The 107,444-nt window shown below is 38.3% G+C and overlaps 2 protein-coding genes across 3 annotated transcripts in view; one reads left to right on the forward strand and one right to left on the reverse strand.

Annotated features, from left to right (window-relative positions):
* Positions 1–1,341, forward strand: part of GORASP2 (golgi reassembly stacking protein 2) — a 15,486-nt gene extending 14,145 nt beyond the window's left edge. Inside the window, exon 10 of the mRNA XM_063162113.1 lies at positions 306–1,341. Coding sequence (XP_063018183.1) covers positions 306–625 — 320 coding nt within the window. The 3' untranslated portion in view covers positions 626–1,341. The remainder of the gene's footprint in view (positions 1–305) is intronic.
* Positions 1,342–16,324: 14,983 nt separating this feature from the next.
* On the reverse strand, positions 16,325–84,731 carry TLK1 (tousled like kinase 1). Of its 2 annotated transcripts, none has more exons than XM_063162115.1 (21): positions 84,632–84,731; positions 58,677–58,795; positions 55,167–55,238; positions 50,594–50,669; positions 48,036–48,082; positions 47,565–47,651; positions 46,357–46,446; positions 45,426–45,518; positions 44,092–44,202; positions 42,278–42,414; positions 40,788–40,976; positions 33,468–33,534; positions 29,798–29,895; positions 26,584–26,665; positions 26,234–26,325; positions 26,058–26,147; positions 25,271–25,440; positions 23,853–23,988; positions 21,355–21,466; positions 20,974–21,081; positions 16,325–18,075 (listed from the first exon to the last, which is right to left on the reverse strand). In XM_063162115.1, the coding sequence occupies exons 2-21, from the start codon at positions 58,788–58,790 to the stop codon at positions 17,899–17,901; spliced, it is 2,148 nt and encodes a 715-aa protein (XP_063018185.1). In that variant the 5' UTR covers positions 58,791–58,795; positions 84,632–84,731; the 3' UTR covers positions 16,325–17,898. The 2 variants fall into 2 exon arrangements, with proteins under 2 accessions (XP_063018185.1, XP_063018184.1); XM_063162114.1 differs by lacking the exon at positions 84,632–84,731 and adding an exon at positions 83,895–84,094.
* Between the last annotated feature and the right edge of the window lie 22,713 nt (positions 84,732–107,444).

The raw sequence follows: 107,444 nt of genomic DNA on the forward strand, positions 1-107,444 counted from the left end.
AGGTGCTCATGGAGCAAGGAAAAAGATATTGGAAGCTTGTGTGTAATATGGTTTTTGTTAACTTCTTGTTTCTGACAGTTTCAGTGAAGGCCAGACAATCACAGTCACAGTGTTAATGCATTAAATGCCTAGTCTTCTGGGGAGGTACAAGAAATCTTGAATTTACTCTGATTCTTCAATTCTGAAATGTGAAAAGTGTCAGGCTTGAAATGAGCCTGCTGAGTCAGTGCTGCACAAACACCATTTGAGCTGTCTGTGCTGTGCAGCAGCTCACTGTGGATTTTTCCCCCTTTTTTTGTCTTCAGGTTTGCAACCCCTTCCCCCCCTGCCACCTCTGCATCTGATGGGAATAACGCCTCTGTCAATGCCACCCAAGTGTGTTCCTGTGCTTCCTTTGGTCACAGAGGCATCCACTGTGCCTACAGATTTGCTTCCCTCTATTCCTCAAGCTGGAAGCTTCTCCGTCAACCCTGGCACTCCTGAAAATGTGGAGGAGACCTCTGCCCTCACCTTGGATAGTGCTACTCCAACTTCCAGGGCAACTATTGTTGACAGATCAAATGAATCCTCTACAGCTAATGAAAAAACAGCTGGAATCACAGATACACAAGCTTCTGAATCATAACTCCAGATCACTCTATTGGATTGGCTTGGTATTTATTTAGCCATGGGATACATATTTGAAAAGCAAGCTATCATTAATTTCATACTAGTTTGTACTTAATCTTTAGAAGTCCTGTAAATAATATGGAGGTGTAATAAAAATAAAAGGGGATTTATAAAGTGGGGGGGGGAGGAAGAACTTGTATGTTACCAAAAATTCAAGGTGGTAAGTAGAGTTCCACTGCCAAACTCTGAGGTATATGTTTTTAATATAGGCTGACAGCCTTACCCTGCTAGGCTTGTCCTTGCTTATAATTAGCAATTTTTGCTTCTGACAGAAATGAAGCGGGTCCTGCGTGTGACATTTACGTACCATAGTTCTTGTTCTTTGCAAGTATCTTGTTTCTACAGTGGGGAAGAGAATGTTTAGTCTGAGTTGTGAATTTTAATGCTGCAAAACTTCCACCTGAAGATATTTCTGTTAAAATTGCTGAGTGGCCTGTTAACTGACATGTTGTTATTCAGCTTGTACACAAACCTTTGTCTTTAAGCTCTTGAGAGATGCTCCAGCCCTGTTTCGTGACCACTGCTGCGTTGTTCCATACGCCCACTGTAAAATGGCATCTGGAAGGGAATACATGGAATGTTAAATGTAGCACACAATTTGGCACTTCATGACTACTGTAAGGTGAATTAATGGATTAAGCATACATATAGCAATAAATTCCTGGAATTTTATTCTTTGTGTGACAAAATAGCTTTTTTTTTAAATTCTTTAAATCTCATTTTTCTTAGCTTAGCTCTCTTGAGCACAGGTCTGTGAAAAGGCTCCCTTTCCAGAGGAATGGATCCAAGAGGGAATGCCAGACATCTTAATGGCAGGCAGGATCAGCACTTGTGTTAAATCCATTGCAGCAATGAGTCATTAAATCTGCCTCCATATGATTCATACTTGGCTTTTTAAATTCATATTTAGGACAAAAATTGCAGATTAGCTGTAGATTATACACTTGTAGAAACTGTTACATGCACTGTATTCCAGGTGATAGCATTTGCCTTTGTTATTGGGTACAGTTGATGAGGAAAACTCTTGTGTACCACTCCAGTCCTTCTGTATTCCTGGGATTTCATTTATATGTGGTTGCTACAAGCATATGCAAACTTACCCATATCATCAGCAGGCTTGAGCTGAAGTCTGTCTCAACAGCTGTGTAATTAATTTTGGCAATGTAACTTGCCTGAGCAGTGTTTGGAACAGTAGTTGCATCTGCCTTCTGATCGTAATGATGTCTCAAATAATTTGTTCAAGTGGAAGCCTTATCTAATACCTGTTGTCCTGTCTTATCTTTACCACCTAAGTATTTGTCTTTCCACTGCCCCACTGCTGCACATTTCTCATCATCTATTATGGCAAAAGCCCATGTCAGACAGACCCCAGATACTTTTTCATACTGTAAGCAGTTTCTTTTCTCAGCTGCTTGGAGTGTGAAATCCCTCTGCCTTGCTAAGTAGGGCACTTGCTGTTTCTCAGAATGTATTTTTATTTACCTTTGTAAATCCAGTGTCATATACCTCAGAATTAAACCTTGACATGAGAAGAAGGATGTTCCTCTTTTCTTTCCTCTGACAGAGAAAGTATGTTGGTATCAAGCTTCATTGAGCCTCACAGGTCTGACAGCCTTTCCTGCAACTTTGTTCCAACACACTTCCAACGCAAGAAGAGTAAAAATATGTTTATCACAAACCAAATTTAGAGCAGTTGCTGATTGTAATCAGATGCTTTTAACTAGAGTCCTTGGGTAGATGTTTTTTTCTTGCAGTATGGCACAGTGTTCTCTGGCATGATTCTATGCTTTGCAACAGCAAGCTGCAAACTTTCATAGGTCTTGTGCACTTGTCTCTAGCAGACAAAAGAAGATGCTTAGTCTGAAGTTTAACATTTCTGTTAGCTATTTTAAGTCCCTTGTTGCTGACTATATATCCAGTCTTTTGACAGCTACAAGACCAGTGGAATTAAGGCAGTGTTACCATCAGCAATTCTGCTGAAGAAAATGTGACTTCAGATTTGGAGATGATTCAGTGGTGCAGATTTGAGCTGTAATCTCTTAGCTAAAAAGTCATGAACATTGGGAAGTTGAATATTTACTACTTAAAATGAAAACACAGGCCTTGAAGTCATACTGCTCTACTCTGTCCCTCTTTAATTCCAACTTGATGTGATGAAATTGTACCTTAATCACTTCTGTCTCTTAATTACTTGATTTTCCCACTAAAAAGAGAGAGTATGGAGGAATAGGAACTTAAGATACACCAAAGGCCTGACAGCTGATGTAACCTTATTTTCATGAGTTCATATATTCAGCTGTTAATGAACAGTTAGGAACAGGCACATTAGCTTTATTTAAAGCACTGACACATGGAGTTCTTTAACAAGTCCTGACAGCAGATGAAAATAGATGTACCATGAACATCCCCAGCCTTGCATGTAATTAAAAATTATTTACATGTGTAAATGAATACTCTAAAATTAATACAGTGATATCCTGCTCCACCAAAAGCTGAGCTGGGGGCTGTGTTCTCTGGCACCCTGGATTTGTTGTGAGGACAGGTTTGCCTCAACAGCCATGTGAGCCTGTGCTGAGGAAGTGCCTTTTGCAGTTTGATGCTCTGCTGCTGCTCCAGGAAACAGCTGCTCAGGCTGCAAGGTCAAGGCAGGAGTGTGGACAAAGCACTAATGGTGAACGTTTCTTATCTGGGTGGGGGGGTCAGAAGGTGGGGCTGTGTCTGAGCCTCTGAAAGCCACCTTTTAAATCCTATCCACATCCAACCTCGTCGCAATGGGAGCTCCCTCCCTTCGTTGTCGGGAAATAGCTGTGCCGGGCCACGAGATGGCGTGCACTCGTTTCTTTCGGCTGAATTTACAGGATAAGACTCAGCAACGAGGGTGGTTGGTTCCCGCCCCCCCAGCAGCAGCAACTGTAGTCAAATGGATGCCAGCTGGATGCAGAATGATGGTGCTTGGGAACTGTAAAACCAACTGATCTGAAGGCAGAAATGGGCTGAGCTTAAGCTATTTCTAAATTTCAGAGTTTTGTTGGCAGTTTGCTGATTTAAGTTAACCATGGGACTGGGTGAAAGTTTTGAAGAAAGCAAATCCTTACAGGCAGAGACTTGTTTGAGATACTGTAATGCTGAAGGAGAGGCCTGGATAATAGTTCCAGCCTCTCTGTGATCTAAGTGCTGATTATGGAATTAAGTTGAAGGGGCAAGATAAGGATCAGGGAAGTTTGATTGTGGCACTGTGTCTTCCCTGATTGTACACAGGCTTTTTCTGTACCAGTCAAACAAGTGTTCATAATCACTCTGGAGCACAGGGGTCTAGCTGGCACCAAGCTCAGATTTTTTGGTTCTTCACTTGGACTTAGACACCTAGAATCTCTTTTATTTTAGATTTGAATCCTGTAATGTTAGACAAGAATTAGACTGCAGAAGTGTTTCTTCAAGTGTCTGTGATTCGTAACTAATTCTTGTAATCCTACTCTGTACATTCTTATTGTACCAAGGCTTAATATATATTTGTGTAGTCCAGCACAGTGTCTTGCACTGTGCTGCACCTCCTAGTAAAAACCTGTGTAGGTCAGAAAATTAAAATCTTCAAACTGATTTCCCTGTAATATCTGTGGAGAAACTGGATGTTTTTAGCTGCAGTCAGAGCCAGCACCTGCCACAGCACAGTTTTAAAGTTAAACACCTAAAGTGCAAGAACTAATCTTAAAATAAACCACAACCAAATTCACAGCCTCAATCAAACAGAAAACTTCATTTAGCTCATATGAATCTCCAGCACTTCTGCCCTGAAGCCCTGGTGAAAGAGTTAAAGGATAGTAATGTGCCATTTTATGGAATATCTAAGAGATTTGCAGATGGTGGCTAGAAGCTACTGAGCTGAGCCAGAGGCAGACACCTCCTTTCCCTGAAACCTCAATTCATGCTTATCCTTAGGCCAGCATGTAGGTAGCAATTCAGAATTTTACTTGGGTACATGACTGGTATTTCTTAGGAACATCCTGTGCACATTATTTCAGTTTAGTAACAAAATTCTGGGTTTGTGCATGTGAAACTGCATCAAGACTAATGAGTTCAAAGTCTAGAATATGGCATGTGGGGACCTGCCCTGGGTGGAAGGGGTGAGGTGGTGTAGGTGATTTTGTTACTTTACTCACAGCAGGAGAGTGCAGTCTCTGTCCTCTGGCCACATGCCTGCCTCTCTGCTGCCCTTCTTGCACCTGGAAAGGAAGAATTCTCTCCTAGAAGGAGGCTGCAAACATTACTCTGCACTGACAAGATGACTGTGACCCTATCAAATAATTATTCTCAGCCTTGGAACTTTTGTCCTACAGGATCAAAAGTTATGTTTCATCCTTAGTAGTGCAATGTAAAGGTTTTGCTCTCTCTGAACTGTTTCCTTTGTAAGGTTCACAGTTAATCCATCTTAAAAACTGCACTCCAGCATTGCTCAGCTTGCCCACAAGAGAACTTCAACAACCGTAGAGGTCAGGCTCACCTTGGGCAACCAGGAAAGCCTATTCTGCCAACAAAACAACATTTCAATAACAATCCTCTTGTCTGAGAGCTGTTTGCTCTGCCAGCAAGTGGTTGCATATTCCCATACTTTGTTCATGGCCCTTGCAGCTTAGGTGAGCTATGAAACCCCAACAGAAGCTGCAAACAGAGGAAACATGAGTGAACTCAAGCTGCTAAACCCATAGTCAACATAGGCTTGCTAGTTATGTAAGAAAAGCCTGCAGTGGATGATTATAGCATTAGCAAAAGCAACACAGAGCTATGAGCTTTGTGTTTGATGAGGGCACTGGAGGTAATGGGACTCACTGTGGGTGACTCATCTGGAGCTTCTGATGTGCAGAAAGGCCATTATAGCACTGCCCAGGTCCTGCTTCCTGAACACATCTTCTCCCACCGCTCCAGAGTTCGTCTGCAGACATCCTCTGCTGGCAGCTTGCAAGAACAAACAGCTCATTTCAGTGATCTTGCTCCTAAATGAATGATGGAGACAATTAGCCAACCTTCAGGAAAGCCCACTACGTTCTCAGTTGTCATAATAGAAATAGCTTCCAGTTCTTGTACACAGAGAGCAGACAGACACTTCAATAGCTAACACTTCTCAGTGCCCATTTTGCTGCCATCTCACTCTTATCTTTCAAGCTGATTTCCCCTGAAATTCTGTTTAGTGAGATTTCAAAATGGTCTTTAAAATCAAACTGCAGATTTTAAACCTCCCATCCAGGCATTTCAAAGTACCTATCCACTGCATGGGCTTGGAGCTGTGCACATACCATAAGCAGTGCTTACACACATGAAAGAAAGAATCAGGGAACTGAAGTGCAACTTCTTTAAGAAACATCAGAACTTGTAAACAAAAGTTGCATTTTTTTGCAAACAGCAGCTCAGTATTAACTGTCATCAGTCAGTTATTATTAACTATGACACTAAAAGCTAGAACTGTAAGAAAATCTATGAATAACTATTTCACAATACTGTTTATGCCCTCAGGTAAATAAATATGTGTTCACATGAATCAGGGAACAGAAAAAGTGTGGTCTCAGGCAGTGACACAGTTTTACTGAGGCTCAGAAGTCTGACAATAGGAGATGTGTTTGTAAATATAAACAGTACTTGGGTAAATCCTTTAAGAGAGCAACTACAACTTCTAAAAAAAAGAAAGCAACTGGAAGCATTTGTATTGCCAAATAACATGCCATGTACTAGAAATTACTGAATTTGTGAATCAGTTACCTTTGTTTCAAAGCTGCGTTTTTATTTGAAACAGGTTTCTTACCTGTCTTACTAGTAATACCTCTTCAGAGAGAAGACAAAAAAGCTACACAACCCAAAATCACATTTGTCTGGGCACTAACTGTTTAATAATAAAAAGGAATTTACTGTTCCTAACCCAGTTCCTGACTGTTTTCATTCCTGACTACTAAGAGTAAGAAAAATAATGTACTTATGGATTGCATTGTGTTTCAGAATATTTTTAGCCTAAAAGTATGCATCAAAAAGGAATAGAAAGACTTGGAGGAATTCAGGGTAAAATATTGAGGACTGTGGGGAACTGAATCAAATATTTTTCAAACACTCCTTGGAAGCTGCCATATGTCACTCACATGTAAGTGTGCTCATGCATCCTTTCCTGCAGACATGCACTGCTGGAGATCAGTATAGGCTGCTCCCCAGGGCCTCACCAATTTGCAGAAGGACTTGTGGCAGCCTTTACTCCTGTCTTGGCAATGCCTGCTTGTCAGTCTATAAACTTCTGCCTCTGACAGCTCACCACCCTCCCTCAGTAAGCACATTGCTAGCTCCTGCTCTGAAGACTTGCTGTCTTGGTTGTTGCTGCCAAACCTGCACTACTGAGGTAATACTTCAAGATAAGGCCTGAAGGCCTCTCAGATTCTTGTCCACTTTATCATCTTCCCCCCCGTTTTCTTTCTTCACCTTACTCTACCTGTCATTTGTAGATTGGACCTTGTAATATGATTCTGACAGGCTACAATGGGTTGCCAAAAACACAGAGAAATTTCTTGTGGTGTACAGGAAGAGATGGTGAAAGAGAGCTGTTAAAGGACAGAAGCCAGATGGCTGTCTTCTCACTAAAGTGCATTTGGCACTCTGCTTGGCTACTCCACGGAGCAGAGGGGTCCTGCTGTCACCTCTTGCAGGGGATTCCTCATTTTACCATCCTTGTACGAGGAGTGCCTATGCATTTCAACTGCTTCTCCTTGGAACTCCCAAGAGAGAAGTTGCCACCCACACCCAGTGCCTGTCCTGCCCTGCACACTCCAGTCACCCACCACCCATCCAGCCCTAGCCTGTGCTCACCTCAGAGCCCTGCAGCTTCTGTGGAAGATGGGGCTGGCCTGCGAGAGGATCCGAAGTCAGTGGGTGGGAGAAAGGCACTGCCCACGCCTGCCACCTGAGACACCACACGGTGTCACTGTGATGGCTCAGCAGCACTTTCCAGAGGCAAGTCAGCCTCTGGAAGCAGCAGCAGCTTGCTCCGCCCACACCGTTGTGCGTGCTGGAGGAGAGGCACCACACTCCCTTCAAGGAGAGCTCTTCAAAAGTATGAAGTGAAAATTGTTGTTATTGGGATTGAACTTCAACAACCTTTACAACTGATTGTGATGAGCAAAGCTCATGAGCACAGTGCAGCTCCAAGGGCAAGGTCTTTGCTTCTAGACCCACATGCTGTGCAAGCAGAATATTGGCTGTTTAAACAGAAGATGCACTTCAATAGGGAAGGCTGCTTGATGAGTCCTGTACATATCTCCTTATAAAGACTAGAAATGTGCTTTCTGAAAGAAATACAGTATTTAAATTGATTGGGCAAATAATAAATAATGCCCCCAAGCCTCTTGTCTGCAGCAGTCTGAGAGCTGGGCATACGGCGCCTTTCCAGACCACATGGTGGCCAATGAAGCAGAGCTGGTGATTATTATTTCACCCACCTTTAGCAGGAAACACCTGTTTAATCCTGACAGTGGGACTCCCCAGCAGTTAGGCTAAGATGGTTCAGAAGGAATATAATTGTTAAGGCAGCAGAAAGCAGTGATATGACATCAATTTTTTTAAGTCTCCAGTCTCTGACACTTTGAGAGTCATGGGATTTTTCATGGCTGTAGACAGTCAGGACCTCTGTTTCACAGCTCAGTGAGAAAGAAAAAGGGCATCTTTTCAGCAGGAGCCAGTGGGCAAGTGGCTGTGGACTGCTCACAAGTGGAGCAGCTGTACTTGCTGCTGCTCTCAGCTCTGGTGTTTTCTCAATGCTGTTCAACCACAAGGCAGCATGAAGAGCTTGAACACTTGGACTGTCACTGTGAAAAAACAGCAAGAGCAGACATGCCATTCTGTGCAATATATAAGCAGATGAAGGTATTTTTGGGGTGCAGAACAACTTCTAAAATGATGTGTTCCCCTGGAAAATTAAACCCAGTATTACTGACTACCAGTAAGTAGCCAGAGGGCTGACTGAATAGCCTGGCTAGGCAATGATGAACAGGAAGTACAGCTGCAAATCTCACCTTATGGAACAGCAAACAGGGCACTAAGTAGTCAAAAAAGACAGTCTCCAAAAGAGAGAGGGGTATTTAAGAGGATGACATAGTCAGAGTGGTCTAGAGAAACTGAGCAAAGGGAAATTGAGACCAAATGTTCGTAACAATTCCTATGTCTTAGATTAATTTGCATAGCAGTCTTAGCAGGGAAGTGTTCAAATCCCCTTCCAGAAAAGGACAAAACAAAGTCTTGGGTTCAGCAACCCAAAGGATAAGTCTGTGCTGAATTACTGGACTATGATGAAAAACATTTGTTGTTTTTGTGGGATTCTTCTCACTCTATCCTCTTCCTATCCAGCAGAGCTTACTCACAGACACTGTAGTGCTCCTCTTTGAACTCGTTTGGCTCAGTGGGGGGACAGGCATTTGGTTAGTGGTGGCCACTTTGGAGGGAGGAGGGTTTGAAGAATCTGAGAACAGATTCCAGCTGGCTGCAAGCACTCCCACTAGGATGTGATGCACAGCAAAGTCTCATGCTCCTGAGCACCCCTGTCAGCCAGTAAACACAAGCACCCTGGCATGCATGGCAGCACTGAAATGTACAGGCATAGTCATTGTTGTGCAGCCCCTCAGGAAACAGCTGATTTTGCTGCAGTTTGAAAAAACAGATGTGGCTTAAACCCTCAAAAAAATTGGTATCCATTTGAGGCATAATTAAAAGGAGCTTGAATGTAACCAAAGACAAAACTGAAAAGCAAAAATGGAACTTTAGTAACCTGACTTTGCCTATTGCACACTTCTTTACTGGCTTTGACTAGCTAAAAAAAAATTAAAAGTCGAGCTCCTGCAGCTGCAGGTAGCTGTTGTCCTTTGCTCAGAAATATAATCAGCTATTGGCACAGAGCTGAAACAGAAGCTGCTGTTCTGGTTATGGGATCAGAGCTACTTAAGTTGGGCAAGACCATTACCATTTTCCACCCAGACCTGCTGCAGTGTGCCTACCACAAATTGTCACCAAAAGTTCCTATGCAAGCTTCACATTCCTGCATGAGTTGGAGCATATTATTGAGAAGGAATTCAAACTTCAGTTAATACAGGTGCATTATATACCTACAACTATTAAAACTCTTACTGTATTTTGTTTCCCTCACTGGAAAGGGTGAACTTTTCCTCCCCATTATGGTCCTTGTAAAATGTGTGCATTTTTTTCAAGGGTACACTGCACAAAGCTTGCCTTGCTTGACTGTTGGCTGCATGTTCACAGGTGTCTTTGCTGTCAGTTATTGATGCTATCAAGAAAGCAGCATCTTTTCAAAGGCTTCCAACTGAATTTTAGCTCCAGGCCACACACTTTCTCCCTGCAGGGTAGCTTTTACCATCTAATCTCACTGGAACAAGAAGGCTTTAAAACTAGGAAAAAATGAATGAGGAAATCAGTGATACCAATTATACACCAAATGAAGATAAGTCCCTCTGTCTCATTAGCACTGTTTAATTATGCTTGGATTTAAATTCTAAATATAGTTCATACAAATTCACAAGGGCAAGTGTTTGCTTCCCCTGTTGTAATCCTCTTCACATCTAATACTCCTCTCTCCTATGAGATCAACAGTTTTAAGGACCTGTCCGCTTGAGTCATAAATAGAAAAGATGCTGACACTTCATCCCTTACAAGTGAGAAATGTTGGTTAAGCAATGGCTTTATGTTTTATATTTGCAGAGCTGTGAGAGCCCAGAGGTCTCAAGTGACTTCTCAGCTTCCTGTGCTGGGTCTGTGTGTACAAGTGGAGAGAGTGCCTGCTATGGGTTTCTATACTCCTAACAAAGCAGAGGCTGCATATTTTCTATATGCTTCTTGTTGTGACCTATCATGATTTCATTATAAACTCTCATCAGGCTGAACAAAGGCACCAGACCAGGTGTCAGGAACATTTATGCTTTTATTGTACAGTTGCCATAACTGGAGCAACCAGATCACTGTTCAGACTGAAAAGGTGTTGGCTAACAAACCCTTAAATTCTTGCAATAGGCTTCCACAAATGTGTTGGCTACACAAGCCCTTCATTTTGTACAGTTCAGTAAGTTCTCTACTCCCACAGCAAACTCATCAAAGGTGCTGTCACACAAGCCACAACACAGCTCCAGAAGCTTCCCACTCCCACAATAAACTACAGTAATCTGTGACTTCTACCCAGGGGTTCAGCTGAGAAAGAGAGGAGACACACTACCCCCCTCCCTGAAGAAAATGCCCCCAGAGATAAATCTCTGCTCACTGAGAAGAAGCCTTTTCTTAGTCCATGTGCAGAGTAACTGTCCAAAATGCCAATGAGGATGTCCTCTGTTTGAGAAAGGTGGGGTTTAAACAAGCCCTTCTGCACCAGCTATTCTGAAAGGAAGGAATGGGGCAGGGAGGAAAGATGCAAACATCTGTTTTCCTTCTAGGTCTGGTTAAAAATTCAGTTAAGAATCTGAATCTAAAAAGACAAGGATTTGAAAACATCATCAGCATTTCTAAAAGTGCAGAGTGCAAACATGCTCTCTACCATGACCTTAGTATTTGCTAATCCTTTATCAGTGGTTTTGTTTGACTCAGAAATACTATTAATTAATCAATCCACATATGAAAACTATTGAGTGAGAATTTTACTGCCCTCAAAACTAAAGTTTATTGCACTTCTGAAAGCATTTTACACTTGCATCCTCGATTGGTATGTATCTGCCAAGAAGAGATGCCATCGCTCAGTCAGAGAGTGCAAAGGCATTTGATGCTCAGTGTCACCTCAGATTTGTATGTCCAAAGGATAATGAACATAGGTGCAGTATTAGATTAGAGCTTCAGATGCTTGAATTCGTGCAGCATGTAGAGGAACTACACTTTAGTAACCCTGGGATATGGAATAATTAGAACAACAGGTTCTTCTTGCATTAGTTTAGTCAAGGAATGAGTAAAAATGATGGTGGGTTTTCATAACTCCTACCCCCTGGAGACAATCAGGCAGAAATGGCACTGAGGGTTTATATGCTGGTAAGCACCTAAATCTCTGTGGTAGCTGCTGTGATTGTTGTTGTTTCTTGGAAATTTTGGTTGGACTCTCATGCCTGGAGAAGAAAATCATCTGTGCATCTCCGGCAAGATGTCCACACACTGAAAATTTGACACTACTGGTAGGACAGCCAGCCAAGCATCCCCGTAGGAGAGGTGCTGCTCATGGGGGAGAGGCAGCAAGCAGAGCCCAGCTGGGGGGCAGGCCTGCCTCTGGGGAAGCCCTTCCTCCTGCAGGGCCTGGGGAGCACGGCCTGGCGTGACAGGGAAGGGCTGTCCTGCAGCAAGCTGAGATGCTGTCATTGCTCCCCATGGCCCCAGCACTCACTCCCACTTCCCAGTGCCTGCACTGTGGGCTGCCTGCAGCCTGGGCTGGCTCTGGGCCTGGGTGAGGGGTAACCCAGTCAAAAGAGAGAGCTGCCTTGCCCCTGAGATAAGGAGAAAAACCATCAGTCTTTACAGTTTTCACCATTAGAACCACATCTTGTTGAATGTACTACCTACATATTATGGTTTTCATTCTACTGATATATGAAAGTATTAATTTAAGTGGAAAAGGATGAGGGTCATTAAAAACACAGGAATCCTGACAGATGATAAAGGATGACACAGGAGTTATTCTTCTAATTTTATGTGTAAAGGTTTTGTCAATTGGGTGATGGGACAGTAACCTTTAGGACATGGTAATTTTTTAGATTAGAATTAGTTTGGGCTCAGTAATGAAACTAACCTGACAGGTCTAAGACAATTTAAGAGCTCAGCTCAGCTCCTGATACATTCTTATGTAACCCTAGAAGCAGCATGAGGATTTTGTGGTATCATATAAATGTATATGAATTAACATTTAACCAATGGAACAGATGCTCCAAATCCACTATGGGCAAGTGCAGTTTGCCAGCCAATGGGTTACTCACTTGTCTTTGCAATAGAAGGGCATGCAGGGAAGGTACTGCAGTGCTCAAATCAGCGAGGAGAGCTCAGCCAGCGGCCAATGAGCCACAGCTGCAAGCCTGAAACAAACAATTTGTGTGGTAGTTAGGGTGAAGGAAGTTGTACATTATGCAAATATACAAAGCTGTGCAACAGCTCTTCATGTGGCTTTTTATAGGGACAAATCTAGGGGAATGAAAGAAGCTGCACCATCTCCTAGGTCAGCCCCTTATGTGTGACTGTTTGGCAAATCCTGCTCCTGTGCTGTGCTCAGCCCAAGGGCAAAGGAGGTAGATGGCAGAATTCTGGGAACAGGGGGCATGTTCTGCTTCTCTGAGTCCTTTAAATCTTTGCTACTTCTCTCAGTTTTAGTGGAAATTGCTGTTCTACTATTGAAAGCAAGTGAAGATCTACTGATCTGCTCACAAATACACAGAGCAAAAGCAGATCTTGATGCTCTTTCCCTCCAAGATTTTGACAAAGCTAACAGACAATCAGCTCCCTTTTTCAGCTTTCATTCCAGGCCTGCTAAACCCATGAATGTCCCAACAAGTTTAGACACAAAACACAAGCAACCCTCTCTCCTGTTTTTGTCTTGCATTTTAACAACTCTTGGACCTCTCAACATCAATTACAAACTATCATAGTTCTCTATTACTGAACAACATTTAGAAGAAGCTGGTTTGAACATGTCTTCTGTCCTGAACTAAAAATATTTCAGTATTCCAACATCAAAAATATTCTATTGATTCAGTAAGGTGCTGTCAGGCCCTTCTAGGCACTGAAACGCTGGAGAGTGCTTATGCCTCTTTGAGCTATGGCTGCTCCCAGACCTTACTGAAGACAATAACTCTGCTAAGGATTGTCCTTCTGGTTTTGGAGAAGGGAGGAATTGCACAACTCCCCTGGACAGCAATACTACAAATAACAGGAAGCCACAACCCCAGGCCACCTGCAAAATGATTCAAACTTTGCATATGAGCAAACAGGTTTCCCAAGAGTAACAGCAGACACAAAGGTGATGTCCAGGGACTGCTTGGTTTTTACACTGTAAGTACAACTGCAAAACGACAGAAACAGGAGCATGGGGCTGAAGCCATGGCATTCTCTTCCCAGAAAACTCTTGTTCCATTGGTCTGCAGAGCTGTGCTCTGCTCAATACCATAGCATAGCTTTCATTCAAGAGCAAGTAAACATTTTCTAAGGACACGGCAAATGTGGCTTTGATCTCCTCCACTCTTTAGAGAGGAGCTCCCTGGGTGTGTTTGAATGGTGCAGAGAAAAAGATGCCCATAGATTTGTAGAAGGGGATTCTGAAATTTAAACATCCTGTAATTTCTTAATGATACCCAATTAGCTCTCAAGACACTAGATACAAAATGAGATTTCTAGGGAAAGCATTTTTCCTTGATTTACACACAGAATTTTACCGGCTTGGGAAACGTAGCACAGTGAAAAGATTGCAAGGTGACTTGATTTCTTCCAGCAAAAAAGAAAAATCAAATTTCTCCAACAGCAAGTTTACTCAAACATTCTGTTAGGAGCTGAATATCTGAAATTATTCTGCAAGAACCTCACTTATTCAGAGGACAATAATCTTAATTTCAAAAATACACATGAAGTTCAAAATTAAATATATGGTGACTGTATAGAAAACAAAGCTCATATACTATACATGGCAGGAAACTGGTTTTTGTGCCAGGACTGGAAATATTAGGCTTAAAGAGCAGTAAAAAAGACAGGATGCTAGGAAAAACTAGAATAGATTACTTAGATAAGTAATGCAGCCATCACTGAGAGGCATCTTTAAGAATAAGGTGGACAAATTTGTCAATATGAGTAAAACTTGAGCCGAACTCAGGGATCCTTACCTAGGAAGCTTTAAGCACTGAGTAAAACCTGCTTTGTTTGTGGAAGGGGTGCTTAGAAACACACTGGCATGTATGTAATGCCAGACAGACCCCCAGGATGGTGACTTGGGAGCTCTGTGTATCTCACTGGACTCCTTTCACCAATCTGTGATCACAAAGATGTGAGATTTCTGGATCATTCATTATTTCTCTGAAAAATATGCAGTCTTACCTTTCCTACAAAGGCAACACAGTCCTCAGCTCTACAGTCCATGGCTGCCATGGCTGCCTGGAGGAATGGTCCCGGCCTCAGGAAGGGTATTTACCCCCTGGAGCCCCGGCAGTGCCCTGGTGCCTGTGCTGCGGCGGCAGATGGACACGCTGGGCTGGCTGGCTCATGGGTGTGCGGCTGGGCAGGCCCTGCTGCCGGCACCCCTCAGCTACCAAACCAGAGCCCTCACTCTGGCTCTAGCTGATACAGAGAAAAGAGGTTTTAAAAATGCAATAGCAATTGTGAGACTCAAGTATTTTAGACATGGATATTAGGATACTCTCTAACCACACTGGCTGCAAATTTTGAGGCTCCCCTGTCCTGATACACTGCCCAGGTCCCTACCCCGCCAGGCCAAGGCTCTCCAGTCTCCCTTCCCAATGCAATATCCCACTTCTGGAGAAGAGCACCAAGTTCTCAGCGCTCTTTGAAGAATAATAGAAGACCAAAAAACACTTCTCACCTTGCTGGCAACTCCACTCCGTTGCCGAACCGCTCCTCCCACACAACGGCTGCGGGGGCGGTGCTGCACCCGCCCGGCCCAGGCCCCGCGGGCCGCAGCTCCTCTGCCCCACAGCAGCAGCTCCAGCCCCTCTGCCCCAGAGCAGCAGTTCCTCCCCCAGCTCCAGCCCGGCCGGAATTCAGGGCACGGCTGAAGCAGAAACGCTGCTGGGGACCTGCATTCCCTCCCCAGGCTGGACGTGCCCTGTCCTGGTGTCCTGCCTGGCCGGGCTGGATGTGCCGTGTTCTGCCTGGCCAGGCTGATGGCCCCGCCTCAGACCTGTGGTTTTCCTACAATCCGGAGGACATCAAAGCTGGAGCACGAACACGTAGGATGCTTTAAATACCAAAACGTGCTTTCCTTTTCGGGGTTGCTGATGGTAAAACACGCAGTCACCTGCTCAGGCTGCCACTCGGGTGGCAGCGGCGCGGAGCTCCCCGGGCCGCGCTGTTCCGGTGCCCGCACTGCCACCGTGCATTTCCCGACTTCCAGCGAGCCTCAAAAGCACTTCTCAGAAAGTCAAAATATTGACCAGCCTTCACAAAATAAAAACACAGCTTCTACTATCCAACGTATTTTCAGGTGGTAAAACCATCAATTCTATTTCAGTTACCAACATGCAGAATAAGAAGGAATGAAATTTAACATGAACTTACAGCTATAGCACATTTTTCTTGAACTCTGCACTCAGCCTTGTGCTGTAGAGAGTGGAAAGGATGGAGTCGCAGTATTCTGTTTGAGTCTAATTTTCTAATAACTCTATGAGCTAATGTTATCCCTCAGCTCAATATTTCAAAAAGAACCACTGAAATACTTACAAGTTGTAACTGTGCAGTCCATTCAATCAAATGAAATTTTGGTTACCTCATCATGACAGATGTTTTAAGTTTCATGAATCTTCCCCTTTCACCTCCAATATTACTTAAATTAATTATTATATTATTGGCCTTTTGTTGGTAATTAAGAAGAGTTTAAGTATTTTTGTGTTGCTCGCTGATATGGTTATGTGATTTGCCCTATGCTGAAAGGTAAAAGCACACAATGAAAACCTTGAAATTTCAACTGCCTGTTGTTTATTACTGTTTTGGCTACATTCTCTACAATTCAGCAGCATTTTAAAGAGACAGTTAACATTTCTTTATATACAATGAAAACAAAATGGCTTGCAACATCAGAAACAAGAGCAACAGTTTAACTGTACAATACTAAATGAAAACCTGTGGTAATACAGCCTCCTCTTTCTGCAACATGGACAAAATTACATATAGGTATTTCAGCATCAAGAATGGGATAGTAAAAAGAATAGTGAACAGGAGAGAGATACACTGTTCTGAAAAATAAGTTTCTACCATACAAGGCAGTTAGAAAATGTTTCACATTTTAAAATATCTGTACAAGCCACAAGAAACATTTCCTTGTTGATAGGAACTTCCAGAAATAGAGAATAACCATGAGCAACTTCTACACCTATTATTGATGCGCTCTGCAGGAGGAGAACGCAGCGAACGGACTGAAGGAACTGTACTGTAAATTGCCAACACAGATCGCTGTACATGCCTTGATTGATAACGATTGCCTCTGCTCCATCTCTCGTACAGTTGACTCGCACCTGAAGGAGGTCATTTGACTCTTGTAAAAGTAAAAGCAACGTCATTTAGCAGCAATTAAAAGCGCCTTGAGGGAGACTTAAAAAAAATACAATATCCAATTAGAAAAAGCCATACTTTAAACATTTGTACAGGAATAAGTTGCTGAAATTTAACTGAAAATGTGACATCTGTACAACAATTTACAGTAGAGCTAGAAGGGAATTTATCATTATTCCTGCATAGAACATTATACATGACCTGTTTGCATTTGGTTTCATACTGTTGCTTGCTTTTATTAGAAGCCTGGAAGGTTTCTCAAGTTTCAATACCACAGCAAGTATAGTATTTAAAAAAAACTGAATGGATTTCAAAATTAGCAATCTATTTGAGAACTAAGTACCAGGAATTCCATATCACCCTTCCAATCTAAATTCAGTGGAACACCACAACATTTTTGGAGGTACAAGCCTGAGTAGCCAAACAAAATACTCTAATTTTATTTGAAAAATCTGATGTTGAACATTATCTTTCACCATCTCACATTCCTTACTTTGGTTTTGAAAGATCAATGTCGTGGAAAGATGGCAGTTCATTTACTTCATAACCAGGCACAAAATTTTTCCTGTGTTTTCAAATTTACTCACTACCCTTTTTTATTTAAATAATGAAAAACTACCCTTCATGTTAGAACTTTCCAGTATCCACCAAATGCACTTTAAAGTATTAAAAAGATTATTTACAATGTTCCCCAGAAAAAAACTAAAAACCTTTTCTTCAGTCTTAAACACAGTATACCTGTTAGTTTGTAACAGGAAGTGTCATCCTTCGATGTTTAACGGTGTTTCTCAGAAGGGCACATTTATTCACAGTCCATGATCCACTCCAATCATACAAATGACACTATGTAGGAGGACTTCAGTCTGAAAACACAGTTATCAAACTTGTCCTGTGTAAAAACACTCAAATGCTTTCAAGCTCAAGTCTGCATCTGAAAACTAAACAAAGGTATCATCCCATTCCTCAGCTGGAGAAATTTCAGTACGAAATAATGCTTGAAGTAGGTGGTGTAGGGGATGCTGCTAGGCCAGTCATATGCAAGTTTCCTGAAGAATTTGATCTCCTCATATGAGGGAGAAGATAAGGATCATTAGCCAGCTGGTGGACATCAAATCTGTCCTCTTTTCGGTATGCTAAACAGCGTCTGATAAAGGCCTAGAAAAGAAATGTAGAAAGTTACAGTAACATTCCAAATACTTCTATTTGCTTTCAGGCAAATAGGCAAGTCCTCCTGGATAAACAAGCTTCTAAACACATTATTTTTCTTAAATCATTCAATTCAAGTGACAATGTAACATTTTGCTGCTGAGCCCACTGAAGAAATATAACATCATGGCTGAAAGAAAAAATCAGCAAATTAATTGGCCTCAAATAATCACACTTCAAATATTTATTTCCATGTTTAGGAACTATATTTACAAGTAAAACATTAGCACCTCACCCAATTAAATTTTTGCATGTTTTATGCCTGAACAGATGAATAAAACCCAAGTGCCAGAGGACTGAAAAAGGAGACCTTTCTACTTTCTCCAATGAGCTTCTAAAACCATTGAGTGGGGAAGAATAGGTGGATGATGCACAGACAGAATTTCAGCGCTTTAGCTGACTTTTGAAAACAAGCATTTCCACATGTGCCATGACAGGGTATAGCAAAACATGAAACTGACACTGATGGTTGCCATGCGCAATAGGCATTATGTAAAGAATATTTAGGAAACCACTACCTTGCTGAAACTCTCTTCCCATTAAAAACTCAATCACACCTGCTTAAAATTAACTGATCAATTGAAAAACTCTGTAGCTAAATTCACTATGTCATCCCTACATCTAGGTCCATATGACCTATGCCAATAATTTTATGCTGAAAGTTTCTGTCTAGTTTTATGTCTAGCACACACAGAACATTTGGTCTCCCGAGAGCCTGGCCTTCAACATTTAATGATAGAAAATCCTTATTATTGCTACAGAACTGATTAGCACATCATTACTTAATTTAGAACTTAATTTAAAAGAATTACATATGTCTTCTTTGATAAATCTGTTCAGCTGTTTGTTCTTTGCTCCAATTAAAATCTGGAGATTAAAGGAGAAAATCTGTGATACAAGTTCCAAAGAATCATGCTAGAATTTACTTCTAACATTTGCATATCCAGCATGAACAAGGTACAACATAAAAATCCTGCACATCTGTTAGTAGATATTCACATGTTCTTGGATATTACAGATTTTAATCAAATTCTTCACAGTAAATCCTTCAAAACAAATGAACTGTAAACAGTTATTCTCAAGATCCTCAGAGTAACAGTTTGTGTCTGAAATGTTTTTAAAATACTTCACAGTTTTGTGGCACTGCAGCCACACTAGTGTGAAGCAAAGGAGACCACTGCACAAAACAGGAAACAGTGAGGAGGATCAAAGGATGGTTACAGTCTGAAAACTAACTAACAATGTCATTTGAGGTTCCATATTTATTTAATCTCTGTGTTTTCCAAATCAGAATTTCAGTTTACAAGCTGTTCTTTTCCAACTGCCAGGCCTATAAATCTGAAAAACAATTTGGATTCTACACAGTCATTGTAAATGGTCTACATTAAGAAGTTAGTCTGAAATTGTTTTACAGCATTTACACCAGAGAATAATTTCTCCCTCTCTCTCACAGCTATCATGACAATGGTTAATATGACTTGAGAATACTGGAAGTTTATTTTAGTCTTTCAAACAAACAGACCATGCAAATACACAGGGAATGCAAAAAGTTGCCAATTCTCCATCCTGAACTGTCTCCTCTTTCCTAACATCCTCCGTATAGTAACTATTAATGACAAAGAAAGGCAAAGTTAAAAGACACAGATATAAACTCTTACTATGTAAAGGTATCAGTAACATGATGTGTGTTTGTCAACTGCACTCAAGGGATAGTTTTTTCAAATGCCAGTGAAAAATCAACAGCAAACAAAAACCTCAATTAAAAAAAGAACCCAATTCTAACTACAATTCTTCAACCAGTTTTTCATAACTTTAACTGCAACTCTCTCACTAACACTACTTTTAGAAAATATAATTAACAGAAATATACCACCACTTGTAACAGCAAGTTTATGTACTCAAAATACTTATTTTGTTGGGAAGCTACTGCCTGTAGTAATATGTTTCTTTTCTTTTTAATCCTAGAAGCTGAATCTTAACATTCCTAAATTTTTGGTGTGTCCCAAATCTAAGTATGTTTAATTAGTTGCTGAAACTTGAATAAGCATTCTACTATCTTAGCATTTTTTTCCTCAAAGAGCACATCAATTGCTCTTGACGTGAATATATCTTTCAAAAATTGGGAGAGTTTTTACAAGCAAGTAACACAAAATATTTTCTTCTATTTTCACAGAATTGGATTTGTGTTACAGATGCTGACAGTAGTAATCATTTGGGAAACCACCTTTCTGTTTCTGAATAGCCAGTATGTGTAGAGAAATTGACACCTTTGCGGCAGAGCAACTATATTGGCAGTCTTATTTCCTGAATCAGCATCAAAATATCTTCTAGATTCTTAATCTCAAATTCATGTTTCTAAACTCAGACATAAGTTAATACGCACACACTACAACCTTTCAAAGGGAAGCGTATTAGAGGCCATATCCTTCAGGTACCTGGTAGTCAAGTAGTTTTCCTAGCCAATAAGGCTGCAGAGAATTAACATCCACTGTTTTCAGAAAGAGATTGCTACTGTTAGCAGCAGCATTTCACAAGAACTTCTAGTAAGACAGCCTGAGTGAGACACATAAGGTCCTCTGAGAGAAAGTAAAGCAGACCATTTTTGAGGTGGCCTACTTAAAAACCACTTGCAAATTTCTGGAATGTATAAATATAGTTTTGCTTTGAAGTACATGATTTTGAGAAGTCCCAGAATAAGATTGCTTAAATAAAAACATCCACATACTAGCTCTCAAGTACGTTCTTCTACACAGTTATTATGTCCTACAGCATTCTTGGGTTAACAACAATTTTACAGCTGAATCCTTCAAGATGAATGTTTTACTCAGAGACTAAAGTAAAAGTTACCTTGGCTTCATTGCTTACAACAGGTTTGACAGGGAATTGAACTTCTGTGGCTTTTAATATTGTATTTTCTTGTAGGATATCTTGCTGTGATTGATTGTGGCCAAATGGCTGCAAAACAAGCACATGATTTTTTTCAGGAGATTTATCCAATTACTTTGATTTCATAAATATTTCTCCTATAGTAAGTTGTTGCAGTATACAAACTGCCAACTATCTTGCAAATAAAAAAAGTTACAGGCAACATTTTCTAAGATTTTGCAAAATCAATGTACACTGCCAAAAGTAACACAAGTAATTTTCCATGTAGATTCATGTCTTTACAGTCTAGTGAGAATAGGCACCTACACTAAAACTCTTTAGATTTTCTAAAGATTTCCTTACCTTTCTACCATAAAGGCATTGGAAAAAGATTACTCCAACTGACCACACATCAACCTTATTAGAAATCTTTGGTGGCTCTTTGCCAACTACAAAGCACTCTGGAGGCAAGTACCTGGAAAACAAAACAGCATTTCAGTCTGTAAGTATGGCATCTCTAGAATGTGCTCAATTATCCAACTGTACAAACACCTTACCTACACACCTCTGAGCTTTTGACAATTGTACAGCTGCCCTACAATCTGCACTCCAACACCTTGCAACCCACCAAAACTGATATCACAGTTTCTATACAGTTAGTCAAATAGAGAGGTCTATTTAACACAAGCACAAATACAAACATTTTTTACATAAATTGACAATTATAATTTATTTTTAAATTGTGACTCCAGGTTAAATATGAAGCCATCTATCAAAGCAAGAAAAGCTGAAAGCCAAATAGGGCACTTTACAGCAAGACCTCGTTAGGAATCAATATGACTTAAAAATCCTTTAACCAAGTTTTTAGTAAAAATGGTAACATTACCCAGAGGTGTATATGATAGACAAAGGTGATTGTTATTTCTGTCCCTATATTTTGCAGAAAGAGAACTTTACTTAATGAAAGTTGAGGAAGTTCCCATGCCATTCCTAAATTACAGAATAATTTATGAAATGGAACTTTCTTTAAAAAACAAACAAAACCTTCCATATGTATTAATTTAAGGGCAGTCAACTATTACTGACTGTAATATTTAAAATTGAAAAATGCGAAACAACTATTAGGACAACTACAGAACAGGCACTCTGTTGTCAACAACATATAAGACTTCAAGAGAAACTTTGAAGAAACATTTGTAGAAATAGAAATAAGCAGAAAAAGGGAGATAAAAATGCAACAATTTTAAACAGTATCACAAACTCTCTTCTGGAATACTTGTTTACAATTCTGATTACAACAATCAAGACAAGTGATCTTAAAGTGATACAAATGCAAAGAATGTTACTAAAATGATCTGAAGAATGGATAGACTATAGTTCAGAGGGAAAAAAAGTGAAGGCTACAAAAACACGAAGGTGCAAGTACTAGGAAGGGGCCACAACCTACTTGAGGGAGGATAATGTTAGCACAGGAACAAACAAGTATAAACTGGCCACAAATATACACAGTCTGCAAATTAGAGGATTAGATTTCTAATGATCAGAGAACTGAGGTTACAGAAGACATTTGAAATCAGATTACTGGGGACAAAACACTAACTAAATTTAATGTAAACATCTAGAAGTTTACCAAGAGATTATATAACCTAACAGCCTGGGAAGGCAGGTAACCGAACCCAGTGACTGAGGAAATCCCTTACAGGGCTATAGGGCAGACAGTTTGTGCAATCCCTCCCTAATGAAGATTCTGGGCTCAGAGAAAGCATGAATTACAAATGCAGAGACTCATCATGAATCTATAATGATTACAGATCTTTTTTTACTTCTAAGTTTCCAGCACCACTAGTGCCTGAGGCATTCTAGATTAAATCCAAAAGGCAAAATTTTTCTGATATATATTCCTAAAATAAAACATTTTAACTGGTGTTTAAAGAGGTAAAGTATTAAAAAGAGTAGCAAAAGCCTAACACTTCTAAAATGCTTCAACTTGAGTAATCATTTTCTCACAGCATGTGCACAGTGGCATTTGAGGAAGAGTATGTGTTTCCTTTTCTAAAAACTCTGAAGGAAAAGGCAAAAACTTTATTACATCCAAGTCCTGAATATGGGAAGAGGTGCAAAACAAATGGGAATGACACTGGCTTCTCTGTAGAGCAAACGACTTGTAACAACCTGCCCAGTACAGGATTTCTAATCCACCCACTGACACAGCCAGCACATACTCAGGCTGAAAGAGCTACTCTGCCATAAAGAATCTGCATCTTTAGAGAGTCTAAAACCAGATTTTCTGTAAGCAATGACATGCTTATTGTCATACCTATGCTTTGGCAGCTGTAAAACTCCAGTGTTTTGGATGAGCGTGGAAGTACACAAAAAATAAATCACAGCTGCTGGGCTGTCATTAATGTTTAGGAAGGAAGAGTGAATACTCTTTTGTCCTAAGGACATTGCCTGTTGGCAATACCTGTTCTAAAATTTCCAAGTACTAAGCACCCACACTTAATCATCAAATGTCTCTGTCAAATGCGTTCAACCACCAGCAGCCAAAGAAATAATACCTGCCTCTTCAGAGGTTACCATGTTTCTAAATCACAGTGATCATCTCCACATTTACTTATACATACATACTTTATAAGTAACACACACACACACACACACACATTCTCTTATTTTACTTTATAAGTTAGACTCTTCTCATATTTGGGAATATCAACATCACAGTACTGCACAAACACCTCTGTCTGCCATCCATGTTAACATTTTTAGTCCTAGTTGTCTCTCCAAATTGCTTTATTAGACTACATTTATAAAATCTGAACAATAATCCAAAGTCTAAACAGCAAATTCAAACCAGGACTTACCAGTAAGTTCCTGCTCCCTGTGAAGTTAAATCCATTCCATCCACCCCATAGCTATCATCATCCATTATTTTGGACAGACCAAAATCAGTAATTTTTATTTCTCCACATGCTGTTCCATCTACAAGAAGGATATTACCTATTCAGGGGGAAAAGAAAAATTACTTCAAAAAAAAAGTTAACAGAATGCTTTATTTTCAAAACCAGGTTCAATTTTCAAGAGCATCTAACTTCATGAGAGCAAGTGACAATTTTACAGAATCAAAGACTCAGAACCACAAAACAGCCTGGGTTAAAAGGGACCCATGACCAAATCCCCAGTCTTGGTGTTATTAGCATCATGCTGGAACCAACTGAGGCACATTTACATAATCTTTACATCCTCAAGTCTAGAGTAACTTGACTATGATAAGTTTCTGTGCGATTTCAGCAACTCTCTAGGTTACCATGATGATCTGAAATGGCTCTCTCATCTGGGAGCTGGTTGGTCAGCAAATAAACACCAAAATAGAGTGAGGAAATATCAGAATGCAGCCACATACCAGTTACAAATAAGTCTCATTATTTTTCTGCCAGAATGAACCCTACACTACAGTTTTCACTGTTTGCATATGCCACAAAATTGTGCCAAGAAATTGCTGCAATCCTACAACTCTTACTCCATGTGTTAAAGTTGTACAATAATTCTTGATATAAAAATTATTTGATGAAGTTCCTCTGAGAACAAAAAATAATGAGACTAAGAATACATTCTGTACAATTTCATAAGACAAAATAAACCTGTGTGAGCAGTTTATCACAGAACAGAAAGCAAACAGCCTGGCACTAAGAATTACTTTACAAACCCCAAACTTGGAAGTGTAACAGATTAAAGGCACATGAAGAATGTAAGCATCATTCGTGCAAGATGGTGAAACAAAGACAATGGAATCAAGACAAATATTGTTTATAAATATATTAATTATTCATTGTAGAGAAAACTGTATGTAAAGCCTTGTTTTGGAATGGTTATGCTGGGATCCTGAAAGTGACTGATTACATATTTACAGGTTTTAAAAAAACATATGGGAAAAATTAATTACACATCAGCATCCCACAATTACCAGACAGCACTGAGCCTACTAATGATCTTATCTGTTTATACTGCTAGCTACCAATGCATGTATCTATTAGCTGTATGATTTTTTTCCTACAAATTCAAATCAAAATAATGCAAAGTAGAACAGTTGTAACAAACATTTTTCACAGAAAAGACAGGTGATTCTGGCAATGAAATTCTGAAGAAAAGTGCATACTTTTTCCAGTTGTTTGCAATAACCCTGACACACAGAAGATAACTCTGGCATTTTCAGGCACGAATTACAAACAAAATAAAGGATAAAAAATAAATTACATTTTCAATCATAACATTTCTCACTTACCTGGTTTAAGATCATAGTGTATAATAGGGGGCTTGATCTCATTGAGATACCGTAGTGCATTTACAATTTGCATTACAATGGACCTAGCTTCTTTCTCTGACATCAGTTTATGTTGCTTGAGATAGAAATCCAAGTCATTGCCTTCACAGTATTCTAAAACCGTGCAAAACCTGGGGTAGAATTTAGAGACACAAAATGAACGAATGTATCATACTGCACAATCAGAAACAGACATGACAACCTAGTTTCATTCTGACAATTTTAATAATGGCTGCCTGAATATTAAAATACATGAATGAAATTGTTCATGGAACACATGGTGCAACTATTAGCTCATGAAAAGTAATGTAAATCAGAACATTTATACTAAAAGAGAAATTGCATCCATATGGATGAGAAATTAAGAAACGCCTCTTTATTTATAGTAGACACATTTCTCAAAATCAATATCCCTTAACTATCCCTTAAGATGTCACAATTTCATGCCAAGAGGTACAGCCCAGTCACCAGGGGCTATGCCTAGGCTAGTAATGCTCCTGATGCAATTTAGTTTTGGAAAATTGTCCAAGGTATGTCAGCCTTTTGATGTCAGTCAGGTGTTGCAAAACACTCTCTTCATCACCTTATAGAAAGCCTGCAATATTTAGCAGACAAAATTCTGCAATTAGTATGGGGTTTTTTTAAATGTTTTGGCTGAAAGCAAGAACATACGTTATTTTTGTTCGAATAATCTTCATTTCTGTTTATCTAATACACAGCACTAAAATCCCTGCCAAGTTCTACTTACGTATCTGTATCCAGGGAGAAGTAGTCATACAGTTTAACTATTCGGGGGTGATCCAGTTCTTTGTGTATTCTATACTCTCTGCAGGCATGTCTAAAAGAAGATGGATACATTAGCCTTCTACAATCAACAAAATGCTGTTAAGCTTAGCATATGAAGTGTAAGTAATTAGTATTTACTTGTGGTAGTTTTCTTTCTTTTCATCCCTCCAGCTTTTGTTAAGCTGGTGAATCTTCACAGCAGCATATCTTTGTTCATAAAGATCAAAAGCCTAAAAAAAGAAATGCATGAATATGGCAAAGTTATAACCAAAGGTGATAAAAATAACACCCAGTAAAGTGAGGAAAAAAGATAGCATGTAATTCACAAATCTATTGACAAGGCTACTGTCATGCTACCTCTCCTCCACAGGTTAATCGAAGCCTGGTCAACCCAGTACAGTCTTTCTACTTAGATCCCATTTTGTCCCCCCACCAAATTAAATGTATATAGCTCAAAAATGATATTTATCAGACTCAACAAACCCTACCTTGTACACTTCACTGAAGCCACCTCGGCCAAGTAAATGGAGTAACAAATACCGCTCATTCAATGTGGGGTGATCTTTAAATCTTGAAAGAAAAAAAAATGGTTTTATTCTGTTTAAGGTAAACAAGTAGCATCTAAAATGCAAATTTCTTAGTATTACTCATCAAATAAAGTTTTCTTTTTAGAAACAACATATAATATGCTGAGCAATATTACACCACAAGAAACCTTATGACACAACTGTACAACATGACCAATACCTTTTGACTATTTAGTTTACACATACTAACACAACACTATCATCAAAACAATCAATCCTGGCAAACATTTTGTTATTTTTCTCTATTTTTTTTTTTGAAGATAAGAAAAGCTTGCTTAAATTTAAACATGTGATACATGGGTCTCTCTTTGTTGTGCCAAATTTTAGAGAAGACTCACATTTCAACTTTCTGGAACAGACAACAAGGACATTCTTCCAATTTCACACAAAACATGACTAGATATGTATATTACTGCCTTTTAAAAAAATTTGGTTTTATATAACACTAAGAAGTTAAAACAAATCAGAAACAGCAATATGGGGAAAACACATGAAAAAATTTACTATCTGCTCACACTTAAGCAAAAGCAAAATGAAAACACTTCTTCCAAATATAAAATGATACTGCCAGACCAAGAAAAAGGACCACACTCTCTCTCCTAAAATATATAGAAGACAAAATACATTCTTCCATCCAATCAGACGAAGAGATCTGAATATTCATCACATTCTTAGTATAGCAATGAGACAAGGCAAGAATCTAAGGCAAGCTGCCAGTTATATTCCAGAGAAAACTTTAAAGAAGAATTTAGGGCCAGTCTGCCAACAGCTCATCCTATCCTTCCATATTCTCTACAGTTTTAGAAGTATGATCATAGGTAGTATTTGAGAGAAGATGTTCTTGCCTACTGTGCCCCTTTCAGAAATAAAACTTTCCTTTTTATTCACTAGAAAGATACATACTTCAATGCTAAATATTTTAAGGAAACCATAAACAGTAAATAACGTATTCAGTGTAGAAGAAAAACAAATTTAGAAGCAGCATCATTAGGCACTTGATGTCATGTGACCAGTAGCCCAATTCTTTTTTAATGATCTTTCTATCAGATGTGTACCTTCAGTAGGCCAATCTTGTGAATCTTACCACCTTCCTTTCCACTGCTTGTGCTACTCTGTGTGGCTCTCCATGGCTCAGAACCTCCACCCCAACATCATGTGGGCTCCAGAGCCAGACAGGGCAGCCCTACCTGCACTCTCAACTTGTCCCATTATTCCAGGGCAGCCCTAACCTGCACTCTCTACTTGTCCCATTATTCCAGGGCAATTGTAGACATACAAGCTCATCCATGGGTAGATGGACTTGTTGCTAGAACAGGAAGAAAATGGGCTTAGCTTTACAGCACAGCTGCAAGTGGAAATCCCAACAGGATTTGAGTCAGAACCCAGCAGTTGCTTTGCTGAGAACTCTCTCCCTTACCAAAGAGCCACATCACCAAGACATGTTAGGAAAGACAGCAGGGGCTACAGACCTAAATTATTTCTCCATTACTTCTCTCTTCTACATGAGGACTATAAGCTGTGGCTTGGCCACTTGGTAAATACTTGTCCAAACTCCCACAAAAACATGAACACACAGTTTAAAGCTCTCCATTCTGTACCATAAAATGGGTTGGCACTAACTGCAGATGATGAGCAGTGAAGCTGCACCATGGACTGAAGCTTGTCCATCTCCTGCAAATGTTTTCAATTGTGACTGTAATTTGGACATTCTCTGTCCCACATATGCAGTATTTTTAGTCAAAGCCTGTCCTTTTTCTGTGCCATTTATTCCTTATTGCTGAAGGATACTTTAAAAAAAAAAAAAACTAAACTTGTTCTAATGCAAACACTGAAGATTTATAAAGGTTGTCATTTAACCTGCTTGTTTATTTGTTGTAGGACATTTATTTTAAAATAGTATTGTATATTTTTATTTTAAATATGGATTTTTTAAAAAAGAAAATACTCTGCCATCAAGATGTAAGTATCAACACCCATTATTCTTCATACCCAAAACACAGAACAGTTTAGCTATCAATTAGCACTAAAGCAACATGGTAACAAATAATTTCTGTACTACTGCATGGTAGGTACCATCAGAACAGTTAGGGACACTTTCACACCTTTTTTTTTTTAACATTTAAAAGCCTTAGTGTGTGCACAATTCTATTGTGTCTAAAAAGTAAAAAATAAATACTGAAGGCTTAAGGCTACTGTTTCATAAATATTTCCTAGTGCAGAAAGAGAAGTCCAGTCCTGTCCTTCCCCCTGGCTCATTCCAGCCTTGCACTGCCCTCTCTCCTCATGGCAGCGTAAGTATTTTTGCAACTGGGCAAAGATCTAGACCAGGAAATTGATCCTGGATTAAAATTAATCCAGAAAAATAAACCACAGGAGCTGGTTTTAATTTGGATTGATTTCCAGCATTGGTTCAGTACAGAAATGCCACTGCAAGCATATGAAAGCAAACAGGGCTAAGTAGCCAGGGAGAGGCAGAACCAGTTCCCTTCAAGCAACAGTGCCAGCTGAAAGTGTTGGTGAAACTGCAGTGTCTGGATTTGTCACGATGGAAAACAGACTTAATGATGTAGTGTAATTATTACTTTCAAAACTACACAGTAACAGTTCATATTATGCAGCAATTTAACATTGTGATACACTGCCATTCAAGGTGAAGTACAAAGTAACAACATAATATGGCTTTTTACTGTTAGGTACCTATATCTAGTAGGAAATAAATCACAGAGCCATAAACACAAAACTAATTTTAAGTGCAGCACAAAATTGCTGCTGGTGCATCAAACCTCTTGCATTATTATCAACTATGTGAACTGCATTAAGTTATCTCACAAGTGGGGTTTTTTTTAACTTAATAATATGGTCTAGCAAGTTTCAACTCTTCACTATAAGCCGTGTAGGTATGTTTTTTCTTGCATATTCAACAAAAACAATAACAACTGTACTAAATTTAAGAAATTTTAGTTAAGGTTAAATAAACTGGAGTTTAAAATACATATATAAACTTAGAAATGCAAAAAGAAATAATGAACAAGTCTCTCTTCTATAGGTAAAAATGTGATACTAGAGAATTACTTTAAAAACAGACATGCAAAATTAAGACAGTTAAGACTCTTACTGTGAATTATCTTCATTATTTATTCTTTTCAGTTCTCTAATGTGAAGATTCCTAACTCTTTCCAAACGTTCAAGTTCTGCTTGTATTTCAGCTTCCTCCTGCAAATGAAAAGAAGGAAATATAAAAGCTCATTTACTTCCCATTTGAAAAGGGTATTTTTACCCCTGCATCAATACTAGTGGTGATGGAGGAACATTACATTACAAAACCCTGCTGAACTAGAAGAAAGCACTGCTTTTCTCTTAAAGGCAGAAAAATTCAGAAAGATAAGGCAAAAGCCTGTGTCAAGAAATTTTTCTGTTCATGAACCCACAGGTAATGGGATGTTCATGGTTTTGTTCCGCACTGTAGGGATGCTATTTCAAATGAGAGGCAGCTGGGTTTTGTACCTCAGCCAAGGAGATAAATTATCTGGGAAGAGCTCTGAAATTGATGTACAAAAAAAGAGAAAAAAATGGAGATATGGCCAATTATAGATTCTGTACAAACCAACAGATTAAGAAAAGATATGTAAAATACTATAAGGCTGAAGTACAAATCAAGTAAAAGAATAAAAGAGCACATCATTACAGCAGAAACATTCTTAAGGTGCTGATACAAGACACCAAAACCAACCTAATTAGAAAAGTTTCTTCCATTTGCATCTTATTAAAATTACAAATAAAGAATGTGTATTGCATAAGATTTTAAGCGCAACTTCAAAAGTAGCATGTCAGGTAGGAGCGCATTCCTTAACTAATTTCAGCACCTAATTTTATCTCATCTTTATTCTACACATTAGGAAACGATGAAATAATTGTTTATTCAGGTCCTCTAGAATCACAAAGATTTCATGATGCCTAATTTGTGGAAACCTATGTATCTATACTCAAACTGAGAAACATAGTCATCGCAAGATAGTGTAGACAGGGTTATATTGATTTCAGAGTTAGTGCTTCTAGAACTTGAAAATTTGAGGAAAGGGGAGATAAAATTAGTCCATATCAGAAAGCTCATAATTATGGAATTATTTCAGCTGAGAAGGAAAAAGGCCTGGCATCTGATACATATTTTTTTAGTAGCAGCACCCTTCACCACCTCTTGTTTTTTTGGCACAGTCCTTAGCACAGCAACATGGTATACCAAACTGGAATACTAATCAATCTTTTCTTTAAGAAAAAAAAAAATCAGAAGAAAGAAAAGGAAAAAAAAGAAAAAAGCATCACCAAAAAATTTACATATTTGTTTTCTGAAAGGAGCTAGATCAGTTCTCCAATCCGATTTATTCTCTGTACAACCCAGGGGTGTTGGTAAAAGCAACAGGGGAACAAGCCATGGCACAAGGGGATGGAGGCACAAGTCAGCAAGGTAAAGAGTAAATGCCATAATGATATAGCACTTTCATGAAGCAACAACTGTATTTGAATGACTAAAACACATATTAAATGACCACATATCCAATGAATTGAGGAGTCTGGACTAGATGATTTCAGTGAATACCTTGAAACCACCCCCATAGGCGATGGAAAAAACTTCTCATCCCAAAACAAGACATGAGATGAACCTCCATGGAGGAAATGAAAATCAAATTCCTAATAATTTAAAAGCTGGACTAAGTAGCACTGATCTGCCAGCAGATCTGGGTGGACCATTTATTTTTCCTAACATACAGTGTCAAGAGTTGGGTTTTTTCCTATTTATATAATGTTAAACTCCTTTTTTCTATATTTACACACATCCCTGCAGTTCTCTGCTAAATACCCTGAAATGATAGGCAGTTCTTCATAACACAGTAGTCCTTTATAAAGAATTTCAGTCCTTCTCCCCTCACAAAAGGCCACACACTTATACACACAATTGTCTATGTTCTTCCCAAAGGCTAACAAAAAAAAATCCATCAGTTATGCCTCTTTTGGACCTTTTTGTTCATATATTATGCAATTCAGTGGTTCTCAAAATGCGGTTCATAGGCCAATGTTAGTCCAAAGAGAACTGGCTGGTTGCATTGTTTCCAGCTGTTATTTAGGACACTCAGGCTGTGAATACCTTTAAGCAAGAATAAACCAGCTTAGCTGCCTCAGGTCACTGCTATATAAAAGGAAGTGAGAAAACAAGAGCCTCTCTCCAGGACCAAAGCAACTAGCTGGAAAAGAATTTCCTGGGTAGCAGTAGGAAAAGAAAACTGGTGGTGGCAGCATGTACAGGGCACCAAAAATAAGAGCACCAGGAAAGCATCTCAAGAGTGAAAAGGAAGACGAACAGTCAGCAAAACAGCATATGCTGAAGGCATGAAAAAAAGAAATGTAAATAGCAAAGAAGCTCAAGGAAGAAATACAGCCATGTAAAATGAAGGTAACAAAATTGGTGTTCTTAGTTAATGACAAAATCTGTATCACACATAAGAATTACAATGTAAGAATATATTTTTATTATTTTCTTCAGATATAGTCAAGTATGATTTGCTAAGAATAACATTTGTTTTGCCCCTGGCATTTAGTCAAGGAATTTCCATCTTTTGCAAAGTACTCCAGCATTGATGCTCAAGGTGAAACCAAAATTCCAGTATTAAATGCTCCTGGTAACAGTTTATTTCATCCATCATTTGAAATCCTCATTAGACTTCCATAAAGTTAAAGCATGGAAAAAAACCTACAGAATTTCCTAACAGAATTTCATGTGAAGCTGGAGCTTCTAAACTATTAACAATGAAGAACAATGTGGGCAGTCTACTTCACCAGTGCCAGCAAATTATATGCAGATTTCCTACTACAGATTCAAGTACTTTCTGTCATATTCTTTAGAAACAGCTGCAGCTATCTCAAGGGGCCCAGTTCAGTTTATTAGAGTAGGATTTATAACAGGTGGCTTGTACATTGAAGAGAACAGGCCTGAAACAGACTTGCAACATTTCACAGGGAAAACACTACTACCTGACTCAACAACTCAGGAACTACTACTCAGCACATGTAAGTCCTTTTTCTTCACTCTTCTTGAGATATTTCTGTCTGCATCAACTGCCATTCCATTTTACAGGTCATTCCTCAAAATCTTTGCTTGAATGAGCAATAGTTTCTTCATATAATAATTATCTCACTACACAGAATTATTAGAACGATGGGGTTCAAGAAAAAGGGTTTTTTAAGAGTCAAAAACAAGAGTAAAATATCTAACTGCAGAAATAATTTAGGACATAGAGAACAGATTTTCCATAGAAGTAGGAAAATTATATTCTCTTGTGATAGGCAATATGCTAACTGATAACAACTGAAGTGAATACTGCAGAGAATGAAAATGTTATATTAATTCACAAGTACAATGCTGTGAATTGGACCTTCTTAAAGGCCAAAAAACAAAAATAAAGAGCCCGTGCATCAAACTTGGCTGGCTCGCTGAGCTGTGAAACAAGAGCTCAGAAGGAAAGGGAAGGGCAGGATCAGTGGCATCATCACTGTCAGCACTCTTGGAGGGATTTAAGGAACCAGGACAGCGTTACACTGGATGGACTCATTACTGCTCCCCTGTAATCCCAGAGTTTATGAAAAGTTGCACAAACAGAAACAAAAGGAAAGTCATTATTAGGCATAAAGGAATACAGTGCTTTTAGTACTGGGGTTTTTATCAGACAAGAACCTATCTCTTCATTTTGACAGTACTAATTTTTATTGGTTTGGCCATGATTAAAGAAACATACCTTTTTGAGATGTCCTAATCGAAGCTTGAAAATTTCTTCCTGTTCATGGTACTCTGCTAGAGTCAAACTGAAAAATGAAACAATCATGTAATTATAACTTTTATATGGTGGCAAACAAAACAATAGCATTTTTACTTAAAAACTACAGTACATCCAGTATTTTGTAATTTAAAAGTCATTAGAAGTCCTAGAAGTACACTTTTGAACCATCTGAACATCTTGGATTTGCCATTTCAGGGTCAAAACATACCTACAGAATGCCTATACTTGGTATTCTGCAATATTAACTGCCTCTCCCATTGGACCATTTTGCTTCTTCCAGATAGCCTGTTAATTACCTATGTGCATCTTGAATCATATCTCCATCCCAGATTTTAGCTGATGCTACTCCACTGCTTGGTTCTCAACTCTAACACATTCAGAAATTAGACAAGAATGGTAACACTGGATTTCTGAGCTATGATTTACAGACAGTAGTGCAAAACTGTACTTTTCAAGTTCATTAGCACTACATTTTGCATGAAACCACAAATTCAGCTTTGAGTTCACACATGACTCTCCTGCTTGTTCTCTTTGCATCTTCCTTTTCTCTGCAATTTCTGGCTACAAATAATTCAGTGATCCCTCACTGCCTATAGACTTGCTCAGACATAAAGGCAGTTATCATGCAGAGAATCTCAACTGTTTGCAGAGATCAGTAACTAAGAAATCTGAGAACTGATTGCATGCTGTGTCCATCTGATGAACAAAAAGGACAAACCACCCAAAAAATAAACCCTAGAGACTTAGGTACTAGATAAGAAACCATGAACATATGAGGAAGAGAAACAGGGGATGAGGAAAGAGAAAGATGTATAGCCTCCTTGAAAGGGTTCACACAAATCCCTACAAAAGAAATTGAAATTACATTTTTTATTGTTTTGCCTAGACCTAATACTTCTTGCATGATATAAAGCTAAAACTCACGGTATATATTCTCACAAAGTCCATATTCCTGTGTGTTCAACTATCAGCTGGGAAGATCATTATGCAAGCTGGTTAGAAGGCTATACATGCTGTTTATATTGCAAGTCTGAGGACTAGAATGTCTTGAGAAACACCAATAGTTTTCCCAGAGATGAGGGACACTAATTCAGATTTCTTTTACAGCAAATGCCAACCAACTTCAACAAAATTTGCAGAAATCTAATAGACTATGAGACTTTGTCCTCCTTTTTAAACTTCAAATTTACCACCGTTTTCACAATTCCAACACCTGTATTCTTATCACATCTCAAAAGTTGTCGATAAAGGAGTGCATCTTTTTCAGATAAAATCTGGTGGTTCTGAAGCTTTCATAGAGCCCTTTCCATTCCTGTTATTGTAAATACAGAATTTTCTGCCCATTTTCTGATTGGAGCAGAACAGAAAACTGATTCAACCACATCTCAGTGGAATTATTGAGGGTTTTTTTGACCACACCATCTAAATTTTCAAGAAATTAGAAAGAGCCTCACAAGACTGCAGTTATTTCATCAGTCTTCTGGGACTATAACATATAGGAAACACCCAGATCAGGTAACAAAAGCAACCATCATCACATCCTGTCAGAATCTGAGAAGCAAGCAATCGTTTCTTTTAAGACATGTCATACAAAGTTACCCTGCATCTTTTTTTTCTTACTGGAATTCAGAGCAGTCTTGTATTACAGTCAAGTGACTTCCCCAAACACTCTACAGGCAATGGAGGGAGGAAATTTGCCTCTCTGAGAAAGGCCTCTTACTACCAGATTTTGGGACCTAACATTTATATTCTTTTCCTAGCAGAATCTCCTCTGGGTTTAGATGTACGCTACATCTTAAAAGAAGAGGCATTAAAGCAAATGCAAAATGGGCTGTCTCCATAGCTGGGAAAGCTGGCAATGTACTTGGACTTTGTACAGTCCAAGCAACAGCAAGAAGCCTAAGAAACAAATGCTCCAATTCCTGCTGTAATACATCTACCAGCACTATCAAAGAAATGCAGACCATGCTAGATGACCTAAAACAATATCCCCGACACTTTTTCAATACTTCTACTAAAACAGCAAATTACTGTAATGTGGATTAATTTCTCAGTTAAAAAAGACCAATGCCAATGTTTAGAAGGTTGAATATTGTCATTCCCAGATCCTAGTCTACACTATGAATTACAGGTTTCCAGAAATACAGATACAGTAAATTCTGTCTTTCTCAAGAAAAAGAGTGAGTATTTTAGGTGACTTTGCAAAGCTGAACCACCAGTAAAAGACACTCAAAATATGAAGTTTATGACATGACCTGTCAGAACTTTCAGTGAACACTGAGAGCCCTAAAACCACAGATCCCCTTAAAAACTAACATAATACAGAAAACTTTGTCCTTTTTATAAAACCTGAGGTGTCCCCACAGCGTTACAAAGTGCCCAGACTGCTCTAGCAAATATCGTCTTTCAGAAAGTCCTGAGACAGACCTCTTGAGCACAGAGCACAACTTGGACATCATATTGAAAACATTAACATTCAAAGTCACTCTTTCCATGTTTCTATGCCACAACCCAATAAATGATTGTTTTCCATTTTTCTATTTCCTTACAAATCTAACTCTATTAGAAGCACAGCATGTTTCACAGCAATCTAAAACTGTCATTACTGACCACCACATTTTGGAGAAAGGCATATAAAACACAGAGCTGTACACAGATATAGTCACTTTGGATTTTGTTCATTTATTTCTGAAAAACAAACCTTTATTCTCTCATACTTGGAAACACTTTTTTTTAGGAGTTTATTAGTTTTTATCTAAAAATACAGTGTAGTTTGTATTAAAATAGCACACAACTAAAGCAGTAAGCCAATAACAGTGTCTGTTTTCTGGCTGTAGGCCATCAGCTCACTGCACAGTCTGAAAACATCCTACCAGCCTAGAGACTGCTCCCCATCAGCCCACCACTTTCTACCTGCATCCACTCACCACACCTTCTGCAGGACAGTGGCACCCTAGAGGCACCTTTTGAAAACAGAATTACAGAATCACACCATGTCTGGGTTGGAAGGGACCTTAAAGATCATCTGGTTCCAACATCCTGTCATGGGCAGGGATGCCACCTACTAGATCTGGTTGCTCAGAGCACCATCCAAGGCACCTACAACACACCGCAGTTTCATGCAGAAGGAGTTGCTCCTTTATCAAATGAGACACACAGGTCTCATCAGACATGGAGGGAGAAAGGCTGAGGAGCACAGGGTAGGGACATCGACCAGAAACAAGGCTGCTGCCATCTAAAGCTGCATAGTCAGGCCTGGGGCTAATCTGAGGAGCACTGGGAAAGAAGGGCAGCTGGGAACAGGTTGCATGAATTAATATGGAACAGTCTGACCATGATCTTTTCTGCACAAAATTACTGTACAATAAATGTTGTATTTTAATAACTTTAATTTGGCTGCTGTCTGCAGCTAAATAAACTCTGAAACACATGCAATAAATTCCAGAAATTCCCCAAAAAGCACTGGACATACTCTGTGTATGTAGCATAATTCTCCTGTGACATAAAGGGCTATGATGTGCCTCTCACTTGTTGATGGAAGAAAGTAGATAGCTTTCCTGGCTTGAAAGACTTGATTACCACCAATTAATTTTTTTTTTAAATTAGAAAGAATAGGCTTTTCAGAGGCTTATGTTTTCACCATCAAATTTCAAAGGTTATGACACAATATACATGCATTGACATCACAAGTATTCTTTTCCCTTCTTCCTCACAAGTGCAGATAAAAACTTTCTACAATCACAATTCTTTTACTAGTGGGTACAGACAAGACAAAATCCCAAACTAGCCATGTGTTTCTTGGTTCTCACCATGATCAAGCCTGGTATGTTTACAAGCATCTTTCTTCCCACCTCTGCCCTGGATACACAGGCACAGCAGAATGCAGCCATGCTCTCAAACAGCCATATACACATCCAATCCAAGTTTTGTGGCTACAATTTCTGAAGCTCTTCCCATTGGGTCCAAGCTTATTTTCACTGCAGTTCCCCAAATTTCTACAAGGATGAATAAACTTCAACCAAGTCAAAACCTTTCATGATGTCTTTTCACCCATTGTTTCCATGTCTGCCTTAAAAATAGACTGCCTCAGGAAAGGAGCTGTCTTTACTTGTCCAGTAAAGCCCAGACACATTGTTGGCACTTCAGCCTGAAAAAGTTCCTGAAAATATTTTCATGTGTTCCATACAGAACAGAATGCTCCTGCTATGATGCATTTGCTCAGCCACAGTCACAAACCCTGCCAGCTCCCTCTGCTCCCCTCGTCCAAACTGCACGCAGGGACAAGGATGCATACAGGCTGCCATGGAGGAACTGGGGAGCACTGGAACAGGTGACAGGGAAGTGAATACAACTGAAATGGCTGAAGCTGCAGAAGAAGGATTCCACCATCTAAATCAAATAAAACATTGCTCCTAGAAACAGCTGTCTCGTGAAAAAAGAGCTGCTTCCAAAAGGTGGGGACTTGCATTGTACTCTTACAGAATCCTCTCTCATGCCTCCAAAGAACTTGAAGAGAGGTTTCAAAGAGAATTTTTTCCAGGGCTAAAAAGGCAACCTCTACTTCAAATATTTTTTTTCTTTAAATATATTTAAATTTATTCCTTTCACATAAGACTAATAGAATTTGCTCAGTAGAAAACAGAACTCTCAAAACTGAAACTACTTTTAGTTCTGGTTTAGGCCACAAAAGGGGAAGAATGATGGAAAACCACGACAGTGTTTAGACTCATGTGCTCCATGTTACTTGAAGCACCAAGCCACCATTCACTCACAAGACACTGGCAAACTGGCCACTTTTATAACAATAACTTCAGAGCAAAAAGTCTGCTTTTACATTCCTATCAGAGACCACAGTAAATTCAGCTAAATTCAAACAATGTCGTTATTAGGAATGCCTCAGGCAGCATCTTCAGTCTGTTTTAAAATAGTTGACACCTGTTTGCAGAAAAGCTTCAATACTCCTGATTGTTACAAAGCTGTAGATCATTTTGTCTCATCAATACCAGAAGCTGGAGATATTTTTTAAAGCAAACAATGCAGTGGTAAAGACACCTGTTGGTAACAAACCCTAGCAAGTCATTTGTATGTTTTAAATAAATCTGCTTGATCACTTGTATGCATGTTGTATTAATTCACTACAGGTTTAGTTCATTAATCTCAAGCAGCTCTGCATTTCCTCATGCCTCATAAAAGCAGAGCCTTTCCATTTGACTACACTAATTAAGATCATTACAGTCAAAGTAATGCAGAAACAGTGATAAGCAATGTAAGAGGAGAGAATCACATAGAGCACATGACAAATTTACTCTAAAATGGAAGTGCATAATTAATGTCCTACCAAGATACACAAAACAATTAATTCTGTACTGAGAAGCAGAAAGGAGTCAACACATAATACTACAATACAAAGTTATAACAATTCCTAAATACAAAAGACCCTTTTCAAGTAAAGGCCTAAGAGCATCATGTGGCTAAATGCCTCTATGATCTCAGGATGCACTACAGATCTCCTCAAAGATCTGAAACAAAATTGATAAGCTTATGATACAGGCAAGTAATCTCATATCTAGACTATCTAATGATCAAACTATGATACTTAAATGCAAAACAGTTTTGATTCAATTACTGCTTACATTTTAGCTAGGATTAGACGCAAAAGGACAATTTTGATTGTTCTCCTGACAATTCCATAACAGGCAAGCATTTTCATGTGTCATTTAACACATAACTGGTTAAGCCAGATGAAATGAAAATTTGCAATCTTTAGTAAATTGGAAATTATTTAACACCATGTAACACCAGAAAATATTCTGAAGTTTATTACCAGGACTTCATCTTGCCCTAATTAAAAATTAGAACATGTTGTCTGTATTTTTCCCCAATTTATATTTCATCATCTCTCAAAGGAGCACTAAGATTATGGGAGTATAACCAACCAAAAGTTAGCAAATAAAATTTCTGTAAATTTTCAGGTATTTTCCATTACTTAAATGTTACTTTTAATAACAGGAGGGATTACATTCAAACACACAGCAATATATTTTTAACACAACAGCAATATTTACTGTACTATTCTGAAGTATTAATTATGGTCTAAGAAGAACACAGGCACTAAGTATTACTAAAAAGTCACAATGAGCAATGACTCTTCAGCTCTCTACCAAAACAGGAGTAATGCTAACCAAGATTTGTTTACACTGCCAGCCTTACTACTGTATTTTCATGGTATTTTTGTCACAGTAAAACAACTTCACAATGTGAATTTTAAGAATGATACATTATGCAAAACACATGCAGCTGTCTTCAAAGTGATGGTCCAAATGTATTTATTTAGCAGATCTAACCAGAGCAATTTATATACCCCCCATCCCTGCAGGTATAAATTACTGGCTCCACATGTGAGAGGTGGCAAGTGACTATGCTCAATACAGGTAGCTTACTTCTGCAGAGTAACACAGATTAATTTGCTATTCTTTTAAAACCTAGTTATTTACTTTTTATTTAAAAATAAACTAGGAACAGATATACTATCAGCTGCAGCATATTGGCTTAAAGGGCAGTAACTAATATCTTGAAGCAGCAATTTCATAAAACATTCAAATGAAATGTCAAGAACACATCTTTGTGTGCCTTGAATTATACCCTTTCTGTCTGCAGGAAAAAGATGTCCCCAGAAAAAAAGAGAGTTCTTTAAGGACTTTCCATTTTTATGTTACAATGACAAAAAATGACAACACTGTCAATATGTGAAATGGGATCAGTAACTTCTGACAGTTGGTCTTGGGATGTAGCATTCAGAAGGAGAGAAAAGACATTTCTATTTGTTTTAAAATATGTCTTCACATACTAAAGGCTGAAAAAATATTTTTTTTGTCAACTAGATACTGATATATGGAAAAAAATAATCTCCAACTAAAAGAGAAGCTCTTAAACCAACGTGGATACAGAAAAGTTCAATTGGTATCAGTGACATTAGAAGACTAAGAAGACAGGATAAGGAGACTTCTAGTTCAGGATAACATAAGGAACATTTCCTATCCCCACAATGGGCCCATCTCTGGTGACTTTACCAAAAATAAATTGTACAACTTCATAGACAGTGCAATTGTACAACAACTTCATAGACAGTGGTGCAAATTTCCCTAGCATCAGCAAGTCCTTAGTCAGAATATAGCTGCTGAATATACCGAGTGCCTTTTTATGCTGTTATTTGAATAGAACACACACAGACAATATCTCAGAATTTATGTAAAAGACTGATTGAAATGTTAAACTTACAGCTGTGGTAAATTGGGTCTAACAAAGGGATCGTTTTCTGCCCCATTCACAGCTTTATTTTTCCTCTGCTTGGGTTCAGAATTGGCAGATGGTGCCTGAGAATTATTTGTAGTTGGAGGCTTTCGCTTGGCCAGGAGCTTTCTCTGCCTTTCAATGTCTTCCCTTTGTTGATTCACCCACTCTTGCTGCCTGTAAACCCCAAAAAGAGCTTTATTAAAGTTTCATCAATTAGCATTTTTTCAAGAACTATCTTTTTAACTGATAAGGCATTTAGAAATTTAAAAAAACTTACTGAACGTGTGAAAATGTTCCCTAGGAGAATGAACACCAGTGTTCTTCGTGAAGTGGAAAAATTTTGCTAAAGTTATGGCACAATTTACTTTTTAAATATATGGTAGTTTCAGGGAGATTGTTTGGGTTTTATTGTTGTTTTGGGATTTTGTGGGGGTTTTGGTTTTGGTGTTTTTGTTTTGTTTTTTAAAGTGCTATGGATGATTTCTGCACTAGAAAAAGGAAAAAAAAAACATCTTAGCTGGTGGATATCTTATTTTATACAATCAAAACCACTCCCTGACACCATCAATACAGAGCACCTGATTTTTATAGGCCAAATACTGAATTTGATCTGGTCATTCCCAAATAAACCATCAGTTCAGTTGTATGGTAACGGATTACAGCTTTTATGCCAAATACATCTATAGACTGATTGTAAGACTGTTTAAAAAAGCAGTGTCCCAGGCAATCCCATAATGCTAGGACTAAAAACACTGTCCTTCAAAAACAAAACTCTTGGTGAATTACTTAAAATATATGTATTCTTTTATCTATAAATCTATCTGTACTTCCAATGAATCAGACTAATTACCAAAGAACTCCTTTGGAAGCACTGCATAATTATTTTACCACCATCTCTGAGAGTCTTGCAGAGCCCTTTTCCTTGGCCCCATCTCTGCTGGAATACCTGCTATGGCAGCTCTTTTCCAGGTGGTTGCTCTCCCCCATCCACTTGCACTAAATCCCATCTGAGGCTGCCAGACTTGTCACTGCTCCTTCACAGCACTAAGGAGCTGTATGCCAGAGAAGGGTGCGGCCATGAGGATGTGCAGGTAGCACCTATGTGACCAGGGAGAACTTCACAGACCTCATTTGTCCCAATGACCACCAGGCATACTTGGTTAGCTTCCTGAAAAATCACTAATTTACCTTTATAATTCTATCAGCTGAGTTGAATAACTATGTGCTGCTTATTTACGACATTCGTGCTATTGTAAAGATAGTTAAAGTGGAACCAAACTGATTTTCAGAGACACACAACCTTAGCATTCCCTCACCTGATTAATGGAGTTCTATATTTTATTCTCAGTCTTCAAAAGGCAAAGCAAAATACAACATATGAAAAGCTGCTTCAATCCTAGAATATTAGTAATAAAAAAGTCCACTAGAGGGAAGTAACAATTAGTGAGAACTTTAAGAACATAGCATTGACTAACTTCACAAGATTTTGAAAAGCAAAGCCATCTGTCCACTGTTCAGTAAATGAAGCACCATGACGAACTGTTGTAAAATGCCCCAGGCGTAATCTGTCTTGCATGCTCTTCTCTCTGCTTGCCAGCTTCTCCTGTGTGCTCTAAGAAAACAACAAAAAAAATTTCATAGTTAGTAACACTAAAGTGTTCAAAAAGTCAATAAAACACTCAGGGTTTTTTTCTCCTCCAACAGCCTTTTAAGGCAAGGATAAGAGAAGTGTTAACAAAAATATGTTGTAGTATTTACCCCATTTATTCTAATTTCTAGAGAACTCAAGCTGCAGTTGCCAGAACCAGTACTAGAGGACAATTTGTGCACCAAAATCCCCCCTGAGTTTGGCTCTGTTTCCCTATAAAGTTTGCTGCTCCTCCTCATTAAAAAAGCACTTTATTTAGAGTATCAGCATCATAGAAGATATAATTAAGATTCTACCTGTACATGTCTACTACAACAAATAACTGACTCAAATATGATAAAGAAAGCACTTCCTATACTTGGCCTGGAAATTCCTTGCCAGAGCATCTACCATAGTACTGGTACCAAGTGACCTGGGGCAGGGACCTCTGTGTGGCACTGCACTGTGGGCAGCCTTGACTGCACTCAGATATCCACTTGCAGAAGTGAAGCAGATTCCCTTCTCAGAACCAGCACTGCCACCACAAGCACCCTTGGGATGTGACAACCGAGTCTGCCTGCTCTCCCACAAAGAAAAAGCACTGTGAACACCTAATGCAAGGAAACCTCTTTGATTGCTACAAATGCTTGCTTCATAACAAATGTCTATGGCCCAAAATCATATACACAAAAAGTGAGAGGTTGTCAGAATTAAGGCTGTTCTTACAAACAGACTTCTAGGCTGAAGAAGGGCTTTTCACAGGAAACATCCCTTGTGGGATTCTCAGTCAGAAGGCATGCACTTACTATCATGCCAAACAGATGTGATGCATCTTTCCCCTGCATTCCCCTCATGCTGGAACTTAAAAAGATCTGCAATAATTTATTTATGACATGCTAGTGAGAAAACTCATGAATCCTCCAATGGCTTGCTTTGTGCCATTGTGTATGTGCAGGATCCAGCAGCCAGCACTAGGGAAGGCACTGGGGCTGTTTGTCTTAAACTTTTTTGTACCTTAATTTCTAATAACATTGATTTCCTATTAACTTTTAAGGATTTTTTAAAAATAGGCTATTTTAAAGAAGAGGGAGAGAAACAAAGTATCCTTGTTGCCTAATAAATTGCTACTAGTTTAAATATAATTGGGGTGAAATTTTTAAAAAGTGACTCTTTCATTAATGGTATTATGAAGGCAGTCATCTTCATTTCCTTTTTTCCATTAATTCTGAGCTGACACAGCATTTTATCATTCTACATCAAAAATTACCATAGCCACTTAAGTGTCTCACAAAGAGATATTATCCATCTCCTCTTCACAACAGATTATGTTCAAAAATTCTTTTATCCAGTGTAATCTTAAAATTTTTCCAGAAAATATGCCATATATTAAATTCATAACTTTAATGATTTGCTATTTTGCTTAACTTACGATGGGTAAATCCTTAAATTAAAAAGGTACATTTTTCACAATCTGAAAAAGGTTAAATGTTTTATTTAGCTTATTCAGGTTTATAAAAATATTGCCAGATAGAGACCATGGATACAAAGTTTCAATCAAGTGACAAATATGAAAAAGTTGAAGTGAAAATGAAGGAATCATAATGGAGTTTTACAGCAGTTTCCAAGCTTTTATAATGAAGATTTTAAGAGCAATAAACTTACCTTTTCAATCAGAAGCTTCTTGCTCATTGAAATACATTTGTTTAACCTTTCTTTGTATTTTTCAAGTAGTTTTTGTTGTTCATCTATTTGTCTTCTAAGATCACAATTAGCCTAATAAATATATACAAAATATGAAGAGATATATTGAAACACTGTTTTTAAATCAGCTGTCACATAAAATAAATATATCTAATTTCACATGACTAAAGTAAGGATGTTTATGCATGCATAAACACATCTATTTAAATAAAAAATTCATTTCACAGATATATCCCTATCTATAGAAGGATGCCTTGATTCTTTTTTTTTTTTTCCTTTACATTGTCCTGCATTCTGTATTATAGAGCATTCAGCATAATGAGAATATACAAAAACTCTGTACCAATCTCATGTTCAGCTCTCCCCTGAGGGCTGAGAAATTCAAACCGGAAAATTTTAGCATCACATCTTTATATATGATTCTCAAGTCATGTGAATCCTAACATCTCCAATTTAAAAGAAAGCAAAAATTTCACAATTATAAAAGTTTTAATTATCTGAGTAGGAAGCTTAACAAATTCCCTGTGTTCCAACTATATTTAACTTATTACCTTAAAAATCCCACAACAATATTATTTTGATTTTAAAAAAAAGTTAAAAATAAAGTTAAAGTTGTCTACTCCATACTGTTGAACATGTGTTAAAACAATCTACATATACAATTTCATAGTACATCATTACATGGGTTAATATTTTTATGTATTGTACATATGTATGTACACATACAAACACTAAACACACTACAAATTGTGAAATACAGGTTTGTTTCATATTTCATATTTCTGTATATCCCCTCTCCAGTGTTTCCTTCAAGAGCATAAACATCAGGATTCTTTTTCTGAAAACAAGTCTTAGAGTATAGTACAGTTTTCTTACTCAAAGTAGTTATTCATTGCCTGTATTTTATTTCTGTCACAATCACCTCCATTCTGAAAATGCCAACAGTTTTTCCACAGATAATGCCTATTCATAATTAGAACCAAAAAAAAACCAAAACCACCCATTAGGTGAATTATAATTTGAATTTAAGGAATTAATCAACTGCCTGCAAATGGCATCGGCTTTCTTTGCACCTTCAGAAGCCCATAAACATATTTAATCATTAACAAGTTGTAGCACAGAAGCTGAAAAAAACTTATACATTATATTATACAGACTTCTTAGATTTAAGAAAAAAATTACAAAAATTAAAAACTTTTTATACCTTTTAAGTAATTCTTTAAAAATCTAAAAGATTATCCTCATATTCAGTCTGCTGTTCTGAATAAATACCTTTACCCACGTCCAACACTTACCCTGAGTAAGTCATCTATACGACCTTCTTTCTTTTCCAAGTCTTGATTTTTATTACTTTCTAGTGCAGCTAATTTCAGCATTGTGAGATCAGTCTAGAAAGAACATTTTGAAATATTTATCCTTTCTTTTTACAGCTACAGCATTATTCTTTTTATGCTCGTTAGGCAGAGAAATAAATGACTTTAAAACATTCAACAAGACCAGAAAAATCTTATTTTCAGGTGTTTGGAAGTGTCATTAAAGGTTCTTATTCAAAATCACTTTCCCTCTTCATGAGGACAACTGTGAACAGTTGGGACAAACCATTAACAGTATTAAAATATTTCATCAACAACTGAGAAGTTATTGTTCATAAAAAAGCATAAAAAACAGGGAAAGAATGTAAACATCCACTAATTAATTTCTCTGTATCAGTCAACAGTAAAGCAACCTTTTTCTGACTAATGTGAAAGAACAGATCACATCAGAAATGGCAGAGAGAATGAAACAGTTGATTTCAGCTTTTAAAAGTCATGTCAGAATTGCGTTGATCATTTTGACTGCCATCTCATCCATCTCATTTTTCTTCTTCAATGTCGGATTTTAAATGCAGTATGACAATGGCAGCTGTCAATTCAAATACTGCCTGAAAAAGCAGCTTCTACTTCTAAAATCACACAACAGCTAAAATCTTGAGCAAAACCTACCAATGCCATGGTCATCTATGTAATCATGAAGTGCCATGCTGTGAGCTGAGCAAGTGCAGAATACAAAACTCACCAGAGATATTTAAATTATGAGCTGCTGAACATAACTGAAAAATGCTTTGGTAATTTTAAAAAGCAAAGCTTTTCAAAGTCTTTAGGAGTTTATAATAAGTTAAAAGACAAAGAAATAAACATAATTACTTTTTTTTTTCTGCAATGTAAAATGATCTACTCAAAAAGTTACCTGAGTAATTTTAATAGATAACTGCTTTGGTTGTGTGAGAGGGTGGTCCCCGAAAGCTAATGAAGTAGGAGAAGGACTATTCTGTCGAACCTGAAAAGCATGAAAGCAAAGAATTTTATATACAGCTGTAGTATTTAATTATGAGCATAGCCTTAGTACCACTCTTGATAGGAACATCTCAAAGAAACAGAGAAATAAGGTATTTTTGTACACAAGCTACTACTTGGAGCACTGCATTGAGAGCTATCAGTACGGCGTTACATACCACTTGCAGCTCAGGAAGGATGCAATACATTCTCTGAGAAAACTAAGATTGTCACTTTTGGGAAACAGACTGAAAGATTTAAGACAATACAAGACTGACATAAGGTAATGTTAGTCTTACAAAGACTTATTTTTCTGTTCTGAGTTTTCACAACTCAAGAATAACGTGAGTTATTTTTGGAATGTTTAGTTCTCATGGGAGAACCTGAGAGGGGAAGCAAGTGCAAATCAGAAAGCAAATCCTGTTAATGAACCTAGTTTGTGTGAATGAGACATTTTTCAAGCTGAATTCCAAAATCTGTATTACACTCCATATTGTTGGCAAGATCAAGAGGATGCCTGAAGTTGAAAGCACATGGAATAAAAGATGAGGTCCACCTTCAGAGAAAACAAATCTTTTCTGTAACTGGCAAAATTTGTTTAGCCATTTAGCACGTTGGTATGCTGGGCACTGAAATTGTGCTTATGAGAAGGAAAAAAAGGAATTAGCACAAGCAAAGAGAATTTTAGAGGCAAAAGGTATCAATTATTGAAAAAAATTACAATTTATTAAAACCTCAGCTTTCAAAGTCCCAAGCTAGGGGTCCAAGTTTCGTTATAATTAACAAAAAAACTCCCCTTTTTTGTGTGAGGCCTACGAATAGACATCATTACAACATTTTAACATTTATTCAAGCTTTTACATAACTACCTTGTATTAAAAAGATGTTTAAGAAAAAATGACCCAGTGTTAATAGGAAATTTAGTTTTAATACTTAATTTTATTTCTTTTTTTCCTGGCGGAAGAATGAATTCTTTCCCAGGACTGATTCCTTTGAAAACTCCCCCCTTGAATACAGATAATTTTCAATGTGAAAACTCCCCCCTTGAATACAGATTATTTTCAATGTTGCTACTTTGAGGCTATAAACCTATGTGGTGCAGTTATGAAGCTGCAGACTTACAGAAGAAGGAGCGGAATGTGAGTTCTGAGGAGAGCGGATTGCAGGAGGCACGCCTCGCACCGGGCTCGAGCCGTTCCCACCTTGGTACTGCAGAGCACACAGGCACCCCAATGAGTCAATCTTCTCAAAATACATTATACATCTACTGAAAGTACACACTACACTCTACAGCTCGTCTCTACACAGAATTTTAAATCAGATTCTATTACTTTTATCAGTGCAACCTTTAGCTGCTTAAAGAACAGTGTGAAAAATAATGGGTTTTGTATTTTAGTTCAGTTCGTCTCCATCAAGAGATGACTGCATCTCTACTTCAAGGTTTAATACTGAGAAGCATACAGAAAGAAAAGAGAAGTAGTCTCTCAAGAAGTCTGTCCATTATAACCAAAAATGCTGTAGCATCCAAAAAAAGCTAAAAGGATATTTTAGAAGAAAATTTTAAAACCAAAGTAAAATTTACAAAATTCTTACCTCAAAATAGTCACTAATCTTGTGACCACGTCCCCCAATATTCTTTCCTGCAATAAATACAGCAGTACATTAGAATTGGTTAAATAAATTACTTGTGGAGGTGTCTTACATTTTTACATATAAAATAATTATAGTAAAATCTTATCACTTGTTAATTGGTTTTCTTTGATGTGGTAATACTTGATGTCCCTATATAGGTAATTAACGGATTCCCAAAACAAAGGGATTTGCATATTCCATTCATTGAGAAATCAGATATTAAGTCTCCCTCAATTCCTAAACCAGTTTAGAGTAGACTTTACAGAAACTCTAGACCTCTTAAAGATAACATGAAATTAATCTCTCATCCTACAGATCAAACCTTCTGTTCTAAGTCGCTCCCCTTTTCAAGGACTATTTCTAAGTATCAAATTGACCATATCTACTAACATTATGTACTCCAGGTGAGTTATCATGCCCACATATTCTGCCCAAGGCTTTTCCTAGGTGCCAGTAACAGTGAGGGCATAGAGAATGACAAGTATTTCCAGTCCTCTTAACCTGATAATGAATTGGGTAAATCACAGTGTTAACTAGGGAAATAAAACACCAGAAATTGAGATTAGAATTCATCTTGAATGGATTGAGACTTCAGGAGAACTAACATGAATTGTATTTCTTCAACAGGAGGACCTGACCCACACCTGGCATTCCAGAGATTGCACCTATACCTTATCCAATGCACAAATGTTTTCCTCTGTTTGGCCCTAAGATGACCCATAAATCTTAAGACTGGGCTTTTCTTCTGTAGAAGTCAGACAACCTGTCAGGAGACATCTTGGAAATGGACTATTGTTCAGAGCTTTTTATTTATAGAAAGGAATTTTTGCAATATATTAGGAGGTCATTACCCATAGATCTGTAAATTTGATTTCCACTTTTTAGCAAAGATTTTCAAACTTTTCTATTGTTTCAGCCCCGATGAATTCTCTCTAGTTCAATACACCTCTGTACTGATACTGCTGCATAATGCTGTGTCACTAAGGAGTAACATAAAAAACCAGAAACATTTGGCAGTGCTTTTTGTGTCAAGACTTCTAACAGAAAAATTTAGATAAAATAATTCCAAAACCTAGAACAGCACACAGCCAACTTCTCCAGTAGTTATTCAGTCAGTGTATGTATTGTTACTACTTCCCTCCAGAATTACTCCATAATTCTCCTAGTGATTTCTGGCCTCATGCTTAATTCTCATACCACTTTATCAAATTTGCTTTCATGCAGGTAAAAGAGACAGACTGCATTCCTCTTCAGTATAGAAAAATCTATTTGATGTCATGTTACAGAGCTCTACACTGAAGAAATATGTCAAATTATTTTGGCACAGCCAATTATGAATAGATTTACACTGATTTATACCACCTTCCAATTAGTTCAATGTTCTAAACAATCCTTTTCTTCAACATTTATGGATTAATTTACATATTAAAAAGTCAATATCCTGGGTATGTAATACACAAGAGATTGATTTCTTGTTTCTTTTTTCCAATACAATAGGAGGTTTTTGTTGTGCTTCAACTGTACTGTACCACTCCAAGAAGCTGCAGTTTCTTAGGCCAGCTCCTTGAGAATATTGCAGCGCAGACTACTCAGTTTTACTGCTGCTGACAGTAAAACAGTGATAAAATAATATTATCATGTTTTCTATATTAAAAATGCCAAAAAATTTCCATCATCTCTAATTTCAACACTCATTAGTAAGAGGAAGGATAGGCTACTAGAACAATGAAAATAGGAAAATTCATTCAGGTTCTTTGAACAAAGCAGGTGTCTACAAAGTAACACTTTGGAAGAAATTAATTTTAATCAAACAACATGATTATTCTACTAATAGCATGCTGCATCACTAAGGCTTCCAGATATGGAGCCCATTGCTTTAAATCTGAAGTGAGATTTTCTAGCTCTGTTAGAATGAAAAATAAAGCTGATGCAGATGTTATCAGAACTATTTCTGCTCCCCTTCTGATGCATTTTTGTCTTGAGGCTAAATTTTCACCAGTTCTCACCCAAAAGTCAAACAAAAGAGAGGAATGACAAAAACCAAACTTTGCAAATATTAAAAATCAGTCTCATCATGATTTCCCCACCCCTTTAAACTACTACAATCTTCCACAAAAAAGGAAGAATAAAATTAAGTTCTTATATATACCTGTAAAACAAGCACCAGATATTTTTGTAATCAGTAATCCTTTTTCCCCCTTATCTACTGAAAAGAAATTCAGACCACAAGGTATTTTGCATGAGAAGAGTTGCTGTAATTCTTATAAAGATTACAGAGTTGTATCATAGCTGTGAGTTACACATGCAGTAATTCATGATTCTTTTGGGTAATTACCAGTCCCATTCATGTTTTACTTGCCCATCCCTTCCAGTGACAAATGGGAGGGTGACAAGAATACATAACATCATCCAAAACATAACAGCCATCTTATGTAAGTGAAAATACAGAATTTTTAAGGCTTACAGTCAGAGCTGTATTACATGCAATCACTACCTAGTCAATTTACATTTTAATTTACCTTGGCTGCTTTCACTCTGAGTGTCTGCTTTTCTTTTTCTTCCTCTGGAAGGTTCTGACTGTTTCTTCTCTGGAGTCTACAAACAACAAAAAGAACATGATGCAACATAGGCTCGATTTATTTGTATTATTGCTGTATTATTATGAAATAAATTTAAATCCTCATCCATAAAACATGATTTCACAATTCAGCAGGGATGCAATTTCAGATTATAGTTAAACTAGATAATATGATCTTTGGTCAATCAGGTACAAGCTAGAAGAGGTATTTAAGAAAGTGAGAAGTAATTCTTAAATTATTTCCCAAAAGACAATTCCGCATATTAATTTTGAAGCAATTACTCCTTTTCATTCATTCCAGGGTTTCTGAATACCCATTTTTGTTTCATTTATGTTTATGTTTTACCAATATCTCTGTATTTTAGTGTGGGCATTTTAAAGCTAAATACTTAAGTGAAATAATATGATTCTTGATGGTGTTTCTACACACTGCTGTAGCATAAACACAAAGTTCCAGTACTTCAATAGGAAGCCAATAATGTTACATTTTTTTCTAAGTGTAAAAGATATTTCCAAACTAATAAAAAACTGTATAGATTTCTAGAATCTGCTGAGAATTAAAAAGAAAGAAAAAAAGGAAAAAGTAGAGAGCAAAAATTCCTCAAAATGTTAATATCTATCCACTTAGAAAGTGTCATCCTCCCCATATACTTTTATCTCAAGGAAAAGAAAGAAAAGTATCAATGGAAAGTGAAAAAATAAAGATCTGTTAATGTTTCTGGAATAAATTTTTCTATACAGTTGCCTGGAAATTACAATCACTATGTACAACACAGATAACAAGTAAGGGCTGTGATCAGAAGCATCTCTAAATTACATTTGCTCCTCTTTGATCTGAGGATTCAAGCCAGTTAGTCTTCCCAATTTAAATAATAAAAGCTGCTCTCGTTCAGCATATTGCAGCTCTCTGTGTGTATTCTTCATGGTGCCTCATACATAACTGGAGGAAGCACAGGAGACATTACATGATCTATTTTACCAGTACACCAAAGTTCCTTAATAGCTCAGACTAAATCTGAGATCAGTGACAAGATGCTTCATTCTCTCATGATACCATCATTTTCTAATTTTACTGTATCTGTCATTTGGTGCTCCAAGAATGCTTTCTTAACACAGCAAATTATATCAACATTCAAATTTCAACCATCAGTAAATCATTTCAAGGACCTTTCAATTCCAAAATCTTTGAGTGGATATGCTCAAACATGAATTTACTACAAATACCCAACAGTATTTATGTTGGCAAGAGCCACTTTAAGCTACCTGTGATCCCTAGAAAATTATTAGACTAATAAAAGAACAAGCAGGACAAGAAAGGTCTTCCCTACCTATACCATGTATTTTTTTAATGTGTTTTGATTCTTGTGACTAGCTTCTTAAAGATATCTTTGGGAGTTTTACAACCATAAATGTTGTATTATCAGGCTGTAAATTAAGTTTAAATTGAATATATTTTACTTTAAATAAACTCATCCAACTGACATCTGCATCTTCTACAGTGCTATCATACATTAGCAAAGTATCTAACACAGACTCCCGGAAATGGAGTTAACTCAAGACTATTGATTCTAAAAGCAGAAAGCATAGCTAAGAAATTTAACTTTAATAATTTGGAATTATTGCCAGGTAAATAGGTAACACTAAGCTACCTTTCCACGAACTAAATTGAAACTACTTAACTAAGCATTTTCATGCTACTTTTGTTTTCCAACTTTCAATTCTGCATTTACATTCTAATGTAGTAATTTTTACCTACCATATCAAGAAAAAAAGGTTTAAAAGCTAATTTTACCTACCATATCAAGAAAAAAAGGTTTAAAATCTAATTAATGAAAAACCACGTAAGATTTCCCCCACCAAAACTTGTTTCCAGCTGCTTTGGCTTGTAAAACCAGCCATTTAAAGAGGTTTATAGTTTCAAAACTCAAGTAATTCATAAATGTCTATTTCCTTAAGCTCTTCTGATTTCTTTCAGTGTTTAATTTAACCTTCCAAACCAGAAAGTACTAGCACACTAATGAGGTTATTAATGAGGTTACTCAACAAGGTCATGTCCCCCTTTTCTAAGCACAGAATTCGCATGATAATGTACAGCACACATCAATCACTAGAAAATGTACTCCAAAATCCTTCCTAATGAATGGAGTCCTCTGAATTACAAGAAACTGAAGACTAATGGGGCTGGAGAGTATCTCCCTGATAAATGAAGACTGAAGCTACTCTCTGTAGCTGCCAAAGTATTTACATATAGCCAAGATTTAAATTAAAATCTTACTATTTCATAAGCAAGATAAAATACTTTTAAGGTTACCCAGTGCTAGATTGTAAAGTTATATTAAAGTCACACACAGCCTGGCATAGTAGCAGAGCCACATACATCTTGGTCTTGATCCTAGTTTTCCCCTCAATTTCAGTGTGCATCTCCAGAGTGTTCCCTTCACATTCCCACATTTAATGTGCCACTTCATGATGAAAGCACAGAGTAATGACATGAATGCATCATCAGGGTTTGATCAGAAATTGACACTCCTGCTAGAAATTAATTTCAATGATTCTCAGATTTGCATATCTACTTTTTTTTCTCCCAAGATCTACTGTAATACAACAGTGCTCCTCCAACATCAAATGATGGCACTGCCTCCCTAGTGAGCAAGTCTATGATTTCCATATACTACCATCATGATCATTTCCATTATGATTTCCATATACTACCATCACTGTTACTATGAAACCTTCAAGGTCATGCTATTAAAACAGACAAAAACCAGCACAACAAAGCAATGTCACAACCTGTTTGCAGTACTAAGATCTACAGCTTACTTTTTATGGTACTTTAGCATGTAAGTAATCAGATGTAACTTTAAGAACTGTAAAAATTTATTAACATACTTGCTATAACAATTATAATAGAGTGAATAGAGCTAACAACTTCTGAAAAAGAGTCAAGAAAATGCATTTTGCTACTCAATGTAAGTAAGCCTCATCTTTCACTGTGCAATGGAGCACAGTGAACTTCTGTGCAGGGACATTTTCAAAAAAGATATGTGTTTCTATTTTAGAATAGAAGTCTTAGAATATTTAAAAGACAAAATACTATCCTTACTCAGAAGCAAGACTTGAGATTACAACACTGTGCAGAGACTTTCAAATCACATGCCTTGGAAAAGCTTTGCCTCTATATCTCATGTATAGAACTGTAAAATAATATTTTCCTACACCAAAAACTTATTATGCATGTAGTCAGTGTTCTGAGATCACTCAACTACTCATAGACATGGTTTTCTGTCAAGGAATGGCAATAATGCATCATAATCTTCAGGCTACTGCAGCACATTCCCATTCCCACACCTACATCAGAACTGCATCACTGCCCAGAGTATTTCTAGGAAAAGCCATGAATAAAAAAAACAGGCAGACAGAATCTTCTGGTTAAGAAAACAGTCTATGCAGCTGGATGCATAATCCAGCTGGGAAAGGTGAGGAGAAAAAAAAAACATAGCAGAGCTTTTTTCAAGAAAACAACAAGAAAAACAAATCACACATACAGAACTTTTATTTATAAGGTATCAGCTTTGGGAACCAATTAAATTCACTTGCTGACAGCCCAGTAAAAAAGCATCTTGTAGTGACTGAGCAAATGAACAATTAGGCCCCAAAGTAAAGCTCTGACGTGAAAATAACACCAAGAGCACATTCCAAATGACCATCTCACCAGCATGACACACTGTTACACAGGGCCTAGCCTAGGCCAGAAATCCACTCTTGCTTACAAAGGATATAATCTTATCCATGCAATATGTGACACACAGAGGCAAAACTGTCAGAGACATTCACTGGCCCTGAAATAGGTACATTCTAAGAGCTGTAGTATTAGTGCAACTATAGCAATGCTCATCACTAAGACGAAAATATTCTACTCAAGGCAAGTCTGAGCTCTGCACATTTAAACCTAATAAAAGCATGCATCCTTTTCTTGGATTGCAAACTGGATTTAGGTAAGAAAATATGCAGTGACAACTGCAGCTTTACAAATAAAGATGACGTCTACTAAGGATGTCTGTCCTTGGCATAAATCCCTATTTGGAAAGAAAACACAGTAAACTAGTTTCTAGAATATTTTCAAGGATTCATCCAAAGATCAGTCAAAGCTATCTGTGCTGATGAAACACTTTTTAATTATGAAACAAAAGACAGTAAACTACATAAACATTTTCAGCTCCAAAAGCTGTATCCATCCTCAGACCATGACTACATAGATAACAGAGAAGCAGCAGCAGCTACTTTCACAACCAAAAATCCAAAGAAACTCACTTCTTCCAGTCAGGAACCAGAGGCTGGTTCCTCTTCCAAGAGATAACGTCTTCCAGTAATTTATGCTCTCTGCTACCTATCTGAGTAGTCTGCATTTTACTTTAAAAGCTTCTATACAAAATAAGGCATCAAAGAAGAATAAAAATAAATTACTTGTTAGCATTAAAATTCTGAGGTAATAATGATCTGTCCCATACACTTACCTCTGATTCTTTATCACTTAAAGATCCCAAGCTTCCAAAGCTGTGATTTGAACTCTCGTTATTTGTTGAGGCCTATCAAGACAAATAAAATACTCAATATTATACACAGAATTATAAAACATAATCCACTGTTACCACTCACAGTTACAACCAGTAACAGTCATTTCATGCTCTCATGGAAAAGTTAACTATGCAACACTTGTAACTGGAAAGGGGGATAAGTTTGACAGGTGAATATTTTGACAGGGCACAGTAAATTTTGAATTTCCATTGCTTTTGAGCCAAGTAAAACCCCAGCATATTCAAAACCACTGGAGAAAGTTCTAGAGACTACTAGAATTTTTCAATTTTTGAAGAAAAAGAGGTGTTACTTAAAAAAAGGTGTTACTTTTCTGTCATGAAATAGACTTAAAAATAATCTTTGTAATAGTCTGGTTTGTCTTGGAGAAAATTAGAACCTATTGACAGTACTATTCCACATTCTTAAAACAAATTTCCCCCAACACAATAAATTTACATTAGTCAGGGAAGAAAAAACAGCAACAGCCCCAAGTAGTGATACAGTCCCAAATTACAATATTTTTTTAGAAATTTACTAAGGCTGATTTATTCAGAGATCTTTTGAACACAGCATGTCACGAGGACATTTTAATGAGTCATCATCAGCTGAGTGGCTTTTTATTAAAAAAACCCACCAAAACTCTTATACTGATGGACCTGTCTCTTCTATATAAGAAGGCAGAACAAACACTTTGAAGTGAAGTAGTTCCAAGGCAGTTTGCTCCTGAGCATTAAATTCCAGCCTGGTATCAGTTTGCAGGAGAGTACTCATCTGTGACATCTGAATAACTAAATCATCTCTGGATTACAATGTCCAGAGAAATGTTAGTTAAACACACAAGTTTCCATGTACGTTTTCACCCCCAGGGCAGTCTCCAGTATACACAAATGCCTGTATCTTGTTCTTCCTTGTCCTGTGTCAGTATTTGGCCATCAAAGTCTGATACAACAAGAATATCAGTTACCTACATTTGTATTTCCAACCTTGCTTACTGAAAAAGCTTGAACATAATGGGCTTTTTTACTCCCAGAAATTTCAAAACTCTTCAGCAACACATACGGTAAGGATAGCTGAGAGTCCATTTCAATTTAATTACTAGAAGTATATAATGACCCAGAGTATTTTAAAAAATAACTATTAAAGTTGCAAGCTCTGTATTGTCTTGCTAGCTTAGGAAAATCAGAATCTGGAACATGGGGATTTGGGATTGTACACAAAGAAGTTTTCTCATTTTGGCCTTCAAAGCGAAGGCAGACCAATGGATATTATATTTATACCTCATATTTTCCCAGTTACCTCTGCACATCAGATCAAAAATGTTCTATCAGTTTTTTCAAATAAGAATCAGATAAGCCTGTCCGAACATCCCCCCCAACACTACAGACTATATTTTTTAAAAAGCATTGTTCTCCAAACACAGCCCAGATCAGCTACTACACTTCACATTATCAGCATGGATACACTGAATGGTCACAAACAAAAGAAATACAAACAAAACTGATGGAATTGTGTTTTTACTGATGATGTAACAAATCACAGGACTAGAAGGTAAGAATAACAGTGTCTTAGATGAGGATCTGCACCTGTAAGAAACAGTGGTAACAGTATCTTCTGCAAACATTTATCAAAGCATTTGGTAGTATTAAAAAACACTACTTCATCTAGATATCCATTTGGAAACCAACTGGATGAGATACAAATCTTGGAATGCATCAGGGACAAGAAATATATTTTTTCCATGGCAGAGTGAAAAAGGAAATTGTTTTAAATTTCTTTTTCTGGCTAACTTGGATGAACAAACTGAGAATGTGAAAGTGGAATGTAATTTGGCTAACAGCTGAAATCAGCTGAACAACAGACAACAAGAAAAAGACTTCAATAGATTTATGTAAATGGTAAGCAGTGACTCACAGGGAATCAAATTTTAAAGAGGAGGAACCCCAAGAAACCCGACAATGCCTTTAAAAAAAATGTATTACACATACAGCAGCAGACAGATTATGAGGGAAAATTTGCAACAAAGCAATGGACCGAAACAGCTGTATCAAAAAGTAAAAGTTCAATGAAGTTAGAAGTACAGATTTAGTAATAAAAAAGGATAAATAGTAATGTGAACTATGAGCAACTACCTGAGCTATTAAAATGAGTTAATTAATTAGGGGAGTAAGCAGTACTAGAGAATCCAAGGAATAAATAAACAAAACGGGCCAGAATCATTGTGTTTGTCTCTTTCTAATTTTAAGCATGATATGGCAAATATACAATTTTGCAAGTATAATGAGAAAACAATTAGACAGCGCATCAATGTCACTGTGTCAATCCAACCTCATTTCTTCCCCTGACTATTTAACTAATTTCTTGTTTTAAATGATAGTAACAAGTTTGTGATCTTTTTACAATTTTGTGACATTTACCTTCACGTCACTGTCCAAAGCAAATCATGATGCAAGATCACTATATAATAATTTCAATTCTGTGTAGTTTGTTCACAGCCATTGATACATGACACGTCTTCAGAAATTCCAACAATGTCTTCTATCAAGAAGTATTTGGTTCTGTAATCTATACTGGTAACTAAAACACAGCATAGGAAGCTAAAAATACTACAAGTTTGTGTAAAGCACTTAAAACATGAGGGCACTGCAAACAGTTTGGAAACAGAATTCAGAAGTAATTTAGTGATGAGGGAAACACACCTAAAACATTAGTATGACACCTTTTTAATGTCTGTCTATTAAGTACTATACTTGATGGAGAACATTCCAATGCACAAATACAAAATGGAGTACCTCTGGCTAGGCAACAGTATTGCAGCAATCAGTCTTGAAAGCTGAAGTTAGTAACTTGAACAGAATATGCAACAAAGACAAAATTATTTTGCAGATGTATTAACTGAAAGGAAATATACAACATATGGAAAGTAATTATTCAGTGTTCATAAGGTTCTTCCTAAAGTGCTGCATCCTGGCTTAGATATTAAAAGACAGGAATTCTAGAATGAAAGTAAGAGAAACTGATATAATGTCTAGAAATGTTGAATTTTTTTTTATCTATATGTACTAATCTTCAAAAAATTTTAATATTAAAACAGATGTCACACACTACTACTCTGTAAGTAGATGGTCATCTGCAGCAGAGACAACTCCACCTAAATAATGGGAAAATCTTTCATCTCTGATCACATGTGCACTACAGCAAAGCCACTAAAGAGCCTGTATAAGCTCATTCTTCGGTGTTTTTAAGAACAATTCAACATCCATGTCACAGAAAGGTTCAAGATAAACAATCCTATCTCAAAGCAAAATAACAGACAAGAGGGATTTTTCTGAGAGTCTCTTCCAAGCCACTGCTTTTACAAGTAAATAACATTAACAGTGTGAAAATGAAATGGTCTGAGATAAATTAGCATTTCAAAATGGCAGATCTGAATGACTGCTCTTAGGACTTACTTTAGCTCCAACACTGCAACTTCCAGTACTCCCAGTGCTGCCACTTACTACTCCTGTGAATCTTGCCTCTAACAATTCTTGTCTTCTTGGGTCCAGGCTATGAAGTTCATCCATTGCTCCTAAAAAAATACATATATAAATTCGTTATATTTCCTAATATTTGCAGTAGAACATTTCACAAACAAGCCAAGCATACCACTGGCCTACGCAAACAAAGGATTTGTACCCTCAACTTGACAATGACACACCACCTGTTACCTAACAGCCAAAGCACTCAAGGAATTACAAAAATGTTGTGGCAAGTTCTGCATATCAGAATAGCTTTGTCAATTCTCGTTGAAAATGAGAACCTGTTAGAGGCATGGAAGAGACATAGAGCCTGCAGTATGCAATACGCCAACCCGGCAATTATTTATAGATTAAAAACTAGCTGACAGGAAAAAAGTGCTTTCCAGCATAAAACCTCCCAATTCTGCAATATATTCTGCAGTGCTCTTGTTTTCTGTATTTTTTAAATGCTAGACTGTCAGTGTCAAAGATAAACAAGCAGGAATTACAGGAGGGAAAATGGAAAATCAGAAGGTAGATTGCAGTCCTCAACCCATGCACAGGAATGCAGTGTTACATGGAGGTCCAAAGGTCAGAGAAAAAAGGAGCAGGATCAGCAATGAAAAAGGAACCCGGAATAACAGAGACCCTTGCAGAGGTGATGGCTTCAACAGAGCCCTGTAAATGGAGTAAAGCAGTGCTGCTGGCATCTGCAGGGAAAGTTAGGTGGAAGGAAATGGAGGAACAAAAGGAGTTTCTGATGAGCTCAGCCTACATGAGTAGGCTGCAACATGATGTGCAGCTTCCTAATTTGTATTTAAATCACTTATGGCTGTTTAATGAGTCTGAAAGATGATGTAGACAAATAAGTCTTTTGTATTTACACAAACTGCATTCTGTGTTTTTTACCTTTTCATCTACTTGAATATTCAGTTTATCTTCAATTGGAAACATTTCAGTTGCTTTATTTTAAATAAAGATATTTCATATTGAAGTCTTAATGCACTATTGTAATAGCACATCCTTCAAGTACCACATAGTAAAATAGCCTCATTTTTTTCCAACTAAGACACAACAAGCTGGTGCTTTTCAGTCCCAAAGGACAACACAGCAGTTCACCAAAGAACAGTGCCATGAAAAAAAGTTTTTGAAACTTTGTTTTTGTGAAAATTAGTTTTCAAAGTTTAACTGCTGCTATAAACCTCAACCTATTAGCTTAACATTCTAATAAATGCATCAATGTACCTTCCCCCTTGCTATTAATAAGTCAAATGGCACTTTCTTATGGGACTCTTGAGTATCTCAAAATCTTCAGCATCTAAGCCGTAGACAGACCTTTCTGACATTTTGGCCACTCCTGGGCATAGAGCTAACCCCTCTGGCAGGGAAAGCACTGCTTCTGCTATTTGCCTAATTCCAGTTGCCCTTGCTCCTGTAGGAAGGCAGATGATAGAAGTGAGGTATAGCAAGCTCCTTTACCATGGGAACTGCTAACAGACCTCCTCCAATGGAAGAAAATCACACCAAGACATAAACAGCTGGGAAGGAAACATTCAGGAAATGTTTGTGGCAGAATCTTTTGAAAAATCAAACTATGAGTGGCAGGTTGGAGACACCATATTTTGTTAGTACACCCAAGTGCAGGCATATATAGAGCTGGAGACTCTTCTCCAACAAGGCAGGGGAATGACACAGTTTGAAACTGCAGCTGCCTTCTCTGCAGCTGTAACGCTACTAGTGAACTTGCATAGTAAAAAATTCTCAAATTTCTACATCCTTTGGATTGTAAACTCCCTGGGTTTAAAACTGTTTGTGTATATACATGCATGCTGAGTGCAGAACAATCAGGAATCCTCTTTAAACTCTTGCTCCCTAAACTGTGCTTGTGTACTGCTTTCAAGCATTTCTACAACAAATTGAACACTTACATGCATAAGAAATATTTCTTACATTAATGGACTGTGCAGTAAGGATATATTGTTTTTAGCAGATATGTTCAGCGTATCTTCCCCAGTATGTATGGATATAATCCATACCTTAATGGGAAAGTATTTATTGCTCTGAAAAAGCATAAGGAATTAATCACAACAGATTTGTCAGAAAAGTTTAAATTATTACTATTTTGCTTTATAACAATAGAAGTTTCTAAGGGTATGTCACTGAAAAAAAAGCGTTTTACTTTAGCAAAGTAAACCATTTAATGCAGCAGGTCTAGCAATATTTTGATTTATTAGCCTATTTGATAGTTACTACTCGCAAAAGTTCAGCGATCACTTAAAATTACTGATGTAACTCCAGCAATTACAAAACCATGTGTACATTACAGATAGATAGATACAATAGATACTACCATACCTTACATTGTTTATTTTATGAAATGTGGGAGAGCAATAATCACTGTGGATAGCTAAGGCTCACCTGAAGTACCACAGGTCTCATGTGCTGTGTTTAGACACTAATGCACTAAAGAGATCACCACCCCTGGGTTAACTCACCAGTCAGAATGGTGATGTAGCATGCAAAGGGACAACCCACAGCAGAGATAAAATACAACACTTTCTTTTTCTGCTCAAATTTTGGAGTCTACACACACTAATGAATGCACTGCATTCTCTTCACTACTTCTGCTGAAGTGGTTTTTTTGCTATTATGTTAGGGGGTTTGTTTGGTTTGGGTTTTGTTATTATTAAATATTCACAACTGAAAAGCAACACGCACTCTGCTATCTTTGTGATTTAAAGGACAAGACAGAAAAGCTGGACTCAAACCTTATTTCCTCAGAGAGAAATCCCAGGAAGGATCCCAAGAACTGCCTTCCTCATTCATGTTGTAATTTAAATATACCATCCACATCCAAACACACAGCTGTTTTATCAAGAACAAGCAGCTCTGTACCTTCAGTTCTCAGCACAAGTTACCTACTTTTAAAGGTTTCTAAAAAGGCAGTTTTAAAGGTACTGGCAATTTTAAAATGTGAGGGACAACTTTCACGTGAGGGACAATTCTTTTTTAAATTACAAAAATTACATATTAAATTTAAGGGACATATAACTTTTTTTAAGCATCTTGCTATCAACAAGACTGACATAACTTACAGTCCTGAAAATATACCCAGACTTCTTATTTGAACTAATGTCCTACACCTTCCTACACCTGAAGGCCAACTCACTAACTCAAGGGAGATCCAATCACATTACACAAGTACTTACAGGATATTTACCATGATGCCGAAGGTAAGGTGGCATTGCTACCACCCACTGCCATTCAAATTTGTACTATCTTCCAAAGAAAACCTGAAGGGCCACCTGAAATTCATGGAAAAAACTACATTTCTTTATTTCTTGTAACCACCAGAGATTCCGAATGCTGCTTCTGACAGTTTTTTTTTTTTTGTTTGTTTGTCTGTTTTTAATGACCAACATTTTCTCACTTTTGTATTTTTGGGGAATGGCGGTATCCTCCACATTATTTTATCAGACTGATACACAGCCTCTTCTCTAAAAACTAATATAATATATATGAAGCGGTCCAGCACAACATATATACAGATACCTTGTCCTGAAAAGGATGTTTTTAGAAGGAATTTTTTTGGGAAAACACTTCCAAATTCCTCTGAGAATTTCTTAAGCAATGGGGTATGTCAAAAGTCAAAGTTCTAAGTCAGAGAAGCAATCTGCAAGCTTTTTCATGGCATTTGGTATAATCTATTACACAGTACTCTACCTTAGCAAAACAGATGTAAAGCCTCAGAGGACTCTCCATGGTAGTCAGAACACTTCAGAACCAGTGACCAAAAAACAGTGAAGTGCAACTACACTTGTATCCCAAGGCTCTACACCCCCAAATACATGAACACTGGCAAATTATCCACTTATTAAAACAAGTACTTGCTCAGGCCTCAATGAAATTGATACCTTAGGAGAAAAAGTTTAGCAGAGAGTTGCAGCTGCAATTATTCACCTTCTAAAACTGCATATTTTGTGATACTCTTGTACTACAACCTCTGTCTTGAACACTGGTAGACTACACAGAACAGCATTGCAGATCCAAACACAAAGGGTTGACAGATCAGACTATTTTTCTTTTCCACTAAATATGGAATGAAGCTCCACAACTCAGTATTTATCTCTGACTCTCTTATTACCCTGAATTGACTCTTATTATCTGGCCATCAATTACAGCTTTGAAATGAAGAAAGATCAACAGCTTCACACATTGTCAGCTTTCTACAATGAAGATAAAGTTCATTATGCAGAAGCCAAATTCTTCTTAGAACAACTCTCCAGATTAGATTGAGGCCCCCTCCTCCTGAATTCAAGGCCAGCACAAATCACCTTTCACTTAAGTGAAAGCCAAACTGGTTTGGTCTGGTTTCTTTAATGCATTTATATGCATATAGCTTTTAATGGCAGAGCAAAATACTTCAACACAGAGACCTATCTGTTGAATAGAAAAAGACGGTTTAACAATAGCCCAAATGTAAATTGAATTTCCTGATGTGCTCCTAGTAGGCACTCAGATTTTATGGTAACACACACAGTATGAGAGTTCTCTGCAGCGTATTTTTAGCAAAACTTCACATTAATGTTGATAATACTGGTGCCATGTAGTCTTCCTCAATGGCAGTAGCATCCTTTAGAACAGTAATTCTAACTAATAGCCAGCTAAAAGGGCAAGGGGCAAAAAAGGAGGCAGAGAGGCAGCGTACACATTTTCAACAGCAGGAAAAGCAGCCTGGAAAGCAGGGGGATTTTTTTGCCCTCGCTCCCTTATCTATTTTTTCATCAAGATTCCTTTAAAGGTATTGAACCAGATTTTAAGGATAGTAACCACTCCAAGTATAGAAACCACTGTTTAACAGCACTGCAATGCAATCCTTGAAGTCCTTAAGTAACTGTTTCGTTCAATTTGGAATATCCTAAATATGGTTTTATCCCACCCACTATGTTGATGCTCCAATAATTTAACTTCATAACAATTGAGTATGATAGCTCTTGTCATTCCAGAATACACATTTACCAACAAGCAGGTAGAAGAAAAGCTTTAAAATACCAAATGCAGAACAGACTACAGAAAATTACTAAACCCAGATTTTTAAACCCTTAAGCAGTCTCTTAAAAATGAGGCCACATAACTACTTTTCTCCATTCACCAACATGAAGATACATATCTGCATCCACATGTCTTTCCTTTTAATTGAGCTCTTCTCTTGTTTCCTTTAGGGAAAAAAACCAACCCAGACCAAACCCAAAACCAAACTAATCAAACTATGCACTCAATTTCCTTCTTATTCCCTATCTGTCTGAAAGTCTGCGTTTTTCTTACTGAAGAACCAACCAGAAAGGACTTCTTAATTTCCAGGAAAATAGGCTAATGAAGCTAATATTTCTGTCTCAAATAAAATAAACTATTTGGTATTAAACTATTCTGTAATTAGATAAACGTTGATCCAGGTCTCTTCCATTGGAAGTGCCTTATAAAAGCCAATGGAGAATAAAGTGACCCAGGACAAGTCAAGGAATAGAGGGAGCACTAAAATATGAGTTTGGTCAAGTGAAAAAGCAAGACAAACCAACTAACATCAAACTATGGAATGAATGGAAATCTTGATTTCTAAGTTGGAAAATAACACCTGTTCAATTTAAAACAGAACATTTGGGCAGTGGGGTTGAGAAACTGATAAAACAAAAAAACAAAGTCAAAAAATTGACCTGTGTTGTGAAACCATGTCTTGAATAGTGTCTCTTCCACTGTTTGGTTTTGGGAATCACAGATAACAGAACTGGAAACAGCCTTAAAAATCAGTAATGTACTAAGAAATCAAGTTGAGATGTTAGTATAATGGCATAAAGCCAAGCAGCTTTAATTTCAGAAGAGTTCAATTTCAAGGTAACAGCAAAAATACAGCCCATTCTTAGCAGGAGCCATTGAAGTACATCACCATCCAATGGCAATCACAATCCTGACGTCAAGAATATCCCACTGAATTGAAATGAGCAGTCAGTAGGGCAGAGAAAAAGAGAATCTCTGAGATTTAAAGCAAAGCAAATAAAACAAAATCCCAGACCTATACTTATGTCCAGACAATCCAAAGCCTAGAGGACACTACTTACCAATGCCCCAGGGTTACAGCTCTTCCAAAATACTTAAAAAAACAGCTACAGATTACTCATGACAAAGTTTAACCTCGGAGTTTAGAAATGTTTAAAAGCATTGACTTCCCAAGGAACAGGATTAACTTGTTTTACAGAAGACTATGTAGCTACTATAACCTCCAACCAACAGGTAACCTGAAAAAGTTCAAGGTACTACATTCAAGTTGAAAACCTTAGCTGTATCTGAAACTAACAGTGGCAGTAGATGAAACAGGAAAGGATAAAAATATATCCTGATGTTTAAGTGAAACTAGCCTTTTGAAAAGATCATAAAAGGTAAGAAAATCCTAATGACAGAGGGACATATCGAAGCTCAGGGTAAAGAAAAAACAGAAATCTGTTTAATTAATCAAGAGTCATTTTAAAGCACAGTAAAATGCAGTATTTCTCAGCACCTGAGAACACTGAGGCACATAACACAGCAGACACCCCCTAGCACTGCTAAGGTGCCTAGGTGAAGTTAACAGGGTTTTCTTATTAATCTAAAGGAGACTGAGGGGTAAAAGGCAGATAATTAGCAGACAGATCAGGCTTTGGTCTACATAAAACCTGTGGGAGGGAAATAATCAAACTGCCAAAATTTTGGCCTAAAAAAGCACAACTGTGGAAAATCTAAAAGTATAAGAAAAAACCCCTTTCCTATGAACATAAAAAGATGGCAGTTTTTGACAAATTATATATATTAAAATACTAAGAAGAGAATTTTTTCTGATATGGAAAAAACATCCCCAAACACAGTGTAACTTTTAACCAATTTCCCATGGACTAAAAAGTTGACAAGGAAATGCATTTTGGATAGATGCTGGGTTAATAAAAATTAATTCTTCTACTGCCCAAAGAACAGGAAAATATTCCATGTCCCTTCTGTCCCCAAGATGCAGCAGTCTATTTCCTTTTGGAAATATTTTTAAATTTACAGCAGTTCTTGAACATTGTTTATTTCACTTTTCCCAACAGTTCAACAGTCTAGAAACTTGATCTAAAATAAAGAAAACTTTGGCTGCTGGATAGATAAGTGATTTTCTGCTAATCATTCTATAACAGAAATCAATTCTTTAGCATAAAAAAAAAAAATGTAACGATCTTAAGACCTCATGTCTGTGCTGCCACTTTTTGATTTCAATTTTGTGGCCAACAACCTGGAAAAGTGAAGAGAGTCACTGAGAACTATGTTCCTGAGGGAACCCCTGCCAACACCTTGAAAAAAGACTTATGAATAAAGCACTTGGGCCAGCTCCAGACCAGCTAGGAGACATTTGTGGGTAACAATTTAAGAATGTTTAATTCTCCCTGCCTTCACCTAGGCGCTGTATTCTAGGGATCTCCTGAGGATTATGTGTCTCATCAGATGGCTGTAGGCAGCAGAGGCAGAGATGAATTTACAAGTTGCCTACCAGTGCTTTAATTTGGCCAAAGGCCAACAACATATACTCATGTGAGTGGGTGTATGCCACAAGGACGGTAGCTCAGGACAGCTCATTGAGAGCACAGTGAGCAAGTGGTTCAACAACAGAGAGGTCAACAGATGCCCGGGGTCTACTCTACTGTAAATGGGGCTAAACTGGCATGCAACCCTGTCCTAGGCAACACCTCATTTCTGACTAATCCCACTACCAATCCTACCCCCTGGAAGTACAACTGAATTGCCTGAAAGACACACCTGGCTCAAGAGTAATGCTTGAATCAATAAAGAATTAATTTTCAGGAATTTCTGAGTGACAGTATTTCCCCTACGTATGCATACAAGAAATTACACTTTCCTTCAATTCCAGACAACAACTGCACAGGTGTAAATACAACCTGTTTGAGGTGCAGTGCAGTACCCAAGAAAGACAAACAGTAATGTAAAAGAAAGATCTGAAAAGGGAAAAAAAAGCCACAACTGACTGAGCACCTCTAAAAATGATATCTAAGCATAAAAAATGGTAAAACCTGTATGTCTATGACAGCTTTCAAAACTGAAATCTAAATTAACGACACTGATGGTCTGAAAGCTGATTTTTTCACAATACTCACTGAAACAATGGTATGCTGTGTCTCGTTTAAATTTTTTTCATTATTCAGAAAATGAATCAACATTTAGTTTTATTTGGCACGTAAAACCATATAATAGGTCAGTTTTCAGCCATATTTTTCTTTCTGGCAGCTCTTCTTGAAGGAATTCTTCACCAATCAAACTTTTCTCATCTTGCCCCAGAAATTATGATGCCATTATTTTTGCAGGATGGGTTTTTTAATATTAGAGATAGGAATTGGCAAGTATGAACTAATTAATACAGAGAAAATAAGATATAGCACAGAACATTCAACATGTTATCTATCTATCCATTTCCCAGACTTTCAATAAAACTCCAGGTGCATTGTGTACAGGAAGCGTTAGCATAGCAAATACTGCTATGAGCAACAGAACCACGGCAAGGTCCTTCCTGAGTCTGTTGAATAATGCTTCATGTGATGAATGAAGGGACAAACAACAATTGAAAGAACACACAGTGTATTTCTCCTTGTACTCAGCATTGGTGCAGCCACACCTTGAATACTGTGTTCAGTTCTAGGCTTCTCACTTAAAAAGGACATTGAGGTGCTGGAGCCTGTCAAATGAAGGGCTTGTGAAAGGTCTAGAAAACCTGTGCTGTGGGGAATGGCTGCGTGAGCTGTTTCCCCATCACTCTCTAAAACTCCCTCAAGGAAGGCTGTACTGAACTGGGGGCCAGGCTCTTGCCTTCAGCAAGGAGACCCAAAGAAATGGCCTTAAGGTAAGACAGGGGAAATTCGGATTAAATATGAGAAATCTCTTTTTTACTTTTAGAGTGGTCAGGCACTGGAATAACTTGCCCAGGGAGGTGGTGGATTCACCAGGCCTGGAGATGTTTAAGAGGTGTCTAGATCTGAGTGATATATAATGGTTTCAAAGATATTGCTAGGCTAATGGTCAGCCAGGATGATCTTGAAGGTCTCTTCCAACCTTGATGATTCTACATTTCTTTACTACTAATACATCAAAAGCTGTTTGACTGGAATTTCCACCCTTCAATGGCACTCAGGAGGCTACACTTTGAAGACTGGTATCACTGTATTCTCTCCTTTGCACACCTTTACTGAATTCAATAGATCAGTTCATGGGCACTGTAACAGAAACACATGCTGTGTCCCACTGCAGAACAGTCCACTTGGAAGAATAATTCCCCACACCCAAAATCACTTTCCATGTCCAGTAATGCCTTTTAGGCTCTTATAAACAGTATGGAGTTAGGCAAGATCAGAGTGCACTTCCTATGTCAAAACCCCAGTCTGCAATATCTTTCCCCATCATGAAAGCCCTCCTATTTCAATAAAACAGAAAAGCTACTACAAAAAAAAAAAACCAAAAAAAAAAAAAAAAAAAAAACCCAAAAAACAAAAAAAAAAACAACAACAACAAAAAAAAACACCACTTGAGAAAGTATCAACAGTGAATAATATTCCTTCTGGACATGGCCTCATTTACAAAGTTTATTCTGAGCTCATACAATTAATAGTTTAAATAAAAAAAAATTGCCAGGTATTTACCAGGTATTTCAAATTGTTGGCTACAATACCGCATATAGAACAAGCCTGACAAGTCAACACTCTGAACATACATAAACTACACAGGTGATATCCTGAACATGTTCATGACAAAGAATGGCATCCATGTCTTTGAAATTTGTTGCTATATCATCCCAAGTGTCACATTTACTTGCTTTTTTAAAAGGTCTGGATTCCTCACTTGCAACTGTTCTCTATACTATTCTGAACTACCAAGAGCAAGTTCTGATTTGGCAGAAGGATTTTGGTGTTTTTTCAACAAGGCCAACTTCCATCACTTAATAGCAAGCTGCCAGAGCCTGAATGTTACAAAGAAACAGAAAAAAACCAAGTTTGTTAAGGCAGTCCTCACCGACCATTTTGCACTCCATTGCTAAAGAAAGTGGTAACAGAGACCAGGTTTAGTTAACTCTCACTGTCTAAAATACTGCTCTAAGCATTTAGTCCATTTAGAACAAATACACAGATACTGAAAAACAAATGCATCTTCAGGAAAACTAATTTTTAATGACAACATCTGATTTGAACATCTGCTACGGTGACGGAATAATCAGAGATACAAAGCTCTCTTTTAAAGTGCTTTTAATAAAGTTTTGTTCCAGACAACTGTCAGTTTTGGCAGCCACTGGATAGCCAGCTAAGACATCCACCTCATGTTTCTTGTCATCTCTGACCACTATAGTCTGTGCATGCATGAATGTGATCCTAACCTCTCTAAAATCTCCCAAAAGGCCTTAAACAATCCTATCTAGGTTCCATGCAGCTCTTTCCTGGAAAGAGAATATTTACTACACAGTTACAAGGTCAAAAGCAGTAACTTTTCTTTCTTCAGAGCTAAAATAAATATTCTGGTTAAGAAAAAATGCCACTAAATACATTGCTTTATGACTGTATGCTATGAAGTTAGAAGAAAAGTTAAAAAAAAAAAAGATGATGACAGTCCTTTGGGTTGCCTTTGTCAATCAAAGGTAAAGCAAGTCCTTGCTAGTGTCCTATGGAGCAGTACAAATGCTGATGTATTATTACACTGTACTACTCCCACTACTATAAACAGATATGTAATGCACAGACAAGGTCATGCTTACAATCCCTCTATAAGGTAAGAAAAACCTGTTTATATTTTTCAGAAAGCACCTATTGTCTTGGCCAAAGTTAACAAGACATCTGTGGCAGAACACTAGAAGACTGCCTGTCTACGTAGCAAACATCTGCCTGGAACACAACATTATGTCAAGAGAGATAAAACCTAACAGCCTGGGCTGCACATCTGCAGGCGACGTGCTCCTGCCTATCTCTACATCTCCCTCTTTATCTACGTAGAGAAATGTGCAGCAATTACTCTTGCTCGCAGGCAACTCTGTAAAAGGTATCCAAACAGAAAGAGAGCAGCAGAATGTGCCCATTTCAGCTTCATTTGCTGCCAAAACCAGACGCTCCCTGTCCCTTGGGGAAGAGGCAGCAAGCAGGGAGAAGCACACTGCAAGTTCATGGGTCACTTGTTGGTGATGCAGACTAACAGGTCACGAGATAACACCAGTTCTGTGATACTCTCCAACCATGCCACTCTGAACAAAAGGCTCACTACATTCCATCCCTCCATTTACTTCTATGCTGAAAAGACTAAAAGCCAGGAGCAATCCTGAAGAAGAAACATCTACCTAGAGAAATACTATAAAGTACAGCAAATTTTATTTGCAGTATTCAGTGATAAGGAGGCAAACCGAGAGCTCCAAACACTTGTGTCCACGAAATGGCTGTTCTGCAAGAATTTAAAATGGCACAGGCCTTTTGCACATATCAAAAACAAACAGTAGCTTCTGCTATCTGAAGAAGGAGTGGAAAGGAAGCTAAAAGCAGAGGTCACCTATGGAGCAGGAACAGAGCAAGCAATGTCTCTTCCCATAGGGCTTTTGGTTCTCACCCTCCTCAGAAAAAGTAAACTATGAAGGAAGAAATACAAGATGCCACAGCTTTTCCCCAAATAAGTTTTTTTTTAAGTAACCCATAAAGCAGAGAGGCAGGCCAAAACCCCTCAACAATTTAATAGAATAAATTTATTTTTCTGAGTTACAATAACAGTCATTTAGTATCTGAAAGCTGCATTTGTGTCAAGAGAAGTGTATTTCAGTTGTTAATTCCCTGAACTTCCTAATCTCCTTACTTCTGTAGCTCCTACTGCCATTTCTACCCTCATGATCTTCAAAATCTCCCAAGTACAGACAGCCCACTGACCCTCGAGGCAAGTGCTCTGCTCCCTGGAGCGCACAGGGCAAACTGCTGACTGCAGTACCTTACTCTTAATCTCTATTGCTTACATGGCAAGGAACATGTTCGAAATAAGAAACTAAAAAAAAGGAAAATTATAAGTATTTCCAAGTAAATTCATCTATTTCACTTATTACATTGTGATCACCTAGAACATCAGCCCCATACAATTTTAACACCCAACATGAAAAAAAGCTCATTACACGTCTAAGATTAAACTAGGACAGTAAATTCACTAATTCTAATTACAAGATACATGAAATATTTTGGCTTTTGCACTACAGCATTTTAAGAAAAAGGTATTAATCTCCAGTAACACCATTCATTTCCTCCTTTTTCAAAATACCTGTATGGCCCACACAGAATGGAAACCACAAAAAAAAAAGAAAAAAAAAATTAACATATTTAGACTGCAGAATCACAAGATTCAGCACAAACCACCAGAGAGCCTGTGCAACAGGGATCCCGTGCAGGATGCTGAACAGGCCATGCTACATGTGAGATGGCTCACTGTGTTCTTTCTCTTGGAGGCACCCGGTCTAGGTGGTGCTCAGGGGAGCCAGCAACCAGCTTCTGCTCCTTCAGGTTGAAATCAAACCTTGTTTTTTTTTTTTTTAATTTACATCTTAAACAATCCAAGTTTCAATGAACGCAGGAAGAAACTCATTTCCTCAAAGTCCCTTGGTAGGGAGAAGACTCTCAGAACATGACTAGAGAAATTACACACAAAGAGAGCTGAGGTGTTAATGACTACACCCACATTTTTGTGGGACTTTGTAGTATTGGTTCCATTCTACAGGTAGAGGACAACAAAGACTTATGTGAAGTGGCACATGAATCCGTAACAAATTAGGTTTAAGGCTATGAGGGGGGAGGGAATATTTCAAGCTTTCTACTCCTTACAGCACAGCTACAAAGCCTGTTGATACCAACAGTGTACACTGAATTCAGTTGCAACTTTGAGCACTGAACATTTTTAAAAATTTAAAACCCACTCAGTTCACACACAAAGAAACATCCTATGTAATCATCTGTCAAAAATTCAGTTTTAGTTTTGCTCAGCATTATCACTAAAGAAATTTGCATTACAGCCATTTCTCCTATCCAAAGCTCATTGCCTAATTTTAAACCAGCTTTCTTTTCTGCTATACTATCACTTTCATTCAAGTTTTAGAAGAAAAAAAACAGAAGGGATTTTCATTCCTTTCAACACAGTCTCTTCCTAAGAAGTGCCCATCTTGCTGGCTAAGCGAACCTTGTGGAACACAGTCTGCAATCACATGAATAAAACTTCAAAAATGCAGTTAAAGCCCCAGGGGCAACCAGAAATTAGGAAAGAGCAGAGTTATAAGTCTTTGATATCACAAATTGAGAATGAAACTAATATTTTCAGGTATATGTTCAAAACACCAGTAAAAATACTGACCTGTAATTAACATCACCCACCATGCAGAAGCATGAACACTCACAGTACTACTGCCCTTTTATTCTCAAGGGATAAGGATGTTACACTGCCTTCTGTGGACCACTGTAGGCATAATTTTAGCAAAAGAAAGAGTGATCCAACCTCTCCTCCCCATCTGACAGGAGATAAAGCAGGATTTCTCCTTCAAATAGCTCACACCAGAGGCAGGGGAGTGCCATGAATCCCTTGGACAGTTAAAGCAGGCTTTGTGGAGCCTACTTCCTGCAGCCAACTAAACAGAGACAGAACAGACCATGCTACTGGGAGGCAGCAGCACACCTTACCAACATCTGACAAACTGGGATGCTTTTTATCTGGCACACATTTAACAAAACTGATCCACTTTGGGGTAACTAAGCACCAGCTAACCACATGGAAAATGCTTTAAAACTGAATACATCTATCGATGGACTTAAGAGAGGACCCAGAAGCAGACCAGGCTTACTTCCATCAGTAAGAAAACACAAACAGTCCAAATGAGACCACTGCCCTAGTTGGACACTGCCAAGGCCCTGCCAAGCCTGCAGGTGCATGGGGGTATCTGCCACACTCCCCAGCCAGACTGCTGCTTTGGCGAGCTGTCTCAGTGACAACTTCAGCACTATTCAAAGCAACTGAATAAAAACACACCAGTAAGGAGTTTCACTGAAGAACAAACAGGCTGAGCTGGAAGCTGCCCTCCTCTCCCTGCCTGTGCCAGCAGGCAGGGCCAACACACACCACATGCCCCCAGAGCTGGCAGCCAGGTCCCTTTCAGCTCCTGCACTGCCACAGTAAATATGAACATTATAAAGTCTAACCACGGGAAAACTCCTAAATACAAGGCAGCAAATAGCAAAACAAATAACTGAGTACACGGAGCAGGTTTGGGTCTAACTGTTAAAATAAAATCAGTCTAGTCTCTAATGAAACTCCTTTCCATCCCTAATAGATAGTCATGCTACCTATTTTGGCAGTTACCTGAAACACTGAGTCACTGCTTTCATCTACTGCTTTCATACAACAAAATGTTGTTCTGTGAGTACTACATGCTAACAAGATTATTTACCAAATGAGAAAACTCCACTAAAAATGGCTTCTTTTTCAGAAATAAGCTCTTCCACTCACTATCTTTGGAACGTTGATACAACAAACCAAATAAATTCCATGACTCAGTGGATGTAACAAAAAGCATTTGTAACAACCTGTCTAACTTAAACCTGAAAAATCATGAGCAATTCCACTGAAGACTGAAAAAACACTAAAAACATCTGTTATTTCCCAAAAATTTCTCATCCAAACTATTACCCACAAGAACCTTAAAACTGGATTTCACCTTTTTTCAAGTTGTAACTGTAGTCAGGGAGAACTTTGACACCTCAGATACACAAGCATTCCTCTCCAGCCTTCCTAGACACAGGTGCCTGTGACTGGGAAATCCTAAGTGCACAAAGCATTTGCCCTTGCTGCCAGCACTAAGCAGGAGAGCTCCCACATGGAGATGTGCTGCAGGACAAGGGAGGAGACTCCTGGGCACGTCCTTGGCTCACAGTCTCACTGAGCACATCCCCAGCTGAGCGTGGGAGGTCAAACATCCAGAAGGATCCTGCTCCTACTGCACCCTCCACTCCCTGCACCTAAAGACTGCCCTCCTGCCAGCAATACCAACAGCATGCACAAATGAAAACTGAGCAGGAGGAGCACTGCTTAGAGAAGCAGGATGATAGTGGAGGTCACCCATGCAGTCCAGCACCAGTCAGGAAGGGGACCTGGCAGTAGAAGGCAGGCTGAGTGTCCTGGTGGTGTAGGAGAGAGCACACATCCCATCCAGGGACAGCAGGGAGGATGGCATACTACCAAATTCTGCAACTTCTGATAGTCACTGGTATTGCTGCCTCATTGCTTGCTTCCCTTAGAAAGATGGGATTTCAAAGCCACAAGAACAACACACAAAAAAAATAGTAAAAATAGCTGAAATTTCTCCTTTTTTTTTTTTTTTTTTGGTTTGAAGAAACTTGAAGAAAAAGATTTAAGGGAAACAGCAGGAAGGTGGTGTCAGACACTGGCAGAGACTGGTGCCTGTTGTTTGCACTTCTCTGGAAGAAAAAAACAAGCGAAAGGCTCAGAGAACAGCATGTTGTGATTTAGCCAAGAGAACAAATCAGGTCAACTAGCAATCACACAACATGGGGGGAAAAGCCAAACCCCACCACTATTAGGGTAATTCACTGGAGATTTCATCGTCATAGCTTCACTATTTAGTACCCAAATTATGATAGATGTTGCAAGTATAAGAAACAGGGAGAAAATACAAGAAACACAGTATTAATGTATCATCTAATACACAACTGGGCTGTTGTGAACTTTATACATTTCTGTTCTTCTGCATAAAAACAAACAGTACCAAAAACTGAAACTCGTGATATGGCAAAACTGGCATGATTAATCCAGATGCCAATCTTTGTACCATCTGCAATCATCATCAGATTTAACAAAATTACATATTTGAAAAAATGAAACAAGTTTTTAAGAGGTATGTAATAATAAACAATAGGAATTTGGAACATTTTTACTAAAAGGCAGCTGAAATCTTTGCATAAGTTTAGCTTGTTTATGAGACTGCTTTGTAAATGCAGGGTCCTAATAGCAACATTAGTATTCCTAATGATAAAACAGTTCACTGAGAAAATTGTTTGTGTATACATAAAAATGTGTAATTTCAGGACATATAAAAATGCTGCTTCCTTAATAGTAACCACTTGCATGTTCTGGATATGGTAGCATGTATCAAGCAAGCAATTGAAAAAAAATCATGTATGGACGCAGAATACAAAATACCAGCTAACAAGGAAGACCAACATGATATTTGCTTTTCAGTTTGAATACTGGTGAACTCCTCTTAAGCATTATTTGTATCACAATCATTTAATAATACAATTTGATTACAAAGAGGCAATATGCAATATGATTGTATAAGTAAATTCAATAAGCAATGAACTTCAGAAAAGCAAACTGAGGCAATAATATGCACAGCAGAAAGTACTTTTTAACTCTCATTTAAAAATTCTAAACCTGCATCTTCAGGAATTACTTGTACTTGAATCCTACTTGTAACTTTAAAATACTAAAATCCCACTCCTCATAATGAGACCCTTCATAAGACTAAGAACACAAGTACTATAAGAAGAATTACTCCACTTTATTCCAAGTTAGAGCTTGTGGAGAGCTTACAAGAGAGCCTCTTACCAAACTGTGACTAAAACTACTGAAACTAAACCATGACACTAATTTAATAGTCAAGAAGCTTCTAAAACATGCATCAAAGACACAGCAAGCACTCCCAAACAGCCACCAGCTCAAGAAATAACTGAATTGCCAAAAAAACCCTGAAAAAAAAACGAAGAAAAACCCTAGTAATACCAATAAAACCACTCTTTATAATCGCTGCTACCACAGTTAAAATAAAAACTTACTTTGTAAAAATAATCACACTCCCTAGACCACCACCACTCTTGACTATTCTACTATACTATTCTAGATGTTAAAGTGATTAGTATTGATAATGTATGGATTTTCTTTTCGATAGCTTCATAATGAAAATATCAGCTTCCTTAAGGACACTACTTTTCTCATCACCTTTACTAAGAATACTCTAAGAAACAGAAAAGCCTTTAACATCCTTGAGAAGCAAAGTAGTTACTCAAGAGGGGATTAGGATGGACACTAAAATTGGCTAAAGTACTGTTGCAAAATTAAAGACAAAACTGTGGAACCCATAAGAACATAGCATTAACTAGAAGAAAAAACAGTATTTACCAAATACAGCCAAGCAGTGTACAGGTTGGATTAGTTTAAGCCCCTGTGAAAAAAAAGAAGTCTACAAATCCTACTTGTAGCATCATCTGAGTTTGTCTCCATAGAACCAAGAGACCAAAGAGTTCCATGGTGGAGCAAGGAAACGGAAACACATCTGCTGGTCAATCTACACAGTCCCAAGAGCATCACAGTACCACTGTGGGAAGACCAGGATCTAAATGATACTGTTTCAGATTTGCAGGACTTATGAAACTCATTATTTATTTGTAAGATTACTTTCCAATTTCTTGCCCTTCAGCATATAGTTCAAATGTTTGTTTACTTATTAAAAAAAAAAAAAAGCAATCCACCAAAAGTTATAGCTGCAAGACGCAGTGTTTGAAGTATCTACATACCTTTCAATTCAAGGTAGTTACAAAATTAAATAGCTAAAAATCTGGGGGTGTGTGACATCATATAACAGATTTTTCTAAAAGCATCAGGATTTCCTTTATTCCTCAAAAAAAGCTATTTTTCTCTTATAGGTATAGATCTATTAGAAGTCCATAGAAATAGAATCTAGTACTCCTCAACCCCCCAAATAACTATGGTCAGGCTTCATTTCCTGTAAAAAGCACTCTGGAGTTTCTTACCACCATTCCCATCTCTTAAAATACAAAGTTCAGACTGCTTTGTTCTTAAGGACATTATAAAGAAAGCATTTCAGCCTTAAGTTTCCACCTACTTAAAACTGCAGATTTGATGAGGTGAGATACATTGCTTAATGCTCCTGCTGCCACCTCTCAGCAAGCAGAGGTGGTCCTAGGGAATACCAACCTTCTCCGTGACATCCAGTTTCACATAAAAGCTCCAGTAAATGAACTTTCCCACTCCAAAGTGACCAGATTCCTGTTGCAGTTGTGTAGTCACTCAAAAATCACTAGCTGCTCATCTAAATCCTTGGAGGACAGTTGTCAGCTTCAGAGACTTTCCAGCTAAAGCTACTGAGCGAGCACAAGGCAGGCAATTTCTCTTATTTGTGCATTTTAAAAATATGCTTCAACACCAAATGTTTAATCGAAGCTTGGAGCAATAAGTCTATGGTGAGGTTTAAAGTTTATGATGCATTAAATTCATAAAAGACAAAAATATTCAAACATTATAAACTTGAATGCTCTGCTGGCAGACAGACCATCACACCACTGGAAGCTGTGGGTGAGCTGCCTGAACTGAAGCACTTGATCAGCTTTCACCACCAACTGCCTCAGCCATTTTTGTTTGCTCAACCACTCCAGCAGTTGCTTTACTCAGAACTGGTGAAGAGCAACCAACAGCTTTTTCAGAAAGCAGGAAAGCCTGGCTTTCTCTTCCAAATGATGAACATGAAGGACTGGTGACTGGATTTGATCTTTTAACTCCAAATTTCGCAAGGCACAGTGACCAGAAGTAATTTACTCATTTCACAAACTACAAACAATTCTCCTTTTTCTGGTTTAAATGCAAAGCACATTTGGATATATTTGTTTCTTATTATGTACGTAGCACAATTAGAAATCACTTTATTTAACTAACAAAGTTAGCTAAAAGCTGTCTAAAGCATGGGGAACTACATTTCTTAAACATAAAGAACCTAAGCAGTGTAACTCCTTAAATAAATGCATACAGATGTGTCCCCTCCTGCCTAGCAAGAGGTATGATCAAATTAGACCAATTAGAATCAACTTTTCTTTAGGAAAAATAATTAAGCACAAATGCAAAATAAAATTAAAAACAATTATTTAATCAGGGTTTCCTGCTCACTGATTTAAGTCATGATTAATAACACAGTCACTGATTTCAGTCAATCCCTCCAGCACGGACCCATCCCAAAGGGTCGCACAGTCCCAATCTTCCCCCAGCATCTTCAGCATGTCCAACTTCACTTAAGACCTTCTGCTCCCTTCTTCCAGGACTAAATTTGAGGTGAATTAAAGCTTACAAGCAGTCATGTTCTTGCCACCTACCACATCCTCCCCAGGAAAAGCCTAGGTGCCAAGATTTTTCTGCTACAATATCCCATTGCTCTGCTCAGGAACGAAAGAAAGGAGTAAGGCCTCCAGACAGAAGGTGCCTGGGAAGGAAGCAGACCCTTACTTCCTACCCCAAACAAAGCATCTCAATAAGGATGGAGTCAGAATGATGGGAAATGGAGGATCCAAAATACCTTCTGATGCTCACTAACTCTTCCCTATTCCTAGAGAACTTCGTCCTTAAGTACTGAACAAAAAGTGCAGTACTTGTTATTTTCAGCAAATATTAGAAGTTTTCCACTTGCAACACCTGAAAAACTGGGTTATATTATGGTGGCCAGCTTCTGTTTAACTGCTCTCCAACGATCATAACTGAAGCACTGGCGTTCTCAACCGAAACCCTGACCACTCTTCTTCTTCTACCCACCTTCATATCCACTAAGAGCAATTTGGCAACCCAAATCTGCCTTTTCCTCTTTTACAACTGAAACACACCAAGCCAAACAGAAAGAAGTTCATAAAGCTTTTCTTCCTCCCACTTGTGCGCTTTCATGCTTTTTAGCTACAATTCAAGAACTACTCTACTGCATAAAAACAATTCACTAACTTCAACATTATTTCTTGTGAAAAAAAAAAAAAACCCAGCATGGAAGCAAAAAATTTAGTATGGGAGAAAATGGATTGGGAGCAAGTACTACTTCAAAACACAACCTTATACCAAGAACACAAAAAGCATAAAGGACTATTTAAGCCTGTCATATTTCTGTAAGATCAATTCTTAAGGCAGTAAAATTCTATAGAACTAACTTTGCTCATGATGCACATATATATGGTAGTGTTTCCAAGCAGTCACAACAATATTTTGCAATCATTTAGGATTATCAGGCTCTAAGAAAATCCAGAGAAATGTCAATACTAACTGCAGACTACAGTTATTACTAACAAGCAAGTTTACTTCAGCTTGGTGGAGAAAAAAATTACTTGCTGAAAGAAAAAGCAAACAAGAAAAAACATAGAGGGGAAGAAAAAAGAATGAGAGAAATAACAAGTGTTTTACTTGAATGGAGATAATAAATATAAACATCCTGTCCCTATGTCAATTCCCTCTCTCGATTTAAAATGGAATAGGTTAATGGGAAATTCCATTCCAGGCAGAATAAAGCAGAATTAAAACAAAACAATTGGCCAAGAACTAATTTACACTATTTGCTACAGCACCTGCATTTTAGAAAACCAGATTCAAAAAAGGATTTGTATTAAAAAAGGTTTCCTTTCCCATTTCTCATTTGGACATGCTACAAGATCTCCAAAGAATTTGGCATAAGCATCAGCTTACTATGAGAATCACATCTTCAACAAAACCAGCAATAATATCACAAGCTAGAATTTGTGTGTATCACTGGCACAACATTAATCTCAGACAACACCTTCTCATGCTACAGTCAGCCTAAATAACCTTTTATGATTGCAGTGCTCATTCTGAGTAAAAAAACCACATTATTTTTAAATACAAAAAGTGTTCCTGTTCTTCTCTGCCCCATATAAACTGGCCAAATCAATAAAATTTTAAATCTACAGTTGAATGATAAAAGCCAACAAACTTACTGAGAACTTCCTGTTAAAGCAAATAAAGTAGCTGATGTTTTACACTACATGCAAACAACAGAAAACAACAACCCTGGAAGTTTTAATAAGATTCAGGTTGCTTTCATGTTCATGGACTAATATACTGTATGTAGCATACAGATACAACCTGGCATCTAGAAGCGTTTTCTAGACTGAAAACTTAAGGAGCAAACAAACTGTTACCTTTGTGCTCAGACACACAACTACCATCACATTTTAGGTAACAATAAATACAGACAATACACCTTTATCAAATTTTATTTAAAAAGTCACCAACAAAATTTGCTACCCATACAACATAACTTCTTCAAAGATTGTCAAATACATGGCATAAGTTTACTTACCATCATATTACCATTTACCATTTTGCCATCATATATAAATTTGGACTGAAATTTTGCATTTCTGTTGTGTTAATTCAAAGTTCTATTTGGAATTCTATTTTGCTTTTAGAAGAGTATTGAAAGCCAACAGCACACACAAAAAATAACTTACAAAGCATTATGCTTAATTACCAGACACTGCAGCACCACCCAGTGAGGCAGCCATGTCCTGGGCTGCACCAAAAGCAGCAAGTCTCTAACGTGAAGGGAGGGCATTCTGCCCCTCTACTCCACTCTGCTGAGATCCCACCTGGAGAGCAACGAGGGACACAGACCTGCTGCAAGAACCCAGACAGAGGCCATGGACACGATCAGAGGGCTGCAGCATCTCCGCTATGGAGACAGGCTAAGAGAGTTGGGGTTGTTCAGCCTGGAGAAGAGAAGGCTCTGGGGAGACCACACAGCACCTTCCAGAACCTAAAGGGGGCCTATAAGAAAGTTGGACAGAGACTTTTTACAAGAGCATGAAGGGACAGGACAAGGGACAACAGCTTTAAATGGATACAGAGTAGATTTAGATTCGATATTAGGCATATTTACTTGGGGGTGGTGAAACTCTGGAACAGGCTGCTCTCCAGTAGCTGTGGAGTTGCACCTGCCACATGCCTGGGGAAGTGTTCAAGGCCAAGCTGAATGGGGCTACCTGGTCTAGTAGGAGGTGTCCTTGCCCATGGCAGGGGGTTGGAACTAGACGATCTTTGCAGTCCCTTCCAATGCAAGGCAATCTTTTCTGTGGAATCTCTTCTGACTCTGCCCTGTCAGCATTGGCCTGAACATTCTCCATTTACAAAACAGCAATTTGCAGGTATGTGCTTTAATATTTTTAGTTACAGGCATGAAGCAGACAAAAGTAAAGAAACTTCAAGCAGGAAATTTTGTGACTGCAATTATGTGAGCTATGGCACAAGATTTAGTCACACAACCACACATACAGTATGTAAAATAATACCTCATAACAGTCCTCCTAAATTCCTGATAACATCTACTGCAGAGCTCTTAAGTGACCACATATACCACACATAAGTTATGGGAATATAAAACAACTGACAGAATGACAGACATTTACAAGCTACACTAAAATGCAAATAAGAGATAATTCTTATACAGTAAAAGTGTACAGCTGCAACTGTATTCAAGTCCATCCCAGTCTTTTTATTTCAAAACCTCAAAACATAAATTCAAATCAATACAGTGAAGCCATGAAGCCACTCTAGATCAAAATATAGAAGACAGCATCCAATGGAAAATGTTGCTGCAATGTTACAGTGCATTTTAAAAGATTAAAATATTTTTAAAATATTATTTCCTCTAATTTCACCCACCTTTTCCAAGTAGTCTTTTGATGCTGACAAGATATTGCCTTTTTTTTTAAAACGTGTTTGTGCAATCGTTATATATGCCAGAGCTTTCCTTTTCTGCTTTTTTCTTATTAGAGATTCCAAAAATATTTTTAGAATTTCCTAAATCAAGATACTGAGGGTTTCTGTTCTGAATAAACCAGAATGTTCAAATGCCCATGTGAGACACGTGAGCTGATACCAGACCTTCATAGGTGAGGTCAGACCAACCACAGCACACGTGGTACACTCTGTGGAGGTCTGCACTTCCAAAGGCAACAGGGACATAACTCTCACCAAAGCCAACCAAAGGGATCTTAATCCACAAACAAGAAGGCCGGGCTGGGAAAGAAGCTCTGCACAAGTGCCAAAAGCGCTGTATCGGTAAATATTACCCACTCAAAACTGGCACCAGCAGCAATGCAGCTGTGATCCAGTATGGGCCAGCAGCCTTGTGCACTGCTCCAGAACTCACAGGCTCCATTAACATCACCAGGTATCACAAGTTCAGCATTGATAATGGCCCAGGCTCCCATAAACACACAGCACTGCAAATATGCCTTGCTTAATAGTTTGAGCTGGCATCAATCTTTCACGTATATAAGCCAATGTCTATGAACATACTAATGTATTTTTATTTCAGGGCCTATTGATTTCTGGCAAGATATTTCTTTGTAAAACATATATACATAAAGTAAGATGCCTTGATAACATCCCACAAGCATGAATGCAAAACATGAACCCAAGCATGGCAGCTTTTGCTTATTTTCAAAGAGAGCTACCTAGCGAGGACATACAATTTGAACATAACCCAGGAACACCATGCAAATACAACACATTACAGTACCAAGCAAACACCAAGGTTTTGATTACTTTTAACCCACAATCTGTATTAGAGGATACAAATTACAGTACCCAGAAAAATCCAACAGCGTGAGTTGTAAGAAAGAAAAATGTAAATAGCATAATCATCATATTAAAAATGAGCTTCACCAAACATATTTCTCTTGTCTCAACAGAGCTACTCAAGGACCACCATTTTCTGTTAAAATAAACAGATACATAATTTATATTTCAATAATAATTTCAAATTTGTATGGCAGGTATATGAAATACATCCAAAAATATCCTACATATACATATTACCTGCATGGATATTCATAAAAAGAGTTGCAACAGTGAAGAAACCTGCTCTCAAAAAACTTAAAACTATGAATTTGGCTGCTGCTGGTGGTTTTTCTAACAGCTTTCTCTTCCCAGAGAAGATGAGCACAAAATGCCTGCCACTTTACTCAGCATCTTTAACATATACCATAATTCCTTCCCAGGTATTTTCTAGAGCATTTCATGTCAATCTACCTGCAGGAGCGTGTGCAAAAGTGACACAGAGTGATACAAGTCTGACAACTACTGGTGTGGAAAATGGAGAAACCAGACTGCATTATACATTTTCAGGATGTCGAGTCCTTGTTACCAAGTCCCTACATTGCTTATCAACCAAATAAAAAAAAAAAAAAAAAACAAGAAAACCAAAAAAACAAGCAAGCAAGCAACCACAGGAAGACCTAAAAAACAAAGACTCTCCATCTTCGCAACTATTTCTATTTTAAGTTAGCAAGTTTCCTGCTTGGGCGATGACGTTTTGCAGATGCTACAAGAAACGCTACATGGTATTCATTAATCTGGGGCAAATCAATTAAAATTATACAACTGCTCGGTATGCAAGTATCTGTGCATAAAAGTTCTCCTCCGCCACTAACTGGCGTTCAGCAAGTAGTTATTTTAGCTAAAAGCGCCGAGAAACTCACTAGCTGTATAACTGCTACATCTTGTGGCAACACAACACAAGGAGGAAAAGCAGACAATACCCGAAAGGGAACAGCGAAGGGACTTGTTTGCTCATAACCTTCATACAGATATTCCCTGCAAACACCCACAACACCCTGCTGTCGCTGTCGGTGTAACACAAGAGGGGAGGAGCAGGGGAGGGAGGAGAAAAATATTATCATCGAAGGCGTGATGGAGGACAGGAGAAAGTTGCAGTCATTCCGTGGCGGCCGCAAGGCGCCCTGTCACTTCTGGCCGCAAAACCGGCCGCCCCCCAGGGCGCTTTCCCCACGGGGACGAACCTCCGGCCCCTCTCTTCCCACCTCCATGATGCCAAAAGTGCCCAACTCCCTCCAGCAACAGCGGCTGCATCCTCCGGCGCAGCACTTCTACTTAGCCGCTGGCGGAGGGGAGCCTATTTCGGGGAGGACGCGGCGAGCGGCCGCCCGAGGAGACGCGAGCGGCTGCGGCGGGCGGACGGCCCGGGGACGGAGGGAGCACGGCGGGTCCCCCTCCGCGGCCCGGCGCGGGGGGTAACAACGAGGCGCTGACGAGCGGGCGGGGGCGGCGGAGCCCCGCTCGCCCAGCGACCGAGGTTCCGCTCACCACCACCGGGCCCAGCGCTGACCCCGCGCCGCCGCCGGGGGCACCGGCCTCTCCCGCCGCCGCTTCCCAGCGGCCCGGGACCGGCCTCCGGCAGCGGTGGCTGGGCCCCTCCCCAAGGGCCGGGCCCCCCGCGCAGCCCCGCGGCGCGCTGGTTACCTTCCTTGGGCGGCTTGCCGGGCGGCGCGCCGTGCAGCTGGGAGGCCGCCGCCGCCGCGGAGCAGCCCTGCAGGCTCGGTGGGGACGTGGAGAGCCGGGACCAAGATGGCGGCCCCTCCAAACTTCCACTGCTACTTTGGACACTCATCAAGCTACTTTCCTGGAGCCCGGCAGCCGCCGGGGGCGGCGGGGAAGGCGGCGCGGCGGGGGGACACCCAGCGCCGTGCTCATGGCCGGGGGGCCGGCCCGACACCGGCGCGGGGAGGCCGCCGGCTGGGAGCGAGCTCCGGAGGCAGGCGGGGCGCGGGAGAGACGGGGCGCGGGGCCAGCGCAACCTGCCCGCACCTCTGCACTGCGTCGCCGCCGCCGAGCAGCCGCCTGTGTCTGAGGCCAACCTTCCCCGCCGCCGCCGCCGCTGCCGCCGGGGAGGGGAGGGGAGGGCGCAGGCGGGGAGGGGTCATGCGCAAACACGATCGCGAGCCGAGCGAGCGCCGCGCTCCGCCGGCGCCCAGCCGAGCCCCGCCGAGCCGGAGCCGCCCAGGGGCGGCCGGCGGGAGCGGCGCCAGCCGCGCACGCACCTGCCCCCGGCCCCGCTGCGCCGCGAGGCCCGAGCGCGCCGGCTGCTCCCGCCTCCGGGCTCCGACCCCGGGCCGGCTCGCAGCCGCCCACCGGCTGACCCCTCTCCCCGTGCATGCCCGTCCCGCGGCGATACCTCCCCGTCTTGCCCAAGCGCGCACCTTCCGCGCCGCGGGCGGCCCTCCGTTGGCCGCCCCGGCCCGGCCGGAGCTAGCTCCCCTGAGGCCGCGCCGTTCCCCTCCGTCTCGGTTTCCTCGGCGGCGCGGTCCGCCCGTGTCGCCTCGCCTTCCCCCGCGCCCCGCCGCCACGGCCATGGTGGTGTCGGGGCGGGGCGGCGGGGGCGGGAGCGGCGGCGGAGACGGTACGCGCGGCTGCCGCGGCCGGGGCCGGGGCCGCGCCGCCCGGCACCTCCCCGGCGTGCGGCCGCGCGGGGCGAGCCCGGCCCGCCGCTGCGAGAGTGCGGGCGGCAGCGGCGGCGCTGAGCGGGCTCTTCCCTGCGCGGTCCAGGTGAACGCTGTTCAGGCAGCATCTCCGGGCGCTCTCGGGCGCCTGCCGCGTCTCAGCGTTCTTCTCCCGGACAGGACGGTGTGGCAGCAGAGACTCGGGGGCACTCGGGAGAAGCCGATGCCCCGAGGGAGAGAGAAGGCTTTGGCCGCCAGCCGCAACCCGCTTCGCTGAGGAGCGGGAGCTCCCACCGGGTGAACTGGAAGTCGGGCAGGAGCCATTTACCAGGCCCACCGCCTCACCCGCTACAACCACCAGGCTGGGGCTCCCAGGTGGGCACCAGCGCCGACCTGGCAAATTTCAAAACTTCCCTCTCTGCCTTGAGTTTAGAGATTAAATTGCAAACTTAGCCGAATTTTTCAGTTATTCCTTCCTTAAAATTAACATAATCATGACTGAGAATGTAAGATATATGGAAAGTCACTTCTGAAACAAAGCCTTTTAACTTACCAGTGCAACTGGTAAATATATTTTATATATATTTATATATATAACAGGGATAAAAATTACTATGATTACTTACAAAAAATCACGAGTTGCAGATATATTGCACTTTGTGTATATGAAGAATATCTTCATCATTCAGGCATGGCGCTTATTTTGTGGTTGCTGTGTGGAGACATCCTGTCCATCTACTAACCTACTTTCTCCTCTATTTGAGAATGACAGGAATAGATTACTAATGTTGGATTGCAGCTCTCTGCACAACACACATATTACTAAGTCTGTCTCTTCCTTTTAAAGTGACATCTGTGAAATTATCTAAGATCTTCACCTCCCACAAGTATACAGCATAGCTGGAAGTTTCCTTGCAGTTTGGTATTAACTTAAAGTAAAAATTAGTATGTTTACTTGATAAACAAGTCAGTTCCAGGGCATGTATCTAGTAACAGCTAATATATATATATAGATAGATAGATAAATATAGATAGCTATAGATAGATTTTTTTTTTTTTTTTTTTGCAGAGAGGTGATCTGATATTTCAACAAGGAATTGCTTTTAAGGACTTGATCCTAAAGACTTTATGTAAGCAAATTACATCAGGAAATTTCCAATACTTGGGAGTGAAGTAAAACAGTGCTGGTTCACTCTGACTGTATTAATACTTAGCAGCTGGTATAGAATATTCTTGCTAGGTAGAAACTAAAACATACTCATAATCCCACAATCCATATGATAGCATAAGTGAACATGCACCTGGTTTCCTGATGAACATATCATGCTGCAGCATGCTGCTTCTAAAATCTGCCAAGTAAAAAGCAGTAACTGAAAGAAATTGTCTCTTAATTTATAGCCCTTTGCATCCACTTAATACAAACCCCTGCTATCCTTACAAAACCATACGTAAGCAAGCATTCTTTCTTCCAGTTTTGCTTACAAACGGTTGCCTACAAATCATTCCACTGACACAGTTGAGACTTGTTCAAATAAAGCATTATTTGATTAGGGGAACAGGACATCATGAAGAAGATCCCATTCATTACTTCCTCTATCAGACGTGCAGATTAAATATTACAAAAATGCTGAAGTGTCTTTTATATTTTCATTAACACTATGAAAAATAATCAGATCTTTGCCATCTCATAATGTGTTAGACAACACCTCATCAAGGGACCAGGAGTAAGTGGGCACATACTGCATGACTTCCCAGCAGAGCACAGTATGTGCTGCAAAATATGGGTTGAGTCTGCATTTTGTAATATAGTAGAGCTGTATCTCTTGGTTTCGTGCATTGTTGAAGTAGAGATTGAAAGCAGAGTGTGAATTATATAGATCATCTCCAGAAGAGACAACATATATAACTTCAAGAATACACGGAGTTGGGTATATTCCTCTCTTTAGTTTACAGAAAACCTACTTTCATACTGAGTTAGAGCTGACACTGATTTTAATGTACCCCTTTATTTGTAAGCCACATTGCTTCAGTGTTACGAATTTAATAGTATCATGGCAGAAGAGAACATCTTCCTTAGTACTTTTCAGAAATTTCAAATTTCAAAAGACTTCCTGTATCAAATAGCATCATAAATGTACATAATGCTTTTCCTTGAATGCTTTGTCTTTATTTTGCAATAAAACTTTATGATCCAGTGGCCAGAGAGATGGCCTTTCTCTCACAGTGGTGAGCACTCAGTCAGCATCACCTGCCCAAAATAATAAATATTAAATCCAACACAAATAGTACTAAGTATTACTAATTATTTCTTTAAAATATAATATATATTAAATCTTTCTCTTTGCCTTCTAGTTCTCAGAATCGTTTTTATCAAGGTTTATGTGAACACTGCATACCATTAACATCAGGCATAACTTGAGGTAGTAGGTAGAGGGAATCAACTTTTAGTGGGATTGCTCTGGATAATAATGAATAAGGTGCCACACACCTACCTACATAGGAAAACTTGATTCCAGGTGAAGTCCCAGAAAACTCATTTAGTTTTGCTAATTCCTGAGGAAGAGGACCTCAAAACTCAGATCAGAACAGAGAGGAGTAAGATCCCTGTGTGCTGATTTTCTCATAGGAATGTGTCAAATGAAAGTTAGCAATGTTTATGGCAGTAGTAACTCTCTAATTGAGGACAGTTGAAGAATAGAAGAGTATAAGTAATTTTCCATATTCCAAAGATGAAAAAAAGGTAAGCAACAAAATCCTGAAAAGCACTAAAATTCTAAGAGCTTTCAATTTTGTCACTGGAATTATCTATGCAAGAAACTTATATCACAGTAAGTTCACAATCTCTAGGAAGTAAGAAAAGTTAAATGGCAGCAAAGGAAGGTGCTTAAAGAATAATGGTCTGAATAGTGACAATAAGGAAGATTACAGCAGGAATAAGTTTTTGGAGACATTTACCTTACATCTATAAAGATTACTGTGCACTCGGATCAAATGTCAATTACAAAATTTCACATACATCCTTTAGAGAACAAAGAGACATAATCTCAAACATTACACATAAAATCCAGAGTTTATCCCACATGTTCTTAAGGAAGAATACACTGTGACTGAGGGGCAAGTTACAGAGATATGGCAGTTCCTTCCCTGTTCCGAGACCTTCATTGTTCATAGGCACCAAATACATTTTGGTGTCCTTATGAAAGATTTGTACCTAATAACATCAAATATTACAGGTTGTTAATCACTCATATATCTTACCTGTGTTTTTCCCACCAAAGTCAGTTTGCTATTAGCAGGCTTAGGTTTCATGCAAGCAGCAGATGGTGCAATACCAAGGTGTAGTGACTGACCACGCCAGGTAACTGATTATATGAATAATGTATGTTTACACAGAGGTTCCAAATAAGACCATTTTTAAATTATGTCAGTAATTAGAAGGAAGGCCTCCAATTCACAAGATGATTGGAAGTAGAGGTAGAAGAGGAAATTGATTTAGCAGGCTGGTTCTTTTAGGAAGGAAAATTAAGTGTTATAAGAAATTACAATATCCTTGCAAAGTAGTAAACTATATGCTCTAAACTATATGCTAAACCATATACTTCCAAACTTAAATCAGTCTTTCAGCTACAAACCGGGGAAATGCCAGGAGTCAGAGATCATTAGGGTCCCTACCTCTGATGCTTTTGGTATTTATTTTACCTATAGCTTCTTCCATCTCCTTGGACTTGGCACAAGACAGTAGAGCAACCAAGACTTAGTATCCTTTGATTTATCCCCTCAATTATTTGTGATGCCAGTGAAATGGAGGTTTCAAATTCTTTGTTAGTTCCTTGTCAGCCTAGCACTGGATAATAGACCCACAGCACTATTTTCTTAAAGCAAAAGCTTTTACAGTATGCCTCACTGCATATTTGCCAATATTTATGAATTTTATACATAAAAATATGTATACACATGCACTCACCTACCCCATATATAGAAAGACCTACACAGATCCCATAACTATGCCAACATTAGCAGCCAATCTGATTTAATTAACATAGTAGAAAAATATTCTTGCAACTAAGGAGACACAGTGGTATAGCACCTTGTGTAGAAAATGCTGAAATTATTTCATCAACAAAATGATGTATTTATGACATTTCTAGGTTATATGTAATATAATATGCTGCAAAAACATAACAGAAAAAAAATGCTGTCTTCTGTCTTGGTGAATAATGGAAGTCTGTAGCTCAAACACTCTGTCCTCCCTTCTCCTAACACAGCACATGTTAGGACATGTATGGACACTCCCTGGATCAGACCAACATGCACCTGGCCAGTCTGGGTTGGGATAATGACTAGAATCTTCCAGTCTGTATTCTGTAGGTCAGAAGATTCAGAATGCAGTTTTGGCACAACTACAGTGTAAAATGCCACGTGACTGTGGCAGCAAGTGCATTGCTGTGATAGAACACTATCTCAGCTTGGAACAGCTTCTGCACCTGTTTTCTCATGAAGCATTTCTATTTATGAGCAAATAGGAATGTTGCAATTGTACTAACGTTGATTTTAAAGTTTAGTTAAAGTTTTCTAAAACTGGTTTAATGCAATAACACTTTTATAGGAAAAAGTTGTTTTGAACTCAAATCAACTCAGAGACTCACTGAATTAGAACTGTATTCTTAAGCCATATACTGCACTACAAGCTTTACAATTTTTTAATATGGCACTTGCCAGCAACTCTGAGTTGCAAGGTAACAAAAACATGCATAAATAATACACTAGCAAAAATATCTTCCCTACCAGCTTATCAAGATGCAGAGAAGCTAAAATGAAAACAATGTTATCACATTAGGCCTACGTTTAAGAACTAGACACAAACACTGTGTAAACACAGTTATATTTTTATCATTTATGTAATAGTCATAAACTGCAATTATTATACCTTTAATATCATCACCATTAGTCAGATTCAGTGATCCACCTCTGTTATAATGATTTTTGTTCCAAACCTCCAAGAAGCCTGCACACAACTTCCTGTCAAACCAAACATGAAAATTAAATAGAATTTGGGGGATTTTTTTTTTTTTTTTTTGCCATACAAATATTTCTTTCTACTCCAGCTCTAGCTGCTTTGATTATTAGCTAAATTCCAGTCAGATTCAAGGGCAGTTTTACAATCTTCTTGTTTATGTCATTTTAGTAAAAAATAATTTGGTTTTAAATGTTCTCTGGTGAAGAAATAAAAAAAATCTGGATGGATGCTACATTCATTTTCTTTCTCCCCATCTGTCTGTTTTCATTTTATTATATTACTTTCCTTCCCATGTCCCTTGCAATCTACTTGTCTGCTCTTCCCTGCAATTTTTTTCTACACTCAGACTATTCCTTTTACAATGTTGCTGTCAGGTAAACAGGCCTCTCTTATCTGTCAGGCTTCCTCTCCATGTTTTTTTAAGCTTATGCTTTCCCACACGTCTTTCATAGTTCTGTCTCACTCTTTACACCTTATATCTTCTTTCCTGAAGTATCTGTCTTGCCTGGAGCTTATTTTGTTGCCTTTGATTTTAAGCCATTAGAGACAGACAGTGTTTGCAGAGAGCCATGTCTGTATATGGTTTCCAATAGCAGTGGGGCATGTCTTGATGCTTTTTTCAGGCAACAGGCTTACCAGTTTAAGGTTGTTGGTTTGGAGTTTTTTGTAATTGCTGAATAAGGCCTTCAAATTTTAGCCACAAAACACCAACGATAAGCCTGACAGATAATTAAATATTAGATGCTAAAATAACAGTATTCTAATTACAGATTCTCTGCCTCTGTTCCCTTCCAACTCCAGATGAGCTGGTCTGCTGCATCATTCTGCAATGCCCCCTGTGCTGGGAATAGGGGAGCTGCTTTGCTCCAACTGTTCTGACACCCACTCAGTTCAGCGTCCTACCCCTTGTTCTGTCCAAGCACACCTCCAAAAAAAAGATAACAGCCCCATAGTCAGCAGATTTAGAACAATCTTTCTTTCAGGGTACTGAGACAGTTGAAGAGATAAGAGAGGAAAGGCTGCTTTGCATATTTAGCTCATCAGTTAATGCTTCCTAATGAGACAAAGGTGGAAGATATAAATACGAAACTGATCACAAAACAATAAAATTAATGATGCCCAAAAAAGCATAGAGTGACAGAAAGAGTATGGCTTTCCAAACGTGGATTCTTCTTGGCTTACGGAATGAACGGGTGGGTAGATCTTTTGGAAGAAATTCATAAGGAAATAGGAGCATAGGAGAGCCCACAGTTACTGAAAGAAGTATATTAAAGGCACAACAGCAGACTACCCTAATGTAAAGTAAGCACTGGAAGAGAGCAGCAAGGCTTCATCAGGAGCTATTTGGTTAACTGAAAAACAGAAAGGAATCACACAAAACAGTGAAAACAAGAACCTAAAAAGGAGTTTAAAAGCATAGTAACACACTGGAAACTAGAAACCCACACAAGGAACAAAGGATGAAGGCTAAGAGGCTATATGAGCTAATCTAGGAAAGGATCTAAGTAAAAGAATATCTAAGTAAGAGACAGCAAATAATGTGAGGTGAAGAATTCTGAAATACACAAAGCTTATTTGCCTAATGTGTCTACAAAATATCTTAGTGTCAGACATGCAAAGCAATTAATTTCAACAAAGGTCTAAGACACACAGACCAGAAAAGGGAAGGAATGTGTTAAGCAATATTAAGAAATGCCAGTTTCCAATCCTGCTGATTTAAACATGTAGTTCAGAAAGCAGTGGATAAAGCCAGCCTCCCTGTATCCTCGTGTCTCTTGACTGCATTAGCCCAGAGCAAAAAGTATGACTGAAATTTATGGCTGGAATATTCATAACATTCTTCTGTGAGTTTTCAAGTACCTGATATCAGGGTTTCATTTACACTGAATTCCTTGTTGCCATGGTAGGCTCTCTATTTACCTGCTTATTTTCACAAAATCTTTAGAAATGTGGTGTCTCTGAGACCACAACTACTTGGTCCGCTTCAGTTGGAGAGTAAGCAACAAGTTCAAAAGGCATGGTGTGGCCTGACTGGTCATATGTGGGATTGTATAAACTGTGTTTCCATAGGAAAATGTGCTAAAAATTACCCTGGAGCACTTAAAAGATAAAATAATCTCTGAATCATGATTCTGGGATGGGAGCAGGGAGAGGGTGCTCTGAGGGGGTCATTGTTTCGGTTTGGGTTTTTTGAGAAATCATGAAGTGCAAGAGAGGTCGAAAAAGACTAGAAATGATGAAAATACTGCCTAAGAAAACAAAATGCCATTGGCCTCTCATAAATAACCATACATCTCAGAGATACTGTCATAGTATATTTAAAATGTAATTTTAGGATCATTATTGTGTGAAACCTATCCAGTTTCCTTCCTAGAAAAGCCAGCAGGCCTATTGAATAAGAAGGAAGCAGTAAATGTGGTATCTATACTTTAACAAAGTCTTTAGTTGGGTTCTCTCTAATTTTGCCAGTAATAGAAAAAATGGTGGAGACGAAGTCAAGTAACAATTTACACACAAGTAGTTAAGTATTTCTTCCAAAAAGTATTTTTTAACAATTTTCTGACAGAGTAAGATGGTACTGCAGTAACATCCTTCAGGGACTTCTCATCCATCCTATTCTACTCAAATTTTCATTGAACAGTTTGGAAAATAGAGAAAGGAGTAACCTTGTAAAATTTGCAAAAGTTTGGAAGGGGGTTGCAAACACAGGTAAGCAGATCAGAATCCAAAATATTTAGATAATGTGAGAAACTACAACTGCAATAAGCTCATACTAGACAGACTGAAATTGAGAAAAATAAGACAGAGTATAATAATATAACCTGATGATTCATTAACAAGACAAAAGGATTGCAAAGAAGGATAGGAAGATTCAAGTGGATTTCAAACTAAATATGAGTCCACATGATGATCTTGCAGAAAGGCATTTCATGTTCCAAGATGTATTAGGAAGTGTGCAGTATGTGAGATGCAGGACCTAATAATTTTGCAATCTTCAGTGCTGCTGAGGTCTCAGCTGGAGCATTCTGTGCAATTTTGGGCAATGCACTCTAAGAACAATTTCAACAATTTGGATGGAGTAGAAATTAAATCAACAGGAATGATATTTTGAGTATGTGACTTACAAGGAAAGGTTGAAGAAATGAGGCTTTGCTTCCTCAGAAAAAGGAAGACTTGGTGTAAAATGCGTAAAAAGCTGCACACAGAAAGTCATGACGTTTGTACACAATGAATTATAACAAGTAACTGTTCAATTTGCATCAAAGAAGAGTAGTCTAGATATGAAAAGTGAAACAACAGCAACAAAAAAAATCCTTTTAACCTAAAGTCTAGATTAGATGGAATAGATTCATGAGGTTGTGGAACTCCATTCATTTGTGATTTTTAACAGCAGCCTATACAAACATCTGTCAGGGCTGACCTAGTTACCCATTTCCTGCCACAACAGGGATAGACTGGACCTCCATTTTTTTCTTTTTTTCTTTTTTTTCTTTTTTCTTTTTTTTCCCCCCACTGTGATGATTTCATGACTGGAGAACCTGTTTCATTTAACTTGGTTGCTACAGATCAAGCAGGACAACTGTTACAACTGGGGAGCCAGGGCCTTAGAAAAATAAAACAAACCTCCACATAAAATAAAAATTCAGATAATTAAAAAAAAAAAAAGAAAACTCCCTTTAGCGCTTTTTATACATATATGTGTCAAAATTAATTATTCTGTATTAATTACATTATTTCTTAAAATACAATTCTATTGTCCAAAACATAACTTTTATGACCATTAAGAAGTCAAATTGAGATTTTGAATTCTTTTAAAATGACTAGGGTACTAGAAGTTATTATGATGTTAATTCTTAACATCCTTATTTAAAGCGAAGTAATGTCAACAATTTTCATCAAGAAAGAGAAATGAAACGTGAAATACAGAAAAACAATCCACAGAAAAACTGTGAATGAAGCTCCTCAGGGATATGGTGGCATTATAAACATAACCTGCACAAGAGCTTTTCTCCTGTACTTAAGATGCTGTCACCAGAACCCTGTGTTTATCCAGAGCAGCTTTAGGTACCACTGTTACTGCTCCTCAGATCACATCAAGCTATGCACATGCACAGACACAGAGTGTCAAGCTATAGCCACAGTTGATCTGGTGACCCTTCCATCCCAAGAACTCATGCAATCCCTGCTAAAGAAACCAAAGCATCACTTATGTTGAAATCTTCATAACTACTAATAAACTTTTAGATTATTTATAAGAGTTAATTTTTTAAAAATGCATGTTTCTTTTTCCATTTTTCATACCTATCAAAAAGGCCTCTTCCATTTTTCTAAGCATGAAAAAAATTCTGTTCCAGAGTAACATTTTAAATTATTTATTTAAAATTACTTGCCTAAAACTCTAAAATGGTTATGTTTTCAAACCAAGCTTGTAGTTTACAAAATGTACATAGCATAAGAAGGTTTTCAGTTGTTTAAAACTCACCAATCAAGAAAAGAATCCAACTCCTACTACTGGCCTGCAGTGGGATGAAAGAAAACAAGTCAGTAAACCACAGATATCTGGTGCAAAATACGGGATGCATGGTCAAAGGCTTTAGCAGTTTCTATATTACCAAGATCCCCATCAAGCTTTCCAAAATATGCTAATTATTAGAACTACACTAAGTGGTAATTGATCCAAGATCAATGTAATTCTTTCCCATCTCTGTAGACAGGTGTGTTTAATTCTTTGTGTGTTGCCCAGACTCTACCAGGTGAAAAAGAACTTTGAAAGAATTCACTAAACTAGCAAGACAAGAAAGCAAAATACTATTGCTTCACTTGGTGTATAGCATTCATAAGGCATAACTGAGGAGATTAGCTTTAATTTCCAATCTTAACACACAATTGCATGCTGGGCTTTTACAATACAAAAATGTGAGCTGGAGGATATTGCAGGAACACTGACACACCAATGACTTTTCAATTTTCTGGATTGGATTTTTGATTGTCCTGCATGCCAAAATGTAGGATTTTCTCCCCCTCCCCAAGCTGGTTTAAAGCACAAAGAAAAGAGATGAACTACATAATGTAAGAATTAGCATAACTGTTTGGGTAATACTGAGAAGAAAGTACAATAGTTTGCCTGTAAAAGTAAGTTCTTATGCATGCAAAAAATCAAATGTATACAGCTGTGCAGTTGCTACCTAGAAAGTAAAAGTCTGTGCTTATAAATATATGTTTTTGTGGCTGCAATGTATGTAGAATTGCTTCTTTTTAAACCAGCTCAAAGGGAAATTGAGTTTTAGGCCTTCCCATTTTTCCACCAATATGGTATAATACTGCATATAGAATGAATGGTATCATAAGGGATTTTTTTTTTGTATCTCATCTCTTTTTTTCACCAAATTGTATTCCTAGACTGTTCCCAGCAGCTGTTCATCTAATTCATCAGCAAGAACCATATTCAACAAGATTATACTGCTTTCATCTGTCCCCTTCAGAGAAGCAGAGGAAGAGCAGAAAAGTAGGTGAGGCAGGAATGCAGTAAGTGAGCCTATAGGAAAACACAAAATTCCCAGTCCTGCAACTCAGTTAAATCCTAGTTATAGGCAGAACACCACAAACTGCCCTTTGATGTGTTAATTGAAATCTGGCTTTCCACAAAGTCCCATTTTCTTCTCAGCACAAGAGACACTAGCTGTTCTTGAGAAAGAAAAAAATTAAATGCCTGTCATATAGTTTTTCCTTGCTTACTTCAAGGACAAAGGGTTAAGACAGGCATTGAAAAAGCATCCAAGGGATTAGATAAACAACTAAAAATGCTTATGTACATGTATATATGTGCACGATGATAAGACAATTCCTATACATCCTTCCTTCTCCCCTTGCTGCGACACAGACAAAAGACAGTGTCAAGACTGTTAGGCCTCCTCCTTTTCTCTTCTGCCACAGCTTTCACTAGGCACAATGCTTATTAGTACCACAAGAAATAGGGATTTTGCAGTTCAAATGAATCACATATCCTGGGGTGTAATCAATGGCTAAATTAAAAAAAGAAAAGGTCATAAGTTAAGTACTGAAACAGCGAGCAAACCCAGAAAGGAATAGCAGATGTTAAACATGCCACAATATGTAGAGATGACATTAACTCTTACCTGCATCTTATCAAAGGAGCTCGAAGATCAAACCAGACACATTAATCTCTTGCTGAGAATTTGCTGTATGGCAGTTCAGCAGTGTTTCACACAAGCATTAACAATCAAAACAAATAGAGATGGGAAAGAATTCTGCACGTCCTTCAGCCAGTGCAGGATTTTTCATTTTGTATTTTTCTTTTCTTGGTTCAGTATCAAGCACTAGAGATTTTTAGTGGTGGATCTGCAGCCCAGTAGCTCTCAATACACAAGAGTATTCTTCATTATGGTCTAGTTTTGCTGATTTTTCTAGAAGGCAGAAGAGGTTTTTTTGCTACACTCTCTCATTAGCCTTCTAATTCTCCAATAAGTACTAAAGGGGGTTGGGTTCATAATTCTTACCAATTTTAGTAGGAAGCAATTACAGTCCACTAATAATAAATATTTATATTTGCAAAGTTGTTTTTTCTGTTATGTTACATCTTGACCTATAGCTGTTCATTTCACAAACAATCAACATTTATTGCATATCTGTAAAAGTCAGTATCAGCATGCAGATGCTGTAGCATATTTTGAGGATGTCCTGTTGATGTCTGGATTGCTGTGCAATTTATATCCTCCATTATGACCTTATTTTGAGATATATTTCTCATCTATGCTATATTTCAATCCCCCTTTTTTAGATTGTCCCCTATTTGTTGGCTCTGTGCTGGTAATGAAGTGGCTCTAACTGAATGCTTTCAGTCTGGTCTGACAGATGTATGCCAGGATGAATCTAGTGTCACAGTTCATATATTAGAGAGAAAAAAAATCAAACCTGCATCATCTGCAGCATTGCTTAAGGGACAGCTTGAATCCCCAAGGCATTTCAGGGCATACTGCTAAAGATATTCCCTGTCAAAATAGGAGAATTTAATCTATTTCACATAGAATAAAAAGCCAAGTTCTGGACATATTTAGCACACAGTCTGAAACACACTAGCATGAAATGAGGCAATGAAGTAGTCTCACTGTGCCAAGCTGACTCTCAGGATGTTGACATCTAATACCACAATGCAGAACTCTGCCCAGTCTTGAGTAAAATTTCCAGTACTTTCAGAGAGTAAAAGGATTCTGTCCCCTCACACTACTGTTCTGTCTCCCTCTGGTTTGATATAAATAATTCTTTTTTACTTTTTGGAAATTATTCAATGAAATTATTTTCTTGCTTTCTCACGTTCTCTCTACCACGCATACATATTTCTTCAAGTGTTTTCCCATTTTTGATCAGGAAACTTCAAGTTTCTCAGGGAGGATCATTGCAAAAAAATTCTGAGGCCATCTTTAGTACGAGTCTTGTTTTCTCTTTTATAGTGACAGAAAAATTCCATAACACAGACTACAGCCATTGCTGAGCTTAAAGCCACAAGGCACCCCTTGGTCTGCGAGCCAGCTGATTGTACATGTGCAAACAAATCCAGGCAGGTACAAACTGAATGACTGAATGGTGCCTCAGAGCCCCCTTCATTTGGAAGAGGCTGTTACACAATGCACTGAAGCACCCATAATGTCTCCATTCCTGCATGTATGTATAAGCTCAGCAGAAGGTGATCTCCACTGCTCTGGCAGGAGGCACTCAGACACTATTCAGAGAAAAAAGTGAGTGTTTCCGTATCATTAATCAAGCTGGTGACTAACATTAGTACACCCATTGACAGGATGCTCACAGCAGCTATTATTGGTTATGGATGTCATTCCGTGTCATTCTCTTCCCATCATGTTGCATTCATGATGTGCTGGCAGAGGCTGTATTTTATACATTAGCTTTCCTAGGAAAGGCCAACTGCTCCTTAGGAGTAAAACTGTGATCATCCTGAAGTCAGGAGCAAATCTCTCATTAGAATCATAGGCCTTTAGGATCACAAATACCAACTATTAACCTAGCATTAGAAATAGGGCTAGACTTTCACAGTAGGAGTTACTAATCCTTTATTTATTATCTTTCTCTCTCAGGAAAAATTACTTTCACTTTGAAAAATCTTTTATAAGACTCAATACTGACACATAAAAGAGGATGTCTATCAGACTTGACCACTAAAAGACAATGCATCTCATCTTCTGCCTTCCAAAGATAGATTCACTATTCATATTAATCTGTCACAGCAACAACAGTGAAAGCAATGCCTGTCTTAGATGAAGGGATTCAGCCAATGTTTAAGGGACTAGGGAGGCAAAGAAGACATAGTTTGCTATCAGATTACTTGTCATGCACGCGCTCAATAAAGTTTACAGTCCTTAGGAAGAGCCAAAATACTTCTTTCGTTACCAAGAAAACTTAACCTTAAACCACTAAAATCAGCCATCAGACTCATACAGACAACTTTGTACACAATTTGCATTTTTCTCCACAGAAAGTCCCACCCAATTTTCCTATCAGACAATTCCACTTCAGGTAGCAAGGGTAAGTGCCTAATAACACACAGGGCTCTTTCAGCTGCTTGCACGCTAACAACCAGGATAATTGTGCCTAGCTTTTTATTTCAAATGGAGACTACCTGCTTCCCATCATAATGGTCCTTCATTAGAGGACCTATTCCATCATGATTTATATGATACCTAGGCAAGTTCCCAACGGGAGTTGTACTTTGAATAATAAAGATAACTTCTTTGTTCTGTACAGATTTTGTGCCAGTTCTATCTCCTTTTCACTTATTCTAGTCACTATTTTGATCTTCTTTTTGATGACAGTACGACAGCACACTCATAAATTCATATGCCAAGTTATTAAAAAGTTTTAAAAATCCAAAGAAGTTATGAAGTATGCTGTAAAACTTATTCCAAATTTAGTTTTTAGTATAAAGGATAATCCATGGCCAATTGCACATATTCATTTATTTACAACAACATTTAGAGGCAAACAAAATAGCAGCAAGACATTTCTGCACATCATCTATTTTTAATGCATTTCTATATTGATTCCTAACCATACCTCAGGCATGCACAAAGCAACTCAACTGCTATCTATGTAGTTCTATGATTCTACATGGAGCTGGGAAGAAGCAAGTCACCTTGCTTTGTTTTGGAATTTTTATTTTGGTTTACCCACACACGCACACAAATATGGATACTTATGTTCCTTATCTGTAGTTTCTGAGACAGGGCTGAACTGTTTCCAAAGAAAACACTGTCATGGTCAAACTTTGCTCTTACTGCAGGAAGATCCATTGGTTTAGATGACTGATGTTTTATTTCTGAGCTTTGGTAGATTAAGTACTTCAAATCTCATTCTTGAAGTGCCTAGAGAAAATAGAGCAGAATACTGATACCAATTTATTATTCTTTGAATAGGTAGAGCAAAGAACAGAAGATGCAGAAGAACAGGTGAGCTGTATCCTCCATCTCTGAGAATACACAGCATTCTTCTGTCTTAGCTGCAAGTCTTCAGTGCCAAACTTACTGCTGTGCATGTTACCACAACCTCTCCACTCTAACCCAACTGAGTTAACAATGGGTGAGGTGAGATGATTATTCACCAGGGTGGGCCAACTTCTTACACAGGTTCATAACCAATTCATTTAGCAGCTGTACTGAACTTGAGGATTGCAGCCATGCCATGCCTTTTTTTGCTAATGGGATACATACAAAAATATGCAGGTTGTCTAAGCCTTTGTTTATATATGGCTTTAGTCAACCTTTACTATGCTGGTTATCTTATCCATGGCTCTTGTTATTTAGTTCTAACATTTAGCAATAGTAAACTGTTTACTGGATAGTTTCTTGTCATGGGATTCAACAAAATGAAAGCAAAGATTACATAGGAATTTTTTTTAAAAAAGTTAAGATTCCTCTTTTATAGAAGCTTTCACTTTTCAGTACTGTCATTCCAAACTCTAGCCCTTCTACCATCATGTGGTAAAGGGTAAGAGTAGCCCTTCTGACAAGGAATGCTGCAGAGGAGGGGAAGAAAAAATTCCATCTGAGGACCAGGGTGCCAATAACTGAGGCTAACACACATTCAGAATAACTCAGGACATTTGAGACTCCAGCTGAAAGAGCAATTGCACTGTTATTGCTAAATTCCCCTAAAGACAGTGTGAGTGCAGAGTCCACAAAGGCATTAGCTTTTTCTTGCTTTTCAGGATGAGAACCGAACTATCCCCCTGCCTTAATACAAACAAGTAGTACTTATTGCTAGGAATAAACTCAAAAATGCTACTTAGAATCTGATGTGTCTAATGCTAAGTATATTAAATAGAATATGAAATATCTATTCTTTATTACTGATTTGGGTATTTTTCCACAAAGCAGTTCCTGAGTATAATTCACAAAGATATTCCTGTCTGATTTCATTATGATTTTGCTTTTGCATAAAAATCACAAATTCCAAAATACTACAAGTCTCAAGCACCTTGTTAAATATTATCTTGTCCACAAAGACTGTACAAGATACCTGAGAGATCTACACACAAAGCCTGAAACAGAAGGAGACTGAAATAGGTGTATTATTAAGAAGTCCCACATAAAAAGCAAGATTTCTCTTATACTTCTAATACAGCATTTTGTGTAACCCCCAAGGCAAAACTTCTTATAACCACTGTCTGAAGGAAGAATTTACTGTCAACATATACTGTACACTAAAAGAACAAAATTACCTCTATCACATTCACACCAACCCCACAGCTCCTTAAGACAATCATTTTCAAAATATCTTTGTTCAGTAAAATAGGCATTGTTTGAAGTTTCTTTTTGGCAGACTAGTAGAATCAAAATGAAGGCAGACTTGCTTACCACTCAAAGCACTTGCCTTCTTTTTAATTTCTCACAGGAATGAAAAGTATATTCAGCTTTTCCTCCTTCAGCACCACACTCTGCCCTTGTAGATTACTGAAACATGAATTTGTGCAGGCTGTTTCAAGTAGTAGGATGTTCCTATGTACAGGAATGATGTTAATTCCTTTCACTCTGAACATCCAAGGGAGATTGTTGTTAAAGCTGCTTCCAAAGGACCAAGAGAATTTGGAATTTGTGCCATCCAGTTCAATGACTTTCTTCACCTCTATTAGACTAAACATAAATGTAATATAGCCAAGCCAGATTCCAAAGGTTAGTCTTTCATTTAGGCAAAATACTGGAGATGCAAAACCTGTGTAGCATTTACAGGAATCTAGCATGGATTCAATAAACCGAGTGAACATGAAAGGAACATCCTTTCTAAATGCAAATTATTCAGGTGCAATTTGAGTTCCTTAAAGGTTACTCTTCAGTTCCCTCTCCCTGTCTAATAAATGAGAATACAGAATAGCTTAGCTTCCTTTTCAAAATTCTTCATATTAAGTCATTCCGCTGCTTCTGTTATGGGCCTTTTCTGTATGGAGCAGATACAGACTCTGGGCTGCTTCTTTTCTGTGACTGCTGAACAGAACATTCCATATTAGTATTTTATTAAAGCATTTCTTACAGAAACTTAAAAACTAATTTAAAAAGCAGGTCTGACAACACAGCAATGTACAGATATACTCAAACTGCAGCAATGTTTTCTTTTTCTTTTTTTTTCATTTAGCCAAAAGAGCCCAACAACTCTTGATATTACATTCATCAAAGTGTCAGCAGATCCCGGAAAAGGTATGCCCAGCAGTTCTAGATCTGACTATGACATTTCTTTATGATGAGATCTTGTCTCTAAGTGAAGTCTGTGGCAAAACTTATACTTGATTCCTGAGGGTCAGAACCCTCATAATATTTGTTGCATCAAATTTGAGACAGGGTCATCCTAGGAATCACATGAAAGAAAACATGTCATATTATACTAGGAGTGTAATAACAGAGGTGTTCTCACAAGAGGGACTTTATTTGTGCATATAATAGCCACTGACCAGTAGGCTGCTGTAGGCTCTTTATGGCAAGGCACACTCATTAGAGAAATTCACAAGTATATTTTATACCCCAAACTTGTGGGTTTTTAATGGGAATTTAATTTTATCACAAGTCATGTGGCAGCATTGTCAGAACTAACAGGGATGAGTGAAACTGGAAAAAGAAGCACTAGCAGTTTTGTGAACACAGTAAATATGTTGCATTTTCCATGGGGCTTTTTTCACATAAGGTTCAAACGACATTAACTGGTCACACAGTGTTAAGAGCTTAAGCTGGAATTGTGGCTGTATTTTAGACAACCAATAACTCATTCCATATCTCTGTCCCACCTCAGCTGTATTCTGTATTTTTTCCTCACTATTATATATTTATGGTAGAACACATGAAATAACTAGTATTTGGAATGTTGTAGGTGCAATATAGAAAAATAACAGTAAAAAGTTCAATTAAGAAAAAGACCTGTATCATGGTTTTCAGTCTGTGCAAAGACAGCACCCAAAATAAAGATAATTATAATAGAAACTAATAGTAAATTCCCAAATTAATAACTTCAGCATACCATGCATAATTGAAATAAGGAGTCAGTCTTCTCCAAAGAACATTAGGAAATGGTCTGGATAATAAACATTTTTCTACTACTGGAATAAACCAGGACTTTCTTGTTTACTTTATAACTACCATAGACAGCAAAAATACACTTGTAGGTCACATATTAGGCATTTATCTTCTGGAGCCCAGAGACCTTGACTCCACCTACACGCTGCCAAGAAACTCCATGAGAGGAACAGACAAGATGATTATGGCTAGGGCCAGACCTTTTAGTGCCAGGAGAGTCCTTTGTCCTTGTTCAATCAAAAAAAGATTCTTCTCATCATGCTGCTATAACATTGTCAAGAAACCCCCTTTTGTTGTAAAATCAAGTTAGTATTACACCAGCTGGAAGGAAACTGATAAAATTCAAGTAATTTCAAGATTTAATGAGTCCTTAATTTGTCATGGCCTCATAACTCACACATGGCTGTCTAACTTTTAAACCCTCAAACTTTGCCTGCTTTAAGTTCTCACAGAAAATGAGGGCACAGCCTCATTTTGAAGCTCACATCCTACAGTAAGGTAACGGCTGGTTTTTGACAGATGAATCAGCTGCACATGAGCTGCCACTGTACAAAAGCACTGCATGCTGGATGCAATGGCCAGAGCTTTGTCACTTAACATAGCTACAGGTTTTTTACATCCTGTTAAAGAGTTCCATTCCCAGCTATTTCACCTACAAAAAATAGCTCTTGAAACATACTGTGTATTCTCAGGATGAAAGTTAGATACAAAGTTTAAATTAAAAAACTATTTTTCCTCAAAACACTCTTTCCTCTGCTGCCATCCACTTACTAGATAGTCTTTCCTAATTCAGTTACAAGGAGTTTTGCCCGCTTGGATTGTAAGCAATCTAAATATTGAAGCATGTGCTTCAACAGAGCAGAGCCAAGCACTGGAGCACCCCTGGGCCAGACTAACCTGCCAGAACCATACCCATGGGAGCTCCCAGCTTGTTTGAGGACTCACTTTCCTGGAAGACCTGGATGGGGAGATGGCACCTGTGCTGCACACACTCTGCAGCAGCAGATTTGAGCAGAGAGAGCCAGGGTGAGTCACTGGCTGAGGTCTGCAAGGTGCTTAGCCAAACTGATAGTATTGCTGACCAGGCAGGATTGCTCCCTCCCTGTCCCACATTTTCAGGTGGCAAAGAACCCAGCCAGCATCTCTTCAGCTAGGATCTATGCAGAAGGCACAGAATGCTGTTAAAATAAAACACGGAACCACCAATGTAAAAGCTTGCTTCATAAAGAATGAGCTCTTACTGCTGAATACTGAATTATACAAATTTATCTAAAGTGAAAGTGAAAATGCCTGTGTTAATTCTGATTCTGTTACAGCATTTTGAATGTCACAGGTCCTACTTTAGCAAAGTTTCCAAACAAACCAAGAATGCAGAACTTCATCAGAAATTTAAAAACCCCACACCAATCTATGTACTGAATGCTAGTATAGTACACCAGCTGCAAAAGTGATGTTATATATATCTCTCATAAGATTATTCAATATTATTATCAAACTGAAAATTTTCAGGCAGACTCCCACAAACTTCTTATTCCCTGAATACAATGGCTAAAACCCAATCAAAGTATCATAATTCACCCCTTCTAAGGCTAAATCTAAGCTTCCTTCCTTAATTTAGGTTGCTCTTATGTTCCCTCCCGCAAAGTCTAGTTGTTCCATCTCCTCTGCATATAGCAAAGATACACAAGCTACCATGAGAGGGTTCTGATGCTTATCAGAGACTGAAACTTGTTGCTTTTCTATATTTCTTTTAATAATTTTTAAATTTTAATTAATTTTTTGTCACAGAAACCATAGCTTTTCAGGACTAGGTGTCATACAAGCACAGCTTGGTTTTGATACAACCCTATTAAGAATGAAATCATTCATGTCACCAACACTGCATACGAGTGCCCATTGTTAGCAGATTAGGGCTTTAAATGTTCACCTCTATATTTAGAAACCAAAAACCAAATGGCCAGCTTTCCTGATGACTCAGCATCCATACTGACTGCAGAAGAATGCAGATCCCCAGCAGGCCCCTCGCATAAAAGTGCTTCAAAAGTCCAAACGTGAAAGTTATGGCTTGTATACTTTTCCAGATTAATAACAGAAAGACCTTTATTAACTTTTCTTTTACTACTCATTCCATATAACCATTTGTTTAAGGAAAAACTTCCAAGTGAACAACCTTTCTCTCTCTCCTTGTGTTAAATGCCTGTTTAAAGAATTTCTTTTTTCTCATGGCTAGACCTTTCTTTACTTGGATGCCAGCCAATTTCCACTTCTCTACCTCTCAGCCTGCTGATGTTCTCTATGCTCTCATTTTATTTTTAAACATACACATACACATATGTACATGTATGTATATCTATAATTTAAGCCTGTTAGGCTTATCTTTGGCAATAACTATTTTGTTGTGGTTTTGCTTTGTTTTGTTTTTAAAAGAGGGAGTACTGACACTCTTGGAAAGATAGAAGAGGTTGCTCTAGGCTACACTGGGGAAAGTTTGCACGTTCATTGCTGATCTGACCAAACAAGCTGGGCATGAAAACCAAGAGGCCTGAAATTGTCATTATTTATGCAGTTACACATGGATAAACATGCAAGTTTATGTTAAACTTTTTATTTATTCACTTCAAGATTACAACCAGTAATACTTATGTAATGTATACTTAAAATATCTAATACTTACTTACACTCCACTTGAGAGTCTCCAAAAGCTTTATTAAGATAAATCAGAAGGTGGTGTAGCTGGAAACAAGAATATAAAAATTATATAAATATCACAAGCATACATATAGCATACCTCTACCAAAAAAAAAAAAAATTGCTGGTAACACACCAGATAAGACAGCTGTATTCTTGATCTCATATAGAAATGGGAAGTCCACCAGAAAAACCACTTAGCTAGTATTTGCCTGCATTACCTTCAGCTATCTGTGATTTCCACAGAGTGTCATGTTTGCTTTCTTTTTTAATCTGATTTACTAATTTAGAAAAAGGAGAATGAGCAATTGGAAAAAAATGGAAGCCCAAAGCATAATATAAGTTTAGATGAAATTGCTTTACTGGATTTCCTTAGAGTCACATACATTGTGCAGTCTTTTGGTAATGAAATAACACGTCTGTGAAGTGTAAAAACATAGGAAAACATAAATATGCATTTTTATTTTCTGAAAATGCATTAAAAAAGCCATTTTTTCCCTTATTGTTTTTTTTTCCTACCTTCACAAATGTTGTTATTTTAGACTTCAAAGGTCTTTTAAGAATAGGCATATTTTCCCACAGTAATTTTCTCAAGAATTTGAGAGAAAAACAACAAATATGAACATGTCTTAAGGATTTTATTAAAAATCACCTTAATCAATCATGCTTATCTGTTTGGTTATTAAGTTTCATAAAACATATTATCCACCACAGAATTTATTAGGATAAAAAATTTTGAATATCCTACACAAAAATATAAACACATATGTGAGCAAACCAAATTTTAGCCCTTTAACAAAATAACAGTAGTGAATAAATTATTTTTGTACTTTAATGCCTGTTTGTAATTTTATCTTTACAGGTAGTATTAGGCCCTGTCAGGGATTAACCCCAGCACCACCAAGCCACTCACTCACTCCACTCTGGTGGAGTGGGGGAGAGTCACGAGGGTAAGAGCAAGAGAAGTCACAGGTTGAAATAAGGACAGTTCCATAGGTAAAGCAAAGGCTGTGCACGCAAGCAAAGCTAAAGAGTGAATTCATTCAGCACCTCCCACGGGCCAGCAGCTGCTCAGCCATCTCCAGGACAGCCAGGGCTCCACCACACGCCATGGTGACTTGGGAAGACAAACACTGTCACTCCAAATGTCCCTCCCTCCCTTCTGTTTTCCCCAGATTTATATGCTGAGCATGACACTCCATGGTTTGTAACATCCCTTTGGTCAGTTGGTGTCAGCTGTGCTGTGTCCCCTCCCATACCCCTGTGCAACCCCAGCCTTCTCACTGGTAAGCAGTACAAGAAACAGAAAAGGCCTTGATACTGTGCAATGCAGCAATAGCAAAAACATCTCTATATAACCAAACTGTTTTTAGCACAAATCTAAAACATAGCACCATACCAGCCACTGTGAAGAAAATTAACTCTACTCCAACCAAAACCAAAGCACATGCCATTAATTTGGATTTCAATTATGAGCAACTAGTCAATATCTTGAAGAAGCTCTACAGACTTTGAGAGTCTTCTGGACTTAAACTGACATAAATGACATTGGAAATACGGGTCAATGATTCCAAGATTTTTTTTTCTTTCAGATTAAACCCTGAGGCCTTTTACTAACATTGTTTCTAAGTAAAATAAATATTTACTGTTTCTGATATTCTGCCTCCAGGCAATTGATGCAAGAAGAAGAGTGTGATTTAGTAGCTTGTTAAATATCTTAAGTGATATAATAATACTTGCATTTTTTGTAGACTGTGTACCATGCAGCTTCCTTTTCCATCTGCTTTCTTTTGCTATTAAAATAAGTACATGTAAAAGAAAAAGAAACTAAACCCAAGGTTCTTGTTGATTGCATTGATTCCTCATAAACTTTGGTAAAATAAAATGTAGAATTACTGCCAGGATGGTTTTGGTTTTCTTTCTTTGTATAAGCTAGCTCAGACTGTTTCTAATTTAAAAAGCAGATCTTATTTCAGAGTTTGGTAACTATCACTGATGATTTATTCAATTCACTAATATTCACTCTTGAATAAAAATATGATGTTTTTATCTAAAATAAGATAATGACTATTTGTCGTAATTTATATGTCAGAGAAAGTCATGGTCCACAATGACAGCTTTTTCACATCACCTTTTCTTAACACAAACATCTCTGGTTCTTAGATCGCAAAAATTCCAAAGGTCTTAAATGAACTATTTTGATCAGCATTGTGTGTCATCTTTGGGTTTAGCTCAGCCCATGTGTAAACAGGCTTAGCATTGTCATTGAGAATTGCACCCGTTT

This window comes from Melospiza melodia, chromosome 8, assembly GCF_035770615.1.
Source record: "Melospiza melodia melodia isolate bMelMel2 chromosome 8, bMelMel2.pri, whole genome shotgun sequence".
Classification (NCBI taxonomy): domain Eukaryota; kingdom Metazoa; phylum Chordata; class Aves; order Passeriformes; family Passerellidae; genus Melospiza; species Melospiza melodia.

What these genes read in the sequence shown, in the direction of transcription:
- TLK1 (XM_063162114.1), bottom strand. Translation starts at nt 84,042, where the DNA reads ATGAGTGTCCAAAGTAGCAGTGGAAGTTTGGAGGGGCCGCCATCTTGG. An exon ending in AGATTAGTGACTATTTTGAG is followed by an intron (nt 47,652 to 48,035) that starts GTAAGAATTTTG and finishes TGTGCTCTGCAG; the next exon opens with TACCAAGGTGGGAACGGCTC. An exon ending in AGAAGCTTCTGATTGAAAAG is followed by an intron (nt 42,415 to 44,091) that starts GTAAGTTTATTG and finishes TTGTTTTCTTAG; the next exon opens with AGCACACAGGAGAAGCTGGC.